General features: G+C 60.9%; 5 protein-coding genes across 7 annotated transcripts; 4 read left to right on the forward strand and 1 right to left on the reverse strand.

Moving 5' to 3' along the window:
* Nucleotides 1-27,345: 27,345 nt before the first annotated feature.
* Nucleotides 27,346-36,412, reverse strand: COX6B1 (cytochrome c oxidase subunit 6B1). 2 transcript variants are annotated; one of them, XM_072848279.1, is made up of 4 exons: nt 36,289-36,412; nt 32,364-32,471; nt 31,229-31,329; nt 27,346-27,574 (listed from the first exon to the last, which is right to left on the reverse strand). In XM_072848279.1, exons 2-4 carry the CDS (start codon nt 32,467-32,469, stop codon nt 27,521-27,523), a joined length of 261 nt encoding a protein of 86 aa, XP_072704380.1. In that variant the 5' UTR covers nt 32,470-32,471; nt 36,289-36,412; the 3' UTR covers nt 27,346-27,520. The 2 variants fall into 2 exon arrangements, with proteins under 2 accessions (XP_072704380.1, XP_072704381.1); XM_072848280.1 differs by having other exon boundaries at nt 36,300-36,336.
* Nucleotides 36,313-54,654, forward strand: LOC140644972 (uncharacterized; the record flags this gene model as incomplete). Its single annotated transcript, XM_072848161.1, is given in 16 exon segments — nt 36,313-36,495; nt 37,874-37,955; nt 38,685-38,735; nt 39,323-39,394; nt 39,397-39,465; nt 40,137-40,193; nt 40,196-40,230; nt 41,455-41,625; nt 43,869-44,001; nt 48,006-48,118; nt 49,955-50,100; nt 51,762-52,035; nt 53,660-53,783; nt 53,942-54,007; nt 54,325-54,389; nt 54,454-54,654. Coding segments are annotated over 16 exon segments (1,842 nt in total), but the record flags the coding sequence as incomplete, so codon positions are not given.
* Nucleotides 54,655-55,163: 509 nt separating this feature from the next.
* On the forward strand, nt 55,164-79,163 carry LOC140644973 (dual specificity tyrosine-phosphorylation-regulated kinase 1B-like). Its single transcript, XM_072848162.1, has 12 exons — nt 55,164-55,495; nt 57,251-57,390; nt 58,469-58,588; nt 59,869-60,057; nt 62,878-63,025; nt 63,919-64,205; nt 66,240-66,386; nt 69,491-69,631; nt 71,950-72,253; nt 73,135-73,241; nt 78,481-78,642; nt 79,143-79,163. Exons 1-12 carry the CDS (start codon nt 55,339-55,341, stop codon nt 79,161-79,163), a joined length of 1,923 nt encoding a protein of 640 aa, XP_072704263.1. The 5' UTR covers nt 55,164-55,338.
* Nucleotides 79,164-93,970: 14,807 nt separating this feature from the next.
* On the forward strand, nt 93,971-98,305 carry LOC140644955 (kallikrein-15-like). Of its 2 annotated transcripts, none has more exons than XM_072848138.1 (6): nt 93,971-94,193; nt 95,133-95,191; nt 96,509-96,656; nt 97,022-97,275; nt 97,638-97,774; nt 98,066-98,305. In XM_072848138.1, the coding sequence occupies exons 2-6, from the start codon at nt 95,149-95,151 to the stop codon at nt 98,216-98,218; spliced, it is 735 nt and encodes a 244-aa protein (XP_072704239.1). In that variant the 5' UTR covers nt 93,971-94,193; nt 95,133-95,148; the 3' UTR covers nt 98,219-98,305. The 2 variants fall into 2 exon arrangements, with proteins under 2 accessions (XP_072704239.1, XP_072704238.1); XM_072848137.1 differs by having other exon boundaries at nt 94,125-94,193; nt 95,089-95,191.
* Nucleotides 98,306-102,069: 3,764 nt separating this feature from the next.
* LOC140644974 (transmembrane protease serine 9-like) lies at nt 102,070-139,845 on the forward strand. The gene is made up of 19 exons (XM_072848163.1): nt 102,070-102,217; nt 106,088-106,210; nt 106,533-106,593; nt 108,043-108,165; nt 108,380-108,480; nt 109,102-109,255; nt 110,342-110,589; nt 110,947-111,083; nt 111,751-111,899; nt 116,081-116,178; nt 119,572-119,664; nt 120,948-121,110; nt 122,828-123,081; nt 123,512-123,648; nt 125,820-125,970; nt 135,030-135,192; nt 136,056-136,309; nt 138,631-138,767; nt 139,693-139,845. The coding sequence occupies exons 1-19, from the start codon at nt 102,070-102,072 to the stop codon at nt 139,843-139,845; spliced, it is 2,847 nt and encodes a 948-aa protein (XP_072704264.1).
* Nucleotides 139,846-140,068: the final 223 nt, after the last annotated feature.

The raw sequence follows: 140,068 nt of genomic DNA on the forward strand, positions 1-140,068 counted from the left end.
GGATGGACAGATGGAAGGATGGACGGATGGACGGAAGGATGGGTGGAGGAAGAGGTGGGAGGATGGATGGATGGACAGAAGGATGGATGGAAGGATGGAGGAACAGGTGGAAGGATGGATGGATGGATGGACAGAAGGATGGACAGAAGGATGGACAGAAGGATGGATGGAGGAACAGATGGTTGGAGGGAGGGAGGGATGGACAGAAGGACGGATGGAAGGATGGAGGAACAGGTGGAAGGATGGATGGATGGACAGAAGGATGGACAGAAGGATGGACAGAGGATGGACAGATGGACAAGGATGGACAGAAGGATGGATGGATGGTTGGAAGGATGGACAGAAGGATGGATGGAGGAACGGATGGTTGGAGGGAGGGAGGGATGGACAGAAGGATGGACGGACAGATGGATGGATGGATGGAGGAATGGGTGGGTGGATGGATGAAGGGACAGATGGACAGACAGAAGGACGGATGGCTGGAGGGACGGACAGATGGACGGATGGATGGGTGGGTCGTGGGGTGGAAGGATGGCTGGAGGGACAGATGGTTGGGTGGAGGGACAGACGGATGGGTGGGTGGAGGGAGGGATGGACGGACACATGGCTGGACGGTTGGACGGATGGATGGACGGACGGACAGATGGACAGAGGGATCATCAGAGGAATGGACTGTTGGAGGGATGGAAGGACGGACGGACGGATGGATGGACGGTTGGATGGACGGATGGATGGACAGATGGACAGAGGGATCATCAGAGGAATGACCTGTTGGAGGTACGGACGGGTGTACAGACGGCAGGAAGGACAGACGGACGGCGGCAGCATTGGGTGGACAGACGGACGGAGGGAGAGACCAACGAGGACCCACCCCACCCCACCCCCCGCCGCCGCCCCGCTGGCGCCAGCCGGGACCCAGATGTGTCCGGCCCCAGATCTTATCTCTGCCGTGGGGCCAGGGTGCCCCCAGGCCCCGCCCCCTCCCTGAGGACCAGTGGGGCGGCACTGGGGGGGGCGGAGCCAGCGCGCCATTGGTCGATGCCACCCTGTTGGCCCCTACAAAAACCCGGAGCCCTTGGAGGAGCCACAGCGCCGTGGGGCCGGCACGGTGAGTCCTGGACACCTGGGTGCCCTTTCCGTTCTGGGGGGTTATGGGGTCTATGGGGCAGGGGGGGTCCCCCAAGTCTGGGTCCCCCATCCAGCTGTGGGGTCTATGGGGCAGGGTGGGTCCCCCAAGCCTGGGTCCCCCATCCAGGTGTGGGGTCTATGGGGCAGGGTGGGTCCCCCAAGCCTGGGTCCCCCATACAGCTGTGGGGTCTATGGGGCAGGGTGGATCCCTGGGTCCTTCATCCAGGTGTGGGGTCTATGGGGCAGGGTGGGTCCTGGACACCTGGGTCCCCCATCCAGCTGTGGGGTCTATGGGGCAGGGTGGGTCCCTGGGTCCCTCATCCAGCTGTGGGGTCTATGGGGCAGGGTGGGTCCCTAAAGCCTGGGTCCCCCATCCAGCTGTGGGGTCTATGGGGCAGGGTGGGTCCCTAAAGCCTGGGTCCCCCATCCAGCTGTGGGGTCTATGGGGCAGGGTGGGTCCCTGAAGCTTGGGTCCTGTGTCCAGCTGTGGGGTCTATGGGGCAGGGTGGGTCCCTGGGTCCCCCATCCCGGTGTGGGGTCTGTGGGGCAGGGTGGGGCCCCCAAGCCTGGCTCCCCCCACCCCCTTTCTCACGGGCCTCTCTCCCACGTGTGGGGCAGATGGGGCCTCCCCGGACCTTGCTCCTGTGCACTTGGTTCGTGCTGCAGTGCGGTGAGTCCCGTGTGCCCCAAATCCCCGTTTCTCCACCCAAATTCCAGCCCACCCCTCTCTCCACCCAGATCCTCCTTCGCCTCCCTCTCCCACCTCATCTCCGACCCCAAATTCGGCGTTTTCGGCCCCAAATCCATGCCCCCTTTCATTCCACCTCTCCCTTTTCCATCTCCAACCCCAAATTTGGCGTTTCCGGCCCCAAATCCACGCACCCTTTCATTCCACCTCTTCTTTTCCATCTCTAAACCAAATTCGGCATTTCCAGCCCCATCTCAACCCCGAATTTGGTGTTTCCAGCCCCAAATCCACGCTCCCTTTCATTCCACCTCTCCTTTCCCATCTCCGACCCCAAATTTGGCATTTCCAGCCCCATCTCAACCCCAAATTTGGCGTTTCCAGCCCCAAATCCATGCTCCCTTTCATTCCACCTCTCTCTTTGCCTCCCCAACCCCAAATTTGGCATTTCTGGCCCCAAATCCATGCCCCCTTTCATTCCACCTCTCCCTTTTCCATCTCCAACCCCAAATTTGGCATTTCCAGCCTCAAATCCACGCTCCCTTTCATTCCACCTCTCCTTTCCCATCTCCGACCCCAAATTTGGCTTTTCCAGCCCCATCTCAACCCCAAATTTGGCGTTTCCAGCCCCAAATCCATGCTCCCTTTCATTCCACCTCTCCCTTTTTCCATCTCCGATCCCAAATAAGGCGTTTCCAGCCCCAAATCCACGCTCCCTTTCATTCCACCTCTCTCTTTGCCTCCCCAACCCCAAATTTGCCATTTCTCGCCCCAAATCCATGCCCCCTTTCATTCCACCTCTCCCTTTTCCATCTCTAAACCAAATTCGGCATTTCCAGGCCCATCTCAACCCCAAATTTGGGGTTTCCAGCCCCAAATCCACGCTCCCTTTCATTCCACCTCTCCTTTCCCATCTCCGACCCCAAATTTGGCATTTCCAGCCCCATCTCAACCCCAAATTTGGCGTTTCCAGCCCCAAATCCATGCTCCCTTTCATTCCACCTCTCTCTTTGCCTCCCCAACCCCAAATCTGGCGTTTTCAGCCCCAAATCCATGCACCCTTTCATTCCACCTCTCCTTTTCCATCTCCGACCCCAAATTCGGCATTTCCAGCCCCATCTCAACCCCAAATTTGGCGTTTCCAGCCCCAAATCCATGCTCCCTTTCATTCCACCTCTCCCCTTTTCCATCTCCGACCCCAAATTTGGCGTTTCCAGCCCCAAATCCACGCTCTCTTTCATTCCACCTCTCCTTTTCCATCTCTAAACCAAATTCGGCATTTCCAGCCCTATCTCAACCCCAAATTTGGGGTTTCCAGCCCCAAATCCATGCACCCTTTCATTCCACCTCTCTCTTTGCCTCCCCAACCCCAAATCTGGTGTTTCCGGCCCCAAATCCATGCTCCCTTTCATTCCACCTCTCCCCTTTTCCATCTCCAATCCCAAATTTGGCATTTCCAGCCCCAAATCCACGCACCCTTTCATTCCACCTCTCCTTTTCCATCTCCGACCCCAAATTCGACATTTCCAGCCCCATCTCAACCCCCAATTTGGCGTTTCCGGCCCCAAATCCACGCACCCTTTCATTCCACCTCTCCTTTTCCATCTCCGACCCCAAATTCGGCATTTCCAGCCCCTTCTCAACCCCCAATTTGGCATTTCCTGCCCCCCCCCCCCCCCCGCCGCCTTGGATTCTCTGCTGTCTGATAAGGGCTTGGGCTGCCGCTCACTGAGCTCTGGGTTTTATTCCCCAGGTGCTGATCCGCCAGCCCAGAGCGGAGCCAAGCTCTGCCTCGGGCTGCGATGCGGACCAGGGAGCACGTGTAAAATGTCGGACGCCGGACCCAAATGTGTCCCCTTGGCCTCGTGTAAAAACTACCGGTGCAAGGAGGGGACACGGTGCGAGATGGTGGACGGGCGGCCCAAGTGCGTCCCGACGCCGTCATGCAACAACGTCCGTTGTGATGAAGGAACGCAGTGCAAGATGGTGGACGGGTGGCCAAAATGCGTCCCGTTGCCTTCGTGTAAGGACGTCCGTTGTGAAGCAGGAACTCACTGCAAGATGGTGGACGGGTGGCCCAAGTGCGTCCCACTGCCATCATGCAAGAACTTCCGTTGTGAAGCAGGAACGCAGTGCAAGATGGTTGATGGGTGGCCAAAATGCGTCCCGCTGCCTTCATGCAAGAATTTCCGTTGTGGAGCAGGAACGCAGTGCAAGATGGTGGACGGGTGGCCCAAGTGCGTCCCGTTGCCTTCGTGTAAGAACGTCCGTTGTGGAGCAGGAACCCAGTGCAAGATGGTGGACGGGCAGCCAAAATGTGTCCCGCTGCCGTCATGCAAGAGCTTCCACTGTGAAGCAGCAACGCAGTGCAAGATGGTTGATGGGTGGCCCAAGTGCGTCCCGTTGCCTTCATGCAAGAACTTCCACTGTGAAGAAGGAACGCAGTGCAAGATGGTGGACGGGTGGCCAAAATGCGTCCTGTTGCCTTCGTGTAAGGACGTCCGTTGTGGAGCAGGAACTCACTGCAAGATGGTGGACGGGCAGCCCAGGTGTGTCCCACTGCCGTCGTGCAAGAACTTCCACTGTGAAGCTGGAACCCAGTGCAAGATGGTTGATGGGTGGCCAAAATGCGTCCCGCTGCCTTCATGCAAGAATTTCCGTTGTGGAGCAGGAACCCAATGCAAGATGGTGGACGGGTGGCCCAAGTGCGTCCCGTTGCCTTCGTGTAAGAACGTCCGTTGTGAAGCTGGAACCCATTGCAAGATGGTGGACGGGCAGCCCAAGTGCGTCCCGTTGCCTTCATGTAAGAACTTCCACTGTGAAGCAGGAACGCAGTGCAAGATGGTGGACGGGTGGCCAAAATGCGTCCCGTTGCCTTCATGCAAGAACGTCCGTTGTGAAGCTGGAACCCAGTGCAAGATGGTGGACGGGCAGCCCAAGTGCGTCCCACTGCCGTCGTGCAAGAACTTCCACTGTGAAGAAGGAACCCAGTGCAAGATGGTTGATGGGTGGCCCAAGTGCGTCCCACTGCCATCGTGTAAGAACGTCCGTTGTGAAACAGGAACCCAGTGCAAGATGGTGGACGGGTGGCCAAAATGCGTCCCGTTGCCTTCATGTGAGAACTTCCACTGTGAAGCTGGAACCCAGTGCAAGATGGTGGACGGGTGGCCAAAATGCGTCCCGTTGCCTTCATGTAAGGACATCCGTTGTGAAGCTGGAACCCAGTGCAAGATGGTGGACGGGCGGCCTAAGTGCGTCCCACTGCCGTCGTGCAAGAAGTTCCACTGCACGGCGGGAACGCAGTGCAAGATGGTGGACGGGTGGCCCAAGTGTGTCCCCGCGCCCTCGTGTCAGAGCTTCCCCTGTAAGGGACGGACGCGATGCCAGATGGTGGCCGGCAGACCCAAGTGCGTCCCCACACCTTCCTGTCGCCGCTTCCGCTGCGGGGAGGGCACGCGGTGCAAGATGGTGGGTGGTTGGCCAAAATGCGTCCACCTCCCGCCCTCCTGCCAGGCTATTCGCTGCCCGAAGGGGACCCAATGCAAGATGGTGGACGGGTGGCCCAAATGCGTGCGCAAGCAGCTCTTCCAGAGGGAAGCGCCGCCGCCGCCAGCTCTCCCCGTGCCACCCTCATGCCACCACCATCCCTGTCCCAAAGAGTCCATGTGCAAGGTGGTAGATGGTTGGCCCCGGTGTGTCCCAACCCAGATGTCCCCGAGGAGACCTTCTTGCAGTGACATCCACTGTCCCAAAGGGACCACGTGCAAGATGATGGATGGGTGGCCCCACTGTGTCCAACATGGACCCTCCTGTCAGAGCACCCAATGCCGGAAGGGAACCACGTGTCAGATGGTTGGCGGTTGGCCCCGGTGCGTCCAACCTAAGATGTCCCCAAGCCAACCTTGCCGGGATGTCCAATGTCCCCAAGGAACCTCATGCGAGACGATCGACGACCAACCGCGCTGTGTCCGCAACGCACCCTCCTGCAATGACGTCCAATGCCAGAAGGGAACCGTGTGTCACGTGGTCGATGGGTGGCCTTGGTGTGGGCCAACGAAGACCTCCCGGTCGCAAGTCGTCCACAAAACCCCGACGTGTGAAGACATCCGGTGCCAAAAGGCGGCGGTGTGCAAAATGCTGGACGGGTGGCCCAAATGCGTTGGTCCCCTGCCCTCCTGCGGTGACATCCAGTGTCCCCAAGGCACCACGTGCAAGATGATCAGCGGTTGGCCCAAATGCATCCATGACCCGCCCTCCTGCAGCAGCTTCTGGTGCCCGAAGGGGACCGTGTGCCTCATGGCGGACGGTTGGCCACGCTGCGTGCAGAGAGGGCCGTCCCACCGCCAACCAGCTTCTCCAACTTGGGTGGGAACCAGGAAATCTTCCTATTCCCACCCCGTCCCAAACCAAGCGCCCGGCGTGCAACCATCCTGCACCACCGTACGGTGTCCCCAAGGGACCACGTGCAAGATGATGGACGGCCAACCCCGGTGTGTCCACAACCCGCCCTCCTGCCAGGACATCCAGTGCCAGAAGGGAACCACGTGCCAGATGGTAGATGGTTGGCCACAGTGCGTCCAATCCAAGAAGTCCTCAAGACCACCTTCTTGTAGTGACATCCAGTGTCCCAAGGGGACGACATGCAAGATGATGGATGGACAACCACGCTGTGTCGAAACCCCACCCTCCTGCCAGGACATCCAATGCCACAAGGGAACCACGTGCCAGATGGTCGATGGTTGGCCACGCTGTGTCCAAACCAAGATGTCCCTCAGGAAACCTTCTTGCAATGATGTCCAGTGTCCCCAAGGGACCACATGTAACATGATCGATGGCCAACCACGCTGTGTCCACAACCCGCCCTCCTGCCAGGACATCCAGTGCCAGAAGGGAACCACGTGCCAGATGGTTCAGGGTTGGCCACGGTGTGTCCAAACCAAGATGTCCCCCCCGCAACCTTCTTGCAGTGACATCCACTGTCCCCAAGGGACCACCTGCAACTTGATCAACGGCCAACCCCGGTGTGTCCACAACCCGCCCTCCTGCCAGGACATCCAGTGCCAGAAGGGAACCACGTGCCAGATGGTCGATGGTTGGCCACGGTGCGTCCAAACCAAGAAGTCCTCAAGACCACCTTCTTGTAGTGACATCCAGTGTCCCAAGGGGACCACATGCAAGATGATGGACGGCCAACCCCGGTGTGTCCAAACCCCACCCTCCTGCCAGGACATCCAATGCCACAAGGGAACCACGTGCCAGATGGTCGATGGTTGGCCACGCTGTGTCCAGACCAAGATGTCCCTCAGGAAACCTTCTTGCAATGATGTCCACTGTCCCCAAGGGACCACATGTAACATGATCGATGGCCAACCACGCTGTGTCCACAACCCGCCTTCCTGCCAGGACATCCAGTGCCAGAAGGGAACCACGTGCCAGATGGTTCAGGGTTGGCCACGGTGTGTCCAAACCAAGATGTCCTCCCCGCAACCTTCTTGCAGTGACATCCACTGTCCCCAAGGAACCACATGTAACATGATGGATGGCCAACCACGCTGTGTCCACAACCCGCCCTCCTGCCAGGACATCCAATGCCAGAAGGGAACCAGGTGCCAGATGGTTCAGGGTTGGCCACGGTGTGTCCAAACCAAGATGTCCCCCCCGCAACCTTCTTGCAGTGACATCCACTGTCCCCAAGGGACCACATGCAACTTGATCAATGGCCAACCCCGGTGTGTCCACAACCCGCCTTCCTGCCAGGACATCCAGTGCCAGAAGGGAACCACGTGCCAGATGGTCGATGGTTGGCCACGGTGCGTCCAAACCAAGATCTCTCACACCCAGCCCATCCCGAAAAGACCAAGCTGTGAGGACATCCACTGCGTGAAAGGATCCGTGTGCAGCATAGGTGATGGTGGACCCAAATGCGTGGCCCAACAGCCTTCCTGCAGTGACGTACATTGTCCCCAAGGGACCACATGCAGGATCATGGATGGACAACCCCGGTGTGTCCACAACCCGCCCTCCTGCAGTGACGTCCAGTGCCAGAAGGGAACCACGTGCCAGATGGTCGATGGTTGGCCACGCTGTGTCCAGACCAAGGCTCCCTCAAGACCACCTTCTTGTAGTGACATCCATTGTCCCAAGGGGACTACGTGCAAGATGATGGATGGCCAACCACAGTGCGTCCACAACCCGCCCTCTTGCCAGGACATCCAGTGTGAGAAAGGAACCACGTGCCAGATGGTCAACGGTTGGCCACGGTGCGTCCAAACCAAGACGTCCTCAAGACCACCTTCCTGTAGTGACGTCCATTGTCCCAAGGGGACCACGTGCAAGATGACGGATGGTTGGCCCCACTGTGTCCACAACCCGCCCTCCTGCAGTGACATCCAGTGCCAGAAGGGAACCACGTGCCAGATGGTTGACAGTTGGCCCCAGTGTGTCCAAGCCAAGACTTACCGAAGACCACCCTCTTGTAATGACGTCCAGTGTCCCAAAGACACCACGTGCAAGATGATGGACGGCCAACCACGCTGTGTCCACAAGCGACCATCCTGCAGTGACATCCAATGTGAGAAAGGAACCACGTGCCAGATGGTCGATGGTTGGCCACGCTGCGTCCACAACCCGCCCTCCTGCCAGGACATCCAGTGCCAGAAGGGAACCACGTGCCAGATGGTCGATGGTTGGCCACGGTGCGTCCAAACCAAGATGTCCTCCCCACAACCTTCTTGCAGTGACATCCACTGTCCCCAAGGGACCACATGTAACATGATGGATGGCCAACCACGCTGTGTCCACAACCCGCCCTCCTGCCAGGACATCCAGTGCCAGAAGGGAACCACGTGCCAGATGGTCGATGGTTGGCCACGGTGCGTCCAAACTAAGATGTCCCCAAGGAGACCTTCTTGCAGGGACATCCAGTGTCCCAAAGGCACCACGTGCAAGATGACAGATGGGTGGCCCCACTGTGTCCAGAATCCACCCTCCTGCCAGGACATCCAGTGCCAGAAGGGAACCACGTGCCAGATGGTCGATGGTTGGCCACGGTGCATCCAAACTAAGACCATACTGAGGCAACCATCTTGTGGGGACATCCGATGTCCTGAAGGGACCACGTGCAAGATGCTACATGAGTGGCCTCGATGTGTCCACCACCAGCCTTCCTGCAGCGATGTCCACTGTCCCCGAGGGACCATGTGTAAGATGACGGGTGGTTGGCCGCAATGTGTTCAAATTCGACCTTCCTGCGATGATGTCCCCTGCCAGAAGGGAACCACGTGCCAGATGGTCGATGGTTGGCCACGGTGTGTCCAGACCAAGACATCCCTCAGGCGACCTTCTTGTAGCGACATCCAATGTCCCAAAAGGACCACGTGCAAGGTAACAGATGGGTGGCCTCAGTGTGTCCACATCCCGCCCTCCTGCCATGACATCCAATGCCAGAAGGGAACCACGTGCCAGATGGTCGATGGTTGGCCACGCTGTGTCCAAACCAAGATGTCCCTCAGGAGACCTTCTTGCAATGATGTCCACTGTCCCCAAGGGACCACATGTGACATGATCGATGGCCAACCCCGGTGTGTCCACAACCCGCCCTCCTGCAGTGACGTCCAGTGCCAGAAGGGAACCACGTGCCAGATGGTCAATGGTTGGCCACGGTGTGTCCAAACCAAGATGTCTCCCCCGCAACCTTCTTGCAGTGACATCCACTGTCCCCAAGGGACCACCTGCAACTTGATCGATGGCCAACCCCGGTGTGTCCACAACCGACCATCCTGCCAGGACATCCAGTGCCAGAAGGGAACCACGTGCCAGATGGTCGATGGTTGGCCACGGTGCGTCCAAACTAAGATGTCCCTCAGGCGACCTTCTTGCAGGGACATCCACTGTCCCCAAGGGACCATGTGCAAGATGACGGATGGTTGGCCGCTGTGTGTCCAAACCCCGCCTTCTTGCAATGACATCCAATGCCAGAAGGGAACCACGTGCCACGTGGTTGATGGGTGGCCCAGGTGTGTCCAAGCCAAGACTTCCATTAGGGGACCTTCTTGCAGAGACGTCCAATGCCCCAAAGCGACAACGTGCAGAATGAGAGATGGGTGGCCTCAGTGTGACCATAACCAACCCTCCTGTCAAGATGTCCAGTGTTCCAAGGGGACCACGTGTCACATCACGGATGGATGGCCTCGGTGTGTCCACAACCAACCTTCCTGCCATGATCTCCAATGCCAGAAGGGAACCACCTGCCAGATGGTCGATGGTTGGCCGCGATGCATCCAAACCAAGACCTCCATTAGGAGACCTTCTTGCAACGATGTCCACTGTCCCCAAGGAACCACGTGCAAGATGCTACATGGGTGGCCTCAGTGTGTGCACAGACAGCCCTCCTGCAGTGACCTCCACTGTCCCAAGGGGACCACGTGCAGTACGATTCGTGGATTGCCGCGGTGCGTCCAAAATCATCCCACCTGCAGTGACATCCAGTGCCAGAAGGGAACCACGTGCCAGATGGTCGATGGTTGGCCACGGTGCGTCCAAACCAAGATGCCTCCCCCGCAACCTTCTTGCAGTGACATCCACTGTCCCCAAGGGACCACCTGCAACTTGATCGATGGCCAACCCCGGTGTGTCCACAATCGACCATCCTGCCAGGACATCCAGTGCCAGAAGGGAACCACGTGCCAGATGGTCAACGGTTGGCCACGGTGCGTCCAAACTAAGACCTCCATTCGGAGACCAACTTGCAACGACCTCCACTGTCCAAAAGGGACCACGTGCAAGATGACGGATGGTTGGCCCCACTGCGTCCATAACCCGCCCTCCTGCAGCGACATCCAGTGCCAGAAGGGAACCACGTGCCAGATGGTTCAGGGTTGGCCACGGTGTGTCCAAACCAAGATGTCCCCCCCGCAACCTTCTTGCAGTGACATCCACTGTCCCCAAGGGACCACCTGCAACTTGATCAATGGCCAACCACAGTGTGTCCACAACCCGCCCTCCTGCCAGGACATCCAGTGCCAGAAGGGAACCACGTGCCAGATGGTCGATGGTTGGCCACGGTGCGTCCAAACTAAGACCCTGCGAAGGCGACCTTCCTGCAGTGACATCCATTGTCGCAAAGGGACCACGTGCAAGATGCTACATGGGTGGCCTCAGTGTGCCCATCACCAACCTTCCTGCAGTGATGTCCACTGTCCCCAAGGGACCACGTGCAACATGGTCAACGGGTGGCCCCAGTGCGTCCAAAATCGTCCCTCCTGCCAGGACATCCAGTGCCAGAAGGGAACCACGTGCCAGATGGTCGATGGTTGGCCACGGTGCGTCCAAACCAAGACCTCCATTCGGAGACCAACTTGCAACGACCTCCACTGTCCCAAAGGGACCACGTGCAAGATGACGGATGGTTGGCCCCACTGCATCCATAACCCGCCCTCCTGCAGTGACATCCAGTGCCAGAAGGGAACCATGTGCCAGATGGTTCAGGGTTGGCCACGGTGTGTCCAGACCAAGATGTCCCCCCCGCAACCTTCTTGCAGTGACATCCACTGTCCCCAAGGAACCACCTGCAACTTGATCAATGGCCAACCCCAGTGTGTCCACAACCCGCCCTCCTGCAGTGACGTCCAGTGCCAGAAGGGAACCACGTGCCAGATGGTCGATGGTTGGCCACGGTGCGTCCAATCCAAGACCTCCATTAGGAGACCTTCCTGCAGTGACATCCACTGTCCCAAAGGGACCACGTGCAAGATGCTACATGGGTGGCCTCAGTGTGCCCATCACCAACCCTCCTGCAGTGATGTCCACTGTCCCAAGGGGACCACGTGCAACATGGTCAATGGGTGGCCCCAGTGCGTCCAAAATCGTCCCTCATGCAGTGACATCCAGTGCCAGAAGGGAACCACGTGCCAGATGGTCAACGGTTGGCCACGGTGCGTCCAAACTAAGACCTCCATTCGGAGACCAACTTGCAACGACCTCCACTGTCCCAAAGGGACCACGTGCAAGATGACGGATGGTTGGCCCCACTGCGTCCATAACCCGCCCTCCTGCAGCGACATCCAGTGCCAGAAGGGAACCAGGTGCCAGATGGTTCAGGGTTGGCCACGGTGTGTCCAGACCAAGATGTCCCCCCCGCAACCTTCTTGCAATGACGTCCACTGTCCCCAAGGGACCACCTGCAACTTGATCAACGGCCAACCACAGTGTGTCCACAACCCACCCTCCTGCAGTGACGTCCAGTGCCAGAAGGGAACCACGTGCCAGATGGTCGATGGTTGGCCACGGTGCATCCAAACCAAGACCCTGCGAAGGCGACCTTCCTGCAGTGACATCCATTGTCCCAAAGGGACCACGTGCAAGATGCTACATGGGTGGCCTCAGTGTGCCCATCACCAGCCCTCCTGCAGCGATGTCCAGTGTCCCCAAGGGACCACGTGCAACATGGTCACCGGGTGGCCCCAGTGTGTCCAAAATCGTCCCTCCTGCAGTGACGTCCAGTGCCAGAAAGGAACCACGTGCCAGATTGTCGATGGTTGGCCACGCTGTGTCCAAACCAAGATGTCCCTCAGGAAACCTTCTTGCAGTGACATCCACTGTCCCCAAGGGACCACATGTAACATGATCGATGGCCAACCACGCTGCGTCCACAACCCGCCCTCCTGCCATGACATTCAGTGCCAGAAGGGAACCACGTGCCAGATGGTCGATGGTTGGCCACGGTGCGTCCAAACCAAGATGTCCCCCCCGCAACCTTCTTGCAGTGACATCCACTGTCCCCAAGGGACCACCTGCAACTTGATCAACGGCCAACCCCGGTGTGTCCACAACCCGCCCTCCTGCAGTGACGTCCAGTGCCAGAAGGGAACCACGTGCCAGATGGTCGATGGTTGGCCACGGTGCGTCCAAACCAAGACATCGCTGAGGCCACCTTCCTGCGATGATGTCCACTGTCCCAAAGGGACCACGTGCAAGATGCTACATGGGTGGCCTCAGTGTGCCCATCACCAGCCCTCCTGCAGTGATGTCCACTGTCCCAAGGGGACCACATGCAACATGGTCACCGGGTGGCCCCAGTGCGTCCAAAATCGTCCCTCCTGCAGTGACATCCAGTGCCAGAAGGGAACCACGTGCCAGATGGTCAACGGTTGGCCACGGTGCGTCCAAACCAAGACCTCCATTCGGAGACCAACTTGCAACGACCTCCACTGTCCCAAAGGGACCACGTGCAAGATGACGGATGGTTGGCCCCACTGCGTCCATAACCCGCCCTCCTGCAGCGACATCCAGTGCCAGAAGGGAACCACGTGCCAGATGGTTCAGGGTTGGCCACGGTGTGTCCAAACCAAGATGTCCCCCCTGCAACCTTCTTGCAGTGACATCCACTGTCCCCAAGGAACCACCTGCAACTTGATCAATGGCCAACCCCGGTGTGTCCACAACCCGCCCTCCTGCAGTGACGTCCAGTGCCAGAAGGGAACCACGTGCCAGATGGTCGATGGTTGGCCACGGTGCATCCAAACCAAGACCCTGCGAAGGCGACCTTCCTGCAGTGACATCCATTGTCCCAAAGGGACCACGTGCAAGATGCTACATGGGTGGCCTCAGTGTGCCCATCACCAGCCCTCCTGCAGCGATGTCCAGTGTCCCCAAGGGACCACGTGCAACATGGTCAACGGGTGGCCCCAGTGTGTCCAAAATCGTCCCTCCTGCAGTGACATCCAGTGCCAGAAGGGAACCACGTGCCAGATGGTCAACGGTTGGCCACGGTGCGTCCAAACCAAGACCTCCATTCGGAGACCTTCTTGCAGCGACCTCCACTGTCCCAAAGGGACCACGTGCAAGATGACAGATGGTTGGCCCCAGTGTGTCCACCACCAACCTTCCTGCAGTGACATCCAATGTCCCAAGGGTACGACCTGCACCATGACAGACGGGTGGCCCCGCTGTCTTCCCAGCTATCCCCTCTTCACCTCTGTCTCCTGGGGCCACCCCGCTTCCCTTCCCCCATTGTCCCCTGGGATCTCATCGCCTCCCTCGTCCTGCATCGGCATCCACTGCGTCACCATCCCCAGGTCCTGCCAGCACGTCGCCTGCAAACCCGGCACTGCCTGCGCGGTGGTGCACGGCCGTCCTGCCTGCGTCTCCCGCCCCTCCTGCAAGAACCTCCACTGCAAGGCGGGAATGGGCTGCAAGGTCCTCAACGGGTGGCCCCGCTGCATCCGCGTCCCCTCGTGCGGTGACCTGCGGTGCCCGAGCGAGATGACGTGCCGGGTGGTGCAAGGCTGGCCCAAGTGCGTGCAGATGACAAGGAGCGCGCCCGCGACCTCTTGCGCCGACCTCTCCTGCAAGGCCGGGACCGTGTGTCACACGGTGGAGGGCGTCCCCCGCTGCGTCACCCCCAAGCCCACCTGCGCCACGGTGCGCTGCTTGGAAGGCACCACGTGCCACGTGGTGGAGGGTTGGCCCAAGTGCCTGCCCAACCGACCCACCTGCAGCACCGTCCGCTGCCCCGTGGGAACCACCTGCCAGATGGTGGGAGGTTGGCCCACGTGCGTACCCAGCAAGCTGTCCTGCGACACCGTCCGCTGCCCGGCTGGGACCACCTGCCAGATGGTGGAGGACTGGCCCAAATGCGTGCCCAAGAAGCCATCTTGCACCGAGGTGCATTGCCCGGCAGGGACAACCTGCCAGATGGTGGAGGACTGGCCAACGTGCGTGCCCAACAAGCCATCGTGCAACGAGATGCATTGTCCAGCTGGAACAACGTGTCAGATGGTGCAGGACTGGCCCAAATGCGTGCCCAAGAAGCCATCCTGCAACGATGTGCATTGCCCATCCGGAACGACCTGCAAGATGGTGGAAAGCTCCCCCAGCTGCATCCCCAACAAGCCGTCGTGCAAAGACCTGCGTTGCCTGAAGGGGACAACGTGCCAGATGGTGGAGGGTTGGCCCAAATGCGTAGCCAACAAGCCATCTTGCAATGACTTGCATTGTCCATCCGGAACGACGTGCAAGATGGTGGAAACCTCCCCCAGATGCGTTCCCATCAACCCATCTTGCAACGACCTGCAATGTCCATCCGGAACGACGTGCAAGATGGTGGAAACCTCCCCCCACTGCGTTCCCATCAACCCATCTTGCAATGATGTGGTTTGCCCGAAGGGGACAATGTGCAAGATGGTGGAAACCTCCCCCAGATGCATCCCCATCTCGCAGCCCCCACTCGTCTGCCACATCTTGGGGCGGTGGCGCTACCGGGCCTTCAATGGGAAGAACTACGGCTTGGCCGGAGCTTGCACCCAGACGTTGGTGACCACCTGCGGCACCCAGTTGCCCACCCTCCAGGTCACGGCGGGCGGCCAGGTGGGCAGGGGACCAGCCGCCACCTTCGGCCACGTCACGCTCCGCGGGGACGGCTACGAGGTGGTCCTGCTCCAAGGAGAGGAGACGATGGCGCGGGTGAGCATGGGGTGGTGTGGGGGGGTGGGGTGTCTTCTCCAGGAGGACACCCAGGCATCTGGGGCTCCTCACCCCATTTCCAACCCCCAGACCCCATAAGTGGGGAGGGGACCCAGGCGTCCGGGTGTCCCAGCCGATGTCCCCTCCCCGCAGGTGGCCGGGCACCAGGCCCGCCTGCCCCTCTCGCTGGCGGGGGGCCGGGTGCGCCTGGAGCGCCGTGGGGGCCAGCGGCGGGTGACAACGGCCGCAGGCGTGCGGGTGGCCTTCGGCGGGGACGGCGCGGTGACGGTGACAGCGCCGGCGACGCTCCGGGGACAGCTCTGCGGGGTCTGCGCCCAGCCTGAGGAGGGGGACAGCGAGGGACAGGGGAGGCGGTGCCGTGAGTGGGGCATGGGGACAGGGGACATGAGTGGGGGATGGAGGCGAGCGGGGCATGAGGATGGGGACGGGGGGAAGTGGCGGGGGGAAGGGCGATGTGGATGGGGGGATGGAGGAAGAGGCGGAGGAGGATGAAGGGATGGAGGGATGAAGAAACGGGTGAAGAAGGAGGGAGGGAGAAACAGTGGAAGAGGATGGAGGGATGGAGCAAGGGATGAAGGATGGAAGGATGGAGAAATGGGTGAAGGATGGAGGGATGGAGAAAGAGTGGAAGGAGAAGGGATGGATGAAGGGATGGAGGGATCAAGAAATGGGTGAGGAAGGACGGAGGGATGGAGGGATGGGTGGAGAAAGGGGTGAAGAAGGATGAAGGGACAGCGGGCTCAAGAAATGGGTGAGGAAGGATGGAGGAATGGGTGGAGAAGCAGTGGAAGGCTGAAGGGATGGAGAAAGGGATGGAGAAGGATTTAGGGTTGGATGGAGGGACAGAGAAATGGTGGAAGAAGGGTGAAGGGATGGAGAAATGGATGGAGAAGGATTTAGGGGTGGAAGGAGGGATGGAGAAACGGATGGAGAAGGATGGAGGGATGGAGCAATGGATGAAGGATGGAGGGCTGGAGAAAGAGTGGAAGAAGGACGGATGGATGAAGGGATGGAGGGATCAAGAAATGGGTGAGGAGGGATGGAGGGATGGAGGGATGGGTGGAGAAGCGGTGGAAGGCTGAAGAGGTGGAGAAATGGATGGAGAAGGACAAAGGGGTGGAAGGAGGGATGGAGAAGCGGGTGAGGAAGGATGGAGAGATGGGGACATGGGCGATGGGGGTTGGAAGGATGAAGAACCCTCCCAGAAGGACAACTGGACGGACCGCTGCTCCTCCTGTCCCCACAGCTCCGTCCTGCTCATCCAAACACCCCCAGGAGCCCTGCGCCCCCAACACCGTCCCCAACGGCGTCCCCAACCCCGTCCCCAACCCCGTCCCCAACCCCGTCCCCGCCCTCGCCACCTGCTCCGCCCTGGGCATGGGCCACCTCCGCACCTTCGACCTCCTCCACCGCGACTTCCCCGTCTCCTGCGTCTACCTCCTGGCCGGACTCTGCCCCGACGCCGGTGGAGCCGAACCTTTCCGCGTCCTGGTGCGCGGCGGCCCCGGCGGCATCGTCGGCGTCGAGGTCCTCGTGCGTCGCACACGCGTGGGGCTGGAGCCCGGGCAGGTCACGGTGAGCAGCTCCGGGGGAGAGTAAGGGAGGAGGAGGGAGCGCGGATGGCGGCGCGAGGGCGGGGAGCGAGGAGGAGCTGCGAGGAGGGAGTTGTGAGGATGGAGTAAGGCGGGGAGTAAGCCCGGAGGAGGGCTCGGGTGCTGAGTAGCACTTTCTCCCCGTGCTGGGAGTAAGCGGGGACGCGTTTGTTGGCCGAGTGATGAGTAGCGAGTGAGTAGCGGGGGCGTAAAGAGCGTTTTAGCTGGTCTGGATGGCCCAAGGAGTGAGTAGTAAGCAAGTAACGAGTGAGTAGTGAGTGAGTGACACGAGTAGACAAGTTGGGAGGACATAGGGAACGTAGAGTTGCCCGGGGATGTGTAGGGAGTTAAGAGTGAGTAGCGAGCGAGGAGCAAGCGTGTGAGTAAGGAGTAAGAAGGGAGTAAAAGGGGAAATGTAAGCTGGACGTTAAGTGCTGAGTAGTCAGCGAGTAAAGCAGAAGTCATGAGTAAGAGGGCTTGTTCCCATCCAGTCCCCACCACAAGCTGCCTTGGAGGGCTAGTAGCAAATGGTGAGTAGCGAGCGAGTAGCTTGCGAGTAAAGGGTGAGTGGAGAGTGAGTAAATGATGAGTAGGGAGAAACCGAGCAGTGGCGAGTGAGAAACCAAGCAGCGGCGAGTGAGCAAACGATGAGTAGTGAGAAAACGGTGAGTGGCGAGTGAGTAAATGATGAGAGGAGAGTGAGTAAACGATGAGTAGTGAGAAAACGGTGAGTGGCGAGTGAGTAAATGATGAGAGGAGAGTGAGCAAACGATGAGTAGTGAGAAAACGGTGAGTGGTGAGTGAGTAAATGATGAGTAGCGAGAAACCAAGCAGCGACGAGTGAGAAACCGTGAGCGGCGAGTGAGCAAACGATGAGTAGTGAGAAAACGGTGAGTGGCGAGTGAGTAAATGATGAGTAGTGAGAAACCAAGCAGCGGCGAGTGAGTAAACGATGAGTAGTGAGAAAACGGTGAGTGGCGAGTGAGTAAACGATGAGTGGAGAGTGAGTAAACGATGAGTAGTGAGAAAACGGTGAGTGGCGAGTGAGTAAATGATGAGTAGCGAGAAACCAAGCAGTGGCAAGTGAGTAAACGCTGAGTAGTGAGAAAACGGTGAGTGGCGAGTGAGTAAACGGTGAGTAGCGGGAAACCGAGCGGCGGTGAGTGAGAAACCGAGTGGCGGCGAGTGAGAAAACGATGAGTAGTGAGAAAACAGTGAGTGGCGAGTGAGTAAACGATGAGTGGAGAGTGAGTAAACGCTGAGTAGTGAGAAAACGGTGAGTGGCGAGTGAGTAAATGATGAGTAGTGAGAAACCAAGCAGCAGCGAGTGAGCAAATGGTGAGTAGTGAGAAAACGGTGAGTGGTGAGTGAGTAAACGATGAGTAGCGGGAAACCGAGCACCGACGAGTGAGAAACCGAGTGGCAGCGAGTGAGAAAACGATGAGTAGTGAGAAAACAGTGAGTGGCGAGTGAATAAACGGCGAGTAGTGAGAAAACGGTGAGTGGCAAGTGAGTAAATGATGAGTAGCGAGAAACCGAGCAGCGGCGAGTGAGTAAACGAGTAGTGAGAAAACGGTGAGTGGCGAGTGAGTAAACGGTGAGTGGAGAGTGAGTAAACGCTGAGTAGTGAGAAAACGGTGAGTGGCGAGTGAGTAAACGATGAGTAGCGGAAAACCGAGCGGCAGCGAGTGAGCAAGCGCCGAGCCGCTCGTGAGTAAACCCCGAGTAACGAGCGAGTAAACCCCGAGTAGAAAGCAAACAGGCCCCAGGGCGGCCGCGGGCAGGTTCTGCCCCCCCCGTGCCCCCCCCTTTAAGCCCCGTGCCCCCCGTCTCCCCCCCCCCCGCCAGGTGGACGGCGTCCCCACCCGCCTGCCCCACGCCGTGGGGACCTCGGCGGTGACGCTGGCGGCGCGGGGCTGGGAGGTGACGGCGAGGACCCCGCGGGGGGTGACGGTGGCCTTCGACGGGCGCCACGGCCGGGTGAGCGTCCGGGTGCCGGGCGGGTACGGCGGGCGGCTCTGCGGGCTCTGCGGGGACTTGGACGGGGACCCCCGCAACGACGCGGCGGCGGCGGAGGGGTGGCGGGTGGGGGGAGGGGCGGCGGAGGAAGGGTGCGGCGAGGTTTTGGGGTGCGGGGGGGAGGGGGGGGTGGGGAAGGGACGGCCGGAGGGTGGGGGAGAGTGTGGGGTGGTGCTGAGGAAGGAGGGACCCTTCCGGCTCTGCCACGGGACCGTTCACCCTGAAACCTACTACCGGGATTGCGTCGCCGACCGATGTCACCGCGAGGGCGTCTGCCGCGTCCTCGCCGCCTACGCCGCCGCCTGCCAGGAAGCCGGGAAGAAGGTTCTGGAATGGCGCTCCCAGGGCTTCTGCCGTAAGTCACCCAGCTGGCAGCCGGGGACCCGGGCGTCCAGGCTGGGGTGGGGGGACCCAGCCCCATAGAGCACCCCGGGGACCCAGGTGTCCGGGTTGAGGGGGCCCAGCCTCATAGAGCACCCAGGAAGGACCCAGAAATCTGGGTGGGGGGACCCCAGCCCCACAGAGCACCCAGGAAGGACCCAGAAATCCGGGTGGGGGGACCCCAGCCCCATGGAGCACCCCAGGGACCCAGGCATCTTGGGGGGGGATGGGACACCAGCCCCATAGAGCACCCAGGAAGGACCCAGATGTCTGGGTGGGGGGACCCCAGCCCCATGGAGCACCCTGGGGACCCAGGTGTCTGGGTGGGGGAACCCCAGCCCCATAGAGCACCCTGGGGACCCAGAAATCTGGGTGGGGGGACCCCAGCCCCATAGAGCACCCTGGGGACCCTGACATCTTGGGGGGGGATGGGACACCAGCCCCACAGAGCACCCAGAAAGGACCCAGGCATCTGGGTGGGGGGACCCCAGCCCCATGGAGCACCCTGGGGACCCAGGTGTCTGGGTGGGGGGACCCCCGCCCCATAGAGCACCCTGGGGACCCAGGTGTCTGGGTGGGGGGACCCCAGCCCCATGGAGCACCCTGGGGACCCAGAAATCTGGGTGGGGGGACCCCAGCCCCATAGAGCACCCTGGGGACCCTGACATCTTGGGGGGGGATGGGACACCAGCCCCACAGAGCACCCAGAAAGGACCCAGATGTCTGGGTGGGGGGACCCCAGCCCCATAGAGCACCCAGGGGACCCAGGTGTCCGGGCGGAGGGGCCCAGCCCCATAGAGCACCCTAGGGACCCAGGCATCTTGGGGGATATGGGACCCCAGCCCCATAGAGCACCCAGGAAGGACCCAGAAATCTGGGTGGGGGGACCCCAGCCCCACAGAGCACCCAGGAAGGACCCAGGCGTCTGGGTGGGGGGACCCCAGCCCCACAGAGCACCCAGGAAGGACCCAGGCATCTGGGTGGGGGGACCCCAGCCCCATGGAGCACCCTGGGGACCCAAAAATCTGGGTGGGGGGACCCCAGCCCCACAGAGCACCCAGGAAGGACCCAGGCGTCTGGGTGGGGGGACCCCAGCCCCACAGAGCACCCAGGAAGGACCCAGGCATCTGGGTGGGGGGACCCCAGCCCCATGGAGCACCCTGGGGACCCAAAAATCTGGGTGGGGGGACCCCAGCCCCACAGAGCACCCAGGAAGGACCCAGGCGTCTGGGTGGGGGGACCCCAGCCCCATAGAGCACCCCGGGGACCCAGGTGTCCGGGCGGAGGGGCCCAGCCCCATAGAGCACCCTGGGGACCCAGGCGTCTTGGGGGATATGGGACCCCAGCCCCATAGAGCACCCAGGAAGGACCCAGAAATCTGGGTGGGGGGACCCCAGCCCCACAGAGCACCCAGGAAGGACCCAGAAATCTGGGTGGGGGGACCCCAGCCCCACAGAGCACCCAGGAAGGACCCAGGCGTCTGAGTGGGGGGCCCAGCCCCATAGAGCACCCCGGGGACCTCGACATCCTGGGGGGGAACGGGGCGACACAGAGTATGGACCCATAGAGCACCCGGGGGGACCCCACCCCCAACATCCCCCTCTCCCCCAGCACCCAACTGCCCGGCGGGCACCCGCTACGCCGTCTGCGCCCCAGGCTGCACCCAAGGGTGCCGGGAGGGCTGCGTCTCCCCGCCCGGTGCCGGGGGCACCCCGGGGTGCTCAGCGGCGCCAGGGGGAGCGGCGGGCGCCACCGGCACCCCGGGGACCTGCCGGGCCGTGGGGACGCGGCACTACCTGAGCTTCGACGGGGCGACCGCGGCCGTGGGGGACAACTGCTCCTACGTGGTGGCCCGGAGCTGCGCCCCCCCCGGCGTCCACCCCGCCTTCGACGTCACCGTCACCGACCCACCCCGGGGTGGCAGAGGCGGCCGTAGGGTCACCGTCACCGTGGAGAGGCAGCGCTGGGTGCTGCGGGGAGGGCGTCCCGGCGTCGTGGAGGTGAGGAGGGGGCGGGGGGTGGAGGAAGGGGGTGGAGAAGGATGGATGGGTGGAGATGAGGTGGATGGGTGGATGGAGATGAGATGGGTGGAGATGGATGGATGGATGAAGGATGGAGATGGATGGAGATGAGATGGATGGAGAAGGATGGATGGGGAAGGGATGGATGGATGGGGATGAGATGGATGCAGAAGGATGGATGGATGGAGATGAGATGGATGGGCAGCTGGAGAAGAATGGATGGAGATGAGATGGATGGAGAAAGATGGAGAAGGATGGAAATGAGATGGATGGGTGGATGGAGGATGGATGGATGAAGGATGGAGAAGGATGGGGATGAGATGGATGGGTGGATGGAGATGGATGGAGAAGGGATGGATGGAGAAGGGATGGATGGAGAAGGGATGGATGGATGGGGATGAGATGGATGCAGGAAGGATGGATGGAGAAGGATGGATGGGTGGAGATGAGATGGATGGAGAAGGATGGAGAAGGATGGAGATGAGATGGATGGGTGGATGGAGATGGATGGAGAAGGGATGGATGGAGAAGGGATGGATGGAGAAGGGATGGATGGATGGGGATGAGATGGATGCAGAAGGAAAGATGGATGGAGATGAGATGGATGGGCAGATGGAGAAGAATGGATGGAGATGAGATGGATGGAGAAAGATGGAGAAGGATGGAAATGAGATGGATGGATGGATGGAGGATGGAGAAGGATGGGGATGAGATGGATGGGTGGATGGAGATGGATGGAGATGAGATGGATGGATGGGGATGAGATGGATGCAGAAGGATGGATGGAGATGGGATGGATGGATGGAGAAGGATGGAGAAGAATGGAGAAGGATGGATGGAGATGAGGTGGAGGGATGGAGAAGGGATGGATGGAGAAGGGATGGATGGAGAAGGATGGATGGAGAAGGGATGGATGGAGAAGGATGGATGGAGAAGGGATGGGTGGATGGAGATGAGATGGATGCAGAAGGAAGGATGGATGGAGAAGGATGCATGGAGATGAATGGAGAAGAAAGGATGGAGATGGATGGAGATGGATGGAGAAGGGATGGATGGAGAAGGATGGATGGAGAAGGATGGATGGAGAAGGATGGATGGATGGAGAAGGGATGGATGGAGAAGGATGGATGGAGAAGGATGGATGGATGGAGAAGGGATGGATGGAGAAGGATGGATGGATGGAGAAGGGATGGATGGAGAAGGGATGGATGGAGAAGGGATGGATGGATGGATGGATGAAGGATGTGGATAGATCAACGGAGAGGTGGATAAATGGGGAAGACCAGGCTGGGTGGATGGAGTAGGGCATGGATGGACCAATGGGTGGATGGATGAAGAGCATGGGTGGAGAAGGGCATGGATGGAGGGAGAAGAGCGTGGATGGGTGGATGGATGGAGAAGAGCATGGATGGAGGATGGATGGATGAAGAGCGTGGATGGAGGGATGGGTGGATGAAGAGCGTGGATGGAGGGATGGGTGGAGAAGGTTGGAAGGATAGATGGAGTGATGGAGAAGGTTGGAAGGATGGAGAAGGAAGGATAGAGAAGTTTGGAAGGATGGAGAAGAAGGGATGGAGAAGGTTGGAAGGATGGAGGGAGAAGGAGGGAGGGATGGATGGAGAAGGTTGGAAGGGTGGATGGAGTGATGGAGAAGGTTGGAAGGATGGATGGAGAAGGATGGATGGATGGAGAAGGTTGGAGGGATGGATGGAGAAGACTGGATGGATGGATGAGGAGGACAATCGGGTGGCTGGCTAGAAGGAAGAGGGCGGAGGACCAGGCGGGGCAGCCAACAGGTCCCCCCACTCACCCCCACCCCACCCCACCCCATGCAGGTGGACGGCACCGCGGTGCCGCTGCCCTTCTGCCCGCAGGGCCGGGGCGTCTGCGTGACACCCCAGGGTGCCACCACCCTTCTCCTGGCCGACTTCGGCCTCCGCGTGGCCACCGGCCCCGGGGCTGCGGTGGCCGTCACCGTGGCCCCGCGCTACCGCAACGTCACCTGCGGCCTCTGCGGCAACTTCGACGGCCACCTCCACAACGACCATCTCCACAACGGCCACCTCCAGAACGACCACCTCCACAATGACCACCTCCACGAGGTGGCCACCACCATGGCCACGTGTCATCGGCCCTGTCCCGGGCCCGCGTGTCCCCCCTGTCGCCAGCCCCCCAAGAGGGCCTTCGTCCACACCGAGCTCTGTGGTCTTCTCCGGGCCCCCCGAGGTCCCTTTGGGGACTGTCACACCATGGTCCACCCCGGGATCTTCTTCGACGTCTGCCTGCGGGAGCTCTGCGAGGCCCCTGGGGACAAAGAGGTCCTCAGCGAGGTCCTGGGTGCCTACGAGGCCGCTTGCCGCCAGGCCGGGGCTCGGGTGGGACCCTGGAGCACCCCCAACATCTGCCGTGAGTTGGGGACCATGGGGACATGGGGTGGGAGGGGACATGGGGCTGTGGGCCCTCTGGGGGGGGCGTTCTACTTGTGGAGTTCATCCATGATGGCCATCCATGACGTCACCTACGCGTATGTGTCCACCCAAGACTTTCCTACGTGTCCATGATGACCTCTGTGTGTCCGTCCATGATGTCCTCCACTTCTCTGTCCATCCATGCCATCCCTACGTGTCCATGATGACCTCTGTGTGTCCATCCATGACATCCCTGTGTCCATGATGTTCTCCAGCTCTGTCCATCCATGACATCCCTGTGTCCATGATGTTCTCCAGCTCTCTGTCCATCCATGCCATCCCTACGTGTCCATGATGACCTCTGTGTGTCCATCCATGACATCCCTGTGTCCATGATGTTCTCCAGCTCTCTGTCCATCCATGCCATCCCTACGTGTCCATGATGTTCTCCAGCTCTCTGTCCATCCATGACATCCCTACGTGTCCATGATGACCTCTGTGTGTCCATCCATGACATCCCTGTGTCCATGATGTTCTCCAGCTCTGTCCATCCATGCCATCCCTACGTGTCCATGATGTTCTCCAGCTCTCTGTCCATCCATGACATCCCTACGTGTCCATGATGTCCTCTGTGTGTCCATCCATGATGTTCTCCACTTCTCTGTCCATCCATGACATCCCTACGTGTCCATGATGTCCTCCAGCTCTCTGTCCATCCATGCCGTCCTTATGTGTCCATCTATGATGTCTCTACACGTCCTTCCGTGGTCTCCCCTTTGTGTCTGTCCATCTGTGGTGTCCTACAACTCTCTGACCAACCATGACATCCCTACGGGTCCCTCCATGACGTTCTCCATCCCTCCATCCATCCACACCATCCTTATGTGTCCGTCCATGGTGGCTCCTATGTGACTGTCCATCCGTGACATCTCTACATGTCCACGGTGACCTCCTGGTGTCCATCCGTGACATCACTACATGGCCATCACATCTTCTATCCGTGCCTCCATGACGTTCTCCACCTCTCTGTCCATCTGCGACCTCCCTACGTGTCCACCTGTGGTGTCCCCTCCATTTCTCTTCATCCGTGACATCCCTGCGTGTCCTTCCATGATGTTCTCCATCTCTCTGTCCACCGGTGACATCCCTACGTGGCCATCATGTCTTCTATCCATGCCTCCGTGACGTTCTCCACCTCTCTGTCCATCCGTGACATCTCTACCTGTCCGTGATGGCCTTCACGTGTCCATCCGTGACATCCCCACGTGTCCATGACGTTCTCCACCTCTCCGTCCACCGGTGACATCCCTACGTGGCCAGTGTCCCCCTACGTGGCTGTCCATCCGTGACATCCCTACGTGTCCCCGCTGTCCCCAAGGCATCTGTGATGTCCTCCACCTCCGTCCACCTGTGACCTCCCTCCCTGTCCCCTCCGCGATGTCCCCTGCGCTCTGTCCCTCCCCACCACGTCACGTGTCCCCGTGTCCCTACAGCTCCGTGGTGCCCCGAGGACTCTCGCTGCCGCCCGGGTGTCACCTGCGTCCCCCATCGAACGCTGCTGCCGCGGGACCTGTCTGCAGGTGAGGGGACACCACGGGGATGAGGACAGGGACGGGGGGAGGGGAAGGGACCTCCAGGTGAGGGGACACCATGGGGACGAGGGATGGGAGGACCTCCAGGTGAAGGAAGGCGATGGGGACATGGAGAAATGAGGAACAGCGGAGGAACGGAAGGATGAGGAGATGGGTGGATGGATGAGGAGATGAAGGAACCACGGAAGAAGGACAGACGGACGGTTGGGGGAATGGAACCATAGAAGAAGGAGGAACGATGAGATGGACAAATCAAGGAGCTTCTTCAATGGTTTCTCCAGCCATCTGTTCGTGGAGATAGGGGTGGAGAAACCACTGAAGGTGGATGGATGGATGGAGAAACCATCAAAGAAGTCCTTCAATGGTTTCTCCAGCCATCCATTCATGGAGATATGGGTGGAGAAACCAGTGAAGGTGGGTGGGTGGATGGATGGATGGAGAAACCAGTGAAGGTGGGTGGATGGATGGATGGAGAAACCATCAAAGAAGTTCTCCAATGATGTCTCCATCCACTGAAGAAGCATGAAAGGATGGATGGAGAAACCAGTGAACTTCTTCTATGGTTTCTCCATCCACCTGATCATGGAGATATGGGTGGAGAAACCACTGAAGGTGGATGGATGGATGGATGGATGGAGAAACCATCAAAGAAGTCCTTCAATGGTTTCTCCAGCCATCCGTTCATGGAGATATGGGTGGAGAAACCAGTGAAGGTGGATGGATGGATGGATGGAGAAACCAGTGAAGGTGGGTGGATGGATGGATGGATGGATGGAGAAACCATCAAAAAAGGCCTTCAATGATGTCTCCATCCATTGAAGAAGCATGAAAGGATGGATGGAGAAACCAATGAACTTCTTCTATGGTTTCTCCATCTGCCTGATCATGGAGATATGGGTGGAGAAACCAGTGAAGGTGGATGGATGGATGGATGGATGGATGGAGAAACCAGTGAAGGTGGATGGATGGATGGATGGATGGATGGAGAAACCATCAAAAAAGGCCTTCAATGATGTCTCCATCCATTGAAGAAGCATGAAAGGATGGCTGGAGAAACCAATGAACTTCTATGGTTTCTCCATCCACCTGCTCATGGAGATATGGCTGGAGAAACCAGTGAAGGTGGATGGATGGATGGAGAAACCATCAAAGAAGTCCTTCAATGGTTTCTCCAGCCATCCGTTCATGGAGATATGGGTGGAGAAACCATTGAAGGTGGATGGATGGATGGATGGATGGATGGATGGATGGAGAAACCATCAAAGAAGTTCTTCAATGATGTCTCCATCCACTGAAGAAGCATGAAAGGATGGATGGAGAAACCAGTGAACTTCTTCTATGGTTTCTCCATCCACCTGCTCATGGAGATATGGGTGGAGAAACCCCTGAAGGTGGATGGATGGATGGATGGAGAAACCAGTGAAGGTGGATGGATGGATGGAAGAGGAAGAAGACCAGGAGATATGGATGAATAAATGGGAGGATGGATGGAGAGATGGTGGGACGGGAGGAGATGGTGGGACGGGAGGAGATGGTGGGACGGGAGGAGATGGTGGGACGGGAGGAGATGGTGGGACGCAGAAGACACCCTGACCCCGTCTCCTCCCCCAGGCCAGCTGCTGGGAGCGCTGCCGCTGCGAGGCCTCGGCCAGACCCTGGTGGCCCCCATGGACGTTGTGGGCCAGATCCTGGCCTTGCCCCTGGGTCTCCAGCCTCTCCGGGGTGTCCCCTTGGTCCCGTAGTGTCTCTGTCCCCAAGGAGCACCCGGGAGGGGACCTCGGTGGCCGGGAGGGGACCCCGGTGGCCGGGAGGGGGGTTGTCCCCCAGCCATCCCACCACAACTTGGAATGAATAAAAACTTTTGGGTTCCAGCTCGGGGCGGGGTCTCTGGTCTGTCCCCTCCCCCCAGCAGGGGACCTCGGGAGGTGACCTCGGTGGCCGGGAGGTGACCTCGGTGGCTGGGAGGTGACCTCGGCGTCCAAGAGTCCCCACCCCGCCTGGGGCCACCTCCCTCGTCCCAGTAAAACCATACCCAGGACCAGTTCAACCCTTTATTGGCCGTGCCACTGCCTTGGTGACAGCGGTGTCCCCTCTCCCATCCCGGTGACAACCGTGGCTGTGTCACCCCCCCGTCTCCAGGTGATGGTGATGTCACCTCCCCCCCCCCTCGCCAGGTGACACGGATGTCCCCTCCCCGGGGGGCCGGTGACGCTCAGATCTTGCCGGGGAAGGTCCCCTCCTCGCGGTACTCGTCCCACGTTGTCACCTGCGGGGTGACACGGTGACAGCGTGAGGGACACGAGGGTGGCGGGGACCTCACGGGGACCGTGGTGACATCGTGGTGGACACGGTGACACCATGGGGGACACCACAGGGGACACGGGGACTACAGTGATGTCATGGGGGACACGGTGACACCAGGGGGGACACAGGGACCATGGTGACACTGTGGAGGGGCACGGTGACACCGGGGGGGGGCACGGTGACACCGGTGACATCATGAGGTAGATGATAAAACCATGGGGTGCTTGGTGACACCATCAGTGGCACAGGGACCACAGAGATGGCATAGGGGACACGGTGACACCATGGGGACCCCAAGGGGGACCCGAGGACCACGAGGACACCGTGGGGACAGCGAAGGCCATGGGGACATCGTGGGGGACCTGAGAGGGACCCAAGGACCGTGGGGGACCCTGAGGGCCCGGGGACACCGTGGGGACCTCGACGGGGACCTGAGGACACTGTGGGGACACCACAGGGACACCATGAGGGACTTGAGAGGGATCCAAGGCCCATGGGGACACCGTGGGGACACTGTGGGGACACTGTGGGGACCCTCAGGGTCGTGGGGACACCATGGGGGACCTGAGAGGGACCCAAGAATCGTGGGGACACCGTGGGGGACCCGAGGGCTGTGGGGACACCGTGGGGGACTTGAGAGGGACCACGGGGACACCGTGGGGACACTCTGGGGACCCTGAGGACCATGGAGATGCCCTGGGCGACCCAAGGACCATAGGGACACTGTGGGGACCCTGAGGACACCGTAGGGACACCACGGGGACCCTGAGGACCATGGCGACGCTGTGGGGACACCATGGGGACTCTGAGGGCGGTGGGGACACCGTGGGGACCTGGAGACACCATGGGGACATCCTGGGGGACCAGAGAGGGACCCAAGAACCATGGGGACACCGTGGGGGGACCTGAGGATTGTGGGGACACCATGGGGACACTGTGGGGGATGTTAAGGCCATGGGGACACCATGGGGACACTGTGGGGACCCTCAGGGTCGTGGGGACACCATGGGGACACTGTGGGGGACCCAAGGACCATGAGGACCCCGTGGGGACCCTGAGGACCATGGGGGACCCAAGGACGATGGGGGCACCATGGGGGACCCGAGAAGGACCCAAGGATCATGGGGACACCATGGGGACACTGTGGGGACACCGTGGGGGACCAGACAAGGACTCAAGAGCCATGGGGACACAACATGGGGGGGACCTGAGGACTGTGGGGCCATCATGGGGACCCTCAGGGCCATGGGGACACCGTTGGGGACCTGAGAGGGACCCACAGATCATGGGGACACCGTGGGGACCTTAAGAGGGACCTGGGGACACCGTGGGGAAGACCATGGGGACACCCTGAGGGACCTGAGGACCATGGGGACACCCTGAGGGACCAGAGAGGGACCCAGGAACCATGGGGACACCATGGGGGGACCTGAGGACCGTGGGGACACCGTGGGGACCTTGAGGGGAACCTGGGGACACCACGAGGAGAACCTGAGGACCGTGGGGACACCGATGGGGACCAGACAATGACCCAAGAACCATGGGGACGTTCTGGGGACACTATAGGGGACCTGAAGACCATGGGGACACCACAGGGGACTCGAGAGGGATCCAAGGACGTGGGGACATTGTGGGGGGACCTGAGGACCGTGGGGACACCGTGGGGACACTGCAGGAACTCTCAGTGCCATGGGGACACCATGGGGGACCTGAGAGGGACCCGGAGATCATGGGGACACCATGGGGACACCGTGGGGGACCCGAGAGAGACCCAAGGATCATGGGGACACCGTGGGGACCCTGATGACCACGGGGATGCCCTGAGGAACCCTAAGGACCGTGGGGACACTGTGGGGACACCGTGGGGATGTTGAAGGCCATGGGGACACCATGGGGACACGGTGGGGACCCTCAGGGTTGTGGGGACACCATGGGGGACCTGAGAGGGACCCGGAGATCATGGGGACACCGCGGGGACCCTGAAGACCATGGGGACACTGTGGGGGACCTTGAGAGGGACCTGGGGACACTCTGGGGACACCGCAGGGGACCCCGAGGACCATGGGGACACTGTGGGGACCCTCAGGACCATAGGGATGCCCTGAGGAACCCCAAGGACCATGGGGCCACCGTGGGGCCACCGTGGGGAACAGTGCCATGGGGACACCGTTGGGGACCTGAGAGGGACCCGCAGATCATGGGGACACCGTGGGGACCCTGAAGGCCATGGGGGACCTGAGGACCATGGGGACACCGTGGGGACCTTGATGACCCCAGGGATGTCCTGAAGAACCTCAAGGACCATAAGGACATTGTGGGGACACTGTGGGGACACTGAGGACCATGGGGGACACTGAAGGCCATGGGGACACCATGGGGACACTGTGGGGACCCTCAGGGTCGTGGGGACACCATGGGGGACATGAGAGGGACCAAAGGATCATGGGGACACCGTGGGGACCCTGACCACCACGGGGATGCCCTGAGGAACCCCAAGGACCGTGGGGACACTGTGGGGCCACCGTGGGGACCCTCAGTGCCGTGGGGAGGTGACAGGGAGGTGACAGGGAGGTGACAAGAACCACGGGGACATTGCGTGGACACCACGGGGGATCTGAAAAGCGTGGGGACACCGTGGGGACAGGGAGGTGACAAGAACCACGGGGACATCGCAGGGACACCACGGGGGATCTGAAGAGCATGGGGACACCGTGGGGACACCGTGGGGACAGGGAGGTGACAGGGAGGTGACAAGAACCGCGGGGACATTGCGGGGACACCACGGGGGATCTGAAAAGCGTGGGGACACCGTGGGGACAGGGAGGTGACAAGAACCACGGGGACATCGCAGGGACACCACGGGGGATCTGAAAAGCGTGGGGACACCGTGGGGACACCGTAGGGACAGGGAGGTGACAGGGAGGTGACAAGAACCACGGGGACATCGCAGGGACACCACGGGGGATCTGAAGAGCATGGGGACACCGTGGGGACAGGGAGGTGACAGGGAGGTGACAAGAACCACGGGGACATTGCGGGGACACCACGGGGGATCTGAAAAGCGTGGGGACACCGTGGGGACACCGTAGGGACAGGGAGGTGACAGGGAGGTGACAAGAACCGCGGGGACATCGCAGGGACACCACGGGGGATCTGAAGAGCGTGGGGACACCGTGGGGACACCGTGGGGACAGGGAGGTGACAGGGAGGTGACAGGGAGGTGACAAGAACCACGGGGACATCGCAGGGACACCATGGGGGATCTGAAAAGCGTGGGGACACCGTGGGGACAGGGAGGTGACAAGGACCATGGGGACATCGCAGGGACACCACGGGGGATCTAAAGAGCGTGGGGACACCGAGGTGACAGGGAGGTGACAGGGAGGTGACAGGGAGGTGACAAGAACCACGGGGACATCGCAGGGACACCACGGGGGATCTAAAGAGCGTGGGGACACCGAGGTGACAGGGAGGTGACAGGGAGGTGACAAGAACCATGGGGACATCGCAGGGACACCACGGGGGATCTGAAGAGCATGGGGACACCGTGGGGACAGGGAGGTGACAGGGAGGTGACAGGGAGGTGACAGGGAGGTGACAGGGAGGTGGCACTCACCCAGGCGGTGGGACAGAGGGACTTGTAGACGCGGTAGTACCACTGGCAGGGGCCGGCGTCCGCCCCCTTGGCCGCCATCGCCTTCTCGCAGCGGTGGAAATCTGCGGGAGGGGACACGAGTGGGGACACGAGGGGACACGGGGGGACACGGGGGGGGGGGGACCCAGCTGGCCGGGACCCCCCCATGTCCCCCAGGGAGGACCCAGGTGTCCAGGATGGGACCCCCCCCACCCATAAAGCACCCAGGTCTCCAGGACATGTGTCCGTGTCCCCCCCATAAGATCCCCACGCACCCATAAGGGACCCAGGCATCGCGGATGGGACCCCCCACCCATACGTGTCCTCCCCCACCCATAGGTGCCCTCCACCCACCCATAGGTGCCCCCCACCCATGGGTGTCCCCCCCCACCCATAACGGACCCAACCACCAGGTTGTCACCCCCTCCCCATAAGGAACCCAGGTTTCTGGGACGTGTCCCCACACCCATAAGGGACCCAGGTGTCCCATATGGGCCCCCCCCCACCCATAGGTGCCCCCCACCCCTGGGTGCCCCCCACCCATAACGGACCCAACCAACCCATAGCGGACCCAACCACCAGGGTGTCACCCCCCTCCCCATAAGGAACCCAGGTTTCTGGGACGTGTCCCCCACACCCATAAGGGACCCAGGCATCCCAGATGGGCCCCCCCCACCCATAGGTGCCCCCCCCACCCCTGGGTGCCCCCCACCCCTGGGTGACCCCCCACCCATAACGGACCCAACCAACCCATAGCGGACCCAACCATCCGGTTGTCACCCCCTCCCCATAAGGAACCCAGGTTTCTGGGACGTGTCCCCCCACCCATAAGGGACCCAGGCATCCCAGATGGGCCCCCCCACCCATAGGTGCCCCCCACCCCTGGGTGCCCCCCACCCCTGGGTGACCCCCCACCCATAACGGACCCAACCAACCCATAGCGGACCCAACCATCCGGTTGTCACCCCCTCCCCATAAGGAACCCAGGTTTCTGGGACGTGTCCCCCACACCCATAAGGGACCCAGGCGTCCCAGATGAGCCCCCACCCACCCATAGGTGCCCCCCACCCATAGGTGCCCCCCACCCCCGGGTGCCCCCCACCCCCGGGTGCCGTACCCAGGTAGTTCTGCCAGCAGTTCTTGGTCTGGTTCTGGTTGGGGAAGCGGCTGTCGAACGGCGCCGTCTTGTACCGCTCCAGCTTGGCCTTGATGTCCTCCGCCATGGCTGGGGGGGGCGTAATTAGCATAATTAACACCCCCGGGGCTAATTAACACCCCCCGGGGCTAATTAATCCCCCCCCCGGGGCTAATTAATTACACCCCCCCCCCAAATCCATTGCTCTGCTGGGGATAAGAAAAGGGATGGGAGGGGGGAGTGGCAGGAGGAGGCACCCCAGGGGGTAATTAACGAGGCTAATTAGCGCCCCCAGCACTAATTAACCCTCCCTTGGCACTAATTACCACCCCCACACACACTAATTAATTGCTCTGGAATTAATTAAGGTCTCTAGAATTAATTAATCTGTCTCTCAGAAATAAGAAAAGGGATGGGGGGTGCTCACAGTACCAGGCACCCCAGGCGCTAATTAACAGGGTTAATTAACACCGCCCACCACTAATTAACCCCCCCAACTACTAATTAATACTCCCCTGGGATTAATTAATCGCCCCAGGATTAATTAACCCCCCCCAGATTAATTAATCTCCTTTGGGAATAAGAAATGGAATGGTAATGGTGGGGGCAGGAAAAAGTAGCCCCGGGCATAATTAACGGGGCTAATTAAGCCCCCCCGCACTAATTAATGCTCCCCCGATGCTAATTAATACCCCGCAGGATTAATTAATCCCTTTACAATTAATTAACCCTGCTAGGATTAATTAATCTCTCTCCCAGAAATAAAAAAAGGGGTGGGGGGTGTTGGCAGTAGCAGGCAGCCCTGGGGGTAATTAACAGGGCTAATTAATCCCCGGCACTAATTAACCCCCCCGCTACTAATTAATACCCCCCTGGGATTAATTAATCTCCCCAGGATTAATTAATCACCCTCGCATTAATTAACGTCCCCGCCACAAATAAAAAAGGGGATGGGAATGGGGGGTGTTGGCAGTACCAGGCACCCCAGCGCATAATTAATGAGGCTAATTAACAGCCCTGGCACTAATTAATGCCTCCCTACTACTAATTAATACCCCCTGGGATTAATTAATCCCCCTGGCGTTAATTAATTTTCTCTGGGAATAAAAACACAGCCTGGCAGTGAAGTGGGGGGGTAATTAATACAGGTTATTAATTAATGGGGTAATTAATTAAACAATTAATTTCAAAAATAATTAAAAAATTAATTAACTGGGCAACTGATTAGCAGAGAAAGTAATTAATGGGGTAATTAACTATAAAATTAATTAACAGATTAATTAGCAGGGCAACTGATGAGCAGAGCGATTAATTAATGGGGTAATTAATTAAAAATTAATTAACAAATTAATTAGCAGGGTGATAGGCACATTGATTAATTAATAGGGTAATTAATTAAACTATTAACTAATGAATTAACAGAGTAACTGATTAGCGGAGCGATTAATTAATGGGGTAATTAATTAAAAGATTAACAAATTAAGCAGCGAGCTAACTCATTAGAGGAATTAATGCGATAATTAATTAAAAGATTAATTAGCAAATTAATTAGCAAGGTGATTGATTAGCAGAGCTGTTAATTAATGCGGTATTTAATTAAAAGGTTAATTAACAAATTAATTAGCAGGATAACTGATTAGCAGGAGAATTAATTATTGGGGTAATTAATTAAAAGATTAATTAGCAAGCTAATTAGTGAATTAGTGGGGTAACTGATTAATAGAAAAATTAATTAATGGGGTAATTAATTAAAAGATTAATTGGTAAACTAATTAGTGGGGGAGCTGATTAGCACAGGAATTAATTAATGGGGTAATTAGTGATTAATTAATGAATTAATTAGTGGGCTAACTAATTAGCAGATGCATTAATCAAGGAAGTAATTAATGAAAAGTTTAACAAATTAATTAGCGGTGTAACTGTTTATCAGTGATTAATTAAGAAAATAACTAATTAAAAGATTAATTAATGAATTAATTACTGGGGTAATTAGTAACAAATTAATTAGTGGGGTAACTCATTAGCAAAAGAATTAATGGGGTAATTAATTAAAAGACTAGTTAAATTAATTAGCTAGGTAGCTGATTAGCAGATGGATTAATTAATGGGGTGGTTAATTAAATGATTAATTACTGAATTAATTAGCAAAGTAATTGATTAGCAGAGAGCTTAATTAATGGCGTGGCTAATTAAATGATTAATTAGTGAATTAATTAGCAGAGTAACTGATTAACAGAGGGATTAATGGGGTGGTTAATTAAATGATTAATTAGTGAATTAATTAGCAGGGTAATTTATTAACAGAGTGATTAATTAATGGGGTGGTTAATTAAATGATTAATTAGTGAATTAATTAGCAAACTAATTGATTAACAGAGGGATTAATTGAGTAGTTAAATGATTAATTAGTGAATTAATTAGCAGAGTAATTGATTAACAGATTAATTAATGGGGTAATTAATGAAAAGGTTAATTAGTGAATTGATTAGCAAAGTAATTGATTAGCAGAGGGATTAATTAATGGGGTGGTTAATTAAATTATTAATTAGTAAATTAATTAGCAGAGTAACTGATTAACAGAGGGATTAATTAATGGGGTGGCTAATTAAATTATTAATTAGTGAATTAATTAGCAGAGTAATTGATCAACAGATTAATGTGGTAATTAATGAAAAGGTTAATTAGTGAATTACTTAGCAGAGTAATTGATTAGCAGAGGGGTTAATTAATGGGGTGGTTAATTACATGATTAATTACTGATTTAATTAGAGTAATTGATTAGCAGAGAGATTAATTAACGGGGTGGTTAATTAAATGATTAATTAATGAATTAATTAGCGGAGGGGTTAATTAACGGGGTAATTAATGAGAAGGTTAATTAGGGAGTGACCGGGGGGGTGCGGGAGGGGGTTAATTAGCGGTAATTAACGACAGAGCCGGGGGCGGAGCCCTCGGGGCTGGGACTGGGGAGGGGCGGGGGGGCTCCCAGTGCTCCCAGTAACCCCAGTGCTCCCAGTAACCCCCAGTGCTCCCAGTAACCCCCAGTGCTCCCAGTAACCTCCAGTAACCCCCAGTAACCCCCAGTGCCCTCCCAGTGCTCCCAGTGCCCTCCCAGTAACTCCCAGTAACCCTCAGTGCCCTCCCAGTGCTCCCAGTAACCCCCAGTGCCCTCCCAGTGCCCCCAGTGCCTCCCAGTGCCCCCAGTAACCCCCAGTAACTCCCAGTGCTCCCAGTAACCCCAGTGCCCTCCCAGTGCCCCCAGTGCTCCCAGTAACTCCCAGTGCCCCCAGTAACCCCCAGTGCCCTCCCAGTAACCCCCAGTGCCCTCCCAGTAACCCCCAGTGCCCTCCCAATGCTCCCAGTAACCACCAGTGCCCTCCCAGTAACCCCCAGTGCTCCCAGTAACCACCAGTAACCCCCAGTACCCTCCCAGTGCTCCCAGTAACCCCCAGTGCTCCCAGTGCCCTCCCAGTGCCTCCCAGTGCTCCCAGTAACCCCCAGTTCCCCCCCAATCCCCTCCCAGTGCTCCCAGTCCCTCCGAGTTCCCCCCAGCCCCTTCCCAGTCCCTCCCAGTGCTCCCAGTCCCTCCCAGTTCCCCCCAGCCCCTTCCCAGTCCCTCCCAGTTCCCCCCAGCCCCTTCCCAGTCCCTCCCAGTGCTCCCAGTCCCTCCCAGTTCCCCCCAGCCCCTTCCCAGTCCCTCCCAGTGCTCCCAGTCCCTCCCAGTTCCCCCCAGCCCCTTCCCAGTCCCTCCGAGTTCCCCCCAGCCCCTTCCCAGTCCCTCCCAGTGCTCCCAGTCCCTCCCAGTTCCCCCCAGCCCCTTCCCAGTCCCTCCCAGTGCTCCCAGTCCCTCCCAGTTCCCCCCAGCCCCTTCCCAGTCCCTCCCAGTTCGCCCCAGTTCGCCCCTCACCGCCGACTCCCCTCAAAGTGACTTTCACCGCCGCCGCCCTCCCGCCGGAACCAACGAGCCGCAGCGGAAGCGCAGCGCGCCGCCGGAAGTGACGCCACTTCCCCCAGGGAAGCGAAGGGGAGGAGCCGTCGAGACGCGGCGGGTAGAGCGGCCGAGGCGGAGGGCGGGGCCGCGCTCTCGGAGGACTGCGGGAACCATCGAGAGGAGGTGGGAGGACTGAGCGTCGCCAGCGGTGGGAAATGGCGGCGGGAGGACCCCGAGCCTGCCGGGAACGGCCCCGAAACGCCCCGAAACGGCCCCAAAACGCCCTGAAACGGCCCCAAAACGCCCTCAGGACCCCCCAAAACCCCATCCCTGACCCCCAACCCCCCCAGGACCCTCAAATACCCCCCCGCGCCCCCTAAATGTCCCCAAATGTCCCCAGAACCCCAAAAGTGTCCCCAAATACCCCCAGGACCCCCGAAATGTCCCCAAATGTCCCCGCCAGGACCCCCCAAAAACCGCCAGGACCCCCAGAATGGCCCCAAATACCCTCGGGACCCCCAAAACCCCATCTCTGAGCCCCAATCCCCCCTGGACCCCCAAATGCCCCCAGGACCCCAAAATGTCCCCAAATGTCCCTCCCAGGACCCCCAAAACATCCAGGAGCCCCCAAATGTCCCTAAATATCCCCTGAACCCCCAAATGTCCCCAATCCCCCCAGGACCCCCAAAATGTCCCCAAGTGCCCCCAGGACCCCTAAGTGTCCCCAAATGCCCCCAGGACCCCGAAATGTCCCCAAATGTCCCCCCAGGACCCCCAAAACATCCAGGAGCCCCCAAATGTCCCTAAATATCCCCTGAACCCCCCAAATGTCCCCAAACAGCCCCCAGGACCCCCAAAACCCCACCCCTGTCCCCAAATCCCCCCAGGACCCCCAAAATGTCCCCAAATGCCCCCCGGACCCCTAAATGTCCCCAAATGCCCCCAGGACCCCAAAATGTCCCCAAATGTCCCCCCAAAAAGCTGCAGGAACCCCGGAATGTCCCTAAATATCCCCTGAAGCCCCCCAAATGTCCCCAATCCCCCCCGGGACCCCCAATCCCCCCGGGACCCCCAAATCCCCCCGGGACCCCAAATACCCCTCAGGGCCCCCAGAATGCCCCCAAATCCTCCCAGGACCCCCAAATGTCCCCATCCTGGTCCCCAATTCTCCCCAGGACCCCAAAAACCTCTCAGGGCCCCAAAAGCCCCATCCCTGCCCCAAATCCCCCTCAGGACCCCAAATCCCCCAGAACCCCCCAAAAGCCCCATTTTGTCCTCAAATCCCCCCAGCTCCCCAAAACACCCCCAGGACCCCCAAAATGTCCGTCCCTGTCCCCAGAACCCTCCAGGACCCCCAAAGCCCCATTTCCGTCCCCAAATCCCCCCAGCACCCCCCGTGATTCCCGGGGGGGTCCCCCGGGCTGTTTTGGGGTGAGGGCGGCGGGCGCTAGGACCCGGGGGAGCCCCTCCCGCTCCCGCCCGCCGAGGGCGATTCCGCCCGGTCTGGGGCGGGGCGGTGACGTCGGGGAAGGCTGACGCGCATGCGCGATGCCCGGGAAAGGGCGGAGCTGGTGGGTGGTGCTTCCGGTTCCGGAAGAGCGGCGCGTGCGGCCCCGCGTGGAGCAGCGGCGGGATGAGGCCAGGTGGGGACTGGGAGGGAACTGGGATGGACTGGGAGGGAGTGGGATAGGGCTGGGAGGGACTGGGGGAGAGTGGGATAGGGCTGGGACGGACTGGGGGGGACTGGGATAGGGCTGGGGCGGACTGGGAGGGACTGGGGGGAACTGGGAGGGACTGGGATGGACTGGGAGGGGACTGGGATAGGGCTGGGGGTAACTGGGAGGGACTGGGGGTAACTGGGAGGGACTGGGGGGACTGGGATGGACTGGGACATTCTGGGATATACTGGGATGGGCTGGGGGGGACTGGGAGGGACTGGGATGGACTGGGATACACTGGGGGAACTGGGAGGGGTCTGGGATAGGGCTGGGGGGACTGGGAGGGGACTGGGATGGACTGGGAGGGGACTGGGATGGACTGGGAGGGGCTGGGATGGACTGGGAGGGGCTGGGATGGGACTGGGACATTCTGGGATATACTGGGGTGGGACTGGGAGGGAACTGGGAGGGACTGGGATATACTGGGATGGGCTGGGGAGGGACTGGGAGGGACTGGGATATACTGGGAGGGAACTGGGAGGTGACCGGGGCAACTGGGAGGGACTCGGGGGGCGGGGGGGGGGTGTTATTGAGCCAAACTGGGCATACTGGGAGCCGGGGCGGGGTTACTGGGCGGGCACTGGGAGCCTCCTGCAGCCCTCCCAGTGCTCCCAGTCTGTCCCAGTTTGCCCCAGTCTGACGCGGCTCCCGCAGGTTTCAGCCCCGGGGGGGGGCGCGGCGGCCGCGGCGGCCGGGGGGGCCGAGGTGAGCGCCCCCTCCCAGTGCTCCCAGTGCTCCCAGTAAGGGCCGTCCCGCCTGCACTGGGAGCCCCCTTCCTCTGCCCTCCCCCCTCTGCCCTTGGCTCCTCCCCAGTTCCCCTCCCAGTATGCCCAGTTGCCCCCAGTTCCCCTCCCAGTATGCCTAGTTGCCCCCAGTTCCCCTCCCAGTATCCCCAGTTGCCCCCAGTCCCCCTCCCAGTATGCCCAGTTCCCCCAGTCCCCTCCCAGTATCCCCAGTATCCCCAGTTGCCCCCCAGTTGCCCCCCAGTATCCCCAGTCCCCTCCCAGTATGCCCAGTTCCCCTCCCAGTATCCCTAGTTCCCCCAGTTCCCTCCCAGTATCCCCAGTTCCCCCAGTTCCCCGCCCAGTATCCCCAGTTCCCCCCAGTTCCCTCGCCCAGTATCCCCAGTTCCCCTCCCAGTTCCCGCCCAGTATCCCCAGTCCCCTCCCAGTATGCCCAGTCTCCTCCCAGTTCCCCTCCCAGTCTCCTCCCAGTTCCCTCCCAGTCTCCTCCCAGTCCCTCCCAGTTCCCCTCCCAGTCCCTCCCAGTCCACCCAGTCCCCTCTCCCGCAGGTGCCGGTTTCCAGCCCCGGGGGCCCCGCGGAGGTGGGGGAGGGGCGCGAGGGCGTGGCGGCCCGCCCGGGGGAGGGGCGGCCGGGCGGCCGCGGCGGCTTCAGGGGGGAAGAAGGTGACGGTGGAGCCGCATCGGCACGAAGGTAGGGGGAGCTGTGGGGCAGTGGGGGGCTCTATGGGGCGGTCAGGGGGCTCTGTGGGGCGGTTGGGGGCTCTGTGGGGCGGTTGGGGGCTCTGTGGGGCAGGTTGGGGGCTCTGTGGGGCAGTGGGGGATCTATGGGGCAGGTTGGGGGCTCTGTGGGGCGGTTGGGGGGCTCTGTGGGGCGGTTGGGGGCTCTGTGGGGCAGTTGGGGGATCTATGGGGCAGGTTGGGGGCTCTGTGGGGCAGGTTGGGGGGCTCTGTGGGGCAGGTTGGGGGATCTATGGGGCAGTGGGGGGATTTATGGGGCAGGTTGGGGTGCTCTGTGGGGCAGGTTGGGGGATCTGTGGGGCGCTCTGTGGGGCGGTTGGGGCGCTCTGTGGGGCGGTTGGGGCGCTCTATGGGGCGGCTGGGGCGCTCTGTGGGGCAGGTTGGGGCGCTCTGTGGGGCGGTTGGGGTGCTTTGTGGGGCAGTGGGGGCTCTATGGGGCGGTTGGCTCTGTGGGGCAGTGGGGCGCTCTGTGGGGCAGTGGGGGCTCTATGGGGCGGTTGGGGGCTCTGTGGGGCAGTGGGGGCTCTATGGGGCAGGTTGGGGCACTCTGTGGGGCAGTGGGGGGCTCTATGGGGCGGTTGGGGGCTCTGTGGGGCAGCCCCACAGAGCCTGACGCCCCCCCAGGGGTGTTCATCTGCCGGGGGAAGGAGGACGCCCTGGTCACCCGCAACCTGGTGCCGGGGAGTCGGTCTATGGGGAGAAGAGGATCTCTGTGGAGGTACTGGGGGGACTGGGAGGGACTGGGAGGGGGAGGGGAACTGGGAAGGACGGGGGGACTGGGAGGGGGAAGGAGGCACTGGGAGGGAATTGGGGAAGGTTATGGGGGATGGGGGAACTGGGAGGCACTGGGAGGAGACTGGAGGTAACTGGGAGGCACTGGGAGGGGACTGGGAGGCACTGGGAGTGAAGTAGAGAAGGTTAGGAGGCACTGGGAGGGGGATGGGAGTAACTGGGAGGCACTGGGAAGGAACTGGAGGGTAACTGGGAGGCACTGGGAAGGAACTGGGAGGCACTGGGAGTGAAGTAGGGAAGGTTAGGAGGCATTGGGAGGGCACTGGGAGGGGATGGGGGTAACTGGGAGGGAACTGGAGGGTAACTGGGAGGCACTGGGAAGGAACTGGGAGGCACTGGGAATGAAGTAGGGAAGGTTAGGAGGCACTGGGAGGGGGATGGGGGTAACTGGGAGGCACTGGGAGGGAACTGGAGGGGAACTGGGAGGCACTGGGAGTGAAGTAGGGCAGGTTAGGAGGCACTGGGAGAGCACTGGGGGTAACTGGGAAGGGACTGGAAGGCACTGGGAGGGAACTGGAGGGTAACTGGGAGGGAACTGGAGGGAACTGGGAAGCACTGGGAAAGGATTGGAGGTAACTGGGAGGCACTGGGAGGGACTGGAGGTAAGTGGGAGAGACAGAGAAGACCACCAGGACCTTCTCAAGCTCCATACTGGGAGCACTGGGAGGTGGCACTGGTGGCACTGGTGTTACTGGGAGGGAGCACTGGTGTTACTGGGAGGCTGTGGGTGCCCATGAGGTGTCCCAGCCAGCGGGTGATGTGTCCCGTGGTGTCCCTTGTCCCCAAGACGGTGACACCAAGCTTGAGGACATCACCGGGACCTTCTCAAGCTCCATACTGGGAGCACTGGGAGGTGGCACTGGTGTTACTGGGAGGTGGCACTGGTGGTACTGGGAGGTGGCAGTGGTGGTACTGGGAGGCTGTGGGTGCCCATGGGGTGTCCCAGCCAGCGGGTGACGTGTCCCGCGGTGTCCCTTGTCCCCAAGACGGTGACACCAAGCTTGAGGGCATCACCAAGACCTTCTCAAGACCTTCTCAAGCTCCATACTGGGAGCACTGGGAGGTGGCACTGGTGGTACTGGGAGGCTGTGGGTGCCCGTGGGCGTCCCCACCGGCGGGTGACGTGTCCCCCGGTGTCCCTTGTCCCCAGGACGGTGACACCAAGGTCGAATACCGCGCCTGGAACCCCTTCCGCTCCAAGTTGGCGGCCGCCATCCTGGGTGGCATCGACCAGATCCACATCCGCCCGGGGACGAAGGTCCTCTACCTGGGCGCCGCCTCGGGGACAACCGTGTCCCACGTCTCCGACATCGTGGGGCCGGTAAGGACACGGGGCCACTGGCCCCTTGGGGACGTCACCGGGGGTGAGGGGACACGAGGGTGGGGACATCAAGGTCTTAGGAGGACTTGGAGGTGGCACCTCCATGTTCTTGAGAACGTCTTGGAGGGCCTTGGGGACGTTGCCATGGGGTGGTGGGACGGGGGACATGGGGACAAAGGGACATGGGGGGACAAGGGGACATGGGGGGACATGGGGACGTGGGGGTGGCCCTGTGAGCCCATGGGGACGTCAGTGTGGGGTGAGGGGACACGAGGGTGGGGACATCAAGGTCTTAGGAGGACTTGGAGGTGGCATCTCCATGTTCTTGAGAACGTCTTTGAGGGCCTTGGGGACGTTGCCATGGGGTGGTGGGACGGGGGGACATGGGGACATGGGGGGGACAAGGGGACATGGGGGGGACATGGGAACACGGGGTGGCCCTTTGAGCCCATGGGGACGTCACCGTGGGGTGAGGGGACACGAGGGTGAGGACATCAAGGTCTTAGGAGGACTTGGAGGTGGCATCTCCATGTTCTTGAGAACGTGTTTGAGGGCCTCGGGGACGTTGTCGTGGTGGTGGTGGGACATGGGGGGGACATGGGGACATAGGGGTGGCCCTGTGAGCCCATGGGGACGTCACCATCGGGTCCTGGGGTGAGGGGACACGAGGGTGGGGTCATCAAGGTCTTAGGAGGACTTGGAGGTGGCACCTCCATGTTCTTGAGAACGTCTTTGAGGGCCTTGGGGAGGTTGCCATGGGGTGGTGGGACGTGGGGACATGGGGGGGACATGGGGGTGGCCCTGTGAGCCCATGGGGACGTCAGCGTGGGGTCCTGGGGTGAGGGGACACGAGGGTGGGGTCATCAAGGTCTTAGGAGGACTTGGAGGTGGCATCTCCATGTTCTTGAGAACGTGTTTGAGGGCCTCGGGGACGTTGTTGTGGTGGTGGTGGGACGGGGGACATGGGGGGACAAGGGGACATGGGGGGGACAAGGGGGCGTGGGGGTGGCCCTGTGAGCCCATGGGGACGTCACCGTGGTGTGAGGGGACACGAGGGTGGGGACATCAAGGTCTTAGGAGGACTTGGAGGTGGCATCTCCATGTTCTTGAGAACGTCTTTGAGGGCCTCGGGGACGTTGTCGTGGTGGTGGTGGGACGTGGGGACATGGGGGGGACGTGGGGACATGGGGGTGGCCCTGTGAGCCCATGGGGACGTCACCATCGGGTCCTGGGGTGAGGGGACACGAGGGTGGGGTCATCAAGGTCTTAGGAGGACTTGGAGGTGGCATCTCCATGTTCTTGAGAACGTCTTTGAGGGCCTCGGGGACATTGCCATGGGGTGGTGGGACGTGGGGACATGGGGGGGACCTGGGGACATGGGGGAGAAGGAGATGTGGGGGTGGCCCTGTGAGCCCATGGGGACGTCACTGTGGGGTGAGGGGACATGAGGGTGGGGACATCAAGGTCTTAGGAGGACTTGGAGGTGGCATCTCCATGTTCTTGAGAACATCTTTGAGGGCCTTGGGGAGGTTGTCATGGTGGTGGTGGGACGTGGGGACATGGGGACACGCGGTGGCACTGTGAGCCCATGGGGATGTCACCGTGGGGTGAGGGGACGCGAGGGTGGGGGCATCAAGGTCTTAGGAGGACTTGGAGGTGGCATCTCCATGTTCTTGAGAACGTCTTGGAGGGCCTTGGGGACGTTGTTGTGGTGGTGGTGGGACGTGGGGACATGGGGGGGACAAGGGGGTGGCCCTTTGAGCCCATGGGGACGTCACCGTGGGGTGAGGGGACGCGAGGGTGGGGACATCAAGGTCTTAGGAGAACTTGGAGGTGGCATCTCCACCTGGAGTACCCATGGTGGTGCCACCATGTCCTTGGAGATGTTCTCCATCTCGGGGACCATGGGATGTCCCCATGGGTGGTGGCTCCATGTCCCTGGAGATGTTCTCCACCTTGACCCCAGGGATGTCCCCATGGGTGGTGGCACCGTGTCCCTGGAGATGTTCTCCACCTCGAGGACCCCAGGGATGTCCCGATGGGTGGTGGCTCCATGTCCCTGGAGACGTTCTCCACCTTGACCCCAGGGATGTCCCCATGGGTGGTGGCTCCATGTCCCTGGAGATGTTCTCCACCTGGAGGACCCCAGGGATGTCTCCATGGGTGGTGGCTCCATGTCCCTGGAGATGTTCTCCACCTCGAGGACCACGGCGGTGGGGTGACCTCCCTGTCCCCGTCCCCAGGAGGGGCTGGTTTACGCCGTGGAGTTCTCGCATCGCTCGGGCCGTGACCTCATCAACGTGGCCAAGAAAAGGACCAACGTCATCCCCATCATCGAGGACGCCCGGCACCCCCACAAGTACCGCATGCTCATTGGTGAGTGGGGGTGGAGGTCCAGGAGGTCCCAGGGGTGGTGGGGGCTCCTGGAGAAGAACTTGGGGGGCTTTGGAAGGTGTGGGAGAAGTTCTTGGGGTTCCTCATGGTGGTTTGGAGGTCTGGGAGAAGGTGTGGAGGCCCCTGGAGGTATCTGAGAGAGGTTCTTGAGGTGGTTTTGGGTGTTGTGGAGATCTCAGGTGGGTTTTGGGGTGTTTTGGTGGTCCTGGAGAAGAACTTGGGGGGCTTTGGAAGGTGTAGGAGAAGCTCTTGGGGTTCCTCATGGTGGTTTGGAGGTCTGGGAGAAGGTGTGGAGCCACCTGGAGGTATCTGAGAGAGGTTCTTGAGGTGGTTTTGGGTGGTGTGGAGATCTCAGGTGGGTTTTGGGGTGTTTTGGTGGTCCTGGAGAAGAAGTTGGGGGGCTTTGGAAGGTGTAGGAGAAGCTCTTGGGGTTCCTCATAGTGGTTTGGAGGTCTGGGAGAAGGTGTGGAGGCCCCTGGAGGTATCTGAGAGAGGTTCTTGAGGTGGTTTTGGGTGGTGTGGAGATCTCAGGTGGGTTTTGGGGTGTTTTGGTGGTCCTAGAGAAGAACCTGGGGGGCTTTGGAAGGTGTGGGAGAAGCTCTTGGGGTTCCTCATGGTGGTTTGGAGGTCTGGGAGCAGCTCTGGAGGCCCCTGGAGGTATCTGAGAGAGGTTCTTGAGGTGGTTTTGGGTGTTGTGGAGATCTCAGGTGGGTTTTGGGGTGTTTTGAGGGACCTGGAGAAGAACCTGGGGGGCTTTGGAAGGTGTAGGAGAAGATCTTGGGGTTCCTCATGGTGGTTTGGAGGTCTGGGAGAAGGTCTGGTGGCCCCTGGAGGTATCTGAGAGAGGTTCTTGAGGTGGTTTTGGGTGTTGTGGAGATCTCAGGTGGGTTTTGGGGTGTTTTGAGGGACCTGGAGGAGAACTTGGGGGGCTTTGGAAGGTGTGGGAGAAGCTCTTGGGGTTCCTCATGGTGGTTTGGAGGTCTGGGAGCAGCTCTGGAGGCCCCTGGAGGTATCTGAGAGAGGTTCTTGAGGTGGTTTTGGGTGTTGTGGAGATCTCAGGTGGGTTTTGGGGTGTTTTGAGGGACCTGGAGAAGAACCTGGGGGGCTTTGGAAGGTGTAGGAGAAGATCTTGGGGTTCCTCATGGTGGTTTGGAGGTCTGGGAGAAGGTCTGGTGGCCCCTGGAGGTATCTGAGAGAGGTTCTTGAGGTGGTTTTGGGTGTTGTGGAGCTCTCAGGTGGGTTTTGGGGTGTTTTGAGGGACCTGGAGGAGAACTTGGGGGGCTTTGGAAGGTGTGGGAGAAGCTCTTGGGGTTCCTCATGGTGGCTTGGAGGTCTGGGAGAAGGTGTGGAGGCCCCTGGAGGTATCTGAGAGAGGTTCTTGAGGTGGTTTTGGGTGTTGTGGAGATCTCAGGTGGGTTTTGGGGTGTTCTGGTGGTCCTAGAGAAGAACTTGGGGGGCTTTGGAAGGTGTGGGAGAAGCTCTTGGGATTCCTCATGGTGGTTTTGAGGTCTGGGAGAAGGTGTGGAGCCACCTGGAGGTATCTGAGAGAGGTTCTTGAGGTGGTTTTGGGGTTCTTGAGGTGGTTTTGGGGTTCAGGGGGTGTTTTGGGGTTCGGGGGTCTGGGCAGGTCCTGGTGACCTCTTTTGGGGTCCCAGACCTTCTGGGATCCAGTTTTGGGGGGTCTTTGGGGTGTGGGAGGGGGTTTGAGGGCACCCCCCTGCTGGGTTTTGGGGTGCTCTGGGGGTCCTGGAGGAGAATTTTGGGGTCCTGGGAGGTAGAGAAGGGGATTTGGGGGTGCCCCTGATTTTGGGGTGCCCTGGGGGAGTCAGGAGGATTTTGGGGTGCCCTGGTGGGGTCGGGGGTTTTGGGGTGCCCCCTAATTTTGGGGTGCCCTGGAGGGTTCAAGGGGGTTTTGGGGTGCCCTGGGGGGGTCAGGGGGGTTTTAGGGTGCCCCCAATTTTGGCGTGCTCAGGCAGGGGGTCAGGAGGATTTTGGGGTGCCCTGGGGTGGTCAGGGGGTGATAGGGTGCCCCTGATTTTGGGGTGCCCTGGGGGTGTCAGGAGGATTTTGGGGTGCCCGGGGGGATCTTAGGGCACCCCTGATTTTGGGGTCCCTTGGGGGGGTGTGGGGATTTTGGGGTGCCGGGGGGGGCAGGGGCATTTTGGGGTGCCCTGGGGGCGTCAGTGGGGTTTGGGGGTGCTGCTGATTTTGGGGTGCCCTGGGGGGTTCAGGGAGATTTTGGGGTGCCCTGGGGATCAGGAGGATTTTGGGGTGCCCTGGGGGGGGTCGGCAGGGTTTTGGGGTGCCCGGGGTGGGGTCAGTGGGGTTTTGCGGTGCCGGGGGGTCAGAGGAATTTTGGGGTGCCCTGGGCCGGATCAGGAGGATTTTGGGGTGCCCTGGGGGTCGGCGGGGTTTTGGGGTGCCCTGGGGGGTCAGTGGGGTTTTGGGGTGCCCTGGGGGTCGGCGGGGTTTTGGGGTGCGGGAGGGGTCAGTGGGGTTTTGGGGTGCCTGGGGGTGGGGTCAGTGGGATTTTGGGGTGCCCTGGGGGTCGGCAGGGTTTTGGGGTGCCCGGGGTGGTGTCAGTGGGATTTTGGGGTGCCGGGGGGTCGTCAGGGGCATTTTGGGGTGCCCTGGGGGTGTCAGTGGGGTTTGGGGTTGCTGCTGATTTTGGGGTGCACTGGGGGGAGTGGGGGGAATTTTGGGGTGCCCTGGGGGGGTCAGGGAGATTTTGGGGTGCCCTGGGGGATCAGGAGGATTTTGGGGTGCCCCGGGGGCAATCAGTGGGATTTTGGGGTGCCCTGGGGGGGTCAGTGGGGTTTTGGGGTGCCCTGGGGGGATGTGGGGGGATTTTGGGGTACCCTGGGGTGGGGTCAGTGGGATTTTGGGGTGCGGGAGGGGTCAGTGGGGTTTTGGGGTGCCCTGGGCGGGTCGGCAGGGTTTTGGGGTGCCGGGGGTCAGTGGGGTTTTGGGGTGTCCGGGGTATTAGGAGGATTTTGGGGTGCCCGGGGGTGGGGTCGGCGGGGTTTTGGGGTGCCCTGGGGGGGGATCTTCAGGGTTTTGGGGTGCCCTGGGGGGGGTCGGCGGGGTTTTGGGGTGCGAGAGGGGTCAGTGGGGTTTTGGGGTGCCCTGGGGGATGTGGGGGATTTTGGGGTGCCCCGGGGGGTCAGTGGGATTTTGGGGTGCCCTGGGGGTCGGCAGGTTTTGGGGTGCCCTGGGGGGTCGGCGGGGTTTGGGGTGCCCGGGGGGTCGGCGGGGTTTTGGGGTGCCCTGGGGGATCGTCAGGTTTTGGGGTGCCCTGGGGGGGTCGGCGGGGTTTTGGGGTGCCCCGGGAGGGGTCAGTGGGGTTTTGGGGTGCCCTGGGGGGTCGGTGGGGTTTTGGGGTGCACCGGGGTGGTGTCAGTGGGATTTTGGGGTGCCAGGGGGTCGGCGGGGTTTTGGGGTGCCGGGGGGTCGTCAGGGGCATTTTGGGGTGCCCTGGGGGTGTCAGTGGGGTTTGGGGTTGCTGCTGATTTTGGGGTGCACTGGGGGAGTGGGGGAATTTTGGGGTGCCCTGGGGGATCAGGAGGATTTTGGGGTGCCCCGGGGGGGGTCAGTGGGATTTTGAGGTGCCCGGGGGTGGGGTCGGCGGGGTTTTGGGGTGCCCTGGGGGATCTTCAGGGTTTTGGGGTGCCCTGGGGGGTCGGCGGGGTTTTGGGGTGCCCTGGGGGTCAGCGGGGTTTTGGGGTGCCCTGGGGGGGATCTTCAGGGTTTTGGGGTGCCGGGGGAGTCGGCGGGGTTTTGGGGTGCCCTGGGGGGGGTCGTCGGGGTTTTGGGGTGCGGGAGGGGTCAGTGGGGTTTTGGGGTGCCCTGGGGGGGTTGGTGGGGTTTTGGGGTGCCCTGGGGGGGTCAGTGGGGTTTTGGGGTGCCCTGGGGGGGTCGGCGGGGTTTTGGGGTGCCGGGGGGGGTCAGCGGGGTTTTGGGGTGCCCTGACGTGGGGCTCCCCCCAGGCATGGTGGACGTGATCTTTGCGGACGTGGCGCAGCCGGACCAGACGCGCATCGTGGCCCTCAACGCCCACAACTTCCTGCGCAACGGCGGCCATTTTGTCATCTCCATCAAGGTAATGAACCCCCAGTAACTCCCAGTAACCCCCAGTAACTCCCAGTAACCCCCCGGAACCAGCACTGAGCAGTAATGGGGTAACGGGAACCAGTAAGGACCAGTAACAGGCAACTGGGAGCCTGTAAGGAGCAGTAATGGGATGGTGGGAGCCAGTAAGGACCAGTAATAGCGCACTGTGAACCAGTAAGGACCAGTAACAGGGTGCTTGGGACCAGTAATGGGGTGTGGGGAACCAGTAAGGACCAGTAACGGGGTGCTGGGAACCCCTACGGACCAGTAACGGGGCACTGGGAACCAGTAATGGGGCACTAGGAACCAGTAAGGACCAGTAACAGGCAACTGGGAACCGGTAAGGAGCAGTAATGGGATGGTGAGAGCCAGTAAGGACCAGTAATAGCGCACTGTGAACCAGTAAGGACCAGTAATGGGGTGTGTGGAACCAGTAAGGACCAGTAACAGGGTGTGGGGAACCAGTAAGGACCAGTAATGGGGTGTGTGGAACCAGTAAGGACCAGTAATGGGGTGTGGGGAGCCAGTAAGGACCAGTAACGGGGTGCTTGGGACCAGTAAGGACCAGTAACGGGGTGCTTGGGACCAGTAATGGGGTGTGGGGAACCAGTAAGGACCAGTAACGGGGCGCTGGGAACCCCTACGGACCAGTAACGGGGCACTGGGAACCAGTAACGGGGCACTGGGAACCAGTAATGGGGCACTGGGAACCAGTAAGGACCAGTAACAGGCAACTGGGAACCAGTAAGGAGCAGTAATGGGATGGTGGGAGCCAGTAAGGACCAGTAATAGTGCACTGTGAACCAGTAAGGACCAGTAATGGGGTGTGTGGAACCAGTAAGGACCAGTAACGGGGTGCTTGGAACCAGCAAGGACCAGTAACGGGGTGCTTGGGACCAGTAAGGACCAGTAACGGGGTGCTTGGGACCAGTAATGGGGTAACGGGAACCAGTAAGGACCAGTAACGGGGCGCTGGGAACCCCTACGGAGCAGTAACGGGGCACTGGGAACCAGTAACGGGGCACTGGGAACCAGTAAAGACCAGTAACAGGCAACTGGGAACCAGTAAGGAGCAGTAATGGGATGGTGGGAGCCAGTAAGGACCAGTGATAGCGCACTGTGAACCAGTAAGGACCAGTAACAGGGTGCTTGGGACCAGTAATGGGGTGTGGGGAACCAGTAAGGACCAGTAACAGGGTGTGGGGAACCAGTAAGGACCAGTAACAGGCAACTGGGAACCAGTATGGACCAGTAACGGTGGTATTTGCCCCAAATCTCCATCTGCCCCGCCCCTGCTCTCTCGCCCCGCCCTCTCCCCCCTCCCCTTTCCCGTGGCCCCGCCCTCTCCCCCCCTCCCCTTTCCCGTGGCCCCGCCCTCTCCCCCTCCCCTTTCCCGTGGCCCCGCCCTCTCCCCCCCCCTCCTCTCCCGTGGCCCCGCCCTCTCCCCCTCCCCTCCTCTCCCGTGGCCCCGCCCTCTCCCCCTCCCTCCTCTCCCGTGGCCCCGCCCTCTCCCCCCCTCCTCTCCCGTGGCCCCGCTCTCTCCCCCTCCCCTCCCCTTTCCCGTGGCCCCGCCCTCTCCCCCTCCCCTTTCCCGTGGCCCCGCCCTCTCCCCCTCCCCTCCCGTGGCCCCGCCCTCTCCCCCCTCCCCTCCCGCGGCCCCGCCCTCTCCCCCCTCCCCTCCTCTCCCGTGGCCCCGCCCTCTCCCCCCCTCCCCTCCTCTCCCGTGGCCCCGCCCTCTCCCCCCTCCTCCCGTGGCCCCGCCCTCTCCCCCCTCCCCTCCCGTGGCCCCGCCCTGTCCCCGTGGCCCCGCCCCGGCCCCGCCCAGGCGAACTGCATCGACTCGACGGCCCCGCCCGAGGCGGGGTTTGCGGGGGAGGTGCGGAAGATGGCGGGGGAGCAGATGCGGCCGCAGGAGCAGCTGACGCTGGAGCCCTACGAGAGGGACCACGCCGTGGTGGTGGGCGTCTACAGGTGGGACTGGGGGACTGGGGGACTGGGATGTCCTGGGAGGGACCGGGAGGGGACTGGGATATACTGGGAGGGACTGGGGGGGACACTGGGTGGGGACTGGGGGCACTGGGATATACTGGGAGGGACCGGGGGGACTGAGATGGGACTGGGGTATACTGGGAGGGGGGGGACACTGGGTGGGGACTGGAAGGGCACTGGGATATACTGGGAGGGGATTGGGGGGACTGGAGGGGACTGGGAGGGGACCAGGATGTACTGGGAGGGGACTGAGGGGGACTGGGATGGGACTGGGCTATACTGGGAGGGGCTTGTGGGACTGGGGTATAGTGGGATGCGATGGGGAGGGACTGGGCCATACTGGGAGGGACTGGGCCGTATTGGGAGGGGTCACGTGACCAAGGTGCCCCTCTCTCCCCAGGCCCCCCAAGCAGAAGTGACGCCTCTTCATCACCCCTCCCCCCCCCCCGGGGGCCCGATCCTGGCGGGGGAGGGGGGCAGGGGAGGGAGCAGCCTGTGCCCCTCCCCCTCGCTTTGGGGTGAATCCTGGGGGTTTGGGGGGGGAGCGGGTTTTTATGAAAATAAAGGGAAAAAGGCGGCTCGTGGCTGGGGGGCAGTGGGGGGCAATTAAATTCCGGGGGGTAATTAATCCACTGGGGGTAATTAAATTCAGGGGGTAATTAAATCCAGTGGGGGTAATTAAAGTCGGGGGTAATTAATCCAGTGGGGGGTAATTAAAGTGGGGTAATTAAATCCAGTGGGGGTAATTAAATTCCCAGTGGGGGGTAATTAATCCAGTGGGGGGTAATTAAATGTCGGGGGGTAATTAATCCAGTGGGGGTAATTAAATTCCGGGGGGGGAATTAATCCAGTGGGGGGTAATTAAATTCCGGGGATGGGGTAATTAATCCAGTGGGGGGTAATTAAATTCCGGGGGTAATTAATCCAGTGGGGGTAATTAAATTCCGGGGGGTAATTAAACTCGGGGGGGGGCGACAATTAATCCCGGAGGGGGTAATTAGCTTCCGGGGGGTAATTAATCCAGTGGGGGGTAATTAAACTCCTGAGGGCATAATTAATCCCGGGGGCGGAGGGGCAGATGGGGGTGGGAGGGGCGTGGCTGCTGGCAGCCACACCCCTTAGCGGCGCGGGGGGGCGTGGCTGGAGCGGAGGCTCCGCCTGTTAGCGTCCTGCGCATGCGCGCCGCCCGCGGCGCCCTTGCCCTCTCCCGTTTGGGGGGGAGGCGAGCAGCGCGCATGCGCCGCAGCGAGCGAGAGGGGCGGGTCGGGAGGGGAGGGGCGTTAGCGGCGAGCGCCCATTGGGCGAAGCGGGCAGGTTGGCGGGTGGTTTATTGGTTGAGGGCGAGGGGGCGGGAGTACGCGTGCGCAGAAGGCAGGCGGCGGCGGCGGTTTGTTGTGGCCGCCATTTTCCGCGGGCATTACTGGGAAATCCCCGGGCCGCCGCCGCAGCCCCCGGGCCCGGCCCCGGCCCCGCCGCCGCCTCCGCCCCGCTCCGCTCCGCCCAGCGCTGCCGCCGCCGCCGCCGCCGCAGGTGAGACCTTCCCCGGGGCGGGGCCCCGGCCGGGCCCGGTCACCGGTACCGGCCGCGCTGGCCCCGGGTGTCCGTGTCCTGTGCCCCCCCCCCGCCCCGGGCCGCTCCCTCAGGGCCGGCCCCGCCCCCGCCCCCGGTACCGGTTACCGGCTGCCCCGGGTCTCCCTGTTCTGGGTACTGGGACCGGTACGGATCCCCCGGGACCAGTATGGATTCCCCGGGACCAGTATGGCTCCACCGGGACCAGTACGGATATCCCGGGACCAGTATGACCCTCTCCGTACCAGTATGGATCCCCCGGGACCAGTACGAATCCTCCCAGTACCAGTATGGATATCCCGGGACCAGTATGGCTCCACCGGGACCAGTATGACCCTCTCCGTACCAGTATGGCGCTGTCAGAACCAGTATAGATCCCCCCAGTACCGGTATGGATGTCCCAGTACCAGTATGAGCTCAGTACCAGTATAGATTTTGCCAGTACCAGTATAGATATCCCGGGACCAGTATGGCCCCCCCCAGTACCAGTATGACCTTCTCAGTACCAGTATGGATATCCCAGGACCAGTATGGGTTCCCGGGACCAGTATGACCCCCCCAGTACCAGTATGGCTCCACCGGGACCAGTATGACCCTCTCTGTACCAGTATGGATCCCCCAGTACCAGTATAGATCCCCCCAGTACCAGTATGGATGTCCCAGTACCAGTATGAGCTCAGTACCAGTATAGATTTTGCTAGTACCAGTATAGATATCCCGGGACCAGTATGGATCTCCCAGTACCAGTATGACCTTCTCAGTACCAGTATGTATATCCCAGGACCAGTATGGATCCCCTGGGACCAGTATGACCCCCCCAGTACCAGTATGGATATCCCAGTACCAGTATGACCTTCTCCGTACCAGTACGGGTCCCCCAGTACCAGTATGGATCCCTGAGACCAGTATGACCCCCCCAGTACCAGTATGGCTCCACCGGGACCAGTATGACCCTCTCCATACCAGTATGGATCCCCCAGTACCAGTGTAGATCCCCTCAGTACTGGTATGGATGTCCCAGTACCACTATGAACTCAGTACCAGTATAGATCTTGCCAGGACCAGTATAGATATCCCGGGACCAGTATGGCCCCCCCAGTACCAGTATGGATCTCCCAGTACCAGTATGACCTTCTCAGTACCAGTATGGATATCCCAGGACCAGTATGGCTCCACCGGGACCGGTATGACCCTCTACGTACCAGTATGGCGCTGTCAGAACCAGTATAGATCCCCCCAGTACCGGTATGGATGTCCCAGTACCAGTATGAGCTCAGTACCAGTATAGATTTTGCCAGTACCAGTATAGATATCCCAGGACCAGTATGGATCCCTCGGGACCAGTATGTATATCCCAGTACCAGTATGTATATCCCAGTACCAGTATGTATATCCCAGGACCAGTATGGGTTCCTGGGACCAGTATGGATGTCCCAGTACCAGTATGACCTTTTCAGTACCAGTACGGGTCCCCTAGTACCAGTATGGATCCTTGAGACCAGTATGACCCCCCCAGTACCAGTATGGCTCCACCGGGACCAGTATGACCCTGTCTGTACCAGTGTAGATCCCCTCAGTACTGGTATGGATGTCCCAGTACCAGTATGAGCTCAGTACCAGTATAGATCTTGCCAGGACCAGTATAGATATCCCGGGACCAGTATGGCCCCCCAGTACCAGTATGGATCTCCCAGTACCAGTATGACCTTCTCAGTACCAGTATGGATATCCCAGTACCAGTACGGGTCCCTGAGACCAGTATGACTCCCCCAGTACCAGTATGGATCACCTCAGTACCAGTATGGCTCCACCGGGACCAGTATGATCCTCTCTGTACCAGTATAGATTCTCCTAGTACCAGTATGACCTCAGTACCAGTATAGATTTTGCCAGTACCAGTATAGATATCCCGGGACCAGTATGGATATCCCAGTACCAGTACGGGTCCCTGAGACCAGTATGACCCCCCCAGTACCAGTATGGATGCCCTCAGTACCAGTATGGCTCCGCCGGGACCAGTATGACCCTCTCCGTACCAGTATGGACGTCCCGGTACCAGTATGATTTCTGTACCAGTATAGATCTTGCCAGTACCAGTATGGATATCCCGGGACCAGTATGGATTCCCTGAGACCAGTATGACCCCCCCAGTACCAGTATGGATATCCCAGTACCAGTATGACCTTCTCAGTACCAGTACAGGTCCCCCAGTAACCAGTATGACCCTCCCAGTAACCCGTATGACCCCCCCCAGTACCAGTATGGCTCCACCGGGACCAGTATGACCCTCTCCATACCAGTATAGATCCCCCCAGTACCGGTAAGGATGTCTCAGTACCAGTATAGATCTTTCCAGTACCAGTATGGCTTTCCCGGGACCAGTATGGATCCCCTGGAACCAGTATGGCCCCATGGTACCAGTATGGATATCCTGGGACCAGTATGGATATCCTGGGGCCAGTATGGATCCCCCCAGAACCAGTATGGCTCCCTCGGGACCAGTATGGATATCCCAGGACCAGTATAACACTCCCAGTACCAGTATGATTCTCGCAGGACCAGTATGATTCTCTCAGTACCAGTATGACCCTCCCAGTACCAGTATAGATCCCCCAATACCAGTATGCCCCCCTCCAGTACCAGTACAGGTATCTCGGGACCAGTATGACCCTCCCAATACCAGTATGACCTTCCCTGTACCGGTATGGCTGCCCCGGGACCAGTATGACCTTCCCAGTACCAGTATGACCCTCCCCGATCCCCCAGTCTTCCCAGTACCAGTGTGGACGTCCTGGGACCAGTATGGATCCCCGGTACCAGTATGGATATCCCTGGACCAGTATGGATCCCCCAGGACCAGTATGGATGTCGCAGTACCAGTACACATATCCTAGAACCAGTATAGATCACCCCAGTACCAGTATGGATCTTTTCCATACCAGTATGGCTCCGCTGGGACCAGTATGACCCTCCCAGTACCAGTATGGCTCCCCTGAGACCAGTATGACCCTTCCAGTACCAGTATAGATCCCCCCAATACCAGTATGGCTCCCCTGAGACCAGTATGACCCTCCCCGTACCAGTATGGATCCCCTAGTACCAGTATGATTCTCCTGGGACCAGTATAACTCTTCCAGTACCAGTATGGATATCCCGGGACCAGTATGGATACTTCGGGACCAGTATGACTCTCCTAGTTACCAGTATGGATGTCCCAGGACCAGTATGACCCTCCCAGTACCAGTATAGATATGCTGGGACCAGTATGACCCCCGCCCCTAGTACCAGTATGGATAGCTCTGGACCAGTATGGATATTGTGGGACCAGTATGGATATTGTGGGACCAGTATGACCCCCCTGAGACCAGTATGGATCCCCCCAGGACCAGTATGGCCCTCCCAGTACCGCTATAACTCTCCCAGTACCAGTATGGACCCCGCGGAACCAGTATAGATGTCTGAATACCAGTATAGATATCCTAGCACCAGTATGGCTCCGCTGGTACCAGTATGACCCCCCCAGTACCAGTATGACCCCCCCAGTACCAGTATGGATCCCCCAGGCCCAGTATGGGTGTCCCAGTACCAGTACGGATATCCTGAGACCAGTATGGCTTCCCTCAGTACCAGTATGGATCCCCCGGGACCAGTATGACTTCCCTGGACCAGTATAACCCTCCCAGTACCAGTATGACCCTCCCTGTACCAGTATGGATCCCCCAGGACCAGTATGACTCTCCTGGGACCAGTCTAACCCTTCCAGTACCAGTATGGCTATTCCAGGACCAGTATGGATCCCCCAATCCCAGTATGGATACCTCGGGACCAGTATGACCCTCCCAGTACCAGTATGGATCCCCTGGGACCAGTATGACCCCCACCCCCAGTACCAGTACGGATAGCTCTGGACCAGTATGGATCCTCTCAGTACCAGTATGGATATTGTGGGACCAGTATGACCCCCCTGAGACCAGTATGGATCCGCCCAGTACCAGTATGGATCCCCTGGCACCAGTATGGATGTCTGAATACCAGTATGGATATCCCAGTACCAGTATGGATGTCTGAATACCAGTATGGATATCCCAGTACCAGTATGACCCCCCCAGTACCAGTATGGATCCCCCGGGACCAGTATGGGTGTCCCAGTACCAGTACGGATATCCTGGGACCACTATGGATCTTCTCTGGACCAGTATAACCCTCCCAGTACCAGTATGGATCTCCCAGTACCAGTATGACCCTCCCAGTAGCGCTATGACCCGCCCAGTACCAGTGTGGGTCTCCCAGTTCTCCCAGTACAGGTAGCTTTCTCCCATACTGGTTTGGGTCCCCCAGTACCAGTAGGGATCCCTGCAGTACCAGTATGGATCCCCCAGGACCAGTATAACCCTCCCAGTACCAGTGTAACCTGCCCAGTACCAGTGTGGGTCTCCCAGTTCTCCCAGTACAGGTAGGTTTCCCCCATACTGGTTTGGGCCCCCCAGTACTGGTTGGAACATTCCAGTCCTGGCCCAGTCCTGTCCCAGTTCCTCCCAGTCCCATCCCAGTTTCCCCCCCGCCCCATCTCAGCCCCGTCCCAGTTCCCCCCAGTCCCATCCCAGTTCCTCCCAGTCCAGTCCCAGCCCCATCCCACTTCCTCCCAGTCCATTCCCAGTTCCCTCCAGCCCCCTCCCAGTTCATCCCAGTCCCATCCCAGTTCCTCCCAGTCCAGTCCCAGCCCCATCCCACTTCCTCCCAGTCCATTCCCAGTTCCCTCCAGCCCCCTCCCAGTTCATCCCAGTCCCATCCCAGTTCCTCCCAGTCCCATTCCGGTTTCTGCCCCCACGGCATCCCAGTCCCATCCCAGTTCCCCCAGTCCCCATACTGGGCCATACTGGTTTCACCCGGCTCCTCGGAGCCCCCTCCTGCCCCCGGGGGTGTTTAGGACCCGGGGGGGGGGGGGGCGGATATTTAAGCCCCGCCCCCACTCGCAGCCATGGCCCCACCCAGCGCCAGGGCCACCACCTCGCTATTGGCTGCTGAGGAGGGCAGGCAGCCAATGGGAAGCCTGTTGCCATGCAGGATCAGCCGGGCGGCAACGCCGGCGGGTAGAGGCCCCCCCCCCCCCGCCCCGTGTTCACTCTGGGCCCTACTGATGGCCGGGGGGGGGGGGGGGCGGGGTCAGGCTGGGGACACGCCCCCCCACCCCCGTTCACTCTGGGCCCTACTGAGGGCTCAGAAATGGCTCGGGGGGGGGACACGGGACGACGACACACTTGTTGCGTTCACTCTGGGCCCTACTGATGGCCGGGGATGGGTTTTTTCCACCCCACGGGGTGAAATTGGGGCAGTTCTTGTGTGCGTTCACTCTGGCCCCTACTGACGCTCGGCCCTTGATCTTGCTCTCTCCAGCCGATCTAAACGGCCATTTGTTGTGTGCGTTCACTCTGGCCCCTACTGATGGCCAACCCCAACCACAGCTCCCTCCTCCCTCGGGTGGCCGGGGCAGGTTTGGGAGGGGGCAGGGCAGATTCAGGCCCCCCCCCCCCCCCAGCCCCGCCTGAGCCCCCCGTCCCCACAGGTGGCGGCAGCCGCGGCCGCAGCGCAGGATGCCCGGGGCCGGCCTGGCCGGGCGCTTGGCTCCGCTCTGAGCCCACCATGTCGGGCCAGCCCGGCCATGCCCCCTTCGCCAGCCTCCAGCCCATGGCCGAGCCCCCCCAGGTAACCCCCGAACTGGGGGGGGGGGGGAAGCCACGGGCACCCATGGGAGTCCTGAAATGGGGAGGGGGGGGCACTAGGACCCATGGCGGGGGGAATGGGCACCCTTGGGACCCCCCGGGGGGACATGGGCACCCCTGGGACCCCTGAAATGGGGAGGGGGCACTAGGACCCATGGCGGGGTGGGAACGGGCACCCTTGGGACCCCCCGAGGGGGGAACATGGGCACCCCTGGGATCGTGGGGGGGGACATGGGCACCCTTGGGACCCCTGAAATGGGGAGGGGGCACTAGGACCCGTGGGGGGGGGAATGGGCACCCTTGGGACCCCGGGGGGGGAACATGGGCACCCTTGGGACCCGCAGGGGGGGCACAGGGGCACCCTTGGGACCCCTGAAATGGGGAGGGGGGGCACTAGGACCCATGGCGGGGGAATGGGCACCCTTGGGACCCCTGGGAGGGGCACATGGGAACCCCTGGGACTCGGGGTGGGGGGCATGGGCACCCTTGGGACCCCCGGGGGGCACAGGGGCACCCTTGGGACTCCTGAAATGGGGAGAGGGGCAATGGGCACCCCTGGGACCCCCGGGGGGGACATGGGCACCCCTAGGATCGTGGGGGGGACACAGGCACCCTTGGGACTCCTGAAATGGGGAGGGGGCACTAGGACCCATGGCAGGGGGGGAATGGGCACCCTTGGGACCCCGGGGGGCACAGGGGCACCCTTGGGACCCCTGAAATGGGGAGGGGGGGCACTAGGACCCATGGCGGGGTGGGAACGGGCACCCTTGGGACCCCGGGGGGGGACATGGGCACCCTTGGGACCCCTGAAATGGGGAGGGGGCACTAGGACCCAGGGTGGGGGGAATGGGCACCCTTGGGACCCCCCCGGGGGAGGACATGGGCACCCCTGGGACCCTGGGGGGGAGCCACAGGCACCCTTGGGACTCATGAAATGGGGAGGGGGGCACTAGGACCCATGGCGGGGGGGAATGGGCACCCTTGGGACCCCGGGGGGGACATGGGCACCCTTGGGACCCCGAGGGGGGGACACGGGCACCCATGGGACCCCCCCGCCCCAGATCCTGCCGGAGCTGAGCCTGCTGCAGCGCCGCGGCCCCCGCAGCTTCCGCGACGCGGGGAGCGCGCCCCTGCGCAAGCTCTCGGTCGACCTCATCAAGACCTACAAGCACATCAATGAGGTCAGCGATGGGTGCTAGCACCCATGGGTGCTGGGGGGCAGGGAAACGCACCCTGGGTCAGCCCTGGGGCTGCTGGGGAGGGGGGGGGAATCCCCTCTCCAGAGCGGCGCCTGGCACCCATGGGTGCTGGGGGGGGAATCCCCCGGGGTCCATGGCACCCATGGGTGCTGGGGGCAGGGTTGGGCGGAGCCCGGGGGGCAGGGTCTGGGTGGGGCCGTGTCCCCGCCTCCGCTGTCCCCTGCCCCCGCCTCCCCCCCACTCCCCCACGGGGTCCCACGCCCCCGTGCCCCACCCATCCCCCACCTCCCCCAATCTGCCCCCACCCTCCTGCAGCCCCCCGGCCCCCCCATCCCCCATGCCCTCCCCATCCCCCCACATCCCCCAGATCCCTCCCTCACCCCCATCCCCCTGCGCCCCCCGTCCCCCCCACATCCCCCCCGAGCCCCCTGCCCCCCACCTCCCCCAGATCCCCCCCCTGTCCCCCCTGCCCCCCCACATCCCCCCCACGTCCCCCACGCCTCTCCCGCCCCCACCTCCCCCAGATCCCCCCGCCCCCCCGCCCCCCACATCCCCCACGTCCCCCACGCCTCTCCGCCCCCACCTCCCCAGATCCCCCCGCACCCCCCGGCCCCCACATCCCCCCACGCCCCCTCCGCCCCCCACCTCCCCCAGATCCCCCCACGTCCCCCACGCCCCCACATCCCCCACATCCCCTCACATCCCCCAGGTCCCTCCCCGGCCCCCCCGCCCCCCCATCCCCCACCTCCCCCAGATCCCCCCCCACATCCCCCCCCCTCCCCCAGATCCCCCCGGCCCCCCGCCCCCACATCCCCCGCACCCCCACGGCCCCCTGCCCCCCACATCCCCCAGATCCCTCCCCCGCCCCCCCCCCACATCCCCCCCAGATCCCCCCACCTCCCCAGATCCCCCCCGTCCCCCCACCCCCCCACCTCCCCCAGATCCCCCCACGTCCCCCACGCCCCCCACATCCCCCACCTCCCCCAGATCCCCCACGTCCCCCACGCCCCCCACATCCCCCACATCCCCCCAGATCCCCCCCCGCCCCCACATCCCCCCATCCCCCCACCTCTCCCCAGATCCCCCCCGTCCCCCCACGCCCCTCCCGTCCCCCACCTCCCCCAGATCCCCCCACGTCCCCCCGCCCCCCACCTCCCCCACATCCCCCCCCCCCCCCCACATCCCCCCCATCCCCCCCATCCCCCCCCGGCCCCCCGCCCCCCCGCCCCCCCCGCGCCCCTCCCACCCGTGTCCCCCCCCAGGTGTACTACGCCAAGAAGAAGCGCCGGGCGCAGCAGGGCCCCCCCGAGGCGGGCGGCACCAAGAAGGAGCGGCGCCTCTGCAACGAGGGCTACGACGACGACAACCACGACTACATCGTGCGCAGCGGCGAGCGCTGGCTCGACCGCTACGAGATCGACTCCCTCATCGGCAAGGGCTCCTTCGGCCAGGTGCGGGGGGGCGCGGGGGGGTCCCCGCCACGGGGTCCCCGGGGTCCCCTCGTCACCCCCCGCTGCGTCCCCGGCCCCCGTCTCCAGCCGGGGCCGGCCCTGGGGTCCCCCCACATCCCTGGGGTCCTTGGGGTCCCCACAGCAGCACCTTGGGGTCCGCACAGGGCCCTTGGGGTCCCCGCAGGGCCCTTGGGGACCCCCCGGCACCCACCCGTGTCCCCAGGTCCCCCCCGTACCCCTGGTGTCCCCCCCGTACCCCTGGTGTCCCCACGGGGTCCCCGGGGTCCCCTCGTCACCCCCCGCTGCGTCCCCGGCCCCCATCTCCAGCCGGGGCCGGCCCTGGGGTCCCCCCACATCCCTGGGGTCCCCAAAGCAGCACCTTGGGGTCCGCACAGGGCCCTTGGGGTCCCCCCGGCACCCACCCGTGTCCCCGGGTCCCCCCGTACCCCTGGTGTCCCCACGGGGTCCCCAGGGTCCCCTCGTCACCCCCCGCTGCGCCCCCGGCCCCCATCTCCAGCCGGGGCCGGCCCTGGGGTCCCCCCACATCCCTGGGGTCCCCAAAGCAGCACCTTGGGGTCCCCCTGGCACCTTGGGGTCCCTGCAGGGCCCTTGGGGTCCCCCTGGCACCCACCCATGTCCCCAGGTCCCCCCCATACCCCTGGTGTCCCCACGATGTCCCCAGGGTCCCCTCGTCACCCCCCACTGCGTCCCCGGCCTCCCTCTGCTTCCAGGTCCATCCCTGGGGACCCCCCACATCCCTGGGGTCCCCACAGCAGCACCTGGGGGTCCCCCTGGCACCTTGGGGTCCCCCCGGCACCCACCCGTGTCCCCAGGTCCCCCCCATACCGCTGGTGTCCCCACGATGGCCCCAGGGTCCCTTTGTCAGCCCCCGCTGCGTCCCCGGCCCCCGTCTCCAGCCAGGGCCGGCCCTGGGGTCCCCCCACATCCCTGGGGTCCCTTTGGGGTCCCTGGGGTCCCCACAGCAGCACCTCGGGGTCCCCCGGCACCCACCCGTGTCCCCAGGTCCCCCCGTACCCCTGGTGTCCCCACGGGGTCCCCAGGGTCCCCTCGTCACCCCCTGCTGCATCCCCAGCCCCCGTCGCCCTCCAGGGCCGGCCCTGGGGTCCCCCCCACATCCCTGGGGTCCCCACAGCAGCACCTTGGGGTCCCCCTGGCACCCTGGGGTCCCCACAGGGCCCTTGGGGTCCCCCCAGCACCCACCCGTGTCCCCAGGTCCCCCCGTACCCCTGGTGTCCCCCCGTACCCCTGGTGTCCCCACGATGGCCCCAGGGTCCCCTCGTCACCCCCGCTGCATCCCCGGCCCCCGTCGCCCTCCAGGTCCATCCCTGGGGTCCCCCCACATCCCTGGGGTCCCTCTGGGGTCCCTGGGGTCCCCACAGCAGCACTTTGGGGTCCCCCCGGCACCTTGGGGACCCCCCGGCACCCACCCGTGTCCCCAGGTCCCCCCGTACCCCTGGTGTCCCCACGGGGTCCCCAGGGTCCCCTTGTCACCCCCCGCTGCATCCCCGGCCCCCGTCGCCCTCCAGGTCCATCCCTGGGGTCCCCCCATATCCCCGGGGTCCCCCAGGATCTTGGGGTCCCCCCATCTTTGGGGTCCCCCATGTCCCTCCCGGGTCCCCCCGTGGCCCCGTCCCTGGGCTCTGTGTCCCCCCCCCCTTTGCCCCTTCCTGTCCCCCCCACACCCTGGGGATCCCCAAACAAGCAGGGTCCCCCTGTGCCCCCCCCCCATCTCGGGGTCCCCTGTGCCCCCCACATCTCGGGGTCCCCCCTTGCCACCCCGGGGTCCCCCTGAGCCCCCCATCTCGGGGTCCCCTGTGCCCCCCATCTCGGGGTCCCCCTGTGTGCCCCCCCCATCTCGGGGTCCCCTGTGCCCCCCATCTCAGGGTCCCCCTGTCCCCCCCATCTCGGGGTCCCCCCCCACCCCAGCTCCCCCAGGCCCCGCCTTTGCCCCCCAAACCCATTTCCACCCCCCACTCCTTCTTTTGCCCCCCAAACCCCTTTTGCCCCCCAAACCCCCTTTTTCACCCCCCACCCCATTTTTCACCCTCCCCATTTTTCACCCCCCAAACCCCATTTCTCACCCCCAAGCCCCATTTTTGCCCCCCAACACCCCATTTCTCACCCCCCAGCCCTGTTTTGTGCCCCCAAGTCCGATTTTCACCCCCCAAACCCCGTTTTTGCCCCCCAAACCCCATTTTTGCCCCCCCAACCCCATTTCTTCCCCCCCACCCCTATTTTTGCCCCCACCCCCATTTCTCCCCCCACCCCCATTTCTTCCCCCCACCCCCATTTTTGCCCCCAACCCCCATTTCTTCCCCCATGCCCCATTTTTCCCCCCCACCCCTATTTTTGCCCCCAACCCCATTTTTGCCCCCCAACGCCCATTTCTTCCCCCCACCCCCATTTTTGCCCCCCAACCCCCATTTCTTCCCCCCACGCCCCATTTTTGCCCCCCAACCCCCATTTTTGCCCCCCACGCCCCATTTTTGCCCCCCAAGCCCCATTTCTCCCCCATGCCCCATTTTTTCCCCCCAATCCCCATTTCTGCCCCCAATCCCCACTTTTGCCCCCCAACCCCCATTTCTTCCCCCACCCCTACTTTTGCCCCCCACCCCCATTTTTGCTCCCACCCCCATTTCTTCCCCCCACCCCCCACTTTTGCCCCCCACCCCTTCCCCCCAGCCCCTTCCCCCTCCCCAAACCCTTCCCCCCCCTCCTCCCCATCCCTGCCCGTCCCCGTCCCCCATCCCCCCAGCCCTGCCCGCGCCCCCAACGCCCCCATGGCCTCCCCCTCTCCAGGTAGTCAAGGCTTACGACCACCAAGCCCAGGAGTGGGTGGCCATCAAGATCATCAAGAACAAAAAGGCTTTCCTGAACCAGGCCCAGATTGAGCTGCGGCTGCTGGAGCTGCTGAACCAGCATGACACGGAGATGAAGTACTACATCGGTCAGTGGGGCAGGAGAAAGGGGTCACGGGGCCGGGGGGGACACGCAGGACACTTGGGGGCTCACCCCACATCCCGGGGGACGCCGGAGTTCCTTAGGGTGGTTTGGTGTTGGTTTGTGGGGTGCAGGAGGGTGAGGGGGTGGCTGTAGGGGAGGTTTAGAGGGTGTGGGGCAGGAAAATGGGGTAGATCGGGGCGGGGGCGGTTGTGGGGCAGGGAGGGGCAGATCTCACCATGGGGTAGGGATTTGGAGGCAGCTATGGGGCAGATCTTGTTGGGGAGCAGCTGTGGGGCAGGGAGAGGGCAGATTTCAAGCTGGGGCAGTGATTTGGGGGCAGTTATGGGGCAGATCTGGTTGCGGGGCCAGTTGTGGGGCAGGGAGAGAGCAGTTCTCACCATAGGGCAGGGATTTGGGGGCACTTATGGGGCAGATCTTGTTGGGGGAGCAGCTGTGGGGCAGGGAGAGGGCAGATTTCAAGCTGGGGCAGTGATTTGGGGGCAGCTATGGGGCAGATCTGGCTGTGGGGGGCACTTGTGGGACAGGGAGAGGCCAGCTCTCCCCACGGGGCAGGGATTTGGGAGCAGTTATGGGGCAGATCTTGCTAGCAGCGGCAGTTATGGGGCAGGGAGAGGCCAGCTCTCCCCACGGGGCAGGGATTTGGGGGCAGCTATGGGGCAGATCTTGCTGGGGGGGCACTTATGGGGCAGGGAGAAGGCCCAGCTCTCCCCCTGGGAGAACACCTCCCGCCACGGCCCGTAGCTTTGGGGCAAGGAGAACATCCCCATCTCCCCCCGCCCCCCCCCGCCATGCAAACCACGCTCTCTCCCCACCCCATAACCACTCTCCGCCCCCCAACCGCCCCCTATTTTCTCCTCCCCGCCCCACTTTTCACAGTGCACCTCAAGCGCCACTTTATGTTCCGCAACCACCTCTGCCTGGCTTTCGAGCTCCTCTCCTACAACCTCTACGATCTCCTCCGCAACACCAATTTCCGAGGCGTCTCCCTCAACCTCACCCGGAAATTCGCCCAGCAGCTCTGCGCCGCCCTCCTCTTCCTCGCCACCCCCGAGCTCAGCATCATCCACTGCGACCTCAAGCCCGAGAACATCCTCCTCTGCAACCCCAAGCGATCCGCCGTCAAAATCGTCGACTTCGGCAGCTCCTGCCAGCTCGGCCAGAGGGTGAGTCCTGGCGGAACCACCCACGGACACGCCCGCCGCCTTTGGCTCCGCCTACCGGCCCGGGAAGCCCCGCCCCTGCGATGCGGAGGCCCGCCCTGAGCGAGGTTGGGGCTGTGGAGCACTAAGCCCCGCCCCCTGAAGCACTAAGCCACGCCCCCAGGCCATGAGGACACACCCCCTGCATTTGGCTCCGCCTATGAGGCTGGGAAGCCCCGCCCCTTGAAGGAATAAGCCCCACCCACAGGCTATATGGACACACCCCCTGCATTTGGCACCGCCTATGAGGCTGGGAAGCCCCGCCCCTTGAAGGAATAAGCCCCACCCACAGGCTATATGGACACACCCCCTGCCTTGGCTCCACCTCCTGGGCTGTTAAGCCCCGCCCCCAGGGTAGAGGGTCCTCCCCTAGGAGGGTTTGGGGCTGTGGAGCACTAAGCCCCGCCCCTGAAGGCATAAGCCACGCCCCCGGCCATGAGGACACACCCCTGCATTTGGCTCCGCCTATGAGGCTGGGAAGCCCCGCCCCTTGAAGGCATAAGCCCCACCCACAGGCTATATGGACACACCCCCTGCCTTGGCTCCACCTCCTGGGCTGTTAAGCCCCGCCCCCAGGGTAGAGGGTCCTCCCCTAGGTGGGTTTGGGGCTATGGACTACTAAGCCCCGCCCCTGAAGGCATAAGCCCCACCCACAGGCTATATGGACACACCCCCTGCATTTGGCTCCACCTCCCGGCCTGGGAAGCCCCGCCCCTGCGATGCAGAGGCCCGCCCTGAGCGAGGTTGGGGCTGTGGAGCACTAAGCCCCGCCCCTGAAGCACTAAGCCACGCCCCCAGGCCATGAGGACACACACCCTGCATTTGGCTCCGCCTATGAGGCTGTTAAGCCCCGCCCCCAGGGTAGAGGGTCCTCCCCTAGGTGGGTTTGGGGCTGTGGAGCACTAAGCCCCGCCCCCTGAAAGCATAAGCCACGCCTCCCAGCCATGAGGACACACGAGGACACACCCCCTGCATTTGGCTCCGCCTATGAGGCTGGGAAGCCCCGCCCCTTAAAGGTATAAGCCCCACCCACAGGCTATATGGACACACCCCCTGCCTTGGCTCCACCTCCTGGGCTGTTAAGCCCCGCCCCCAGGGTAGAGGGTCCTCCCCTAGGTGGGTTTGGGGCTGTGGAGCACTAAGCCCCGCCCCCTGAAGGCATAAGCCCCGCCCCCGGCCATGAGGACACACCCCCTGCATTTGGCTCCGCCTATGAGGCTGGGAAGCCCCGCCCCTTGAAGGAATAAGCCCCACCCACAGGCTATATGGACACACCCCCTGCCTTGGCTCCACCTCCTGGGCTGTTAAGCCCCGCCCCCAGGGTGCCAAGTCCTCCCCTAGGTGGGTTTGGGGCTATGGACCACTAAGCCCCGCCCCTCAAGGCATAAGCCACACCCCCAGACCACAAAGACACTCCCCCTGCATTTGGCTCCACCTCCCAGGCTGTTAAGCCCCGCCCCCCTGAGGCTGAGTCCTGTCCCATCCACTGTTAGGCCTGACAAGTGGTAAGCCCCTCCCACTGAGGGGCTAAGCCCCACCCTTAAAGTCCTAAGCCCCACCCCAGTGGCATGAGGACACACCTCTTACCTTGGCTCCGCCTCCCAGGCTGTGAAGACCCTCCCCTTCCCCCTCCCATTGGAGGCTGGGGTGTTCTAAGCCCCACCCCTAGATGCCCAAGCCCTGCCCTCAGGGAGCTGACCCTGCCCCCTGCCTGTAGCCCCGCCCCTCCACTCTCCCCACTCACCCCACCCCAGTGTTCTCCTGCCCCTAGGGGCTGACCCCGCCCCCTTAGGTGTAGCCCCGCCCCCTTGGATAGAGCCACTCCCCTTAGGCGTAGCCCCACCCCTGAGCAATCACCCCGCCCCTTTTAAAGACCTACACGCTCCCATTTCCCAAAGGGGCTCTCCCACCCCCTTTTGCGCTAGGCCCCGCCCCCCCGGCCGAGGCCCGGCCCCCCGCCGGGCCCCCGCCCCCCGGCTGAGGCCCCGCCCCCCGCAGATCTACCAGTACATCCAGAGCCGCTTCTACCGCTCGCCCGAGGTGCTGCTGGGGCTGCCCTACGACCTGGCCATCGACATGTGGTCCCTGGGCTGCATCCTGGTGGAGATGCACACCGGCGGCCCCCTCTTCAGCGGCGCCAAGGAGGTGGGCGGGGCTTGGGGAGGGGGGCGGGACCGCCCGGGGAGGGGGCGGGGCCTGGGGGTGAGGGGCGGCGGTTGGCGGGGGCGGGGTCAGGCCGAGGGGAGATGCAGAACAGGGAGCCCCTCTTCAGAGGTCAAAACGAGGGGGCGGGGCTTGGGGGCGGGGACTCCCCGGTGAGGGGGCGGGGCCGTGGGGTGAGGGGCGGGGCTTGGAGCAAGCGGGGGGTCAGGCCGGGGAGACGCAGGACAGGGAGCCCCTCCTCAGTGGTGCCAATGAGGTGGGCGGGGCTTGGGGGATGAGGGGAGGGGCCTCCCGGGCGAGGGGTGGGGCCTGAGGGGAGGGGAGGGCTTGGGGCAGGGGAGGCGGGGTCAGGTCAGGGGAGTTATAGGCTGGGAACCCCCTTCAGTGGTGCTAATGAGGTGGGCGGGGCTTGGGAGAAGGGGCGGGGTTTTCTGGGATAGGGGCGGGGGTGATGGGCGGGGCTTGGGCGGGGCGGGGCCAGGCCTGGGGTGTTAAATACTGGGGAACCCCTTCAGTGGTGCTAACGAGGTGGGCGGGGCTTGAGGGAATGGGCGGGACCTTCTGCATAAGGGCGGGGCTCTGGCCTGAGGGGCGGGGCTTGGGGCAGGGAGGCGGGGCCAGGCATGGCAGGGTTGCCTGCTGGAAGCTTCTCTGAGGTGGGTGGGGCTTATATGGGGGCGGGGCCTCACAGGGAAGGGGCGGGGTCTGGGCAGGGGCAGGGCGAAGAGCAGGGGTGGGCTCACGGGTGGGGGTGGGGCTTCAAGTGGGCGGGGCTTTGCCAGGGAGCGCCCAGGGACATCCCTGGGTGGCCTTGGGGACCCGGAGATGTCCCCAACGGGGTCAGGGTGGCCTCGGGGACATTGGGGACATCTGCAATGGGGTCAAAGTGGCCTTGGGGACATTGGGGACATCTGCAATGGGGTCAAGGTGGCACTGGGGACATCCCCAACGGGGTCAGGGTGGCCTTGGGGACCCCGGGAATGTCCCCAACGGGGTCCGGGTGGCCTTGGGGACCCCGGGAATGTCCCCAACGGGGTCAGGGTGGCCTTGGGGACATTGGGGACATCCGCAATGGGGTCAAGGTGGCCTTGGGGACCCTGAGGATGTCCCCGACGGGGTCAGGGTGGCCTCGGGGACATTGGGGACATCCCCAACAGGGTCAAAGTGGCCTTGGGGACATCTGCAATGGGGTCAAGGTGGCACTGGGGACATCCCCAACGGGGTCAGGGTGGCCTTGGGGACCCTGGGGACATCCCCAACGGGGTCAGGGTGGCCTTGGGGACCCCGGGAATGTCCCCAACGGGGTCCGGGTGGCCTTGGGGACCCCGGGAATGTCCCCAACGGGGTCAGGGTGGCCTTGGGGACATTGGGGACATCCGCAATGGGGTCAAGGTGGCCTTGGGGACCCTGAGGATGTCCCCAACGGGGTCAGGGTGGCCTCGGGGACATTGGGGACATCCCCAACAGGGTCAAAGTGGCCTTGGGGACCCTGGGGACATCCCCAACGGGGTCAGGGTGGCCTTGGGGACCCCGGGAATGTCCCCAACGGGGTCAGGGTGGCCTTGGGGACATTGGGGACATCCGCAATGGGGTCAAGGTGGCACTGGGGACATCCCCAATGGGGTCAGGGTGGCCTTGGGGACCCCGGGAATGTCCCCAACGGGGTCAGGGTGGCCTTGGGGACATTGGGGACATCCCCAACAGGGTCAGGGTGGCCTTGGGGACCCTGGGGACATCCCCAACAGGGTCAGGGTGGCCTTGGGGACCCCGGGAATGTCCCCAACAGGGTCAGGGTGGCCTTGGGGACATTGGGGACATCCCCAACGGGGTCAGGGTGGTCTTGGGGACCCCGGAGATGTCCCCAATGGGGTCAGGGTGGCCTTGGGGACCCTGGGGACATCTCTGGTAGGACCCAAGTGGCCTCAGTGACATCGATGATGTCCCTGGCAGGTTGGTGGTGGCCTTGGGGACGGTCCCTGGGGACATCCTTGGCAGGGCCAAGGTGGCCTGGAGCACCCCAGTGACCTCCTGACAGAGTCAAGGTGGCCTTGGGGACATCCCCGTCCCCTCCGTGTCCCAAAACCAAGGGCCAAGGTGGCCTTGGGGACATCAGGGGAGTCCTGGGCAGGGCTGAGGTGGCCTTGGGGACCTCAAGGATGTCCTGGGCAGGACCAAGGTGGCCTTGGGGACATCAAGGATGTCGTCAGGATCAAGGTGGCCTTGGGGACATCAAGAGTGTCCTGGGCAGGGCCGAGGTGGCCTTGGGGACATCAAGGATGTCCTTTTCAGGATCAAGGTGGCCTTGGGGACATCTAGGGTGTCTTGGGCAGAGCCAAGGTGGCCTTGGGGACATCAAGGATGTCCTTGTTAGGGCGAAGGTGGCCTTGGGGACCTCAAGGATGTCCTGGGCAGGACCAAGGTGGCCTTGGGGACATCAAGAGTGTCCTGGGCAGGGCCGAGGTGGCCTTGGGGACATCAGGGGTGTCCTGGGCAGGGCCCAGGTGGCCTTGGGGACATCAAGGATGTCCTTTTCAGGATCAAGGTGGCCTTGGGGACATCTAGGGTGTCTTGGGCAGAGTCAAGGTGGCCTTGGGGACATCAAGAGTGTCCTGGGCAGGACCAAGGTGGCCTTGGGGACCTCAAGGATGTCCTGGGCAGGACCAAGGTGGCCTTGGGGACATCAAGAGTGTCCTTGTCAGGGCTGAGATGGCCTTGGGGACCTCAAGGGTGTCTTGGGCAGGATCAAGGTGGCCTTGGGGACATCAAGAGTGTCCTGGGCAGGACCAAGGTGGCCTTGGGGACATCAAGGATGTCCTGGAGAGGACTGAGGTGGCCTTGGGGATCTTGGGGACATCTTGACAAGGCCAAGGTGGCCCTGGGGACATCTGTGTCCCCAAGCCACCTTTGAGGAACCCCATGGTGACATCAAAGCTGCCACATCCCCCTTTTCTCTTCTCCAGTTCACCGGGCAGTGGGGTGGCCTTGGGGACACCGTGGACATCAGTGGTGGGATAGGGGTGACCTTGGGGACAAGGGTGGCCTTGGGGACAGCGGTGACGTCCCCCGGGTCCCCTCCCTGTCCCCAGGCCGACCAGATGAACCGGATCGTGGAGGTGCTGGGGCTGCCCCCCCCCCACATGCTGGAGCAGGCCCCCAAAGCCCGCAAGTACTTCGAGAAGCTGCCGGAAGGGGGGTGGGCCCTCAAGAGGAACAAGGAGAGCAAGAAGGTGAGCGGGGGGCTCCCAGTATGGACCAGTATGGACCAGTAAGGCCGTCTGGGCCTCCTAGTATGGCCCGGTAGAGCTTCAGAACCTTCCAGGAACCCCTCAGTTGCTCCTAGGTGCCTCCCTGGGTGTCCCAGTGGCTCTGAGTCATAGCCCAGTGCCTCCCAGTATGGCCCAGTAGCCTTTCGGGGTCTCCCAGTATGGCCCAGTAGGCCTTCAGAGCATCCCAGTATGGCCCAGTAGGCCTTCAGAGCATCCCAGTATGGCCCAGTAGACCTTCAGAACCTTCTAGGAACCCCTCAGTTGCTCCTAGGTGGCTCCCAGGATGTCCCAGTGGCTCTGAGTCATAGCTCAGTGCCTCCCAACCTCCCAGTATGGACCAGTAGCCTTTCAGGGTCTCCCAGTATGGCCCAGTAGGCCTTCAGAGCATCCCAGTATGGCCCAGTAGACCTTCAGAACCTCCCAGGAACCGCTCAGTTGCTCCTAGGTGCCTCCCCGGGTGTCCCAGTGGCTCTGAGTCATAGCCCAGTGCCTCCCAGTATGGCCCAGTAGCCTTTCAGGGTCGCCCAGTATGGCCCAGTATGGCCCAGTAGCCCTTCAGAGCATCCCAGTATGGCCCAGTAGACCTTCGGAACCTTCCAGGAACCGCTCAGTTGCTCCTATGTGCCTCCCCGGGTGTCCCAGTGGCTCTGAGTCATAGCCCAGTGCCTCCCAGTATGGCCCAGTAGCCTTTCAGGGTCTCCCAGTATGGCCCAGTATGGCCCAGTAGGCCTTCAGAGCATCCCAGTATGGCCCAGTAGATCTTCAGAACCTCCCAGGAACCCCTCAGTTGCTCCTAGGTGCCTCCCCGGGTGTCCCAGTGGCTCTGCAGTGCATCCCAGTGCCTCCCAGTATGGCCCAGTATGGCCCAGTATCTCCTCAGAACCTCCAAGGGCCCCCCCAAACCCCCTTCCCCTCCCCCAGGGACCCCCAAAACCCCCTGGATCTCCCCCAGCCCCCCCTGGCCACCTGCCTTTGCCTTGGGGACCCCCAGACCCCTCAGATCCCCCGGGGGATCCCCCAAAGCATCGGATCCCTCCAGGGACCCCCCCAAACCCCTCAGATCCCCAAGGGGATCCCCCAAACCATCGGATCCCTCCAGGGACCCCCCCAAAGCATCAGATCCCCCCAGGGAGCCCCAAACCATCAGATCTCCTCCCAGGAACCCCCAACCCATCAGATCTCCTCCCAAGGACCCCCAAACCATCAGATCCCTCCAAGGACCCCCAAACCATCAGATCTCCTCCCCAGGAGACCCCCAAACCATCAGATCTCCCTCCCAGGAACCCCCAAACCCATCAGATCTTCCCCAAGAACCCCCAAACCATCAGATCTCCTCCAAGGACCCCCAACCCATCAGATCTCCTCCCCAGGAACCCCCAACCCATCAGATCTTCTCCCCAGGAGGCCCCCAAACCATCAGATCTCCTCCCAAGGACCCCCAAACCCATCAGATCTTCTCCCTGGGAGACCTCCAAACCCATCAGATCTTCCGCCAAGGACACCCAAGCCCATCAGATCTTCCCCCAAGGACCCCCAAACCATCAGATCTTCCCCCAAGGACCCCCAAACCATCAGATCTTCTCCCTGGGAGACCCCAAACCCATCAGATCCCCCCAAGGACCCCCAAACCATCAGATCTCCTCCCAGGAACCCCCAACCCATCAGATCTCCTCCAAGGACCCCCAAACCATCAGATCTCCTCCCAGGAACCCCCAAACCCATCAGATCTTCTCCCCAGGAGGCCTCCAAACCATCAGATCTTCCTCCCAGGACACCCCAAACCATCAGATCTTCTCCCAAGGACCACCAAACCATCAGATCTTCTCCCTGGGAGACCCCAAACCCATCAGATCCCCCAAGGACCCCCAAACCATCAGATCTCCTCCCAGGAACCCCCAACCCATCAGATCTCCTCCCAAGGACCCCAAACCCATCAGATCTCCTCCCAGGAACCCCAACCCATCAGATCCCCCAAGGACCCCCAAACCATCAGATCTCCTCCCAAGGACCACCAAACCATCAGATCTTCTCCCCAGGAGGCCCCAAACCATCAGATCTCCTCCCAGGAACCCCCAAACCATCAGATCCTCCCAGGAACCCCCAAACCCATCAGATCTTCCCCAAGAACCCCCAAACCATCAGATCCCCCAGGGACCCCCAACCCATCAGATCTCCTCCCAGGAACCCCCAACCCATCAGATCTCCCCTCCAAGAACCCCTCCCCTCCCTTTCCCACCTCCGTGTCCCCCCCACCCCATCCCACCTCTGTCCCCTCGTAGGAATACAAGGTGCCGGGGACGCGACGACTCCACGAGGTGCTGGGGGTGGAGAGCGGTGGCCCGGGGGGCCGTCGGGCGGGGGAGCAGGGCCACGCGCCCTCCGACTACCTGAAGTTCAAGGACTTGGTGTTACGGATGTTGGACTACGAACCCCGGAGTCGCATCACCCCTTTCTACGCTCTCCAACACAACTTCTTCAAGAAGACCAACGATGAAGGTACCAACACCAGCAACAGCACCTCCACCAGCCCCGCCATGGAGCACAGCCACAGCACCAGCACCACCAGCTCCATCTCCAGTTCGGGTAGGGACACCAACCCCACCCATGGGCTTCTGGGTGGTGGGTCTTGATGGGCTTTGGAGTTCTGGGTCATCGTGGTGGCCCAAAACATCACCGTGAGGTTTGGTCCTGTCCCAGATCCATCCCTGTCCCACCAGGCTCCATGTTCTGATGGGTGGTGGCCTGTTGGGCTCGTGGTCTTGTCCCTCCAGGCTCCATGTTCTCTGTGGTTTCATCTCCCCATCTCATCGTGGTGGCCCACAACATCACCACAGGGTTTGGTCCTGTCCCAGATCCATCCCTGTCCCACCAGGCTCCATGTTCTGATGGGTGGTGGCCTGTTGAGCTCGTGGTCTTGTCCCTCCAGGCTCCATGTTCTGATGGGTGGTGGCCTGTTGGGCTCGTGGTCTTGTCCCTCCAGGCTCCATGTTCTGATGGGTGGTGGCCTGTTGGGGTCGTGGTCTTGTCCCTCCAGGCTCCATGTTCTATGTGGTTTCATCTCCCCATCTCATCGTGGTGGCCCACAACATCACCACGGGGTTTGGTCCTGTCCCAGATCCATCCCTGTCCTGCTGGATGGTGGCTCTCCAGGCCACCATGACACCTGGTCCTGTCCCATCCATGTCCCTGTCCCACCAGGCTCCATGTCCTGCTGGATGGTGGCTCTCCAGGCCACCACGACACCCGGTCCTGTCCCATCCGTCCCACCAGGCTCCATGGGTGACAGCTCCTCGGGCCACCACCACGCCTTGGAACCCCTCCGTGGCCCTCAGTCCCATCCCTTCCCCACCCCAACCCTACCACCTCCCTGTCCTCCTGGGTGACATCTCCCCAGGCCACCCCATCCCCTTGGGGACATCCCCGTCCCATGCCACCGCCGCTGATGTCCCCGTTGTCCCCGGCAGGTGGCTCCAGCGGCTCCTCCAACGACAACCGCAGCTACCGCTACAGCAACCGCTACTACGGCAGCGCGGCCGCCCCCCACGCCGACTACGAGATGCAGAGCCCCCAGGTACCACCGGTGGCACCCATGGGTGCCCCCACCCATCCCTGGGGACAACCCGGCCAAGGCGGGTGGGAGACATGGACCTTGGGGACATCCTGGTCACGGTGGGTGGGAGACATGGACCTCAGGGACCCTTGGGATCCCGGTAGTGACACCAGGAAGATGACTTGGAGCTTGGGGACATCCTGGTCATGGTGGGTGGGAGACATGGACCTTGGGGACATCCTGGTCACAGTGGGTTGGAGACATGGACCTTGGGGACACCAGAGATCCTGAGGCTGCACTGGCCATGGGATTGGGACCTTGGGGACATCCTGGTCACGGTGGGTGGGAGACATGGACCTTGGGGACATCCTGGTCACGGTGGGTGGGAGACATGGACCTCAGGGACACTTGGGATCCCTCTAGTGACACCAGGTTGGAGACATGGACCTTGGGGACATCCTGGTCACGGTGCGTGGGAGACATGGACCTTGGGGACATCCTGGTCACGGTGCGTGGGAGACATGGACCTTGGGGACACCAGAGATCCTGAGGTTGCACTGGCCATGGGATTGGGACCTTGGGGACATCCTGGTCACGGTGGGTGGGAGACATGGACCTCAGGGACCCTTGGGATCCCGGTAGTGACACCAGGAAGGTGACTTGGAGCTTGGGGACATCCTGGTCTCAGCAGGTGGGAGACATGGACCTTGGGGACATCCTGGTCATGGTGGGTGGGAGACATGGACCTTGGGGACCCTCAGGATCCCTCTAGTGACACTGGGTGGGAGACATGGACCTTGGGGACACCAGAGACCCTGAGGTTGCACTGGCCATGGGATTGGGACCTTGGGGACATCCTGGTCATGGCGAGTTGGAGACATGGACCTTGGGGACATCCTGGTCACAGTGGGTGGGAGACATGGACCTTGGGGACACCAGAGACCCTGAGGTTGCACTGGCCATGGGATTGGGACCTTGGGGACATCCTGGTCATGGTGGGTGGGAGCCATGGACCTTGGGGACCCTTGGGATCCCTCTAGTGACACCAGGAAGGTGACTTGGAGCTTGGGGACACCAAGGACGCTGAGGTTGCCCTGGGCATGAGGTGGGGACCTTGGGGACCTCCTTGGCCATGGCAGGTGGGTGGGAGACATGGACCTTGGGGACCCTCAGGATCCCTCTAGTGACACTGGGTGGGAGACATGGACCTTGGGGACACCAGAGACCCTGAGGTTGCACTGGCCATGGGATTGGGACCTTGGGGACATCCTGGTCACAGTGGGTGGGAGACATGGACCTTGGGGACATCCTGGTCACAGTGGGTTGGAGACATGGACCTTGGGGACATCCTGGTCACGGTGGGTTGGAGACATGGACCTTGGGGACATCCTGGTCACAGCGGGTTGGAGACATGGACCTTGGGGACACCCTGGGCTCCCCTGGCCACTAAAGGGGGACCTGAGGGGACCCCAGGGACCCCATGGTCACAAGGTGGGGACCTTGGAGACCTCATGAGCACTTGCCACCTACCCAGGGCACCCTGGGAGCTCCGTGGTGACAAGGTGGGGACCTTGGGGATCCCACAGCCATAAGGTGGGGATCTTGGTGACCCCGTAGCCACGTGCCACCTACTTGGGGCAACCTGGGAAGCCCATGGCCACAGGGTGGGGACCTTGGGGACCTTGTAGCCACGTGCCACCCACCCAGAGCATTTTGGGGACCCCATGACCACAAGGTGGGGACGTTGAGGACACCGTGGCCATAAGGTGGGGACCCTGGGGACACCATGGCCATAAAGGGGAGACCTTGGGGACCCCGTAGCTACATGCCACCCACCCAGGAGACCCTGGGAATCCCACGGCCACCAGGTGGGGACCTTGGGGACACCATGGCCATGACCTGGGGACCTTGGGGACACCATGACCGTGACGTGGGGATATTGGGGACACCATGGCCATAACTTGGGTACCTTGGGGACACCATGGCCACAACATGGGGACCTTGGAGACCCCAAAGCTACGTGCCACCCCCCCCAAGATCATTTTGGGGACCCCATGACCATGACATCGGGACCTTAGGGACACCATGGCCATGACGTGGGGACCTTGGGGACACCATGACCATGATGTGGAGACCAACCTTGGGGACACCATGGCCACAACAATGGTAACTTGGGGACACCGTGGCCATGATGTGGGGACCTTGGGGACACCATGGCCATAACATGGAGACCTTGGGGACACCATGGCCATGACGTTGGTAACTTGGGGACACCGTGGCCATGATGTGGGGACCTTGGGGACACCATGGTCATGACATGGGGATCTTGGCGTCACCATGACCATGACGTGGGGACCTTGGGGACACCATGACCATAACATGGAGACCTTAGGGACACAATGGCCATGACCTGGGGACCTTGGGGACACCATGGCCATAACATGGGTACCTTGGGGACCCGATGGCCATGACATGGGTATATTGGGGACACCGTGGCCATAACATGGGTGCTTTGGGGACACCATGGCCATGACGTAGGGACCTTGGGGACACCATGACCATGATGTGGAGACCAACCTTGGGGACACCATGGCCACAACAATGGTAACTTGGGGACACCGTGGCCATGATGTGGGGACCTTGGGGACACCATGGCCATAACATGGAGACCTTGGGGACACGATGGCCACAACAATGGTAACTTGGGGACACCGTGGCCATGATGTGGGGACCTAGGGGACACCATGGACAATAACATGGAGACCTTGGGGACACCATGGCCATGATGTGGAGACCAACCTTGGGGACACCATGGCCACAACAATGGTAACTTGGGGACACCGTGGCCATGATGTGGGGACCTTGGGGACACCATGGCCATAACATGGAGACCTTGGGGACACGATGGCCATGACGTTGGTAACTTGGGGACACCGTGGCCATGATGTGGGGACCTTGGGGACACCATGGTCATGACATGGGGATCTTGGCGTCACCATGACCATGACGTGGGGACCTTGGGGACACCATGACCATAACATGGAGACCTTAGGGACACAATGGCCATGACCTGGGGACCTTGGAGACCCTGTAGCTACGTACCACCGCCCCCAGAGCATTTTGGGGACCCCATGACCATGACGTGGGGACCTTGGGGACACCATGACCATAACATGGGGACCTTGGGGACACCATGGCCATGACCTGGGGACCTTGGAGACCCCGTAGACACGTACCACCCCGCCAGAGCATTTTGGGGACCCTGTGGGCAGAAGTTGGGGACATTGGGGACACCATGACCATGACATGGGGACCTTAGGGACCCCATGGCCATGACGTGGGGATCTTGGGGACACCATGTCCATAACATGGAGACCTTGGGGACACCACGGCCAGGACCTGGGGACCTTGGAGACCCCGTAGCTACGTACCACCCCCCCAGAGCATTTTGCAGACCCCATGACCATGATGTGGGGACCTTGGGGTCACCATGGCCATAACATGGGGACCTTGGGGACACCATGACCATGATGTGGAGACCGACCCTGGGGACAGCATGGCCACAACAGTGGTACCTTGGGGACACTGTGGCCATGATGTGGAGACTTTGGGGACACCATGGCCATGACGTGGGGATCTTGGCGTCACCATGACCATAACGTGTACCTTGGGGACACCATGGCCATAACATGGGTACCTTGGGGACACCTTGGCCATGACGTGGGGACCTTGGAGACCCCATAGCCATGTGCCACTCCCCCAGAGCATTTTGGGGACCCCGTGGGCAAAACTTGGGGACCTCGGGGACACCTTGATCATGATGTGGGGATCTTGGGGACACCATGGCCATGACCTGGGGATCTCAGGGACACCATGACCATGATGTGGGGATCTTGGGGTCACCATGGCCATAATATGGGTACGTTGGGGACACCATGACTGTGACCTGGGGACCTTGGGGACGCCATGACTATGACCTGGGGACCTCGGGGACACCTTGATCATGATGTGGGGATCTTGGGGACACCATGGCCATAACTTGGGTGCCTTGGGGACACCATGACCGTGACGTGGGGATATTGGGGACCCCGTAGCCACGTACCACCCCCCCAGAGCATTTTGGGGACCCCGTGGGCAAAACTTGGGGACCTTGGGGACACTGTGGCCATGATGTAGGGATCTGGGGGACCCCATGGCCATAACAGGGGTACTTTGGGGACACCGTGGCCATAACATGGGGACCTTGGGGACACCATGGCCATGACGTGGGGATCTTGGGGTCACCATGACCATAATGTGGAGACCTTGGGGACACCATGACCATGATGTGGGGACCTTTGAGACCCTGTAGCCACGTGCCACCCCCCAGAGCATTTTGGGGACGCTGTGGGCAGAAGTTGGGGACCTTGGGTACACCATGACCGTGGCGTGGGGATCTTGGTGACACCATGACAATGATGTGGGGACCCTGGGGACACCAGGGCCATAACATGGAGACCTTGGGGACACCATGGCCATGACCTGGGAATCTTGGTGTCACCATGACCATGACCTGGGGATCTTGGGGACACCATGACCATGACCTGGGTACCTTGGGGACACCATGGCCATGACGTGGGGATCTTGGGGACACCATGACCATGACCTGGGTACCCTGGGGACACCATGGCCATGATGTGGGGATCTTGGGGACACCATGACCATAACATGGAGACCTTGGGGACACCATGGCCATGACCTGGGGATCTTGGCGTCACCATGACCATGACCTGGGCATCTTGGGGACACCATGACCATGACCTGGGTACCTTGGGGACACCATGGCCATGACGTGGGGATCTTGGGGACACCATGACCATAACATGGAGACCTTGGGGACACCATGGCCATGACCTGGGGATCTTGGCGTCACCATGACCATGACCTGGGTACGTTGGGGACACCATGGCCATGACGTGGGGATCTTGGTGTCACCATGACCATGACCTGGGTACCCTGGGGACACCATGGCCATGATGTGGGTACTTTGGGGACACCATGACCATAACATGGAGACTTTGGGGACACCATGGCCATGACGTGGGGATCTTGGGGACACCATGACCATGACCTGGGTACCCTGGGGACACCATGGCCATGACGTGGGGACCTTGGGGACACCGTGACCGTGACGTGGGGACCTTGGGGACACCATGGCCATGCCGTTGGCACCTTGGAGACCCCGTAGCTCTAACCCCTCTCTCTCTCTCTCTCCCCCCAGGCCCCCCCAGCGCAGCCGCCCCGACCTTGGCCTGGGGGGGACCCGGCCGCCCCCCCCACCGTCACCGACGCCTTCGCCCCCTTGGGACCCCCCAAACCCCCCCAAATCCTGCCCGGAGGAGGAGGAGGAGGAGGAGGAGGAGGAGGAGGAGGAGGAGGCGGGGTGCCCCCGCCTTCCCACGCCCCCCGTCCCACCACCACCACCACCACCACCACCAGCACCACCACCAGCACCACCAGCACCACCAGCACCATCACCCCATGACGGTGACGGCGACGCCGGCGGCCCCCCCCCCACTTCCCGGGGGGGGCCCCTCAAGCGAACGGATGGATTTGGGGGACCCCCCCCTTCCTCCACCTCCTCCTCCTCCTCCTCCTCCTCCTCCTCCTCCACCGCCACCGCCACCGCCACCGCCGCTCCCCCCCCCTCGTCACCACCCGGACTGTCACCCCTTTGTCCCCTCGGCTTTCCGGACTCGAGGGGGGGTCACCGGAGGAGGAGGAGGAGGAGGAGGAGGAGGAGGGGGGGGGACAGGAAGAGGGGGGGGGACAGGGGGACAAAGCCACCCCCTGGAAGGTCCCCACCCCCCCTACGGGGGTCCCCATTTACGGGGACGCCCCGAGCGCGAGGACTCGGCCATTTTGGGGGTCTGCGTCCCCCAGAGCACCGCCGCCAGCTCTTGACGTGCGGGTGCCCCCCCCCCAAATCCTGTCGCCCCCACCCCCACCCCCGCGGCGCTTTATTATTATTATTGTTATTATTAATTATTATTAATTATTATTGGGGGAGGGGGAGGAGTTGGGGGAAGAGGGGGGAATGGCCCAAAATGGGGGGGGGGCACCCATCCATGGCGGGGGGCACCCACCTGTTTTGGGGGCACCCACCCTATTAGGGGGCTGCAGCCTCTTGGGGGGCACCCACCTCTTTGGGGGCACCCACCCGTTTTGGAGGGGGCACCCACCCATTTTAGGGGTTCCCATCCATTTTGGGGGGGGATGCCACCCAATTAGGGGGGGCTGCAGCCTCTTGGGGGGGGCACCCACCTATTTTGGGGGCACCCACCTGTTTGGGGGGCACCCACCCAATTAGGGGGCTGCAGCCTCTGGGGGGGCACCCACCCATTTAGGGGGCACCCACCCAATTAGGGGGCTGCCACCCATTTTGGGGGCTGCAGCCTCCTGGGGGGGCACCCACCTATTCGGAGGGGCACCCACCTCTTGGGGGGGCACCCACCCATTTTGGGGGTCCCCATCCATTTTGGGGGGCTGCCACCCAATAAGGGGGGTGCAGCCTCTTGGGGGGGCACCCACCTATTTTGGGGGCACCCACCCATTTTGGGGAGCACCCACCTGTTTTGGGGGCGGCACCCACCCCCTTACCCTGGCAGGGGGTGCTGGGGTTTCTCAGCCCCTGCCCCCCCAGCTCCATGTGGTGGCACCCATGGGGGGGCACCCATGGGTGGGGTTCCCCCCTCCCCCCCCGTTCGGTTTTTCTCTTTAACTCGTTGTACCAAAGAGGGTGCTGCCCCTCCCCCACCCATGGGTGCCGCCCCTCCCCTCCCCCCGGGGGCCGCCCATGGGTGCTTCGCGGGGGGGGGTCCCGGGGCAGGGGGGGGCGGTGAATAAAAAGGTGACAGCAGCACCCGCGGGTCCCCTGACTGCTCCGGCCATAGGGGGCTATAGGGGATGGGGGCTCTATAGGGACAGGGGGCTCTATAGGGGACGGGGGGCTGTAGGGACTGGGGGGGCTCTATAGGGGATGGGGGGTTGTAGGGACTGGGGGGTCTCTATAGGGGACAGGGGGCTCTATAGGGGATGGGGAGGCTGTAGGGACTGGGGGGCTCTATAGGGGATGGGGGTTGTAGGGACTGGGGGGGTCTATAGGGGTCAGGGAGCTGTAGGGACTGGGGGAGGTCTCTATAGGGGATGGGGGCTGTAGGGACTGGGGGGTCTCTATAGGGGACAGGGGGTCTCTATAGGGGATGGGGGCTGTAGGGACTGGGGAGGTCTCTATAGGGGATGGGGGCTCTATAGGGGACAGGGGAGCTGTAGGGACTGGGGAGGTCTCTATAGGGGACAGGGGGCTCTATAGGGGATGGGGGGCTGTAGGGACTGGGGGGTCTCTATAGGGGACAGGGGGCTCTATAGGGGATGGGGGCTGTAGGGACTGGGGGGTCTCTATAGGGGATGGAGGGGCTCTATAGGGGATGGGGGCTGTAGGGACTGGGGGGTCTCTATAGGGGACAGGGGGCTCTATAGGGGACAGGGGAGCTGTAGGGACTGGGGGGGGTCTCTATAGGGTATAGGGGAGCTATAGGGCCGGGGGCATCTCTATAGGGGATGGGGGCTGTAGGGACTGGGGGGTTCCTATAGGGGATGGGGGGTTCCTATAGGGTATAGGGGTCTGTAGGGACTGGGGGATCCTATAGGGTATAGGGAGCTGTAGGGACTGGGGGATCCTATAGGGTAGAGGGGAGCTGTAGGGACTGGGGGGATCCTATAGGGTAGAGGGGAGCTGTAGGGACTGGGGGGGGATCCTATAGGGTAGAGGAGAGCTGTAGGGACTGAGGGGATCCTATAGGGTGTAGGGGAGCTGTAGCGACTGGGGGGATCCTATAGGGTAGAGGGGAGCTGTAGGGACTGGGGGGGGTGCATACAACATGATGACACTTTAGAGTTAGGGGCAGCTATAGGGGCCAGGGGGAGTCTGTAGGATACAGGGGAGCTATAGGGTATAGGGGAGCTGTAGGGATGGGAGGAGGACCCTATAGGGACTGAGGGCACCCTATGGGGTATAGGAAGCTGTAGGGAGGGGCGGACCCTCTATAGGGTCAGGGGGACCTGTAGGGATGGGGCAGGGTGAAGACAACACTATAGAGTAAGGGGAAGCTATAGGGTCCGGGGGAGGGGCTGTAGGGTATAGGGGAGCTATAGGCATGGGGGACCCCCTGTAGGGTATAGGGGAGCTATAGGAATGGTGAGACTCTCCATAGGGTTGGAGGGAACCGTAGGGAGTGGGGGGACCCTGTAGGGTATAGGGACACTATAGGGCCCAGGGGACCCTGTAGAGGGTATAGGGGAGCTGTAGGGATGAGGGAGAGACCCTATAAGGTATAGAGGAGATATAGGGACAGGGTGGCCTTCTATAGTGTGTGTGGGGGGAAGCTATAGGGATTGGGGGGGACAGTATAGAGTATGGGGACACTACAGGGGCCTAGGGGAACCTGTAGGGTATAAGTGAGCTATAGGGACTGGGGGGGGGGGGATCCTATAGGGTCAGGGAGAGCTATAGGGCCTGGGGGACCATGTGAGGGTTAGGGAGAGCTATAGGAGCTTGGGTGGAGGGGTCTGTATAGGGTATGGGGGATCTATAGGGACTGCTGGGACCCTAAAGGGTCAGGGGGAGCCATAGGGACTGGTGGGACTCTATAGGGTCGTGGAGAGTGATATGGGGCTGGGGGGACCTTATAGGGGCTGGGGGACCCTATAAGGTGGGGGAGAGGTATAGGGGATGGGGGACAATATAGGGTCAAGGGGACCTATAGGGTCTGGGGGAGTATAGGGGTGGAGAAGACCTTAGAAGTTATGGGGGAGGACCCTATAGAATAAGGGGGGCTATAGGGCCTGAGGAGACCCTATAGGGTCAGCAGGAGTTACAGGGGCTGGGGGAGGACATGGACCCTATAGGGTGAGGGAGAGCCAGGGGGCTGGTGTGGCCTGGGGGGGGTCTATAGGGGCTGGGGGAGACCCTATAGGTGCTGGATTCCCCCCCCCAGCATGCACTGGGGCGACTGTATATATATCCGGGGGGGGCAAGGGCTATAGGGGCTGGGTTGGCTGTATTGGGTTGGGGGTGCTATAGGTGCTGGGGAGCCCTATAGGGGCTGTATCACACACACCCCAGCTCCGGGGAGGGGTATATAGGACCCTATAGGGGTTAAGGGGCCATATAGGGGCTGGGGGGCCCTATTGGGGCTGGTTTCCCCATCCCCCATGGTGCGCACTGGGCGACTTATAGCTTCTGGGGGGGGTGTATAGGACCCTGGAGCAGCTATAGGTGCTGGGGGGCCCTATAGGGGTGAATCCCCTGCCCAGCATGCCTGGGGGACCATATAGGGCCTCGGGGGGGGGCTGTATAGGGCTTGGTACCCCCTTAGTGGGGTCTGTATAATGTCTGGGGGGGGGGTATAGAAGCCTCTATATGGCCTGGGGACCTCCTCGGGGTACCTACAGAGGCCATATAGTACCTGGTCGTCCCCAACCCACCCCAGCCTCTCTGTACATCTATAGTGGGTCTGTATAATGGCTGGGGGGGGGGGGTATAGCAGCCAGGGATCTATAGAGCACCCAGTGGGACCCTATAGCACCTGCGAGGGTCCTTATAGCTCCTGGGAGGGCCCTATAGTGCCTGGGAGTCCGTATAGCTCCAGGAGGACCCTATAGCACCTGGGGGTCCCTACAGGGCCTGGGAGGGTCCCTCTGGTATCTGGGGGGGGTCCCTATAGCACCCAAAGGTCTATAGGGCACCTGGGAGGAGCCCCTATAAGGTCTGGGGGTGTCTATATAGTGCTGGGGGATCCCTATAGCTCCCAGGGGCCCCTATAGCCCCTGTAGAGGCCAGTGTTGCCTCTAAATACCTATGGGGACCACCTATAGCCTCCCCAGGGGCCCCTAAATACCCCCTGGGAACCCCTGTAGACCCTCAGGACCCCTATAGCCACCCCAGGACCCTTAAATACCTCCTGGGAATCCCTATAGCCTCCCCAGGGCCCCTAAATATGCCCTAGGAGCCCCTTATAGACCCCCCCAAGGCCCCTATATCCCCTCAGGGATGCCCTATAGACTGCCCAGGGCCCATAAATAATCCATGGGACCCATTATAGCTCCCACAGGGCCCCTAAATACCTACAGGGACCCCCTATAGACCCCCAGGGCCCCTAAATACCCCCTGGGACCCCCTATAGGTGCCCAGGGCCCCTAAATACATACAGGGACCCCCTATAGACCCCACAGGGCCCCTAAATACCCCCTGGGAACTTCTGTATACCTCCAGGGCCCCTATATATGCTCAGGGACCCCTATAGCCCCCCAGGACCCATAAATAGCCCATGGGAACCCCTATAGAACACCCAGGCCCCTAAATGCCTCCTGAGAACCCCTATAGCCACCTCAGGGCTCCTAAATACCCCCTGGAACCCCTAAATATCGTCACAGATCCCTATAGCCTATCCACGGCCCCTATATATCCTCAGAGGCCCCATATTGCCCCTCCCAGGGCCCCTAAATTCCCTCAGGCACCCCTTATAGCCCACCCAGGGTCCCTAAATAACCCCTGCGATCCCCTATAGATCCCTAGGGTGGCTCTAACCCTGGAGAACCCCCTATAGATCCCCAGAGCCCCTAAATAACCCTTGGGATCCCCTATAGCCCCCCAGAGCCCCGAAATACCCCCTTAGAGCACCTATAGCCCCCTGAGCCCCTAAATACCCCTGGGATCCCCTATATCCCTTAAACACCCCTAGGATGCCCTATAGACCCCTTTGGTCCCTAAATACCCCCTATACTCCCTATAGCCCCACCCCCGAGCCCCTAAATACCCCTGGAATCCCCTATAGCTCCCATCAGAGCCCCTAAACACACACCCTTACACCCTATAGCCCCCAGAGCCCCTAAACACCCCTGGGATCCCCTATAGCCCCCAGAGCCCCTAAATCCCCCCCTTAGAGGACCTATAGTCCCCCCTGAGCCCCTAAACACCCCCTGGGATCCCCTATAGCCCACCTCAGAGACCCTAAACACCCCCTTAGACCCCTATACCCCCTTGAGCCCCTCAATACCACCTGGATCCCCTATAGATCCCCCAGAGCCCCTAAATACCCCCTATACCCCCCGAGCCCCTAAATACCCCCTGGGGCTCCCTGGAGACCCTAAATACCCTTGGGGACCCCATATAGCCCTTCAGTATCCTCTAGGCTCCCCTATAGCCCCTGAATACCCCCCTTGAACTCCCTATAGACTCTCAGAGCCCCTAAATACCCCTAGGACCCCCTATAGCCCCCAGGGCCCTAAATACCCCGTCACACCCCTATGCACCCCGAGCCCCTAAATACACCCGGGATCCCCTATAGATCCCCCAGAGCCCCTAAATACCCCCTATACCCCTATAGCCCCTCCCGAGATCCTAAACACCCCTGGGACCCCTATAGCCCCCCGAGCCCCTAAACACCCCCTGGGATTCCCTATAGCCACCCCAGTGCCCCCAAATAAGCCCTGAGATCCCCTATAGATCCCTAGGGCGGCCCTAACCCTGGAGAACCACTTATAGATCCCCGAGCCCTAAATACCCCTGGGATCCCCTATAGCCCCACTCAGAGCCCCTAAATACCCCCCTTAGACCCCTATGGCTCCCCAGAGCCCCTAAATACCCCCTGGGATCCCCTAGAGCCCTTAAATACCCACTGGATCCCCTATAGATCCCCAGAGCCCCTAAATACCCCCTGGGATCCCCTATAGCTCCTCTCAGAGCCCCTAAACATCCCCCTTACACCCCTATAGCCCCCAGGGCCCCAAAATCCTCCCCTTGGAGCACCTATAGCCCCCTGACCCCTAAACACCCCTGGGATCCCCTATAGCCCCCCGAGCCCCTACACACCCCTATAGCCCCTATAGACCCCGAGCCCCTATACACCCCTATAGCCCTATAGCCCCCGAGCCCCTACACACCCCTATAGCCCTATAGCCCCTACACACCCCCTATGGCCCTATAGCCCCCCGAGCCCCTATATACCCCTATGGCCCTATAGCCCCTACACACCCCTATAGCCCCTATAGCCCCTATAGCCCCTACACAACCCTATAGCCCTATAGCCCCTACACACCCCTATAGCCCCTATGGCCCCTATAGCCCCTACACACCCCTATAGCCCCTGTAGCCCCTATAGCCCCTATAGCCCCTACACATTCCTATAGCCCCTATGGCCCCTATAGCCCCTATGGCCCCTACACACCCCCTATAGCCCCTATAGCCCCTATGGCTCCTATAGCCCCTACACACCCCCTATAGCCCCTATAGCCCCTATGGCCCCTATAGCCCCCCCGATGGGTCTCAGCCCGGACTGGAGGGGCCCCGGGGCTGGGGGCGGGGGGCGGGCAGCGGTGACCCGCGGTGACCCCGAGCGGGGGCGGGGCCGACTGGGGGGCGGGGGGCGGCATTTGGGGCGGTTTGGGCGTTTTGGGGGCATTTGGGGAGTTTCGAGGGGCAATTTAAGAATTTTGGGGCAATTGGGGAATTTGGGGAATTTGGGTGTTTCGAGGCGTAATTTGGGAATTTCAGGGGCCAATTTGGGTGGTTTGGGGCAATTTGGGGATTTGGGGGCACTTTGGGTGTTTTGGGGCAATCGGGGATTTTGAGGGGAATTGGGGGTTTCGAGGGGAAATTTAGGAATTTTAGGGGCAATTTGGGAATTTTGGGGATAATTTGGGTGGTTTGGGGACAATTTGGGAATTTGGGGGCCAGTTTGGGAATTTCGGGGGCAATTTGGGTATTTCAAGGGCCAATTTGGGTGTTTTGAGGGGCAGCTTAGAATTTGGGGAAATTTGAGCATTTTGGGGGCAATTTGGGTATTTTGGGGAAATTTCAGGTTTTGAGGGGAAATTTGGGTGTTTCAAAGGGCAATTTGGGTGTTTTGGGGCCAATTTGGGTGTTTTGGGGGCAATTGGGGATTTTGAGGGGAATTGGGGGTTTCGAGGGGAAATTTAGGAATTTGGGGGAATTTGGTTATTTTGGGGCGTTTGGGGTGTTTCGAGGAAATTGGGGAATTTCACCGGCCAATTCGGGTGTTTCGGGGCCAATTTGAGAATTTGGGGGGCAATTTGGGGTTTTGAGGGGCAATTGGGGGTTTCGAGGGCAGTTTGGGAATTTGGGGGCAAATTGGGTGTTTTGGGGCAATTCGGGTATTTTGGGGCAATTTGGTTATTTTGGGGGCAATTTGGGTGTTTTGAGAAGCAATTTAGGAATTTGGGGGAATTTGAGTATTTTGGGGGCAATTTGGGGATTTGAGGGCAATTCGGGTGTTTCAAGGGGCAATTTAGGAATTTGGGGAAATTTGATTATTTTGGGGGCATTTGGGGTGTTCCGAGCTGTAAAATGGGTATTTCAAGGGCCACTTTGGGTGTTTTGGGGGCCAATTTGAGAATTTTGGGGGCAATTTGACTCTTTCGAGGGGCAATTGGGGAATTTGGGGGCAATTAGGGTGTTTCGAGGGGAAATTTAGGAATTTTGGGGCAATTTGGGAATTTTGGGGCGATTTGGGTGTTTCGAGGGGCAAGTGGGGTATTTTGGGGGCATTCAGGAATTGAGGGGGAATTCGAGTATTTTGGGGGCAATCGGGGTGGTTTTGGGGCAATCGGGGGTTTTGAGGAGCAATTTGAGTGTTTCGAGGGGCAATTTGGGTGTTTCGAGGGGTAATTTAGGAATTTTGGGGGCAATTTGGGTATTTTGGGGTGTTTGGGGAGCAATTTGGGTATTTCAAGGGCCAATTTGGGTGTTTCGGGGCCAATTTAGGAATTTGGGGGGAATTCGAGTATTTTGGGGCATTTTGGGGGTTTGAGGAGCAATTTCAGGTTTTGAGGGGCGATTTGGGGGTTTGAGGGGCAATTTCGGAGTTTTGGGAGAATTTGAGTATTTTGGGGGCAATTTGGGTGTTTTGGGGGACAATTTGGGTATTTTGGGGAATATCGGGTATTTTGAGGGGCAATTTGGGTATTTTGGGGGCGTTTTGGGTGTTTCGAGGGGCAATTTACGAATTTTGGGTGAATTTGAGTATTTTGGGGGCAATTTCAGGTTTTGAGGGGCAATTTGGGTATTTTGGGGGCAATTTGGGTATTTTGGGGGCAATTTGGGTGTTTCGAGAGGCAATTTAGGAATTTAGGCTGAATTTGAGTATTTTGGGGCAATTTGGGTATTTTGGGGGCAATTTGGGGATTTGAGGGGTAATTTGGGTGTTTCAAGGGGCAATTTGGGAATTTTGGGGCAATTTGGGAATTTTGGGGCAATTTGGGGATTTGGGGGTTTTTGGGGTGTTTTGGGGGCATTGTGGGTGTTTCCAGGGCAATCGAGGGCCTTTGGAGATCGGTTTGGGGTTTTGGGGAAAATGTGTGAGTTTTGGGGGTTTGGAGTTTTCGCACCTGCCGGCTGAGCTGGGGCAACTGGGAGCACTGGGGGCAACTGGGGGAGCTGGGGAACTGGGAGCACTGGGGTGTTGGGGGCACGGAGGACAGCGGGGGCAACTGGGAGCACTGGGGGAACTGGGGGCACTGGGGGAACTGGGAGCACTGGGGTCAACTGGGTTGTGGGGACATTGAGGACAGTGGGGCAACTGGGAGGAACTGGGGCAACTGGGGGAACTGGGGGCAACTGGGGGAACTGGGGTCAACTGGGGGCATTGGGACAAATGGGAGGAACTGGGAAGAGCGGCTTGTGGGGCACACGGGGGGCTACTGGGGGCTACTGGGAGAACTGGGAGCACTGGGGTCAACTGGGTTGTGGGGACATTGAGGACGGTGGGGCAACTGGGAGGAACTGGGGGCAACTGGGGGAACTGGGGTCAACTGGGGGCATTGGGGCAAACGGGAGGAACTGGGAAGAGCGGCTTGTGGGGCACACTGGGGGCTACTGGGGGCTACTGGGGGTAACTGGAGGGGGGAGGAGGTCCCTGCCATACTGGGAGGGAGGCAAACTGGTCCCAGTGTCCCCCCCCAGTTTGGGACAGAGGACACCAGCCCGCTGCTTGGGTGGGGGTGGGGGCGCCTGGGTCCCCTGGAGGAGGAAGGGGGGGGTCCCTGTCCCCAACCCTGTCCCCATCCCCTCGGGGGACTCGGGGGGAGGGTCCCCTGGTCTGCAAGGGGCAGCTGCGGGGGGGGGGCCCTGGGGACCCCGGTGTCGGGGTCTTGCTGTGGTTTGGGGGCTCCGATGGAGCCCAGGGGGCGGGGGGGATGGGCGCGACCCCTGGGGGCAGAGTTAAGGGGTCTTTGTTGGGGGCAGAGTTAAGGGTGTGTCCTTGTTGGGGGCAGAGTCACGAGGTCTTTGTTGGGGGCAGAGTTAGGGATCTTTGTTGGGGGGCAGAGTTATGGGGATCGTTGTTGGGGGCAGAGTTAAGGGTGTGTCCTTGTTGGGGGCAGAGTCACGGGGTCTTTGTTGGGGGCAGAGTTAAGGGGATCTTTGTTGGGGGCAGAGTTAAGGGTGTGTCCTTGTTGGGGGGCAGAGTCACGAGGTCTTTGTTGGGGGGCAGAGTTAGGGGATCTTTGTTGGGGGGCAGAGTTATGGGGATCATTGTTGGGGGGCAGAGTTAAGGGTGTGTCCTTGTTGGGGGCAGAGTCACGAGGTCTTTGTTGGGGGGCAGAGTTAAGGGTGTATCCACGTGTGGGGGCAGAGTTAAGGGTGTGTCCTTGTTGGGGGGCAGAGTCACGGGGTCTTTGTTGGGGGCAGAGTTAAGGGGATCGTTGTTGGGGGGCAGAGTTAAGGGTGTGTCCTTGTTGGGGGGCAGAGTTAAGGGGATCTCATTGTTGGGGGGCAGAGTCACGGGGTCTTTGTTGGGGGGCAGAGTTAGGGGGATCTCTTTGTTGGGGGGCAGAGTTAAGGGTGTGTCCTTGTTGGGGGCAGAGTTATGGGGATCTCATTGTTGGGGGGCAGAGTCACGGGGTCTTTGTTGGGGGGCAGAGTTAGGGGATCTCGTTGTTGGGGGGCAGAGTCACGGGGTCTTTGTTGGGGGGCAGAGTTAGGGGGATCTCTTTGTTGGGGGCAGAGTTAAGGGTGTGTCCTTGTTGGGGGGCAGAGTTAGGGGATCTCTTTGTTGGGGGCAGAGTTATGGGGATCATTGTTGGGGGCAGAGTTAAGGGTGTGTCCTTGTTGGGGGCAGAGTCACGAGGTCTTTGTTGGGGGGCAGAGTTAAGGGTGTGTCCTTGTTGGGGGGCAGAGTCACGGGGTCTTTGTTGGGGGCAGAGTTAAGGGTGTGTCCTTGTTGGGGGCAGAGTTAAGGGGATCTCTTTGTTGGGGGCAGAGTTAAGGGTGTGTCCTTGTTGGGGGGCAGAGTTAAGGGGATCTCTTTGTTGGGGGCAGAGTTAAGGGTGTATCCATGTTGGGGGCAGAGTTAAGGGGATCTCGTTGTTGGGGGGCAGAGTGAGGGGGATCTTTGTTGGGGGCAGAGTCACGAGGTCTTTGTTGGGGGGCAGAGTTAGGGGATCTTTGTTGGGGGCAGAGTTATGGGGATCGTTGTTGGGGGGCAGAGTTAAGGGTGTGTCCTTGTTGGGGGCAGAGTCACGAGGTCTTTGTTGGGGGCAGAGTTAAGGGTGTGTCCTTGTTGGGGGCAGAGTCACGGGGTCTTTGTTGGGGGGCAGAGTTAAGGGTGTGTCCTTGTTGGGGGCAGAGTTAGGGGGATCTCTTTGTTGGGGGGCAGAGTTAAGGGTGTGTCCTTGTTGGGGGCAGAGTTAAGGGGATCTCTTTGTTGGGGGGCAGAGTTAAGGGTGTATCCATGTTGGGGGGCAGAGTTAAGGGGATCTCGTTGTTGGGGGCAGAGTCACGGGGTCTTTGTTGGGGGCAGAGTTAAGGGGATCTCGTTGTTGGGGGGCAGAGTGAGGGGGATCTTTGTTGGGGGGCAGAGTGAGGGGGATCTCCTTGTTGGGGGGCAGAGCCCGGGGTGCTCCCACGGCCCCGTTCCTCCGTTCCAACTGGACGAGCTGCAGCGAGGGACTGGGACCAGTTTGGCTCCTTCCAGTACCTGCGACCAGTGGGGGCAGGGCACCGAGACCCCCCCAAATCAATCACCCCCCCAGATCAATCACTCCAATTAATCACCCACCCCCAAATTAATCACCTCCCTAATTTAATCACCCCCAAATTAATCACCCACCCCCAATTAATCAACCCCAAATCAATCACCCCCCAATTAATCACCCACCCCAAATTACCCCCAAATTAATCACGCCCCAAATTAATCACCCCCAATTTATGCCCCCAATCAATCACCCCCCAAATTAATCACTCCAATTAATCACCCACCCCCAAATTAATCCCCCCGAATTAATCACCCACCCCCAAATCAATCACCACCCCCAATTAATGCCCCCAATTAATCCCCCCAAATTAATCCCCCAATTAATCCCCCCAATTAATCACCCCCAAATTAATCACCCACCCCCAAATCAATCACCACCCCCAATTAATGCCCCCAAATTAATCCCCCAATTAATCCCCCAATTAATCCCCCCAAATTAATCCCCCCGAATTAATCACCCACCCCCAAATCAATCACCACCCCCAATTAATCCCCCCAATTAAACCCCCAAATTAATCCCCCCGAATTAATCACCCACCCCCAAATCAATCACCACCCCCAATTAATCCCCCCAAATTAATCCCCCAATTAATCCCCCCAATTAAACCCCCCAAATTAATCCCCCCGAATTAATCACCCACCCCCAAATCAATCACCACCCCCAATTAATGCCCCCAATTAATCCCCCAAATTAATCCCCCAATTAATCTCCCCCAATTAATCACCCCCAAATTAATCACCCACCCCCAAATCAATCACCACCCCCAATTAATGCCCCCAAATTAATCCCCAATTAATCACCCCCCAAATTAATCCCCCCAAATTAATCACCCCCCAAATTAATCACCCCCCAAATCAATCACACACACCCCCCCAATTAATCTCAGCCCTTTCCCCGCCCCCCAACATGGGCTCCCTGCCGCAAAGCATCATGGGAGCTCCGTGCGGGCTGGGACAGGCCGGGTTAATTAGAGGCGAGGACTGATGACCTTGACGACTTGCCCGGAGCTTAATTAACACCCGAGCTCATTAAGGGGCCTCTTGATGAGCCCAGAGCTGATTGGGTAACGATGGGCCCAGGGCAAGTCGAGACAATCCGGGAGGGGCTGAGTCAGCCCAGCCCAGCCCAGTCCGGCCCAGTGACGGGGCAGGGTTAAACTGGGATTTCCAGGCAACTGGAAGGACCCGCTCCAGCAGCGGCTCCCTGCCCCCGAGGAGTCGGGGAGGTTCCACAGGGTCCTCTGGGGTGGGACTGGGAGGAACTGGGAGGTGGTGGGGTGGAGGAAGAGGAGGAGATGCGGGAACATCTCCGCTTCTTCTGGAGGTGGGGTGGAGGAAGAGGAGGAGATGAGATGTGGGAGCATCTCCTCTTCTTCTGGAGGCGGGATGGGGGAAGAGGAGGAGCTGCAGGAACATCTCCGCTTCTTCTGGAGGTGGGGTGGAGGAAGAGGAGGAGATGTGGGAACATCTCTTCTTCTGGAGGCAGGATGGGGGAAGAGGAGGAAATGAGATGCAGGAACATCTCCTCTTCTTCTGGTGGTGGGATGGAGGAAGAGGAGATGAGATGCAGGAACATCTCCTCTTCTTCTGGAGGTCGTACGGAGGAGGAAGAGGAGGAGATGTGGGAGCATCTCCTCTTCTTCTGGAGGGACCCAGAGAAATGGGGGTGTCTGATGGTCACCACGATGCCCGGCATGGGGTCACCATCACCCCCCGACCTTGGGACCGTGTGGGGCTGGAGATGTCCATGGGGTTTGCTCAGAGGGGTTGGAGGTGGCCAGGAACGAAGGCAAAGATGGACGGAAGGAGAAAGGCCGAGAGACCAGGAGGAGACACGGAAAAATGGGCGAGAGAAAGGATGAGCCAACGTCTTGGTCCTTCTCGGCTGTCCTCGGCCAACCCCACCTTCTTCATCCAGCGAGGAGCCACGGTTCAAGGTTGACCCTCACTGGAGACACGTCCCACCACCTCTTGGCCAACCCATGTTCTGCATCCAGCGAGGAGCCACAGTTCATGGTTGACCCTCATTGGAGACACGTCCCACCACCTCTTGGCCAACCCCACCTTCTGCATCCAGCGAGGAGCCACGGTTCAAGGTTGACCCTCATTGGAGACACGTCCCACCACCTCTTGGCCAACCCCACCTTCTTCATCCAGCGAGGAGCCACGGTTCATGGTTGACCCTCATTGGAGACACGTCCCACCACCTCTTGGCCAACCCATGTTCTGCATCCAGCGAGGAGCCACGGTTCAAGGTTGACCCTCATTGGAGACACGTCCCACCACCTCTTGGCCAACCCATGTTCTGCATCCAGCGAGGAGCCACGGTTCATGGTTGACCCTCATTGGAGACACGTCCCACCACCTCTCGTCCAACCCTGGCCCTGCACCCAATGAGGAACCACATTTTGGGGTTGACCCCCACTGAAGACAGGTCCTGGTGGCCTCTCGACCGCCTTCTCCATCCCCGGGTCCTGCGTCCATCAAGAAGCTACATTTTGGAGTCCAACCCCCCCAAAGACACGCCAACTCACCCGTCCTCGTCCAACCCAAGGTCTTACAGCCAGTGAGGAGCCACGTCTTGTGGTTCAACCCCATCCGAGATGTGTCCTGGTGTCCCCTCAACCACCCTCATCCAACCCAAGGTCCTGTGTCCAATGAGGATCCGCGGTTTGGGTTTGAAGCCCACCAGAGCCGTGGTGCCTGGTGTCTTCTCGACCACCCTCACCCAACCCCCAGTCTTGCGCTGAACAGGGAGCTCCGTTTTGGGGTTGACCACACCAGATCCGTGTCCTGAAGTCCTCTCGCTGTCCTCATCTAACTGTGGGTTCCCACACCCAACCAAAAAAACCACGGGGTTGGGGTCCAACCACATCAGCGCCACATCCTGGTGGCCTCTTGACCAGCTTTGCCCATCCTTGGTTTCTGCCTCCGACGAGGAACCACATTTTGGGGTTGATCCCGTCAGAGCCGTGTCCCAGTTTCCTCTCCACTGTCCTCCTGCAACCCCAGGTCTTGCACCCAACGAGGAGCCACGTTTTTGAGGTTGACCCCAGCAGAGACGTGTCCTGGTGGCCTCTCAACTGTCCTCCTCCAACCCCAGGTCCTGTGGCCAGTGAGGAGCCACGTTTTGGGGTTGACCCCACGGGAGATGTGTCCTGGTGTCCCCTCAACCATCTTCACCCATCCCCAGGTTCTGGTGCCCATCAAGGAGCCACGTTTTGGGGTTGACCCCACTGGAGATGTGTCCTGGTGTCCTCTCAACCATCTTCACCCAGCCCCAGGTTCTGGTGCCCATCAAGGAGCCACGTTTTGGGGTTGACCCCACTGGAGATGTGTCCTGGTGTCCTCTCAACCATCTTCACCCAGCCCCAGGTTTTGGTGCCCATCAAGGAGCCACGTTTTGGGGTTGACCCCACTGGAGATGTGTCCTGGTGTCCCCTCAACCATCTTCACCCAGCCCCACGTTCTGGTGCCCATCAAGGAGCCACGTTTTGGGGTTGACCCCACTGGAGATGTGCTCTGGTGTCCCCTCAACCATCTTCACCCAGCCCCACGTTCTGGTGCCCATCAAGGAGCCACGTTTTGGCCTCACCCCCACCAGACCCGCACCCCGATGCCCTCCTGCCCATCCTCCCCCCACCCCTCTCCCCCCACCCAGTGGGGCCGCCCCACGGCACGGCTTTCCCCCAGCCTGGCAGAAGGTGCCGGAGCCGTGGCCGGATTAGAGGAGAAGGCGGAGGAAACCGTTTCCTCCTCCAGCCCCAGATAAAAACCCGGCGTTGGCGGTGGCAGGAGGAAGACGCGCCCGCGGCCGCGGCGCTTTACCAGCTCGGGTGGAGCCTCCCCTCCCCGTGGCTGCGCGGCCCCACGCCAGCCCCCGGTAGGAAGATGGGGCCCTGGGGTTGGGCTGGGGGGGGGGGAGGGGGGGTTGGGTGGCACCCGTCGGGGGATGGGGGTTTGGGTGGCACCCATGGGGGATGGGGGGGGGGGGTCCCCTGGAGTGTCCCAAGGGGGAGTCAGGGCGGCTCCTGGCCTTCCCTCGCTTCCCTCGGCCCTCCCACGGCCCTCCCTCCCTCCCTCTCGCCCTCTGGTCTTTCTCGTCCTCCCTTGTCCTCCCCTCCCTTCCCTTCCCCTTTCCTCTCCTCCTGTCCTCCCTTCCCCCTTTCCCTTCCCTCCTTTCCTGTCCTCCCTTCCCCCTTTCCCATCCTCCCTTCCCCCTTTCCCTTCCCTTCTTTCCTGTCCTCCTTTTCCCGTCCTCCCTTCCCTCCTTTCCCATCCTCCCTTCCCCTTTTCCCATCCTCTCTTCCCCTTTTCCCATCCTCCCTTCCCCCTTTCCCTTCCCTCCTTTCCCGTCCTCCCTTCCCCCTTTCCCGTCCTCCCTTCTACTTTTCTCTTCCCTCCCTTCTCCTTTTCCCTTCCCCTTTCCTGTCCTCCCTTCCCTCCTTTCCCGTCCTCCCTTCCCCCTTTCCCATCCTCCCTTCCCCCTTTCCCTTCCCTCCCTTCTCCTTTTCCCTTCCCCTTTCCCGTCCTCCCTTCCCCTTTCCCTTCCCTCCTTTCCCGTCCTCCCTCCCTCCTTTCCCGTCCTCCCTTCCCCTTTCCCATCCTCCCTTCCCCTTTCCCTTCCCTCCCTTCTCCTTTTCCCTTCCCCCTTTCCCGTCCTCCCTTCCCTCCTTCCTCCCTATCCTCATTTACCTCCTGACACTCCATGTCCCCAAAGGTCCATGTCCCCACCCCAACCCCCACCCCGACCCCCACCCTGACCCCCACCCTGCCAGGGGCCACCCGGGGCCGGAGCCACCCCTTTGCCCTCTCCCCGCAGCTCCCGGCCCTCCGGCATGAAGGTCCTGCTCGTGATGCTCCCGGTGCTGGTAGCCACAGGTAGGAGAGGCCACGGGACCCCCATATCCACCCCTGGGACCCCCATGTCCACCCGTGGGACCCCCATGTCTACCCTGGAGGGTCCTGTGTCCACCCCAGAGGTCCCATGTCCACCTGTGGAACCCCTTTGCATGCCCCGTGTCCTCCCATGGGACCCCCATGCCCACCTTGGATGACCCACGTCCACTCGTTGGATGGCCACGTCCTCCACCTTGGATGCCCCATGACCACCCGTGGGACCCCCACATCCACCCCAAGGAGTCCCATGTGTGCCCGTGGGACCTCCACGCCCACCTTGGATGCCCCGTGGCCACGCATGGGACCACCGTGTCCATCCTGGATGCCCCGTGTCCTTCTGTGGGACCCCCACATCCACCCCAAGGGGTCGTCTTCCCCAGGGGTCCCATGTCTGCTCATGGGACCCCCCCACGTCCACCTTGGCTGACCCATGTCCTGCCACAGGACCCCCCATGTCCACCTTGTAGGACCCATGTCCACCTGTGGGACCCTCATGTCCATCTTGGATGCCCCACGTCCAGTTGTGGGAACCCCATGTCTTCTCCAAGGGGTCTCGTGTCTTCCCCAGGGGTCCTGTTTCCACCCATGGGACCCCCCACGTCCACCTCAGATGCCCCATGTCCACCTCTGTGACCCCCACGTCCACCTCGGATGCCCCATGTCTACCTGTGGGACCCCTGTGTCCTCCCCAGCAGCCCCACATCTGCCCTAGGTGCCCCACGTCCACCTGTGGGACCCCCACGTCTACCTTGGGTGTCCTGTGTCCAGCTGTGGGACCCCCACATCCATCTGCAGGACCCCTGTGTCCACCCCAGGGGTACCACGTCTACCTGTGGGACCACCAAGTCCACCCTGGGGGCCCTTCTCTGTCGTGGGTGTCCCCCAACCACCCCACATCTACTCATGGGACTGCCCCACATCCACCTTGGGTGCTCCCCAACCATACCTGAGACCCCACAGCCACCCATGCGACCCTCTGTGGCTGGCATGGGTGCCCCACATCTGCCCCAGGGGAGCTCATGTCTATCCCATGGGCCCCACGTTCACCTGTGAGACCCCCATGTCTGCCCCAGGGGCCCCACGTCCACCCGCGGGACCTCCCCACATTCACCCCAGGGACTTCCATCTCTCCCAGGTGTCACCTGTCCACCCCATGGACCTCCTGGTCTCTCTCCCAAGCTGGCCTGACCTCTTCCACCACTGATTCACATGGGCATGGGGCCACCAGGGGTGGCCAAGTCCCATCAGAGGGTCCCAGCCCACCCGTGTCCCCTGTGTCACATCCCTTTGTCCCCACAGCCTCGAGGAACGTCCTGTGGGTGATCGAGGGGACCTCCTGCGACCTGCCCTGGCAGGCTGCCCTCTTCAAAGGGGAGAAGTTCCTCTGCGGGGGGACGCTGGTGGACAAGAACTGGGTGCTGACGGCCGCCCACTGCCACGTCCCGGGGTAAGAGGCCACGGGGGCAAGGGGTGCCTGGTGGCTTTGGTGTTGATGGGCTGAGACCAACCAGGAATTGGTCCAGGTGGCACCTGGGGTCCTGCTTTCCAGCCAAGCAGGTTGGGAGGGTTGATGGCATCTCAGTGGGCTTCGCTCTGCCCCTTTTCTGCCTGCGTACAACCCAAATTCTGCCCTTTTTTGGGAAGCCATGAACTTAACTCTGCCCTTTTCTGCTTTTGCTTCTTCTGCCCTTATCACCACCTTCTGGGACCACGGCTCCGCCTCTGCCCCTGCTTTGTGTGGGTCCTCCTGGTCCCCTGTGTCCAACACGGACACCCCCACACCACCAACCCTGATGCCTTTGGTTCCATCAGCTTCATCAGGGTGCGGCTGGGGGGCCGGAGCCACAAGGACTCAGGCGGCATCAAGCAGTGGCGGCGCTCGGCCAAGGTCTTCAAGTACCCACGCTACAACGAGACCAGCAAGGACGGTGACCTGATGCTCATCAAGTTCCTCCTGCCTGTCCTTGTCAACAAGCAGGTGAAGCCGCTGCCGCTGGCCTCCCACTGCCCCGTGCCCGGCAAGACCTGCCAGATCTCGGGCTGGGGGGCCACCACCAGTCCTGAAGGTATGAAGCCGGTCACCTGGGGACCCAGACATCTGGGGTGCGCTGATAACCCCTAGATGTGTGTCCCCTCCCCGGGGACCCAGGTGTCCGGGCTCCCCCAAAGTCCCCGTCCCAGTCCCGTTGGTCCCGCTCTAACCCTTAGGCACCCTTGACCCCTGAGGGAACCCAAGTGTCCGGGTGACCTGATCAGGACACCAGGAAGCCTTGGAGCTCCTGCTCGGTGCCAACAAGAGGAAGAGGGGAGATGAGCTCCAGGGCAAAGAGGACCAAGAGGTCCAAGCTGGATCTGGGCTTGATCACTTGGTCCGTGTTCCCCCGCCCCACCCTGCCCCGGGTGACCTCGTACCCTCCATCATCCACAGTCACCTTCCCTGAGGATCTCCACTGCGCCAAGGTCACCATCATCTCGGAAGAGCAGTGCCGGCGCATCTACCCCAGCTCCATCACCAGCAACATGGTGTGCGCGGGCGAGTCCCGCAGTCGGGCCGACTCCTGCCAGGTGGGTGCGGGGTCGAGTTGTTCGGGGATCCCTGGATGAGGTCCCATGAGGGAAGGTTTGGGGCTGAGAACGGACACGATTCGGTGCAGCCGGCAGCACGTAGAGGGGATTTGGGTATGCAGGGTGGGAGGTGAGATGCTGTCGCTCAGAGGAGAGCATCTCCTTGGTGGGATTTGGTGGGTGGAGATACCAGGCCAGCCCTGAAATGGCCCCAGATTCGGGGTGATTTTTTTGGGGTGGGCCATGACTCCCAGACTCCCCCGTGCCCCCCCCCTGCTCTTGCCTCATCAGGGTGACTCCGGGGGACCCCTCATGTGTGATGGGAAGCTCCAGGGTATCGTCTCTTGGGGCCCGGGCATCTGCGGGGACCCCAAGAAACCCGGCGTCTATGTCAACCTCTGCAAATACACCCAGTGGCTCCAGGACACCATGAGAAGGAACTGAGCCCCCATCCCCAATCCACCCCCAGCGCCAACGGCCATGGGTTGGCCCTCACAGCTCCTCCTCCTCGATGAAGGTCCCCAGAGCCGGCCGGTCCGAGCACTGGGGCACATGCCCTGGGGGTGGGGGGGGCAGGGGTTGACCACGGGGCCCTGTTGAGATGTCGATGAATAAAGTTTTTTGACGTGGCTTTTCACCATGTCTTTAACGGGTGGAGCACAGCTCTGGCAGGGCAAGGTGCCCTGAGTTGCCCCACATCTCAGAGGGGCAGGAGAAGACCCAGCCCACCATCTTTGGGGTAGACCTGTTGGCCCTGTCATGACCCGTTGACCCTACATCAGGTAGACCTGTTGACCTCACCGTGGGGCAGATCTGGGGCAGATCTGATGGCCCCACCACGGGGTAGACCTCCATGAGGTAGACCTGTTGACCCTACTCCAGGTAGACTTGGTGACCCCGCCATGGGGCAGACCTGTTGGCCGTGTTGGGGTCACCCAGGGCTCTTTGCACCACCATGGGGGGACAAAAATCCAGCTTGGTGTCCCCCCACCCCACAAGAGCAACAAGCCCTTGCAATGCCCCCGAGCCAGACCCTCCTTCTCGGTGCCTCCATCCCAGCCCCATCTCCATGGGCCAACGTGTGACCGGGGGAGGACTTCCCATCCCCAGAGGAGAGGAATTTCCCTGTGATTCAGCAGGAGCAGAAGGGGCCAAATTTCCCCACTTGGGGTAAGTTGGCAGCAGATCAGGGCTGTTTCGCCTCCCCGAGGGGGAGCATCCACCCAGGCCACGCTGCCTCGCGAGCGGGAAGAAATCACCCGCTGGAGGCCAAATTTACCCGTTCACATGGAGCTGAGGTCTCTTTTTTTTTTTTTTGGGGGGGGGGGATTTTTCCCCTCCATGGGGGTCATCATGGTCCCATCCTGGTGGTGGGGTGGGATGGAGAGCGGTACCAGCCCGGCTTCACCGTGGCCTGTCTACAGGACGTTGGTGGAGGGGTTGGTGGGCTGCGAAAGCATCTCGATGCCTTCCCCGGTGCAAGAGGAGACACGGCAAGGTCACACCGTCACATGTCATCCCCCGTGGCTCAGCGGGGCAGGGAGCGACGCCAGTCGCCTTGCGCAAGGTGTCACCCTCCCTCTTGCCCCACGTGGCCGAGGCCCGGCGCGTTGGAGGGTGTGGGCCTTGTCTGGCCGCCGCGGTGGGGAAAGAGGTTTTGGTTCAGGTCCAAATCCCCAGGGAGGTGGAGAAGCGATTGCCTGTCATTGCTGGGGCCAACGGTGGCCACCGGTGACTTCCAGCTCTCGCTCAGCACTTCACGGGAAGGTTCAACCACTTTTCGGCATCCCATGAAGGACATTTGACTTGGAGGGTCCCATGTTGGTGGCCATCAGCTGTGGTGGGCTGCCACATTGGGTGCCAGCACAGGCAGCTCCAGCTCATCCATGGAGGGCTGGTCAAGGTGCCTATTGGGGTCTCATCAACGTGTCCATGGAGGTCTGGTCAACGTGTTCATGGAGGTCTGGTCAACGTGTCCATGGAGGTCTGGTCAATGTGTTCATGGAGGTCTGGTCAACATGTTCATGGAGGTGTGGTCAATGTGTCCATGGAGGTCTGGTCAACGTGTTCATGGAGGTCTGGTCAATGTGTCCATGGAGGTCTGATCAACGTGTCCATGGAGGTCTGATCAATGTGTCCATGGAGGTCTGGTCAACGTGTTCATGGAGGTCTGGTCAATGTGTCCATGGAGGTCTGGTCAACGTGTCCATGGAGGTCTCGTCAATGTGCCCATGGAGGTCTGATCAATGTGTCCATGGAGGTCTGGTCAACATGTCCACTGAGATCTATCAAAATGTTTATGAAGGCACAGTCAAGGCATCCATCGTGGTCTACCTAACATGTCTGTGGAGGTCTAATGAGGTCTACCCCCTGTGCCCATGCAGGATTGGTCGTCACATTGTTGGGGCCTACGCAACAAGGACGCGGAGGTCTGGTCACTGCAGCCCTTGGGACTGGGTCAAGATGTTCATGGAGGTGTAGATGATGCAGTCAGGTCCATGGGGGGGCTGGTAAGCCACCAAGTCCACGGAGGTGACATTGAACCATGCCAGGAACAGCTGGAGTGTGGCCACTGCCACCGCATCCAAGAAACTGGCACTGCTGGCACCCGACACCGCCACTCCTCTATCACCCGTGTCCCCTGAGCCACCCCCTGTGTCGCCCAGGGCACTTCCACCCACGGTGCTACCAGCCCATGTGTCACCCAGGGCCACCCCCGGGTCAGCCAGGGCGCTGCCACCCCCTTGTGTCACCCAGGGCACTGCCACCCACAGTGCTGCCACTCCATGTGTCAACCAGGGCCACCTACCATGTCACCCAGGGCACTGCCACCTCTTGTGTCACCCAGGGCCACCCCAGACACAGCGCTCCCAGGGCTGTGAGGACATCTGGGAGGGGACAGGGAACATGGATGGGGGGGTGGCATGTCCCCTCCCTGTAAGCTGGCAGGGGGGCCAAGAGGTCCTGGGTGGCCCTGGCAGTGGGTGGCAGGCCCAGGCTGGCTCTGCCTGGGCCCGCAGGGTAATTAGGTAATTAGTGCTAATTACACCACGGAGATGGGAGCTGAGGAACTGGGAGAACTGGTTGGACCCAGCCCCAGCCCCCAGCACTGCGCTAACGTCATCGCCCCCCCCATCTCCATGGGGCTCTGGGGCCCCTCATGTCCTCTCCCATGGGGTCCCCCCATGTCCTCGCTTGTGCCCTCGTGTCCCCTTCCGTGTCCCCACGTCCCCTCATGTCCCCTCGTGTTTCTCCATGTCACCTCTTATGCCCTTGTGTGCCCCACGTCCCCTCATGTGCCCCCCACCCCCCAAGTCCCCTCGTGGGCTCCTGGTCCCCCACATCCGGCCATGTCCCTTCATGTAGCACCTACGTCCCCTCATGTCCCACCACGTCCCCTCATGTGCCTCTGTCCCTATCGTGTTGTTCCCCTGTCCCCTCATGACCCCCCATGTGCCCTCGTGTCCCTTCAAGGTCCCCCATGTCCCCTCATGTCCCCCTCATGCGTCCCTGTGTCCCCTCTTGTGCTACCCTGTCCCCTCATGTCCTCCCCTGTCCCCTTGGGTCTCCCATGTCTCCTCGTGACCCCCCATATGCCCCCATCTTCCCTCATGGGCCCCCACGTCCTCCCATGTCCCCTCATGTCTCCTCATGCTCTCACGTCCCCCAGCGTGCCCCCGTGTCCCCTCGTGTGTCCCATGTCCCCTCATGAGCTCCCTGTCCCCTCATGTGCCCCGTGTCCCCTCACATGTCCCCATGTCCCTTCATGTCCCCTTGGGTACCTCATGTCACCTCCCCATGAGCTCTCCTCTCCCCTCATGTGTCCCCTGTCCCCACCCAGGACCTCTGTTCCCCTTGGGATCCCTCGTGTCACCTTGCCAAGTCCCCGTGTCACCTTGCCAAGTCCCCCCGTCCCCTCATGTCCCCGGGGTATCAGGGATCCTCATGGATGGGATCTCTGTGGACCTTCATGGCCGAGGATGTCTATAGAGCAGATCCCCCATGGATGGGATCCCCGTGGATGGGATCTCTGTGGACCAGATCTCGACGGCTGATGGTGTCAATAGGGTGGATCCCCATAGACTGGATCCCCAAGGATGGGGGATCCCCGTGGTTTGAAGCTTTGCGGAATTGGCCTCCGTGGCCCAGGATCACCATGTCCTATCCCTTCACGGGTGGCATCTCCATGGACAGGATCCCAGTGGATGAGATCTCCACCCACCACATCTCTCTGTCAGGATCACCATGGCCCAGGTGCTCTGCAGCAGGGATCCCCATGGGTGGGATATCCACGGATGATCTCTGCAGCTGACCACTCCACGGACAGGATCTCCACAGACAGGATCCCTGTAGCTGAGATCTCCATGGACCAGGCCTCCATGGATGGGATTTCCATGGACCAGATCTCCATGGGATGGGATCTTAGTGGACCAGACCTCCATGGTCTGGGATCCTGGTGGACAGGATCCTGGTGGAGGGGATCTTTGTGGACTGGATCTCCATGGGAGGAGATCACCATGGATTAGCCTGGTGGATTAGGTCTCCATGGACCAAATCTCCATGGGATGGGATCTCCAGGGGATAGCATCCTGGTAAGTGAGATCTCCATGGGCAAGGCCTCCACACATGGGCTCCCCAAGGCCACAACCTCATCATTGAGGATCTTCACAGACCAGATCTCCATGGATCTGCTGGGACAGTTGCCCTTGCAGGAGCTCCAGCTTCACCTCCAGCTTTAGGACCAAACCCAGCCCCAGCCTTCCTCTTGCCACCAGCAGAGAGCGAGATCAGCATCTCCAAACCGTGATTCATCCCAACCCGGCCTTTCCTTTCGTTAGGACTCAGCTCCTGGGCTTCTCCGCCCTTAATTGCTCGTCAGGCGGTTAATTGCCTTGAGCTGCTCCCAACCTCATCTCCTCTCCCGGCCCTGCCGAAGGGGCCGTTGAAGAGGCACGGAGGTGCCTTCACGCCACCCCTGGACCTCCTGCACCCACATTGCAGCTCTGGTCCCACCAGCGTTGAGGATGACCAGGCTGGGGTGGCTTTAGAAGACCCATCGGTACCTAAAATCCTTGTGAGACCTGCAGGACATGCCGGAGCTCGAGCACGGCTCTCCCAGGGGAGGAGAACCCTCGGTGAAGATGGCTTGAACCTCCTGGAGAGAGATACTGGGGGCTGGCAACCGCTGCTGAGCTCAGCAGGAGCTTCGGGCCGTCCGCCCGCCCGGCGCCTAGCTCACGCCCCAGCACGCATGCGAAACCCGCCCCAGGAAGGGCCAGGAGACGCCGGGGTCCTCGGCTGCTGCCACCGCCCCGGGCGGAGATGCCCCAGGTGGCCCTGGGGACGGTGGGTGACACTGATTGCACCTGGGTCACCCTCTCTGGGCACGGGGTGGTCACCTCCCAGCTTGGAGACCCTCCAAGACCCCCATGCCGTTGGGGGGGGGGGAGCAAGGAAGGGGAGGTGACACAACTCCGGGGTTGGGGACAGTTGTCCAGGTGGGGGCACAAGTGGCACCCCCATCCCCGGTGGCCCCTTGACTCACCAGAAGAGACTCGCTGGGTTGGCAGCGGGACGTGGCCTCACCCATCGCTCACCCACATCTGCGGCGTTACTCATCGGGGACGTGCAACCGGCGCCGGGTGCCAAAGGAAGGTGGCACGTAGGTCCCTGGGGACCTCAGGTCCGGTGATGTCCTCCAGGGGCCGTGTCCCCCACCCTGGAGCCATGAGGGTCCCTCCTTGGAGGTGGCACCCCGGGCTTTGCACGTGCCAAGCCCCGTCCTTGCACACGCGTGGACACGTGCATGGGGGAGCGTGTGCACACGTGTGCGTGCAACGTGATGTCTACCTGGCTTTTAGCGTGCTTGCGTGTGTGATGAGGGCGGGCGGATAGATGGATGGAGGAGATGGATGGACAGGTGGAGGGATGGACAGAGGGATGGACAGAGGGATGGACAGATAGATGGAGGAATGGATGGAGGGATGGACAGAGGGATGGACAGATAGATGAAGGGACGGACAGAGGGACGGACAGAGGGATGGACAGAGGGATGGACAGATAGATGGAGGGATGGACGGAGGGATGAAGGGACGGACAGAGGGATGGACAGAGGGATGGACAGATAGATGGAGGGATGGATGGAGGGATGGATGGAGGGATGGACAGATAGATGAAGGGACGGACAGAGGGATGGACAGATAGATGGAGGGATGGACGGAGGGATGGACAGATAGATGGAGGGATGGACAGAGGGATGGACAGATAGATGGAGGGATGGATGGAGGGATGGACAGAGGGATGGTCAGATAGATGAAGGGATGGACAGAGGGATGGACAGATGGATGGAGGGATGGACGGAGGGATGGACAGAGGGATGGAGGGATGGACAGATAGATGGAGGGATGGACAGAGGGATGGAGGGATGGACAGAGGGATGGACAGAGGGATGGAGGGATGGACAGAGGGATGGAGGGATGGACAGAGGGATGGACAGATAGATGGAGGGATGGATGGAGGGATGGACAGATAGATGGAGGGATGGACAGAGGGATGGAGGGATGGACAGAGGGATGGACAGATAGATGGAGGGATGGATGGAGGGATGGACAGATAGATGGAGGGATGGACAGAGGGATGGACAGAGGGATGGTCAGAGGGATGGAGAGATGTACAGAGGGATGGACAGATAGATGGAGGGATAGATGGAGGGATGGATCGATAGATGGAGGGATGGATCGATAGACGGATGGATGGATGGATGGAAGGATAGATAGGAGGACAGATGGACAGACAGCTATCTAGCTCGTTGGAAAGACAGTCAGACAGAGAGACGGCTACACAGATGGACGGACAGATGGACAGAGATGGGCAGACAGACGTAGAGATGAAGGGACAGAGGTGTGAGTGGATAGAGCGGCCGATTGCAGATGGACGGACAGACGGGCTGATGGACAAACAGATGGAGAGATGGACGGATGGACAGATGGGACAGAGAGATGGACAGAGGGGCTGTTGGACAGACAGACTTGCAGTCAGATGGACAGATGGATGGACAGATGGATGGACAGAGGGAGGGATGGATGGATGGATGGATGGATGGGCAAATGGCCAGATAGATGGACAGATGGACTTACATTGGATGGACAGAGAGAAAGATGGATGGATGGAGGACAGACAGCTGGATGGACAGACTTACAGATGGCTGGCCAGACAGGTAGACCGTTGGGTGGACAGACGGACAGCCAGACTTACAGCGAGGTGCACAGGTGGACATGGAAATAGAGGGAGGGACAGGCAGGTGGGAGGACAGACAGACAGATGGATGGATAGATATCCAGAGAGACTTACAGTTGCTTGGACAGACAGACAGATGGCTGGGCAGATAGGGGCCGGGTCAGCACCCCGACAGCCCCGTCTTGCCCTGGGGGGGGGAAGGGAAACCCCCCCTCGACCCCTCCGCCGGGATGCAGGGAGGGGTGAGCTAGCCGGTCCGCCCGGGCAGGCTGTTTTTGGGACTCCTCACCCCCGTGTCCAGGGCGGCTCTGACAATGGGAGGAGCGGGCGTTTCCCCTTTGCCGAGGAGCCCGGCGGCGTTTCCTCTGGGACATCAAAGCCGTAATCACCCGCGGGGCCGGGGAGACACCCACAGGCCACGCTTGCCCCGCTGCCGTGTAGACCCGTCGCCCAACCGCTCTTGACTCACCCCGCCAGAGACACGGCCTACTTTTCACCCCGGGTATAAATATGCCCAAGCCACCGGCTCTCGGCTTCCCGACGCACTGAGTTGGCCCCGTCCTTCTCCTCCGGCAGGTGAGTCCATCCCCGTGGCCAGGACCGCGGATGTCCCTCCGAGGGATGGATGCTGCGGGGTGGCGTGGGAACCAGGCGTCCGGGGGTTCCCCAGCTCTTGGTGGGTGTTTCCCACAGGTCGGATCCATCCATCCCCACGCGCTCATCCCACGTGGTGGCTCTGTTTTGGATGGGTTTGGTGGGAACGCTCTCTGCATCCCAGTTTAGCCTGGGATCTCCCAATTTTACGGAGATCGGGAGGGAGGTGGTCCTTCCTGAGCTCGTGCAGGTGGGTTTGGTGCCACCAGAGAGCTGAACTCAACAGAAACAGGGTGGAGAAGGACTGAGACCACCCCAAGGTCTGTAAGGGTGAAGGTGCACCAAAACACCACCAGCATCTCGGTCACGTTGCCTCCATCCCCCACAGAAGGCAGAAGGACACCACTGAGGACCTTCCCCGTAGTCCCCACGTGGCACTGGCTGCTCTCCTGGGGCTGATCCGGTTTGGTTTCTCTGCCCCAGGAATGGCTCGTGACAGGCACGGGGCCTTTGGCTTCATCCCCATCTTCATCCTCGCAGCTGGACTGTTGGTGACCTCCCCACCGCCGGCGCGAGCTCAGGTGAAGGGCAACAAAAGCGATGAGCGTAAGTCAAAGCAGTGGCCGAGGAAGGGGGGAGATGGAGACACCGAGGGCGTTTCATGGGCACCTTGTAGGGGAATGTGTCCGGTGGGATGGGAGGGGATGGGATGGGACGAGGAGATGCCTTCTCTTGGCTCGTGGGAATCTTGCTGAGGGGAAGGTTTGGGTAAGGCCCTACAGTTTCGAAACCTGTTTCGGTTTCGAGCTGAGATAAAGCAACCTCCTTGACGTAGAGAAATAGCCCCAAAAGAGACGCAGAGGAAAATTCCCGCATCCCGTTGGAGGTGCCAGGATCCCCGGGATAACTTCTTTCCCTCCTCTGGTAGTTCGTACGGGGATTTCTGTTACAGCTGCAAAAAGAAGGAGACAAAAAGAGAGTCACCCAGGGTGAGGGAAAGAAAGGAGAGACTTAATCCCGACGGGAACAGCCCCTTCCTTTCTTCTGGCCTCCAAAATGATGCTCTGCCAAAGGAGAACCCGAATGGACGGGTCTCAGCTAGGGTGGAAAGAGGAGTCCCGTGATTTCTCACTGTTGGTTGCAAAGACCTCGGATCTGACCTGAGCTTGGTGCCTCTTAACCCAAATCCGTGTCTCCAGAGCTGAAGCGGAAAAGCCCAGGTCCCGCGGAGAAGAAACAAGGTCGTGTCCAGACACAATGGCTGGATAATTTGCCCCGTGACTGCCTAAGAACCGTTTTCTTGGGGGGCACGTTTATCATTTGGGATGGAGGCACCATCACCTTGGTTGGAGCTCCCTGGTTGCCAGTAGCCTCTGGAAATGCAAGGGATGGATTCTACCACAGGGCAGGAGCCACCATCTCGCATTGCCTACGTCTCCACTGATTGACCTTTGTTGATGGCCGCCCTTCCACTGTGGGAGCTCAGGGAAGCTGCTGAGATGCCTTCAAGGAGCTTGGTGGAATCTAAAGCCGCTGGTTGGTCTCTAAAGGCTCAAGGACGGCCTTTGGGATGACATGGGATGCTTCCCCGATGAGCATTTGCGGGAGGATGGTTCCCACCCTCCGACTTTGGCAGCGCTGCCAGGACCGGATAGTGGCAAATTCCAGGCGGCTTGAAATTTGGGCGTCTCCCATTGCCACCCGTCACAGGCTGTAATCCCCACCAGCACAAACCAGTCCCACCGGTAAATTCCAATGTCCCAACCTTCGGTGGAAGGCAATTGCAGATGTCAGGGAACCGGAGCCACCTTGGACCCGCTGCGTTCAATACAGCTCTTCGCCCAGGTGGTCAACGCTTGGAGTCACCACTTCTCCCCAAAATAGCCCAAAATATCCGGGATGGCCCAGACTGCAGCGGGGAGGACTCAGCCCCGTGAGGACATCTCAGAGAACGAGGCCTTGATATCTCCCATTTGAAAGTCCTACGGCATGTTTTTGGGGTGGGAGGGAGGTCTTTTTCTTAAAACCCCACTTTTTTTTTTGGCGTTGATTATCCTTTTTTTTTTTGTAAATCTCATCTCCTCCCACTTGGACACAACTCAGCATCAGGAGTCTTCTCCAGTGGCCTTGGCCAAGGTGCCACCTGAGGTTCCCAAAAGGCTTTGCCTGCATAGAGCTGTAGATGGAGACCAGGAGGGACGCCAGGAGCACGTCGCAAGGTTTTGGACTCTCGTTGTGTGGAGATCCAAGCGGAGTTCTGCGTGGTCACGGCCTCAAGATGGTCACGGCCTCAAGATGGTCACGGCCTCAAGATGGTCACCCTGCAAACCTCACTCATCAGAAGTATCCCAACAAGGGGAGGGGCACCTCATCTTGTAGACACCTGACATTGGATGGGGTGGGATTGCCTCTCAGAATGGTCCCTCCCTCTTTCCAAGGACCATCAACATTGGGCAACTCCAGCAGACACCCATCTGGCTGCAGCCACCTAAAGCGAAGGGAGATGCCTCCAGAGACCTGAAAGCCTGGGAGATCCATGTCAGAAGCAGGGGCTTCAAGTGGTGAGACCCTTTTTCTGTGACACCAAAGACCCCCAAACCAAGCTGGTGGCCCTCTCTCTTTCTTCTCAATCCACCTGATGGGACCAAGACATCTCAGCTCCAGAGCGACGTAAGGACTCACATTCCTGAGTGAACTCCTCTTATCATTTCTCCCTGTGTCAGGGCTTCTCCTGCTTGTGTTGATGCAACCATCTCCTACCCTGGCCCTAACTAGGAGTCCCGGGTACACGAGCCACACAGGAGGTAGGAGGCTTTTCGAGCTGGTCCTACAGGCTTTCTCACCAACCAAGGACGAAGAAATCAGCTCTTTTAGAGGTGCGTCATCTCCCTTTTGGAGTCCAATCTTGGGCTGGGAGGACTCTTAGAGGTGGAACGGATGCCCCTCCCAGAGGCACATGGCCAAACCGGCAGAGATAAGTGGCCCCTGGTGACTTCCTGACGCGCGGTGATTTCCAGGACAGCTCATTGGCACAACCCGGCATGACAGACCGGTCCCAGGGGTCTCCTTGTGGGAGCTCCCACCTCAGTCCTCTGCCTGGGATGGGTGGTCAGGTCGTGGAGTTATGGGCTCTATCAAATGGCACCAGGAGAAAACAGACCTTCAAGGATTGGTTCAGGATTTCAACTGGCCTCCAAATCATCTCTTCTTCCATCAAAAAAAAGCCCGGTGGGAGCCCAGTAGGCTGAGAGGTGACTCAGGAAATTAAAAAAGATCATTTTTAGGTTTTTAAGATGATTTTGACTGTTCTGATGGGTGTTTGAGGCTGAAAAAGAGAGACCTTTCCCTTTTCTCTTTCATGTCACCTTTCCAAAGACTCCCTTTTGCGCCGTTTCGCCGCCTTTTCAACCCAAAGCGGCAGGTTTCCGCGGAAGATGTCGCGGCTGTAGCCAGCCGCGCGAGACGTTGACGCTGCCCTTGGGCGCTCTGTGTTACAGAGGACGAGTCCCGTATCATCGGCGGGAGACCCTGCTCCATCAACCAGCGACCTTTCCAAGTTGCCCTCATCAAGAGGGGTCAGATCCTGTGTGGGGGAAGCTTGCTAAGTGACCAATGGGTCTTGACAGCCGCCCACTGCAGGCAGCCAATCAGGTAAGCTGGGTCCACGCCCATGTGCCCCATGGCTTCCCATGAGCCAACGTCTCCTTTCCCAGGACCCTTCGATGACCAAGGGTGAGAGGCGGGTCCTCCAGGTGTTAGCGCCCAGATGTTGGCACTTCCAGAGGATGACGCCTCCAAATGGTGGTATCCAGAGAGAGATGCCCCAGATGTTGGCATCTCCAGAGTTTGTTGCCTCCAGATGTGAACACCTTCAGGTTTTGGTGTCCGGAAGTTGAGTCTGATACCTCCAGAGATTGGTAGCTCCAGAAGCGGGTACCTCCAGCGGTATCCAGAGGTTGGTATGTCCAGATATTTGTACCCCAGATGTTACCTCCAGAGTCTGGTGTCCCACGGCCGGTAGCTCTAGATGTTGATGTTCTACGCATGGGTATCTCCAGGTGTTGGTGTCTGGGTGCTGGTACCTCTAGAGGGCAATGAAGGTACAGCCATGCTCCACATGGAGACTGGAGGATGTGGCCTTTGCAGGGTGACAACCTCCACCTAAGAACCCCGAAGGGAGCCAACCTCCCCCCACTTTGAGGTCCATCACCCCTTTTTTCCAGGTGATGACACTAAGTGGAGCAGGTCCCCCCACAGGCAAGTTTCTCCAGCTTCTCCTCAAGGTCCTGTGAGAGGAAGCTGGACCTTTTGGAGGGGAAATAGTGAAAAAAAAAAGGCAGAAGAAAAGTTGGCAAGAAGTTGGGCTCAGGGCAACGTCGCTGAGATGTTGCAGGTGGGACTCCTGGAGTCAGGAAAACGAAGTCAAGGAGTTGAAGTCAAGACACGCAACAGTTTCCCATGGAGATGGGAGATGCCCCCAAGGTACCTGAGCCATCAAAGAGCTCTTGGAGGAGAGCTGGCTCATGAATCCTCAAGGCATTAGCGCGTTCTCCTGCCCTCCTCCCCAAGGGAAATGGAATAAGGTGGTCCCACCACATCACCTTAACTCTGCCCTGTGGAGAAGCTTCAATGGACAGGTCTTGATCATCTCCTTGCCAGACAACCCTTGAGGCCAAGGGTTTATGTGTCTCCTCTGGAGGAACCAGCACTGATTTCTTGTCCTTCTTCCCCGGGCAGGGACGTCAGGGTGTTAATTGGGACGGACACGTTACGGGACGGGACGGGACAAGTGAGGTTGGTTTCAAGGATCCAGGTCCATCCGGCCTACAACCCCTACAAGAATGACAACGACTTCATGCTCCTGAAGCTGAACAAGCCCATTCAGTTCAACAACAACATCAAGAAGATCAGATTAGCCACGAGATGTCCCATAGAGGGGACGACATGCACCGTCTCTGGCTGGGGCACGACCCAGTCCCCTGGAGGTACCGGCTTGTGATGGAGACCTCGGTGGAAGAGGTGGGATGGGGGGAGGCAATTGGGCAGGGGAGTGGGCTCGCCAAGGAGGCCAGGTGGCCTCCTCAGCTGGGCAAGTGGGCTAAGGGCTTCCCTGATGTCACCTTAACTCTGCCCAACGAGCAGCTCCCCACAGAGAATGACTTCTAGTCGGGTTTTGCCTTCGGGGTTGGGTCTCCTTTGTGTTGACCTCCTCATCTCTGATGGAGGCATCTCCAGTTGTCCACCTCCCAAAGAATCCTACCGAAAGCGTAATGAGGTCTGCTCAGAATTAGGGGGCTGCCCCTTCTCACCGTCTCTCCCTCCATCCTCACCTTGTTCCGCAGCAAAGCTGCCCAAAGATTTGCAGTGTGCCACCATCGAGGTCTTTGGGAAGGAAAAGTGCGCCAGGGCGTACGGGAACGCCGTCACCCCCAACATGTTCTGCGCTGGCGTCCCCCAGGGGGGCATCGATTCCTGCCAGGTAAAGGCGGGGGGTGCGTGACGTCCCTTCAGCCACTTCCCAAGATGCTGTTGGGGGAAAAGGAGGGGCTTGGTGGGGCTTTGGGTTCAAACACAAGGTGAGACGGGTTCCATGGAACCCTTGGGTTCCTTCAACCCAAGCCATAAAAGCGGGGAAGGGCCACGGCACGTGGATGGGTCCACGCGAGGTCTGGGTTCCTCACAACTACCTCACGCTTGAGCCACGGAGCTGGGGATGGGCTCTGGCATGTGGACAAGCCCATGGAAGGTTTGGGTTCCTCCATTATCTCCAACCCAAGTTATTATCTCCAACCCAAGCCATTAAACCAGGGAATGACCACGGCACGTGGGTGGTTCACGCGAGGTCTGGGTTCTCCACAGCGACCTCATACTCCATCCACGGAGCTGGGGGTGGGCCCTGGCCCATGGCCAAGGCCATTCAAGGTTTGACTTCCTCCACCATTATCTCCAACCCAACCCATAAAACCTGGCAAGGGCCCCAACACGTGGATGGACCCATGCAAGGTTTGGGTTCCCACCAACGGAGCTGGGGATGGTTCACGGCACGTGGATGGACCCACGCGAGGTCTATCCCCCCCCCCTCCAAGTGAGACACCCCCCTCCACCGCCACCACGACCATGACCACCCCGTGCTCTTCTCCCCACAGGGTGACTCGGGGGGCCCGTTGGTGTGCAACGGGGTGCTGCAAGGCGTGGTCTCGTGGGGCATGGCCGTCTGCGGGCGCCGGGGACAACCCGGCGTCTACTCCAACGTCTGCCGAGCCGTGCCCTGGATTAGGAAATACATCGGGAGGCAGTGAGACCTCCAGCTCCACCACCTCCATCCTTCCCCCCTCCAGTGGACCTCCCCCACGAGGGACTTCACCCCCTTATTGGGGGGGGGGGGGGGGATGGGCGGGAGACCAAAATTTCCCAGAATGCACTTGGGAAACGATGAAATTTGGGGTGAAAAAAAATAAAGGAAAAGTGTGAAACCGGGGAGATGGAATCATGGAGGGGTTTGGGGGGGGGCTGGGGTCTCCAGGGCACCCCGGTGTGGGGCAGGGATGGGGGGACCCCCATCCCCTGAGACCTATCCCACTCGGAGGGGGTAACTGGATTTCGGGGGCAGTGGGAACTGGGGGCACTGGGAGCACTGGGGAGCGAGGGGCAGTGGGAATGGGGGGGAACTGGATTTGGGGGGCAGTGGGAATTGAGGGTAACTGGGTTTGGGTGGGATTTGGGGGCAGTGGGAACTGGGGGCACTGGGAGCACTGGGGAGTGGGGGGCAGTGGGAGATGAGGGGTAACTGGATTTGGGGGACAGGGGGAACTGGGGGAACTGGGAGCACTGGGGAGACGGGGGCAGTGGGAATTGGGGGAAACTGGATTTGGGTGGGATTCGGGGACAGGGGGAACTGGGAATACTGGGAGGACTGTGAAGGGGGGTCAGTGGGAGACGGCGTAACTGGATTGGGGGGCAGTGGGAACTGGGGGCACTGGGAGCACTGGGGAGTGGGGTCAGTGGGAGATGGGGGTAACTGGATTGGGGGGCAGTGGGAACTGGGGGCACTGGGAGCACTGGGGAGCGGGGTCAGTGGGAGATGGGGGTAACTGGATTTGGGGGGCAGTGGGAATGGGGAGGAACTGGATTTGGGGGATTTGGGGGCAGTGGGAACTGGGGGCACTGGGAGCACTGGGGAGTGGGGGCAGTGGGAGATGAGGGGTAACTGGGTTTAGGTGGGATTGGGGGGCAGTGGGAACTGGGGGCACTGGGAGCACTGGGAAGTAGGGGTCAGTGGGAGACGGGGTAACTGGATTTGGGGGACAGGGGGAACTGGGGGAACTGGGAGCACTGGGGAGACGGGGGGCAGTGGGAATTGGGGGAAACTGGATTTGGGTGGGATTCCGGGGCCGTGGGAACTGGGAATACTGGGAGGACTGTGAAGGGGGGTCAGTGGGAGACGGCGTAACTGGATTGGGGGGCAGTGGGAACTGGGGGCACTGGGAGCACTGGGGAGTGGGGTCAGTGGGAGATGGGGGTAACTGGATTGGGGGGCAGTGGGAACTGGGGGCACTGGGAGCACTGGGGAGTGGGGTCAGTGGGAGATGAGGGGTAACTGGATTGGGGGGCAGTGGGAACTGGGGACACTGGGAGCACTGGGGAGACGGGGGCAGTGGGAGATGGAGGGTAACTGGGTTTGGGTGGGATTCAGGGGCAGGGGAACTGGGAATACTGGCGAGGACTGTGAAGGGGGTCAGCGGGAGACAGCGTAACTGGATTTGGGGGACAGTGGGAACTGGGGGCACTGGGAGCACTGGGTTCGGGGTCAGTGGGAGATGGGGGTAACTGGATTTGGGGGGGCAGTGGGAATGGGGGGAACTAAATTTGGGGGGATTTGGGGGAGCAGTGGGAACTGGGGGCACTGGGAGCACTGGGGAGTGGGGTCAGTGGGAGATGGGGGTACCTGGATTTGGGGGGCAGTGGGAATGGGGGCACTGGGAGCACTGGAGTGGGGTCAGTGGGAGATGAGGGGTTTGGGGGAGCAGTGGGAACTGGGGGCACTGGGAGCACTGGGGAGTGGGGGCAGTGGGAGATGAGGGGTAACTGGGTTTGGGTGGGATTTCAGGGGCAGTGGGAACTGGGAATACTGGGAGCACTGGGAAGTAGGGGTCAGTGGGAGACAGCGTAACTGGATTTGGGGGACAGTGGGAACTGGGAGCACTGGGAGCACTGGGTTCGGGGTCAGTGGGAGATTGGGGGTAACGGGATTTGGGGGGGCAGTGGGAATTGGGGCAGAACTGGATTTGGGTGGATTTGGGGACCAGTGGGAACTGGGGCACTGGGAGCACTGGGGAGTGGGGCCAGTGAGAATGCAGGGGAACTGGATTTGGGGAGGCAGTGGGAACTGGGGGCACTGGGCGCACTGGGGAGCGGGTTCAGTGGGAGATGGGGGGTAACTGGATTCGGGGGGGGCAGTGGGTATTGGGGGCACTGGGAGCACTGGGGAGTGGGGGTCAGTGGGAGACGGGGGGTAACTGGATTTGGGCGGGCAGTGGGAACTGGGGGCACTGGGAGCACTGGGGAGTGGGGGGCAGTGGGAGATGAGGGGTAACTGGGTTTGGGTGGGGTTTGGGGGGCAGTGGGAACTGGGGTGCACTGGGAGCACTGGGAAGTAGGGGTCAGTGGGAGATGGGGGTAACTGGGTTTGGCGGGCAGTGGGAATGGGGGAGAACTGGATTTGGGGGGCAGGGGGAACTGGGAGCACTGGGAGCACTGGGGAGTGGCAATCAGTGGGAACTGGGGGAACTGGATTTGGCGGACAGGGAGAACTGGGAGCACTGGGAGGACTGGGGAGTGGTGGTCAGTGGGAGATGAGGGATAACTGGATTTGGGGGTGCAGTGGGAACTGGGGCCACTGGGAGCACTGGGAAGTAGGGGTCAGTGGGAGATGGGGGTAACTGGATTTGGGGGACAGGGGGAATTGGGGGAACTGGGAGCACTGGGGAGTGGGGGTCAGTGGGAGACGGGGGGTAACTGGATTTGGGGGGGGAACAACCATTTAATGAGCGCCCCGGATGGATTTTCCCTCGTTAGCGTTAACGAGAAACCCCCTCTCCATCCGCGAGGAGAGACGGGTTCCTCCTCCCCACCCCGCGCTGGGGAAAGGGACTAATTAATAAGACTAATTAATGGAGATAATTAATCCCCAGCCGAATCCCTGCACACCTACCGGTGCCAGGAGCTTTCTTCTCCCAAACTCTCGAGGCAGCTTCATCGGCCACCGCCCTAATTAATTACGCAATTAACTAATGAATTCGTTACACCAGTCAAGGAGCGCTCGTTAGGAGCCTCGTTGAAAGCCAACGTCACCCAGGGATGGGGGGCGGGGGGGGGGTCTGCACGGGGGACATGGTGACGTCGTGGAAGGTCCTTCGTGGGCATCTGGAGAGGGACAAGGAAGCCTCGTTAGGACTAATTAGTCTTCTAATTAGCTGAAGGCCTTGGGGAGGTCTGGAAGGGAGCTGCTCAACCTTTGAGCTGGCAGTGGTATTTTGGGGACTGTCCCCAGATGTCCCCAGATCTTGGGGTCCTCAAGGGACATCAGCGCCTTGGGGACAGATCCTCTTGTTCCTTAGGGTGGTAAGTTCATGAGAACCTCCTGGGACACCTGGGGCAGGGGAGGCAGGGGGACACCTTGGGGACACCCAAGGGACCGGTTGGCCAAGTGGTGACAACGTGTCCACCGGTGGCCATCACCATCAGAGGCATCCTGCTCCATGCCGGGGATGGGTGCCCACCATCACAGGTGGCATCTGACGTTGGAGATGGGGACAGGCGTCTGTCCCCATGGGTGGCATCTGCACCTGCGATGGGTGTCTGTCCCCGTTGGTGGCATCTGACCTTGGAGACAGGGACATGTGCCAACCTCCATGGGTGACATCTGCACCTGCCATGGGTCTCTGTCCCCGTTGGTGGCATCTGACCTTGGAGACAGGGACATGTGCCAACCTCCATGGGTGACATCTGCACCTGCCATGGGTCTCTGTCCCCGTTGGTGGCATCTGACCTTGGAGACAGGGACATGTGCCAACCTCCATGGGTGACATCTGCACCTGCCATGGGTCTCTGTCCCCGTTGGTGGCATCTGACCTTGGAGACAGGGACATGTGCCAACCTCCATGGGTGACATCTGCACCTGCCATGGGTGTCTGTCCCCTTTGGTGGCATCTGACCTTGGAGACGGGGACATGTGCCAACCTCCATGGGTGACATCTGCACCTGCCATGAGTCTCTGTCCCCGTTGGTGGCATCTGACCTTGGAGACGGGGACATGTGCCAACCTCCATGGGTGACATCTGCACCTGCCATGGGTGTCTGTCCCCCTTGGTGGCATCTGACCTTGGAGACGGGGACAGATGCCCATCTCCATGGGTGGCATCTCCCTGAGCTCCATGCCAGGCCTGTCCCCACCCCTGTCCCTTGTCCCCATCCCAGGGTCCCCAAGCGGAACCCGCTTGCCCGGAGCCACCTCGAGGTGCCCAAACCGGCCACCCCAGTTCTCGGCAGGACCCGGTGGGTGCTGAAGAAAGGAGGTGACAGATGAGGTGGCGATGACAACGCAACCGGGATGGGGACATGGGGTGGGGGTGCCTTCGGTGCGGACACAAGGACACGGCACTCGGTACCCAGAAGGCCGTGGGGCAGGGGGTGACCACGGCAGGGGGTGGCCTTGGTGGCACCCAGGGGCTACCAGGGTCCCCGCAAGGGTATCTGGGGACTCAAGTCGTGTCACCGAGGCCACGCCGGGCCACCCCGTGGGGGCGGAGGGACAGACGGAGGGCGGGGACGGGTGTCGGAGAGGGGAACCGCCCCGGTGGCCCCGAGGACCTTCCTCCTGATTTACGCCAGGAGGAGGCAACCCCGTTGACACCAGGGCAATCGGGTTCACTGGCCCCAGCTTCGAGGTCCCCTTAACTCTGCCCTGCCTTTGGGGGTCCCCCGGTTCTCCGTCCTTCTTCGGGGGGGGGTCCCCTTTTTGTCTGCGTTCCTTGGGGTCCCCTTAACTCTGCCCCCCCTTGGGGTCCCCCTAACTCTGCCCCCTATTTTAGGGTCCCCTTTACCCTGCCCCTGATTTGGGGTCCCCTTTACTCTGCCCCCCCCTTTGGGGTCCCCTTAACTCTGCCCCTCTTTTGGGGTCCCCTTTACTCTGCCCCTCTTTTGGGGTCCCCTTTACCCTGCCCCTGATTTGGGGTCCCCTTTACTCTGCCCCTCTTTTGGGGTCCCCTTTACTCTGCCCCCCCTTGGGGTCCCCTTAACTCTGCCCCCTATTTTAGGGTCCCATTAACTCTGCCCCCCTTTGGGGTCCCCTTTACTCTGCCCCTCTTTGGGGTCCCCTTTACTCTGCCCCTGATTTGGGGTCCCCTTAACTCTGCCCCTATTTTAGGGTCCCCTTTACCCTGCCCCTGATTTGGGGTCCCCTTTACTCTGCCCGTCTTTTGGGGTCCCCTTAACTCTGCCCCCCCTTGGGGTCCCCTTAACTCTGCCCCTGATTTAGGGTCCCCTTAACTCTGCCCCCTATTTTAGGGTCCCCTTAACTCTGCCCCCCTGGGGTCCCCTAACTCTGCCCCTGTTTTAGGGTCCCCTTTACCCTGCCCCTCTTTTAGGGTCCCCTTAACTCTGCCCCCCCCTCCCCACCATGGGTGGCCCCCGCCTCATCCCCGCCGGACGTGGGTGGGATCCGGCCCCGCGCACCCCACGGCGGGGCCCCGCCCTGTCATTAAGGGATTATGGGGGAGGGCGAAAGGGGAAACTGAGGCACGCTGGGGCTCGCCTGCCCTCACCCCTCCTTTGGGGTCTCCCCCCCCTCCCCCCCAAAGTTTAACCCCAGGAAGTTCATTACCTGGTGCTAATTGGGCTCCGCCCACTGAAGGAGGTGGGCGGGGCCTGAAGGAGGGGAAGCCCCTCCCCCCTGCTCCGGCGCTGCAGAGGATTGTGGGTAATTTGGGGCTGGCAAGTGGCCGGGGGCCATTTGGCCCCGGGTGCAACTGCCCGGAGGTGACGTGGCAGCGAGGAATGGGATGGCGCTGGGAAGCACTGGGATGAACTGGGAGGCACTGGGAAGCGCAATGGGACATACTGGGCTGTACTGGGACATGCTGGGAGGCACAAGGATGCAATGGGTGGCACTGGGAGGACCCAGGAGGAACTGGGTGGCACTGGGAAGCCCCAACGGGCACTGGGTTGAACTGGGAGGCACTAGGAGGTACTGGGAGGTACTGGGAGGCACTGGGAAGCCGTAGAAGGCAAAGGGAGGTACTGGGAGGCACTGGGAGTCCCTAGAAGACACTGGGAGGCACTGGGATGACCTAGAATGCACTGAAAGGCCCCACAAGACACTGGGAGGCACTGGGAGGCACTGGGATGCTCTAGGAAGCACCCGGAGGTACTGGGAGGCACTGGGAGGTCCCAGGAGTTCCTGGGAGGAGTGGGAGGTATGGGGATGTCCAGGAGGCTGCAGGGCACACTGGGAGGTCCCTGGAGATACTGGGAAGGCACTGGGAAGCACTGGGAGGCACTGGGATGCCCCAGGAGGCACTGGGAAGGCACTAGGATGGCTCAGGAGGCACTGGGAAGAACTGGGAGGCACTGGGAGGCACTGGGATGCCTCGAAAAGGCACTGAGAGGCACTAGGCTGCCCCGGGAGGCCCTGGGAAGGCACTGGGAAGTACTGGGAGGCACTGGGAAGCACTGGGATGCCCCAGGAGGCACTGGGAGGCACTGGGAGGCTCTGGGAGGCTCTGGGATGCCCCAGGAGGCACTGGGAGGCACTGGGAGGCCCCAGGAGGCACTGGGATGCCTCAGGAAGCACTGGGAGGCACTGGGAAGCACTGGGATGCCCCAGGAGGCACTGGGAGGCACTGGGAAGTACTGGGAGGCACTGGGAGGCACTGGGAGGCTCTGCGATGCCCCAGGATGCACTGGAAAGCACTGGGATGCCCCAGGAGGCACTGGGAGGCACTGGGAGGCTCTGGGATGCTCCTGGAGGCACTGGGAGGCCCTGGGAAGTACTGGGATGCCCCAGGAGGCACTGGGAGGCACTGGGAAGCACTGGGATGCCTCAGAAGGCACTGGGAAGCTCTGGGGTGTCCCAGGAGGCCCTGGGAAGTACTGGGAGGCACTGGGAGGCTCTGCAATGCCCCAGGACGTACTGGGAAACACTGGGATGCCCCAGGAGGCACTGGGAGGCTCTGGGAGGCTCTGTGATGCCCCAGGATGTACTGGGAAACACTGGGATGCCCCTGGAGGCCCTGGGAGGCCCTGGGAAGTACTGGGATGCCCCAGGAGGCACTGGGAGGCACTGGGAAGCACTGGGATGCCTCAGAAGGCACTGGGAGGCTCTGCGATGCCCCAGGATGTACTGGGAAACACTGGGATGTCCCAGGAGGCACTGGGAGGCTCTGGGAGGCTCTGTGATGCCCCAGGATGTACTGGGAAACACTGGGATGCTCCTGGAGGCCCTGGGAGGCCCTGGGAAGTACTGGGATGCCCCAGGAGGCACTGGGAGGCACTGGGAAGCACTGGGATGCCTCAGAAGGCACTGGGAGGCTCTGGGATGTCCCAGGAGGCCCTGGGAAGTACTGGGAGGCACTGGGAGGCTCTGCGATGCCCCAGGATGTACTGGGAAACACTGGGATGCCCCAGGAGACACTGGGAGGCTCTGGGATGCTCCTGGAGGCACTGGGAGGCCCTGGGAAGTACTGGGATGCCCCAGGAGGCACTGGGAAGCACTGGGATGCCTCAGAAGGCACTGGGAGGCTCTGGGATGTCCCAGGAGGCCCTGGGAAGTACTGGGAGGCACTGGGAGGCTCTGGTTGGCACCCGTGCTGCCCCGGGCCGGGGTGTGGCGGGAGGGTGAGACCGCCCCGACCGGCCCCGCTCCCTCCTGGGGTGGCCCCAGCCCAGGCGGGGCCCGACGGGGATTTAAGGGGCTGGGCCCGGCACCCCGCCACCCTCCTCTTCCTCCTGCCGCACACCCGCCGCCATGGAGCGCCTCCTGCCGCTGCTGCTCCTGGCCACCGGTGAGGGCACTGGGGGGCACTGGGAGGGCACTGGGGAGCACTAGAGGGTGCTGGGAGGGCACTGGGGGGCACTGGGAGGGCACTGGGGGCGCTAGGGGGCGCTAGGGGGCACTGGGAGGGCGCTGGGGGGCACTGGGAGGTGCTGGGAGGGAAGTGGGGGGCACTGGGAGGTGCTGGGGGGCACTGGCAGGGCACTGGGGAGTGCTAGGAGGTGCTGGGAAGGCACTGGGGAGCCCTGGGGAGGGCTGGGAGGGCACTGGGGGGCACTGGGAGGGCACTGGGGAGCACTAGGAGGTGCTGGGGGGCACTGGGTGGCACTAGGAGGTGCTGGGAGGGCACTGGGAGTGAAGTGGGAGCACTGGGAGGGCAGTGGGGAGCACTAGAGGGTGCTGGGAAGGCACTGGGGGGCACTGGGTGGCACTGGGAGTGAAGTGCGGGGCACTGGAAGGGAACTGGGAAGTGCTAAGGGGTGCTGGGAGGCCACTGGGAGACACTGGGAGGATACTGGGGAGCACTGGTCGGGCTGGGGAGAGAGTGGAAGGTGCTAGGAGGATACTGGGAGGCCCCAGGAGGCACTGAGAGGGCACTGGGGAGTACTGGGAAGGAGCTGGAGGTGAACTGGGGACACTGGGAGGCAGTGGGAGTGTACTGGTGTAGGTAAGAGGGAAAGAGAAGGTACTGGGGAACACTGCAAGGGGGGCACTGGGAAGAACTGGGAGCACTGGTGGAGTGTAGAAGGGAATGAGGAGGTTGCAGGGGGGTAATGGAGGGCACTGGGAAGGTACTGGGAAGGAGTTGGAGGTGAACTGGGAGCACACTGGTGGCATGTGGGAAGGAATGGGGAAGCACTGGGAGGCACCAGGGAGACACTGAGGGGTACTGGGAGGTGCTGAGGGTGTACTGGGAGAGAACTGGAAGGTGCTGAGGGTGTACTGGGAGGGAGCTGGGGGGAACTGGGGACACTGGGAGGCAACTGGAGGCTACTGGGAAGACTTGACAGGCAGCAGGAGGAAATGGCGTGACGCAGGGAGGCACTGGGGGCCACAGACGGGAAATGAGGCGGTGTTGGGAAAGAACTGGGAGGCACTGGGAGGGCACTGGGAGGGAGTGGGTGGGAAGCGGTGGGACACTGGGAGGGTGAGGGGGAGCTGGGAGGACACGGGGTGGTGCTGGGTGGCCAAGGGGACCCCCTAGGAGGGAACGGGGTGGGAACTGGGTGGGAACTGGGTGGGAACTGGGAGGCACTGGGAGGTAGGTGCTGAGCCCCGTCTCTGCTCCCGCAGCGGCCGTAGGGGACGAGAACCGGATCGTGGGGGGCCACAGCTGCCAGAAGAAGCGTCACCCCTACCAGGTGGTCCTCCTGGGCCCTCAGAAGAACATCCACTGCGGTGGGGTCCTCATCGGCAAATCGTGGGTGCTGACGGCCGCCCACTGCGACACCAAGAGGTGGGGTGGCCCCGGTGGGGTGGGGACAGGACCACACGTTGCAGGGGGTGGTGGGGTCTCCCCTTTGGCCACGGGCTACAGGGAGGAGCCATGGAGAGGTCCACCAGAAGCTGGAGGTGGCCCCGGTCATGGGAGGAGCTGGTTGGGATTCATCTCAATGTGGGTGGAGAACCTCAACCGTAGGGGTGGTCATCGTGGGGTTGTCTCTAGCTCAGGTCCTCCTCCCCACCCCCACAGCCTTCTGGGACCCGTTTCTTCCCATCAGCCGTGAAGCCAGTCAACCAGTTGGGACTGGGTGGCTAGCTGCTGGGCAGAGAGGAGGCCACCTCTACGGCCCAGCGTGACCATCCAGTTGGCTTCCCAATGCCACCATCCCATTGGCTTCCCCGTATGACCATCCTGTTGGCCTGGCCACCACAACCACCTAGTTGGGCTCCCAGAATGACCATCTAACTGGGTTGGCCACCACGACCATCCAGTTGGGCTCCCAGAATGACCATCTCATTGGGTTGGCCACCACAGCCATCCAGTTGGGCTCCCAGAATGACCATCTAACTGGGTTGGCCACCACAGCCATCCAGGTGGGCTCCCAGAATGACCATCTAACTGGGTTGGCCACCACAGCCATCCAGTTGGGCTCCCAGAATGACCATCTAACTGGGTTGGCCACCACAGCCATCCAGTTGGGCTCCCAGAATGACCATCTAACTGGGTTGGCCACCACAGCCATCCAGGTGGGCTCCCAGAATGACCATCTCATTGGGTTGGCCACCACAGCCATCCAGCTGCCTTCACCTGAGCATGGCCAAGAGGTTCTCAAACCCTATGTCTCCTATCTCCTGAGGTTCTGCAGGGTCATGCAGACATCTCCCCAAGAACCATGTGCTCCCTCTCTCCAGGAGAGGCTGGACCATGGGCACCACGTCAGGACCCATGATCCTCACTCTCCCATGGAGGTCTCCTCCCTTGGCCACCTGAGGCAACCTGGGGGGTGGCCACGTGGGGACGCTGGCCAAGAAGGACCTGAACTGCCCCCCAGATTTGGTGACTGATTATTGGGTCCGAAGAGAGGTCTCCTCCTCTCCCCATTCCCACCAGCTCTGTGGACTGGGACCTGGCCTGGACCGGAACAGGTTGGGTGGAGGGCGCAAACCAGTTTGAGGAGCCTGTGGCACTGGTGTGACTGGCCTGGGCAGGGGCACCCATGTGCTGAGCCCATGGGAGGACCACGGAGGCCACCGTCCCCGCATCGCAGGGGCTCAAGCCATCTCCTCGAGGTAGAACTGTGGACGTTCCTCCACGGTTTTGGTGGTCCGAGCTTCTCCTGGCCAAGTCCTGACGGACAGGGAGGATCTGCCAGAAAAATGGGGAAGAAAATCCAAATTTTAGGGTTCAGCTGGGTGCGGCGGGGACCTGGAGAGCGGCCAGGACGTCTGGGTCCTCAGGTTGGAGCCGGTTCTTCTTCAGCTTGGGTTGGACCAGGGAGGACTCGCTTTGCCTTGGCCGACTCTCTGGCTGACTTGCTGGGCGACTTTGGGCTCCGAGCCTCAGTTTCCCCATCTGGTTAAAGATATTAATGATAGGAGGAGAAGCCTTTTGCCCTACTTCCCAGGAGCTCCTCCCAACCTCCACCACGTGGACCTTCCCTGGCATGTGCCACGTCCACCGGGGAACCTCACCATGGTCTTTTCTCCACCCCCCCACCCCCGTTACGCAGCCCCATCCCCATCCGCATGGGTGACCACAGCTTGAAGACCAAGGAGGGGACGGAGCAGTGTATCTACTCGGCCAAGGCCTTCATCCACCCCAACTACAACCCCACCAGCCATGACAGTGACATCATGCTGCTGAAGCTCCAGAAGCCGGCCCGCTTCACCGACCACATCTATCCGGTGGCCCTCCCCAAGCGTTGTCCCCCACCCAACACCGAGTGCATCGTGTCAGGCTGGGGTAGCACCAGCAGCCCTGAAGGTAGGTGGAAACTTCTCGCACCACGTGGAGGGAGGGGTCCTCAAGGGACCTGGGGACATCTCAGCATCTTGGGGACGTCTCAGTGTCTTGGGAACATCTCAGCATCTTGGGGACGTCTCAGCATCTTGGGAACATCTCAGCATCTTGGGGACATCTTCCCCCAAAGGGAGGCCTGGGTCCCTCAGCGGTCCATGGGGTGGCTGTGGAGGTCTCCGTTCTCCACCAGGTCCATGCCACCACCACAGGAGACTCCAAACCATCTCCAAGGTGGCCATTCATCCCTCATCTCAAGGGCATCTTCCATGGTGGGGTGTCACCACCCACGTCACCCTAGGAGGGAGAGAGTCCCACTATTTCCGTGCTCCCCTGGGACCCTCATCCCGGGCTGAGGTGGGCGCCAGGACCCCTGACCATGTCCCACTGTCCCCAGGGTACTTCCCCGACGTTCTCCAGTGCGGCGTGGTCTACACCATGCCCAACGAGGAGTGCGGCAAGCTCTACCCCAAAGGCATCACCAAGAACATGCTCTGCGCCGGCGTCAGCTCGGGGGGCACCGACTCCTGCCAGGTAGGTCTGGGGGGGGGGGGGTGCTGCCCCACCCCCCCCACCCTGGCAGGGTGGGGTCCGGGTGGCTCCGCCCACCCTATCCCTGAGGAGAGACACACACACCCCACACCCCCCCCCAGTGGAGAAGGACTGGGGTGGGGGCACCCTGCCCACTTGGCGTTGAGGACCAGTAGAAGAACCCAACTCCATGGTGTGTTGGTCTTGGGGACACTGGCTGCTATAGGGACCCCTCCAAGCACCACGGGGACCCCCGGGTGCTATAGGGACCACCTGGGTTCCATAAGTATCCTGGGTGCTATAGGGACCCCTCCTCAAGCATCATGTACACCCTTAGGTGCTATAGGGGGCCCTGGGTGTTATAGGACCCCCCCCCTCCCCAAGCATCGTACAGCACCCTTGGGTGCTAGAGGGACCCCCTGGGTGCTGTAAGGGGTGTTGTAAAGACCCCCAGGGTGCTATAGGCACCCCCCAAAGCACCACACAGATCCCTGGCTGCTCTAGGGACCCCCCAGGCACTGTACAGCTTGCTGGGTGCTATAGGGGTCGCTAGGCATTATAGGGACCTCTGCATGCTATAGGGACCCTTAGGTGCTACAGGGACCACAAGGCAACCAACATATAGCCTTCTGAGTGCTATAGGGACCCCTAAGGTGTTATAGGGAGGCCTGGGTGCTATGGGGACCCCCCAGATACGGTACAGCCCTGCCTGGGTGCTATGGGGAACCCCTGGGCACTATAGGGACCTCCTTGGTGCTATAGGGACCCCCTAAGTGCTATAGGGATCGTCTGGGTGCTGTAGGGAACACCAAGCACTGTACAGCTCCTATATGGGCTATAGGGAGCCCCCTATGGCATTAAAGGGACCACAAGGCAACACAGAGGCCCCCTGGGTGCTATAGGGGCCCCCTGGGTGCTGTAGGGACTCCCAGGCAATGTACAGTCTCCTTGGTGCTATAGGGACCCCTAGACAATATGGGGACCTCCTGGGTGCTATAGGACCCCCAGGGTGTTCTAGGAAGGCCTGGGTGCTATAGGGACCCCCAAGAACTCTACAGCCCCCCCTGGGTGCTATGGAAACCCCATGGCACTGTAAGGACCTCCCCAGTGCTATAGGAAACTCCTGGGCCTCAGCTCCAGCACCCTATAGGGCATGGTTGTCTCCATGCCTTGACCCTATAGCCTGTGGTGGTCTCCATGCCTTGACCCTATAGAGCATGGTGATATCCATGCCTTGACCCCACAGGGCGTGGTGGTCTCCAAGCCCTGACCCTATAGGGCGTGGTGGTCTCCATGCCTTGACCCCATAGGGCGTGGTGGTCTCTGCTTGACCCCATAGGGCGTGGTGGTCTCCATGCCTTGACCCCATAGGGCATGGTGGTCTCTGCTTGACCCCATAGGGCGTGGTGGTCTCCATGCCTTGACCCCATAGGGTGTGGTGGTCTCTGCTTGACCTCATAGGGCGTGGTGGTCTCCATGCCTTGACCCCACAGGGCGTGGTGGTCTCCAAGCCCTGACCCAATAGGGCGTGGTGGTCTCCAAGCCCTGACCCTATAGGGCGTGGTGGTCTCTGCTTGACCCCATAGGGCGTGGTGGTCTCCATGCCCTGACCCTATAGGGCGTGGTGGTCTCCATGCCTTGACCCCATAGGGTGTGGTGGTCTCTGCTTGACCCCATAGGGCATGGTGGTCTCCAAGCCCTGACCCTATAGGGCGTGGTGGTCTCCATGCCTTGACCCTATAGGGCGTGGTGGTCTCTGCTTGACCCCATAGGGCATGGTGGTCTCCATGCCCTGACCCCATAGGGCGTGGTGGTCTCTGCTTGACCCCATAGGGCGTGGTGGTCTCCATGCCCTGACCCCATAGGGCGTGGTGGTCTCCATGCCTTGACCCCATAGGGCGTGGTGGTCTCCATGCCCTGACCCCATAGGGCGTGGTGGTCTCTGCTTGACCCCATAGGGCGTGGTGGTCTCCATGCCCTGACCCCATAGGGCGTGGTGGTCTCCATGCCTTGACCCCATAGGGCGTGGTGGTCTCCATGCCCTGACCCCATAGGGCGTGCTGATGCCCAAGGGAGAACCATGGGACCTGAGGCATCCCCGTGGGGTGGAGTTGGGGGGCAGGTTTGGGAGACCCAACGACGGGGCCATCTCATGGGGTTCTTCTCTCCACCAGGGCGACTCGGGGGGTCCGCTGGTGTGCCGGGACGAGCTGCAGGGCATCGTGTCATGGGGCATGCAGGTCTGCGGGCAGCGGGGCAAGCCGGGTGTCTACACCCGCGTCTGCGAGTTCACCGCCTGGATCCACGACACCATGAGGAGAAACAGCCACATCTGAGCCACCCCCCAAAAAGGAAGAGTCCTCCCCTCACCCCGTCCCCCAAAACACCAGGGGTCTTCTTCTCCCTTCTCCCACCCCGTGCCGCCCACCTCGCGCACCGGGGAAGAGCTCCTGGAATAAAGCCCCGTGAAACGTGGCCACCTTCTACCGTCCCGTGGCTCCACCGTGGCCACCGAGGCCGTGGGGCTGGAGGGAGGTGTGGGAGGATCGTGGCCACCATGAGCGTGGTGAGGAAATGGCCCCAGTTGTGAGGGTTGGGGTTGGTGGCCATGGTGGACAACTCATGGCCACGCATGTTTGGTGCTGATGGCCGTGGTGGCAACCTGCAACCACATGTCTGGTGCTGGTGGCCATGGTGGGACACTCATGGCCATGTGTATTTGGTGCTGGTGGCCATGGTGGCAACCCCCAGTCACACACCTGGTGCAGGTGGCCATGGTGGACAACTCATGGCCATGTGTATTTGGTGCTGGTGGCCATGGTGGCAACCTCCAACCACAATTCTGGTGCTGGTGGCCATGGTGAGTAACTCATGGCCACATGTATGTAGTGCTGGTGGCCATGGTGGCAACCTCCAACCACAATTCTGGTGCTGGTGGCCATGGTGGCAACCTGCAACCACACGACTCGTGCTGGTGGCCATGGTGGGCAGCTCATGGCCATGGGTGTCTGGTGCTGGTGGCCATGGTGGCAACCTGCAACCACACAACTTGTGCTGGTGGCCATGGTGGGCAGCTCATGGCCACACGTATCTAGTGTTGGTGGCCATGGTGGCAACCTGCAACCACATGTCTGGTGCTGGTGGCCATAGTGTACAACCCATGGCGATGTGTATTTCATGCTGGTGGCCATGGTGACAACCCTCAATCACACACCTGGTGCTGGCGGCCATGGTGGCAACCTGCAACCACACGACTCGTGCTGGTGGCCATGGTGACAACCCTCAATCACACACCTGGTGCAGGTGGCCATGGTGGCAACCTGCAACCACACGACTTGTGCTGGTGGCCATGGTGGGCAGCTCATGGCCACATGTATCTAGTGCTGGTGGCCATGCTGGCAACCTGCAACCACATATCTGCCACACGTGTCCAGGTCTGGAGAAGAGATGTCCAGGTCTAGCGGCCACGTATGTCCACAGCAAGAGGACACACATGTCCAAGCCTGGAGGACACGCATGGCAGCTCAGAAAGCCACAGATGGTGACCCACCACCACGTATGCCCAGCCTGGTGGCCACGGTTGGGCACGTCACCACCACACTTGTCCATCTCTGGAGGCCACGGCTGGCACCCCATGGTCCCACATGTCCCCCCCATGGTCCCACCACGGTCCCCATGATGCCCCCACCGTGAGACCACCCCATGACCCCACCACCACGTGCTGGGGACACCCCACGTCCCCACCACCACCCGGGACACCCGGGGTTAGCGCAGGCCGTGTTAAACCAGGAGTAAAGCAGGGAGCTGGCTCCTCCTGGCAGCGCGTGGGCACCCTAATTGACACCAATTAAGAGCTCACTAATGAGGCAGCCGCTAACGAGGCCCCCCCAACGAGAGAACCAGTCGGGCCGAGCCCGCAGCGTACGGCTCCGCCCGAGAAGCCGCACCGCCCTGTTTACGCCACTTACACCCAGCGGGACCGCTTGGGATTTACACGAGGGGGGGAGCAAGCCCCGCCCCTCCCACCTCCTGGCCACGCCCCCCCGGCCAGAAGCCCCGCCCCAAGCCACGTGCAAGCGGCACGGGGTGACAGCACCCTCTAGCGTGAGCGGGCACCCGTGGGTGCGCCCGGGGTGTGCGTGCACAGGTGGATGAATGCCTGTTGTGGACGTGTGTCGTGGACGTGTGTTGTGGACGTGTGGACATGTGTCATGGACGTGAGGACATGTGGACGTGTGTTGTGGACATGTGGACGTGTGTTGTGGACGTGAGGATGTGTGGACATGTGTTGCGGACATGTGGACGTGTGCCATGGATGTGTGGACGTGTGTCATGGACGTGAGGACGTGTGGATGTGTGTTGTGGACGTGTGGACATGTGTTGTGGACATGTATCATGGACATGAGGACATGTGGATGTGTGTTGTGGACGTGTGGACGTGTCTCATGGACATGAGGACGTGTGGACGTGTGCTGTGGACGTGTGGATGTGTGTCATGGGCATGCGGATGTGTGTTGTGGACGTGAGGACGTGTGGACATGTGTTGTGGACGTGTGGACGTGTGTCATGGACGTGAGGACGTGTGGACATGAGTTGTGGACGTGCGGATGTGTGTTGTGGATGTGTGGACATGTGTCATGGACGTGTGGACGTGTGGATGCGTGTTGTGGACGTGTAGACATGTGTCATGGACGTGAGGACGTGTGGACATGTGTTGTGGACATGTGGATGTGTGTCGTGGACAGGAGGACGTGAGGACGTGTGTCATGGATGCGAGGACGTGTGTCATGGACGTGTGGACATGTGTTGTGGACGTGCGGATGTGTGTTGTGGACATGTAGACATGTGTCATGGACGTGAGGACGTGTGGACGTGTGTTGTGGACATGTGGATGTGTGTCGTGGACAGGAGGACATGAGGACGTGTGTTATGGACGTGTGGACGTGTGTCATGGACATGAGGACGTGTGTTGTGGACGTGTAGACATGTGTCATGGACGTGAGGACGTGCGGACATGTGTTGCGGATGTGTGGACGTGTGCCATGGATGAGTGGATGTGTGTCATGGATGTGAGGACGTGTGGACGTGTGTTGTGGACGTGAGGACGTGTGTCATGGACGTGAGGACGTGTGTTGTGGACGTGTGGACGTGTGTCATGGACGTGAGGACGTGTGGATGTGTGTTGTGGACGTGTGGACGTGTATCATGGTCGTGTGGACGTGTATTGTGGACGTGTGGACATGTGGACATGTGTTGTGAACGTGTGGACGTGTGTCATGGACGTGAGGACGTGTGGACATGTGTTGTGGACACGTGGACGTGTGTCATGGACGTGCGGATGTGTGTTGTGGACATGTGGACATGTGTCATGGACGTGAGGACGTGTGGACGTGTGTTGTGGACGTGTGGACGTGTGTTGTGGACGTGAGGACGTGTGTCATGGACGTGCGGACGTGTGTCATGGATGTGTAGACATGTGTCATGAATGTGCAGACGTGTGCTGTGGACGTGTGGACACGACTCGTGGACGTGTGTCACAGATGGGTGGACGTGTGTTGTGGACATGTCATGGACGTGTGTTGTGGACATGTGGATGTGTGTCGTGGACGCGTGGACGCGTGTCATGGATGTGAGGACGTGTGGACATGTGTTGTGGACACGTGGACGTGTGTCATGGACGTGTGGACGTGTGTGGTGGACATGTGGATGTGTGTCGTGGACGCGTGGACGTGTGTCATGGACGTGTTTCATGGACGTGAGGATGTGTGGACATCTGCTGCGGACGTGTGGACGTGTGTCATGGATGTGTGGACGTGTGTCATGGATGTGTGGACGTGTGCCATGGACGTGTGGACGTGTGTCATGGACGTGTGGACATGTGGACGTGTGTCACGGACGTGTCGTGGAGGTGTGTTGTCATGCAGGGGTCTGCATGTCCATGCGTGTGTTGACCACGGTCACATGGATGCACCACGAAAGCGCTGGAGAACCACGTGCAACAGCTTCGGTCTTCTGCTCCAGCCCTCAAAGCCGGCCAGCCAACCCGTGGCTGATGGTCTCCAAAGCTGACTGGCCAATCAGCTGGTCTCCAAAGCTGGCCAGCCAATCGGTACATGCTGATGTCTTAATTTGGTTGGCCAATCAGCACGTGCTGGTCTCCAAAGGTGGTTGGCCAACCACCACATGGTGGTCTCCAAAGCTGGTTGGCCAACCAGCACGTGATGATCTCCAAAGCTGGTTGGCCAACGGGCACATGGTGGTCTCCAAAGCTGGTTGGCCAACCAGCATGTCCATATCTCCAAAACCGGCTGGCCAACCAGCATGTGATGATCTCCAAAGCTGGTTGGCCAACCAGCACCTCCAGATCTCCAAAGCCAGCTGGCCAACCAGCACGTGATGATCTCCAAAGCTGGTTGGCCAACCAGCACGTGATGATCTCCAAAGCTGGTTGGCCAACGGGCACATGGTGGTCTCCAAAGCCGGTTGGCCAACCAGCAGGTGTTGGTCTCCAAAGCTGGTTGGCCAACCACCACATGGTGGTCTCCAAAGCTGGTTGGCCAACCAGCACCTCCAGATCTCCAAAGCCAGCTGGCCAATCAGCACGTGCTGCTCCCCAAAGCCGGTTGGCCAACTGGCACGTGCCGGTCTCCAACACTGTCTGGCCAATGGGACTTGCCTTGCAAAAGCAGCCGGCCAATAGCACATGCCGGTCTCCAAAGCCGTTAGCCAATGAACACGCCCACATCTCCAAAGCCAGCTGGCCCATCACCATGCGCGAGTTTCCAAAGTCATTGGCCAATCAGATCACGTTGGTCTCCAAAACCGCTGGCCAATGTCGTGCGTTTCCCTCCGACATGACCGGCCAATCACCTGCCTTGGCTTTCCAAAGACGGTTGACCTACCAGCACTGTCATGTCTCCAGAGCCAACCGGCCAATCAGCACCTCCGCATCGCCGCAGCCGTCCCCGTGCAGCCGTCCAGCGCCGAGCAAGCCAATCACCAGCCGATGACCACCAAAGCCAACCGGCCAATCAGCACCTCCACATCGCTGCGGCCGTCCAGCGCCGAGCGAGCCAATCACCAGCCGATGACCACCAAAGCCAAACGGCCAATCAGCACCTCCGCATCACCGCAGCTGTCCAGCGCCGAGCGAGCCAATCGATGACCGATGACCACCAAAGCCAACCGACCAATCAGCACCTCCGCATCCCCGCAGCCATCCAGCGCCGAGCGAGCCAATCGATGACCGATGACCACCAAAGCCAACCGACCAATCAGCACCTCCGCATCCCCGCAGCCATCCAGCGCCGAGCGAGCCAATCACCAGCCGATGACCACCAAAGCCAACCGGCCAATCAGCACCTCCGCATCACCGCAGCTGTCCAGCGCCGAGCGAGCCAATCGATGACCGCTGACCACCAAAGCCAACCGGCCAATCAGCACCTCCGCATCGCCGTGGCCGTCCAGCACCGAGCGAGCCAATCACTAGCCGATGACCACCAAAGCCAACCGGCCAATCAGCACCTCCGCATCCCCGCAGCCATCCAGCGCCGAGCGAGCCAATCACCAGCCGATGACCACCAAAGCCAACCGGCCAATCAGCACCTCCGCATCACCGCAGCTGTCCAGCGCCGAGCGAGCCAATCGATGACCGATGACCACCAAAGCCAACCGACCAATCAGCACCTCCGCATCCCCGCAGCCATCCAGCGCCGAGCGAGCCAATCACCAGCCGATGACCACCAAAGCCAACCGGCCAATCAGCACCTCCGCATCGCCGCAGCCATCTAGCGCCAAGCGAGCCAATCGATGACCGCTGACCACCAAAGCCAACCGGCCAATCAGCACCTCCGCATCGCCGCGGCCGTCCAGCACCGAGCGAGCCAATCACTAGCCGATGACCACCAAAGCCAACCGGCCAATCAGCACCTCCGCATCCCCGCAGCCGTCCAGCGCTGAGCGAGCCAATCGATGACCGCTGACCACCAAAGCCAACCGGCCAATCAGCACCTCCGCATCGCCGCGGCCGTCCAGCGCTGAGCGAGCCAATCAATGACCGATGACCATCAAAGCCAACCGGCCAATCAGCACCTCCGCATCCCCGCAGCCGTCCAGCGCCGAGCGAGCCAATCACCAGCCGATGACCACCAAAGCCAACCGGCCAATCAGCACCTCCGCATCGCCGCAGCCGTCCAGCGCTGAGCGAGCCAATCACCAGCCGATGACCACCAAAGCCAACCGGCCAATCAGCACCTCCGCATCGCCGCGGCTGTCCAGCGCCGAGCGAGCCAATCGATGACCGCTGACCACCAAAGCCAACCGGCCAATCAGCACCTCCGCATCGCCGCAGCCGTCCAGCGCCGAGCGAGCCAATCACCAGCCGATGACCACCAAAGCCAACCGGCCAATCAGCACCTCCGCATCCCCACAGCCATCCAGCGCCGAGCGAGCCAATCGATGACCGCTGACCACCAAAGCCAACCGGCCAATCAGCACCTCCGCATCGCCGCGGCCGTCCAGCGCCGAGCGAGCCAATCGATGACCGATGACCATCAAAGCCAACCGGCCAATCAGCACCTCCGCATCGCCGCGGCCATCTAGCGCCGAGCGAGCCAATCGATGACCGATGACCATCAAAGCCAACCGGCCAATCAGCACCTCCGCATCCCCGCAGCCGTCCAGCGCCGAGCGAGCCAATCACCAGCCGATGACCACCAAAGCCAACCGGCCAATCAGCACCTCCGCATCGCCGCAGCCGTCCAGCGCTGAGCGAGCCAATCACCAGCCGATGACCACCAAAGCCAACCGGCCAATCAGCACCTCCGCATCGCCGCGGCTGTCCAGCGCCGAGCGAGCCAATCGATGACCGCTGACCACCAAAGCCAACCGGCCAATCAGCACCTCCGCATCGCCGCAGCCGTCCAGCGCCGAGCGAGCCAATCACCAGCCGATGACCACCAAAGCCAACCGGCCAATCAGCACCTCCGCATCCCCACAGCCATCCAGCGCCGAGCGAGCCAATCGATGACCGCTGACCACCAAAGCCAACCGGCCAATCAGCACCTCCGCATCGCCGCGGCCGTCCAGCGCCGAGCGAGCCAATCACCAGCCGATGACCACCAAAGCCAACCGGCCAATCAGCACATGCCGCCGCCTCTCGCCGTGAAGCAAGGCGAGGCGGTGCCGAGGAAGCGCCGAGGGATTAGGGAAGGAGGCGGCGAGGCGTCTTCGCGCCCGTCAGACGCCTCCAGCTCAGCCCCGGGGTGGGACGAGCCGGGCCGGGCCCTGACGCCGTTATAAAACCGACGGCGCTCACGTGGGAGGGACGGGCGCGGAGCGGCGGCGGCGACGGAGGAGACGCGCCGGGGCCGGTTGGGACGGTTTTGTTTCGACGTAGGGCGTGTTGAGGGGGGGGACGGGGGACACAGCACACGGACACGAGGAATTCACCCCGTCCCCACGGCCGGCCGGGACGTCGGCTTGGAACCGGGAGAGCTCGGCCGGGAAGGAGCAGGGCGGCCGCCCCCCGGCCCCCGGCGGGGCACAGCGGGGACCTGCGGAGAGGTTTGCCGGGATGGGGGCGGTGGGTGGGGGGTGATGGGGCCCCTTCAGCAAGAGGTGATGGTCCGCGGTCATTCCTTCCATCCGTCCCTCCTTCCTGCTTCATCCCTGATCTCCATCTACTCTTCCTTCCCCAAGTTTGACCCATCCCTCCGTCCCTGCTCTCCATCCATCCCTGCTTCTCCATGGTGGACCCATCCCGGGTCTCCATCCATCCCTCCTTCTCCATGTTCAACTCAACCCTCCATCCCTGATCTCCAACCATCCCTCCTTCTCCACGTTTGCTCCATCCCTGATCTCCGTCCTTCCTTCCTTCTCCACGCTTGCTCCATCCCTCGTTCCTTCTCCATGTTTGCTTCATCCCTTGCTCCCAGATCTCCATCCATCCCTTCTTCTCCATGATCACTCCATCCCTCCTTCTCCGTGCTTCCTCCATCCATCCTTCCTCCTCCATGCTTGCTCCATCCCTCCGTCCATCATCTCCATCCCTCCCTCCTTCTCCGTGCTGGCCCCATCCCTCCTTCCCCACATCCATCCCTCCCTCTCCACTCTCTCCATCCCTCCATCCTCAGCCTTCCTCCCTCAGCCCCCCCTTCCCCAACCTCCCGTCCTCATCAAGCCTCTCCGCAGGGAACCACCACCCATGTCCATGGGGCCCACCACCTCTGTCCATGGGGCCCACGTCCCGTGTCCGTGGGGAGCAATGACCCGTGCCCATGGGACCCATTTCCTTTATCTGTGGGGCCCATGGCACATGTCCACAGGGCGTGGTGACCCACACCCATGGGTGGCTCCAACCCATGGCCATGGGAACCATGGCCCACAGTCACGTGGAGCCTTGACCCACTTCCATGGGGCCCACAAACCTCTTCCATGGGGAGCAATGACCCACTGCCATGAGGAACCATGACCCACGTTCATGGGGAGCAATGACCTGTGGCCATGGGTTGGAGGAACCCACGGCCATGGGAAACCATGACTCAGAGCCATGGGGAACCATGACCCACGGGGAACCATGACCCACAGCCACGGGGGGACCACGACCCACAACCACGGAGAGCCATGACCCATGTCCTTGCAACCCACAACCCACGTCCGTGGGGAGCAATGACCCACATCCAAGGGTGCCTCCAAGCCACAGCCTTGAAGAACCGTGACCCCCAACCATGGGGGGACCACAACCCGTATCTCCAGGGGGCACGACCCACAGCCCCAGCCCCAGGGAGGCATCCAAGGGCAGAGCGAGGTGCTGGGAGGTCAATCGCCTCAAGACAAGGAGGGGGAGGCGGAGGAGTTGGTGGAGCCCATAATTACGGGCCTCATTAACGATGACTCTGTTGATTGCCGCCGTGGCACTTGGGATAATGATGTCACCGTTGCAAAAGCGTGATGACGGGGCGAATTGTGCAGCTCCGACCGCTGGGTGGAGGGGACCGAGGTGGGGGGGGGGGGGGGGCACATTGGTGTAGACCCCAAAATGGTGTAGAGCTACCGCAATGTTCCCCCCCACCCCAAACTGTGTGGAGGGACCACGATGCCCCAAGAAACATCTCACCTTCTCCTGGAGCATGGCAGAGGGTCCAGGTGAAGCCACGAAGGGCAAAACCCCCACCATGGGGACTAACACCTCTGCCCCACAGCGGCCACGGCGATGGAGGTGCGAGCCATGGTGGCCCCCAGGCTATGGGGCACCGTGAAACTGCTGGGAGCCCTGGTTTTGGTGGCAACCACGGGTGAGTGCAGGGGTGGAGGGTCCGTCCAGCGGTGCAGACACGCGTATGGTGGCACTAACACGTGTCTCCCCGGTCCCTCATCCCTCGCAGCGTCCTCAGTGGCGGGCGAAACACGCGTGGTGGGCGGCATGGACTGCGAGCCCCACTCGCAGCCGTGGCAGGTGGCCATCCTTGACATGTACAAGCTCTACTGCGGCGGCGTCCTCGTGGCCAGGCAGTGGGTGGTGACGGCGGCCCACTGCACCACGCCGGGGTAAGGGTGACGTCTCGCGTGCCACGTTTGCGCCGTGTCCCCTGCTCTACATGGCTCGCCACCCCCAGGTGTGCCACCCCACCCTGCCTTGGTGGGTCCCGGTCCCATGTGTCATGGTCTCCATGGCCCACGCATGTTCTGGGTCGTGGTCCCACGCATGTCATGGCCATGCTGTGATCTCTGTGGTCTACACGTGTCCTGGCTATGCCATGTCCCATGTGTGTCATGCATGCAGCACGGTCCTCACGTCCCACACGTGGGCCATGCCGTGTCCCACGCGTGTCCTGACCATGCTGCAGACCCCACGTCCCACACGTGGGCCATGCCGTGTCCCACGCGTGTCCTGACCATGCTGTAGACCCCACGTCCCACACGTGGGCCATGCCCTGTCCCACACGTGTCCTGACCATGCTGCAGAACCCACGTCCCACACGTGTCCTACAAGTGCCGTGGCTGCATCACAGCCTCCGTATCCCATACATGGACCATGGTCTCCATGTCCCACACGTGTCTTGGACATGCTGTGTCCCACCACGTGCCATGGCTGCACCACGGTCTCCACGTCCTGTTCACGGACCATGCCGTGTCCCATCCACGTCCTGGCCACATCCCACGCATGCCATGGCCATGCTGCGGTCCCACACGTGTCCTGACCATGCCACATCCCACAGGACCCACGGCCACGTCACAGTCTCTATGTCCCATACATGGGCCAGGCTGCCCGTGTCCCACGCGTCCCAGCCATGCCATGCCCCACAAGTGCCGTGGCCGCACCGTGGCCTCCAAGCCCCACACGTGGGCCATGGTCTTGTGGTCCTAGTCACCTCGCTGCGTGTCCCACGCGTCCCTCCTGCCTGCCGTAGGGTCACCACCATCCGCCTGGGCAAGTACAACCTCTACACGCGGGAGTGGGGCGAGGCGCAGAAGATGGTGCAGAAGTTGGTGGCGCACCCCGACTACGACCCCACCACCAAGGACAACGACATCATGATGATAAAACTCCTGACGCCTGTCACCCTCACCAGCAGAATCCAGCCCATCCCCGTGGCCTCCTGCCTCCCAGAGCCCGGCACGACCTGCGTCACCTCGGGATGGGGGGCCAGCACCTCCCCAGAAGGTACCCAGTACCCATGGCCTCTTCTGGATGCCTGGGTCCCCTCCTGGAGGTCTGGGTCCTCTCCTGGAGATGTGGGTTTCCCCCTTGGACATCTGGGTCATCCCCTTGGCACCCTGGTCCTCTTATGAGTGCCTGAGCCCTCTCCGGGACACGTGGGTCCCCTCCCAGATGCCGGGGTCTTCTCCTGAACACCCAAGTCCCCTCCTGGGCACCCACGTCCTCTCCTGGACGTCTGGGTCCCCTCCTGGACATCTGGTCCTCCCCAGACACCCAAGTCCCCTCCTGGGCAGCGGCGTCCTCTCAGGACCGCCTGGATCCTCTCTCAGATGCCTGGGTGGTCTCTTGGACATCTGGGTCCCCTCCTGGAGGTCTGGGTCCTCTCCTGGAGATGTGGGTTTCCCCCTTGGACATCTGGGTCATCTCCTTGGCACCCTGGTCCTCTCATGAGTGCCTGAGCCCTCTCCGGGACACCTGGATCCCCTCCCAGATGCCGGGGTCTTCTCCTGAACAACCGAGTTCCCTCCTGGGCACCCACGTCCTCTCCTGAACGTCTGGGTCCCCTCACGGACATCTGGGTCCTCTCCTGGACACCTGGGTCCCCTCCCAGATGCCTGGGTCTTCTCCTGAACACCCAAGTCCCCTCCTGGGCACCCACGTCCTCTCCTGGACGTCTGGGTCCCCTCATGGACATCTGGGTCCTCCCCAGACACCCAAGTCCCCTCCTGGGCAGCGGCGTCCTCTCAGGACCGCCTGGATCCTCTCTCGGATGCCTGGGTGGTCTCTTGGACATCTGGGTCCCCTCCTGGAGGTCTGGGTCCTCTCCTGGAGATGTGGGTTTCCCCCTTGGACATCTGGGTCATCCCCTTGGCACCCTGGTCCTCTTATGAGTGCCTGAGCCCTCTCCGGGACACGTGGGTCCCCTCCCAGATGCCGGGGTCTTCTCCTGAACACCCAAGTCCCCTCCTGGGCACCCACGTCCTCTCCTGGACGTCTGGGTCCCCTCCTGGACATCTGGTCCTCCCCAGACACCCAAGTCCCCTCCTGGGCAGCGGTGTCCTCTCAGGACCACCTGGGTCCCCTCCCAGATGCCTGGGTCTTCTCCTGAACACCCAAGTCCCCTCTTGGGCACTGGCGTCCTCTCAGGAGCACCTGGGTCCTCTCTCATATGCCTGGGTGGTCTCCTGGACAGCTAGGTCTTCTCCTGGAGGTCTGGGTTTCCCCCTTGGACATCTGGGTCATCTCCTTGGCACCCTGGTCCTCTCATGAGTGCCTGAGCCCTCTCCGGGACACCTGGATCCCCTCCCAGATGCCGGGGTCTTCTCCTGAACAGCCAAGTCCCCTTCTGGGTACCTGTGTCCTCTCCTGGACGTCTGGGTCCTCTCCTGGACATCTCGATGGTCTCCTGGACATCTGGGTGGTCTCCTGGACACCTGGATCGTCTCCTGGACACCTGGATCCTCTCCTGGACACCTGGGTCCTATCCTGAGACATGGGAACAAAAAGGGACAGCAGAGGAGGAAAGGGAAGGAAATAACCTGAAATTAGGTTAATTTATACCAAATATGATGAAAAAAGGAATAAGAAGGAATACCCTAAAAACATCTCAAGTCCTAGAAATCGAATAACTGATTAAATGAGAAATAAAGAGTGTGGATTTCTATCAAATGAGAAGGAAATAAGGGCCAGGAAGAAGGGAAACAATAAAATAAAGACAATGAAAACCAAAGGTAAATTAAACGGAAAAAAAAAAATTAGTTAGGTAGAACAGAACGGAGCAGAATAAAATTAAAAATAAAATTAAAATTAAGTTCAATGGTACAGAGAATAAAATTACATCTACCTTAAAAACCCCAGAAGAAAAAAAAAAAGGCTGAAATGGCATAAAATAGTTATATCCTAAAATGAATTTAGAGGAAACGAAAGGAAAACGTAACAAAGCGAAATAAGACAGAATTTAGGAGAAAGCACCCCAAAACAACGCCCTTATTTCTGGAGTTTCCCTCTTCCGCCTCAGAAGTTCCCCCGGGAGGAGGTTCCACCCACCGCGAGCTGTGTCTCCACGGGTGATTTTCCAGCGGAGAGTTCGAAAACACCCCCAAACACCTCATTTTTCTCCCCAAATCCACCCCCCTCCCCCCCCCAAGCTGGAGAAGCATCCCTGAGGGAATTCACCAGGAGAGACACAACTCCCTCTTCGCCGAGGTGGGGGGTGTCGGCGCTGGGAGGTTTTTTTGGGGGGGAGGGGGTGAATTTCTGCCGGTTTTCGGGTCGATTGCTCTGGTTTCTTTCTTCCCCCCACCCCCCTCCGTTTCCCGTCTCAGTCTCTTACCCGGACGTCTTGCAGTGCGTCAACGTCACCATCTTCTCGACGGCCGAGTGTAGCCGGTTATACCCCGGTTCCATCACCGAGAACATGCTGTGCGCCGGGAGTCTCCAAGGCGGTAGGGACTCCTGCCAGGTACGGCCAAAATGTCCCCTTCTGCCATTGCCGATTTTCCACCGGGGGTTGTCTCCAAGGTGGACAGAAGGGGACATGTCCCCTTGTCATCACAACGGGGTCTTCCTCTGTCGGCCAGAGGAAGCTCGTGGCCAACGGTGGCTCGTGAAGCCAATGAGGGTTGGTCAAGCCCGTGACGGTCTTCAACCAAACAAGGGTTGGCCAAATGATACGTAGTCGGCCAACTCCACACCAGCTGGCCAACCCAAAGGGAGGTGAATAACCCGGTGTTGGTTCTTCAACCCAACAAGGGTTGGCCAACGCAAGTAGAATCGGCCAACCCGGCAATGGCGGGAAAACCCAAAGAGATGTGGACAACCCACTGGGGCGGTTGACCAATCCAATGATGGTTAAACAAGCCACCAAGCCTTAGCTGACCCAATAGGAGTTGGTGACCCAACGTAATGATGGTGGAACAACTCAAGAGTTGGACAGCCCAATGTGAAGGGTTGGTTAACCCAGTCGTAGATTATCAACCCCAAAAAGGTTGACCAAACCAGTTGGAGGTGACCAATCCAATGGCAGTTGGCCAACCCAATGATGGCCGGCCACCCCAATGATGGCTGGCCAACCCAACAAGGGTTGGGTGACCCAGAAAGGTCACCCAACCCAATGAGGTCCAACGATGGTGGGTCAAACCACAGGGAGATGGCCAACCCAACAAGGGTTGGGTGACCCAGAAAGGTCACCCAACCCAATGAGGTCCAACGATGGTGGGTCAAACCACAGGGAGATGGCCAACCCAACAAGGGTTGGGTGACCCAGAAAGGTCACCCAACCCAATGAGGTCCAACGATGGTGGGTCAAACCACAGGGAGATGGCCAACCCAACAAGGGTTGGGTGACCCAGTGGAGAATGGTGGGTTCATGCCACGTCTTTCCATAGGGTGACTCCGGAGGACCTCTGGTTTGCAACAAGACCCTCCAAGGTATCGTGTCCTGGGGCATGGAGAAATGTGGGCAGCCCAAGAGACCTGGTGTCTACACCAAGGTCTGTAGATACGCCCAGTGGATCCAGAAGATCATGAAGGACAACTAAGTGACGCTCCAGCAACCTCCAAGTACCCAGGGGGAGGTCGGAGGACCACGTCCGCGCTACCACCGCTCGCCAGGGCAGGACGCTGGGACAACAGAGGCTGTGGCAAGGTTGTGGGTAGAGGGTCACCTGGTGGAGCTGGTGAGAGGGTGGGTGGGAAGGCACGAGAAATTAAAAGCGTTGTGATGTTCGGTGGGAAAAGTTGTCCTTTTAACCTGCTCCCCCC

This window comes from Ciconia boyciana, chromosome 30 (genome assembly GCF_034638445.1).
Source record: "Ciconia boyciana chromosome 30, ASM3463844v1, whole genome shotgun sequence".
Lineage (NCBI taxonomy): Eukaryota > Metazoa > Chordata > Aves > Ciconiiformes > Ciconiidae > Ciconia > Ciconia boyciana.

Excerpts from the sequence above, each read along its gene's own strand:
- COX6B1 (XM_072848279.1), bottom strand. The coding sequence starts at position 32,469 with ATGGCGGAGGACATCAAGGCCAAGCTGGAGCGGTACAAGACGGCGCCG. Across the intron at positions 31,330-32,363 it reads CTGCTGGCAGAACTACCTGG|ATTTCCACCGCTGCGAGAAG; the intron begins GTACGGCACCCG and ends CCCCTCCCGCAG. Across the intron at positions 27,575-31,228 it reads CCCTCTGTCCCACCGCCTGG|GTGACAACGTGGGACGAGTA; the intron begins GTGAGTGCCACC and ends GTCACCCCGCAG.
- LOC140644973 (XM_072848162.1), top strand. The coding sequence starts at position 55,339 with ATGACTTCCCTGGACCAGTATAACCCTCCCAGTACCAGTATGACCCTC. Across the intron at positions 55,496-57,250 it reads GTATGGATCCCCCAATCCCA|GTGGCGGCAGCCGCGGCCGC; the intron begins GTATGGATACCT and ends CCGTCCCCACAG. Across the intron at positions 73,242-78,480 it reads ACGAGATGCAGAGCCCCCAG|GCCCCCCCAGCGCAGCCGCC; the intron begins GTACCACCGGTG and ends CTCTCCCCCCAG.
- LOC140644955 (XM_072848138.1), top strand. The coding sequence starts at position 95,149 with ATGAAGGTCCTGCTCGTGATGCTCCCGGTGCTGGTAGCCACAG. Across the intron at positions 97,276-97,637 it reads GGCCACCACCAGTCCTGAAG|TCACCTTCCCTGAGGATCTC; the intron begins GTATGAAGCCGG and ends CATCATCCACAG. Across the intron at positions 97,775-98,065 it reads GTCGGGCCGACTCCTGCCAG|GGTGACTCCGGGGGACCCCT; the intron begins GTGGGTGCGGGG and ends TTGCCTCATCAG.
- LOC140644974 (XM_072848163.1), top strand. The coding sequence starts at position 102,070 with ATGATCTCTGCAGCTGACCACTCCACGGACAGGATCTCCACAGACAGG. Across the intron at positions 111,084-111,750 it reads GGGGCATCGATTCCTGCCAG|GGTGACTCGGGGGGCCCGTT; the intron begins GTAAAGGCGGGG and ends TTCTCCCCACAG. Across the intron at positions 135,193-136,055 it reads GCCCACTGCACCACGCCGGG|GGTCACCACCATCCGCCTGG; the intron begins GTAAGGGTGACG and ends TGCCTGCCGTAG.